This window comes from Apodemus sylvaticus, chromosome 18, assembly GCF_947179515.1.
Source record: "Apodemus sylvaticus chromosome 18, mApoSyl1.1, whole genome shotgun sequence".
In the NCBI taxonomy this organism is placed as follows: Eukaryota; Metazoa; Chordata; class Mammalia; order Rodentia; family Muridae; genus Apodemus; species Apodemus sylvaticus.
Window position 1 is genome coordinate 70436282 of NC_067489.1, and position 121896 is coordinate 70558177.

Here is a 121896-nt window from a genome sequence, read left to right on the forward strand (position 1 = left end):
ACACACAAAAACACACACATAGGCAAATGCATGCACATATATTCATGTTAGAACACATATGCAGATTCATGCATATAAACACACACATACAGGCATGTATATATTCAGGCAAACATGGGTACACACGGAGTCAGGGGACAGGCTCACGTCTAGGACCTGCCCAGTTCCTGAGTTCCCCTGGCCCACAGGGCCGCTGCCTTCCACCCTCACCTATTCTGATGCTGCTTCTGAGACACCAGAGGTCAAACTCTGACAGGGTGACTCTGACTCCCCGGGGACTCCTCAGTCTTCTGCAGGGTTGTGTCACTCTCCTCGGGCACTGTACTAGTCACAGCTCCAGTAGAGACAGCAACACAGCAGGAGGTGACCTGCTGTCCTACAGCCCTGGCTCCTGCTTAGGATGACAGGCCTCTGGGCCTTAACAGTTAGTGGCTTAATCTTGCAGTGTGTAAGCCCTGGAGACCTCCTCTGCTGGTCCTCCCTCCGAGTGGCCACAATGACACCAGAGGGCAAGATTCAGGAAGCAGAGGCCATCAGGTCCTCGCAAGCTGCTCCTCTGGCCTGTGTGTGGTCCTCTCCGTGACCTTTCGTGGTTTTCTTTTCTGGGATTTTGTGCTCAGACCTCCTCCTCTATGAGGACACAGATCATTGATTAGGGCTCCCCACTCCAGCATGTCATTGTCCCAACTGATGTAGCCAAATGACCGTCACAACAAGGTTGCGTTTTGAGGGGTTGAGGACAGGACTGTCTTTTGCCCACTGTGGGTCCTCAGGAGAGGAGCGGTGAGCTGGGGCGCTCTGCATAGGACCTGGCCGTGGTGTGCATTCCTTAGGGCTGCTGGTGCGACATGGCCAGAAAGGAGGTGGTTCATCTGTTGTGGTTAGCCCGGGCTGGGATGTTGATGCTAATCCCACTCCTCAGAGGGGCTGCAGATGAACCTTCTCCCAACCTTAACTTTTCAAATAAAGGCTTGAGCCAATGATTGGGCAGGAGGAAGGGGGAGGAGCTGAGAGTCTAGGGGAGGAGCGATGGGGGAGAAACAGGAAGGGGAGGAGCTACGGGAGAGAACTGGAGTGGTGGCAGAGAGAGAGAGAGAGAGAGAGAGAGAGAGAGAGAGAGAGAGAGAGAGAGAGAGAGAGAGAGAGAGAGAGAAAGAGAGAAAGAGAAAGAAAGAAAGAAAGAAAGGAAGGGAGGCTCGTGGCCTGGAGAAACCACAAGTTATATGAGATAATATCGATGGAAATAGGGTAGTGTAGTGGAAGAACTGATTGAGCTGAGCTTTCTTTTATGGGGAATTGGGTTGGAAACAAAGTAGCAACATTAATCCCTTTCTTACCAACACGTACTTGCCTGTTCTCTCAGAGCTCTGTTTCTTGCCCTGAGGGGACTTGGAGGAACCCTTCACACATATGACGCCGAAGAGAAGCTGGCCAGCCTACAGGGACCTGCACGCGGGTGTGACCAGTGCCTGGAAGGCCACAGCCATTCCAAGCCTTTGACTCCCTGCCACTGGAGCTGGCTTCTTGATTCCATTTTCGTTTCCTCTCAGGTGATGCGCTGTATCCACCCATAAACCCAGTGTGCACTCAGCTCAGGTCAGTTCCTGTTCCCTCAGCTGAAGGCCTTGGGCAGGTTGGAGACACCTGTGCCCAGGGACTGCTCCATACCTTCCAGCGTCATGATCAGGAGTTTACACGTCCCTTCCTCTGGGTCCAGTGATGTCTACAGACCAGAAATGGAGGCAGCATGGATATAAAGATTTTAAGAACACCCATGTTAAAGTCTCAGTGTTCAGCCTCTAGCACTATCAGGGAGACAGGAAACACTGGGACTCACATCTCTGCCTCTTTCTCCCTCCCCCCCTCCTCCGTTCCTCTCCCTTTTACTTTCGGCCTGCTTTGAGTGAGCAGTCTCCACTGCCCCATTCTTCCCTGTGATATGCCAATCCTCCACTGGTCCAAAGCAACTGGGAAAATCAACCCTGAATGATATCTCAGTGGCTCACTGGTCATGGGCCAGCCTTTCTTCCGTGTAAGTTATTTGCCTCTGGCATTGTGTCACAAAGGCTGAAAGCTGATATTAACACATGTGTTCTCTTGTCTGGGTACAGTGACCCCAGCCAGCGTACAGGAGGGTGCAGCCTCTCAACTAAGGCTAGACGCTCCCAGAGGGTCAGCAGGACTCACGCACAGGGCACAGGAGAGCCACTCCCTGCAGGCCTCCGATGTCTGCGTGGCTTCTTTAGCCAGGGAGCTCCAGGGTGGGCGGACAACTCGAGCTGCCGCTTCTCCTTTCCACTAGAGAACCGTGGTTCTCCCGTGGGCTCTGCAGTGTTGGGAGGTGACCACCAGCAAACTGTCTCCCTGCCTGTGGGGCACCATCTCCCCTGGCATCCCATGCTCCTAGGCCCCTGAGAAAGTGTTGGAAGTGATGGATTTCACAAGGCAGATGGCACAGCCTCATGAACAATTCCCTTTAATAAAGTTATTTAGAAAAATATGTGTAGTGCTGAAATTACATAACTTATGAGTTTTTAAAAATGATTTGGATTTAATTGATCAATTAGATTAAATTATATAGTAGTGAAAGTTGGCAAAAGCCCAGGCTAGAACTGGCGGAATTTGACCAGCACACAGTCCTGGCTTTGAAGCCTCAGATCAAGCACAAATTCTTTTAATGATTAAAACAAGTTTCTAAGCTGTGGTGGTGGTGACACTTGTCTTTTGTTGTTGTTGCTTATTAATCACTCTATCCACTTACATTTCGAATGATATCTCCTTCCCAGTTACACCTTCACAACCCCCCCCATCTCATCCCCCTCCTCCCTGCCTCTAAGAGGGTGCTCCTCCACCCACTCCTGCCTCACGGCTCTAGCATCCCACTACACTGGGGCAACAAGCACCTCCCCTCCCACCGATGCCAGCCAATCATCTGCACAGGAGCCAGGGACCCAACCACTATACTCTTCATTAGGTGATTTAGTCCCTGAGAGCTGTGTGTGGGTGGTCCCGTTAGTTGAGATTGCTGTTCTTCCTATGAGGTTGCAAACCCCTTCAGCTTCTTCAGGCCTTCCCCTCACACTTCCACTAGGGTCCCCGGGCTCAGTCCTATGGTTAGCTAAGAAATCTGCATCTGTAATGGTCAGGTGCTGGCAGACGCTCTCAGGGTCAGCCAGACCAGGCTCCTGTCAGCGCTTGTCTTCAAGCCCCAGCACCTGACAGGCAGCAGCTGGCGGATGGATCTCTGTGAGTCAGAGGCCAGCCTAGTGTACAGAGCAAGTTCCAGGGCAGCCTGCAATACAGAGAAATCCTGTCTCGGGTAAAAAGACAAACAACAACAAAAACCTGTGTGTGTGTGTGTGTGTCCACTATCTTCCTCTCCTGCCCAGCTCAGGTCCCCCAATTCTACAGACTACTTAACAGTCACACCACAGCCGGTGCGGCCCTCCATGGTGGTTGCTTTGAAAAGGAACACTGTGGGCTGGAGAGATGGCCCTGTGGTTAAGAGCACTGCCTGCTCTACAGAGGTCCTAAGCAACCACATGGTGGCTCACAACCATCTGTAATGGGATCTGGTGCCCTCCTCTGATGTGTCTGATATGAAGAAATCTAAGAGAGAGAAAGAGAGAGACAGAAAGGGAGGGAGGGAGGGAGAGGGAGAGGGAGAAGGAACACTGACCCAGTCTGTCTCAGTAGCTAGGACGGAGCAGAGTGGCCCCTGTGGTCTGCAGAGTCCCAGGAACAGCAATGCTCGCTGGGGTGTTCACCGCATTCAGTCTTTGGGAGCTCGCGGTGTATAGTTTCTGGGAGGATATGGACCCAAAGGCAGCAAACCAAATCACTGGAACCCAAAACTTCATAAAAGAGTCCGTAGGCTTGAGAAGCTGTGAGCTGCAGAAGCACGGCGGACCCGTGGCCTCATCCGGACCTGCGCAAGGGACTGACTGCTCCACCTGTCTGCAGGCCCAGCTTTCCAGGAGACACTGCTCATCTCTACTTCCAAAACGTGGAATAAGTCAGGCGTAAAAGGACAAACACGGGACATCCATCTGACCTGTCCAGACTAAATGTGGAGAGGTGCAGTGTGCCCAACATGGGGGGGGGGGATTCATGCTTAGAAGTACAGGGTTCTGTGAGAGACACTGGAGGCTTTCTGAACTAGACATGTAGGGTGGGTCCCCCAGACACACTCCCCCAAACGCTCAGGGGCCTGCACACAGCAGTGACCTCAGGTGGGTCCGTGGCCCACAGTCCTCTGCAGCCAGGACTATGACTGTCACTCAGAGGGTGTTTGCTTGTTCAGGTCCATAAAGCCTGGATCAGCCTCAGACTTGTGACCACTGACTGCCACCTGCCCTTGCTGTCTACTTCACAGAGTGCTGGTATTTCACACACACACACACACACACATACACACACACACACACACACACACACACACACACTGATAATAATTCAAAGGGAACCCATCACAGGTTTTTTGTTTTTTAAGATTTAATTTTATGCATATGCATACACAGTCGCTGTCTTCAGACACACCAGAAGAGGGCATCGGATCCCATTACAAGTGGTTGTGAGCCGCCATGTGGTTACTGGGAATTGAACTCAAAACCTCTGGAAAAGCAGTCAGTGCTCTTAACCATTTCTCCAGCCCCCCATCACAGATTTCTACAACTTCTGAGGGTTTTGTCATTTGTTAATGGTCTCAGATATTTTTGTTTTAATCTTTTAAAAATATTCATTATGTGTATGTGTCTGCCTCCTAATACCAGCCCTATTTTGACTTGGATAGTTGCAATGGGCTAGGTTGATAAACAGGGGGGGAGACAGTGACAGCTTGTGGGTAGAGGTGAGTCACTCTAGGTGTGTTGTCCCCGGTCCCCGAGCTCTAGGGGTCCCCTGGCAATCATGGCGGTCATCTCCGGTGATTACCTAAGTTATGGTCCCAGCACACCCTCCATGCAGACACCCTGGGGAAGCTGGGTCGTCAGACTGTGAGACCGAGTGACTCCTACAAGGCCCCTGCTACTGTGAAGCAACACAGTTATCCTGTGTCCACAGCAGACTTTACCCTCCACCCAATCCAGCTCAGCTCGATTGTGTCACAAGGTAAAATATAAGGGGCCAGAGGCCAGAGGCCAGAGGCAGGAAGCTGCAGTGCCAGGTGTGAGGGTCTCAGAAACCCAGCTGTAAAGTCCTGGCCCTGGAACGATGCCTTCACCTCACCGCACCTCACTGAGGCAGGCATCAGCGGCATCCTTGCTTTGTCTGCAGACAAGGCTACAGGGCCCAGAGAGGTCGCTCATGAGGTTTACATGGTGTGAAGATCTGAATATTCTTGGCCCAAGGGAAGTACTACCACCTGGAGGCATGGCCTTGTTAGTGAGCTTTGAGGTGCCCAGTGCCCAAGCCCTGTCCACCGCAGAGTCAGCCTCCTCCTGGCTGGCTGTGGTCCAGATGGAGAAGTCTCGGTCCTCCAGCACCGCGTCTGCCTGCACGCTGGCCCGCTTCCTGCCATGATGGGAGTCTTTTCTACTGTCCCATGTCCTGCCTTGCCTCCCACACAGGCTCAGGGTGCATGGTCAGTACAGACCATGGACACACGACCACAGTTCCTTCCTCCTAGAGCGTTCCCACTTGAGAAGCGGGGGTTGGGGTGGGGGCCTGCGTGGCTTCGCAGTTAGCAGCACACATGGCTCTTGGACCAGAGTTTTCTTCCCAGGTCTATGTCAGAAAGCTCACAGCTGCCTGCAACTTCAACTTCAGGGGAACTAACACCCTCTTCAGGACTCCAAGGGCACATGTACTAATGTGCATGTATTCATAAACATGCACACACATTTACATAGAACAGACAATCGTTTGCTGTTTACAGAGACAATGTTTCTCTGTGTAGTCCTGGCTGGCCTCAAACTCAAAGAGATCTGCCTGCCTCACTTAGTCCTGAATGGACTAAAGGCGTGCCACACCATGCTGGGCAAAGACAGAGATGGCTCAGCAGTCAGGAGCACCAACTGCTCTTCCAGAGGTCCTGAGTTCTAGTCCCAGCAACCACGTGGTGGCTCACAGCCATCTGTAATGGGGTCTGATGCCCTCTTCCGGTGTGTCTGAAGACAGCGACAGTGTACTCACATACATGAAATAAGTCTTAAATAAGTGGAGTCACAGACAGTCGTGAATACCCTGGGCCTCGAGAAAGATGGTTCCCCCAGTCCTCTCTTTACTTCCATTCTCTCTGATTTTGTAATGCGCCTCAGATGGGACTGACCTGCTCCCAAATAGTCATAAAGGGCGTTGGGTCATTGTGGCTCAGTGGTCCTATGGGGGAAAGGGTTCAAACTGCAGGGCCTCCAGAGATGGCCACACCGCCTCCCAGCCTAGCCCTTCATTCAGAGCCTGCTGGCCTTGACTAGAGCAGACCACATCCAGGCAGCCTGGCCAGGCACTGCAGCTGTGACCACTGCAGGGGTTAGGGGGAGCTGAGCACAGCCTGAGAGGAAAGGCCTGCGAGGCTGAGGCAGAAGGATGGCTGGTTTGAGGACAATGTAGACAGCACAGCAGGTGAGTCCATGTCAGCACACAAGTCAGGAGAGCCCTCGCCCAGCCTAAAGGCCTACACACCACAGCAGCACACTAAAGTGACAAAGTTTTTGAGGCTGGTGGCCTTGGATGCTGAGTTCAGAACCTACTCTGGGACGTATCTTCAAGGTGTGGCCAGGTGCGGTCTCAGTTACGAGGGTCACCCGCTCACACCCAGTGGCGGCCGATTCACATTTGGTCTTCAGCTGGTGACATCACTTTGGGAGGCTATGAGGATGCTAAAGCAGGATTGCTACAAACACTCCACCAGCCTGGGCCATCACTACTGCCCAGGCAGATCTGCGGAGAAGGCTCAAGTGTAAGGGCGTTTGCAACCGAACCACACCATCTGCATTCAACCCCGAGCCCACACGGCGAGGAGGAAGGTGGCCCTCCAAGCTGTTCTCTGAGGGCAACACGTGCCAAAAAAACCAAGTGAGCCAGGCCAGAGAGCTGTGACGCGGCTGAGCCAGAGGAGGGCGCTCCTGCCCTCCACCAGGCTATGGGACCATGGTAGGGTGTGGCCACCTTGGAAGGGTTAGACTGCAGGGGACTAGTGTCAGGAGAGCGGCTGGCCGTAAGGGTGCTCACTCCTGTGGTCTCACTACATGGACTCAGCCTACAGAACACACTTGCTCTCGGGACTCCAGATGATCTGTGCCACCAGCTCTGTCTGTCCCCTGCCTGGCCACCACCCAGAGGCTGCAGTACAGGCTGCCTAGCTGGTGATGGCGCACAGCCCACAGCTGCTTCACACTGGCCTGCTCTGGAGCTGTGAGGCCGGAATCAAGGCTCGCTCTACAGAGTGGGTGTCCAGCTCACCACCTGTGACAGCACTGGTCAGAGCCGTGACACTGGCTGTCCACATGAGCTCCAAGGCTGGCCACACCCTTGGGGCACCATTGCTAAAGTCAAACAGCAGGACCAAAATCCAACTGGGGGAAAAGGATTTCCTTGGCCTCTACTTCCACAGCACAGCTCAACACTGAGGGACGTCAGGGCAGGACCTGAGGCAGAGCTGATGCGGAGGCCATGGAGGGGTGGGTGCTGCTTACTGGCTTGCTCCCCATGGCTGGCTCAGCCGCTTTCTTTAAGAACCCAGGCCACCAGCCCTGGGATGGCCCCACCCACAATGGCTGGGCCCTCCCCCAAAGATCACTAAGACAATGTCAAGGGCGGGAGAGATGGCTCAGTGGCTAATAGCACTGGCTGCTCTATCAGAGGACCTGGGTTTGGTGTATCTGAAGACAGCTACAGTGTACTCATATACGTGAAATAAATAATACCTTTTAAAAAATTAAGAAAGGAAAAGAAAATATCCTACAGGCTCGTTCCAGCCTTACCTTACGGAGGCATTTTCTCAACTGAGGCTCCCTCCTGTCAGAGGACATGTGTCAAGGGGACTGAAGGGACTCAGCACACCCTAGCCTCCATTCCCTATTAAATTCTCCCAGCGTGGTGGCTGCACTCACTCGGGACGAGGAGCTGTCAATAAGGAACGCCTCCACCTGACTGGCCTGGGAGGAGAGCGAGCTGAGGGCGAGGTGCAGGCCGGCAGCAGGCGGCACCCACCACGGCCTCCGCCTGCGCTCCTGCCCACACAAACCCTTTGCTTAAGTTCTTTATGGCCATGGTGTTTATACAGCCATAGAAACGTCTGCTTTATTTTTTGTGGTTTCGAAACAAGGCTTGACTATTGGGCTCCGCACAGATCCCCCGCCTCTACACACTGAGTTCTAGCAGAGAAGGCACGGAGAGCTGTGCTGGACACAGGATGGACTCAGGCAAGCGAGGAAGGAGCGTGGTCCCCGGCCTCATCCTCGGCGCTGGAGACTGGCGGAAGCTGGGCGGTCACACGGTGCCTCATTCAACTCGGTGTCTGGCGTTCCACAGCTCAACCTGGGCTACGGCAAGGAACTGGGTCCCCGTCGCCCTGCAGCGTGGGGCTAGAACTCCACCTTGCAGGCGGGGAAGGCCTCGTCCTGCATGGACACCAGGCTGCCACTGCCCAGCACCCTGATGCCCAGCGCCTGGTGCTGCTCGTACGTCTCCTCGTACCACCTGTGCATCACCGCAGAGTCAAAGGTGGGGATCAGCGTGACCTGGGGGACAGCAGGCAGGAGGTGACCCTCCGTCCCCTCTCCGATGACCCGTCTCCACTGTCTCAGTCAGGTGCTACCACACAGCCCAGGCTGGCCCACCACTCCCAACACACCCATGAGTCTCCCACACACACACCCCTGTGGTTGAGCCATACTGTCCCTGGACTAACAGCTCCACATGCCCCTGCTGCAGCGCCCACCGAGCGGGTGCAGCTCTGGCGTGGGCTGTTCCTACTGTTCCGGAAGCAGGCTGTGCACACAGCGCTGGTCATCTGCTCTGCCTGCAATGTGCCTCTCAACCAGAGGCCCTCAGCCTCTGTGCCCTGGCCCCACACAACTTTGGGGAGCACCACCCCTTGGATGACACTTCTCAGCGGCATGAATACCAACTGCTCCCCAGAGCTGCCCTGCAGGGGACAGGGCGCCTAGACCCCATGCCCCGCGGTCTACCCACCTGCAGGTCAAGGTCCCACTGCCGCTTGCCGGCCAGCAGTGCGTCCAGCACGGCGCGCAGGCCCTCTTCCTGGCGCTGGCCTTGCCCACTGATGACATAGCAGAGTGCGCGCACGCGCAGGAAGAAGTTCTGATCCAGGTGGCCGGCACCGCCCCCGGGCAGGTAAGCCAGGTCCAGGTACACAGGGGAGCCAGCAGCAAGCGGGGCGGGGCGGCTACTGGGTCCTGTGGGGATGTACAGGTTGGTGTGGTGTCGTGTAGCACACGGCATCTACACGGCATCTACACGGTGGTAGGAGGCGTTACCTCCCTCGGTAAGGACACCCGGGATCCCGGTACCCACACTAACTGGGGCTCTGCGCTGGGTGCAGGGCAGGCCACAGCTCCTGGGCATGGAGCCGGGCCTCAGAGTGTAAGCTCAGCCTGCCGCCTGATGTGTACAACTGAGGCTGCTCACAAACCAGTCATGTGGTGGGTGCTAAGACACAAAAGCCTGTCCCCACTCCCAGGTGACAGACAGGGAGCCAGGACAGCAGACCCCTGCAGCAGCCTCCCTGCCATGAGGAACAAGATGACTGAAGAGAACTGACACAGGCAGGCCAATGGCGGCTCTGCTCAGGACAGACAGCCCTGTTGGGGATTCTGGGGATCCTGTATGGTACTGAGGTCTGCAGAGGGACAGGGCAGAGCAAAGTCACAGTCACTGCAAGGCCCTAAGTCTGTCTCTCTGGGCACATGTGAGGCCTGAGGAGCTGCATCATCCCTGCCTGGATCCGACATTAACAGAGCTGGCGCCATGGCTAGCGTGAGGGGCACTGTCCTCAGAGGTACGGGCTGAGAGGTCACCAGAGCTATCAGGTCTCTCCCAGTCACTTAATCTCCCTAGGTGCGGTGCCGTCCGCAGCTAGGCCCCTGCTTATGACCAGCGCCCTGCGGGGGACAGCCGAGACAGGACTCGGGACAGTGGGCAGGGAGCCCTCCCTACTTCCAGGGCAGGCCTGGGGTCCAGAAGGCTTTGCCCTTGGAACTCACATGCGAAGTCACGCCCAGGCACTCCCCGGCTCAATCAGCATTCACAGAGAGGCAAGGGGGGCGCTTCCGCTCGAGGCCACCTGCGCTGCAGTGTCTGAGACGGGATCTCTGTCTGTCTCTGTGTCTGCCTCTGTCTCTCTCTCTTTCGGCTAGCCTCAAACTCCTTAGATCTACCTGCCTCTGCCTCCCAAGTGCCAAGATGAAAGGCTGCACCATTACACCCACAAAACCTGCTCAGAACACCAAAGAGCTAAGCCTGACAGCAGCTTGGTCTCGGCCGCGGCAGGCAAAGGCTCAGCGCGTAGCCATGTCAGAGCACAGGCCAGCTTCAGCAGGAGACAGCTAGAGAGGGCAATGGTAGACAGGGCGGACCACACATCCTGTCAGCAACACCCAGCACCCGACAGAGGTCACCAAGGTCACAGAGGGCGGGGACCAAGACAAGAGGTGTCTGAAATACCACGGCTTCAACGACATGAGGAAAGCAGAGCAGCCCAGGGTCTAGGAGAACTTCTTAGAACGCAGCCCCAGCCAGAGCCAGCCTGAGGCCTCTCTGAAGGCTGAAGCTGGAGCAAGAGGACTGAAGTGACTCACCGGAAGACATCCTTGTGGCAGGGGCCATCTTGGGGGTGGCCTTGGGGACCGAGGGCTTCCTGGTGAGGGGCGCGCGGCCTGGCCTGTCTGCAGGCTCGCTGCGGGCGCTGAGTGGCCGGTTCCGGTCCCCCATGGGGCCCTTTGCCTTGGCAGCTGCAGCTGCAGCTCTGGGAGTGGCAGAGGCAGAGCTCGGCCTTGCCGGGGCCTTGCGGCCACGGTTGGCATTGGTGGTGTTGAGGGGCGGCCGCGCACGAGGCGGTAGCGCCTCCGGGTCCACCATGCAGATTCCTGGTGCGTCCGGCAGTGGTGGTGGCACACGAGGTGTAGGCAGCGGGTCCCTGGCCGCGCTCTCACTGCCCGCGTCGTCATCAGAATCCGCCGTGGGCACGGGGTCAGAGTCAGATAGCGTGGGCAGTGACTCACTCACAGACGTGGGCGGAGTCTCGGGTGGCCGCTCCTGTGACCGAGCACTGCTGTCCGAGCTGCCTGGGGATGCCGGAGGGGGTGGCTTGCGGTGCGAGAACTCACAGGGCGACACGAGGCACAGGTCCACGTCATGAGGAGACGCAGAGCGGCGCGCCAGGCGCAGGGGCAGGCTGAGCCCCGAGTCGCCTGCGGGTAGCACTTGCTCGAAGGACACAGAGAGCGACTCGTCCACCTCGGTTGAGTGGGGTGACCCCAACTCCGCGGGCAGAGAGGGCGTGGTCAGCGTGGGCGTCGTGGCGGAGGGGGATGCGTCAGGGGCGGGCTCTGGGCGCAGGGGGCTGAGTGACAGGCGCTCAGGGCTATGGCCAGGTGCTGTAGGCGGTGGGGACTGAGCAGGGGACAGCGTCGGGGGTGGGGCAGGTGGCTGCGCAGACTCCACGCCGTTCTCCGCTTCTCCTGGGCGCTCAGGCACAGGGGCTGCGGGTGGCACTGCTGGAGCTGGGGCACGAGGCCCATTCTGTGACACTCGAGGCTTTGTGTTAACCACACCAGGCCCAGAGCGGCGCGTGTCTCGGGCTATGGGCCGGGTGGAAGTGGGCCCAGATCTCGTGTCCTTCTTCGGGTCCCGAGTGGCCAGGGCGGGCTCCCTTCGTATTGCACTCTTGCTGGTCATGCAGCCGACCGTGCCACGGCCTGGCTCCTTGCGCGCACTGTCCCGAGAGGCCAGACTGTCTTGGCTGTTGGCCCTGGAGGGCGCTTCCAGGTCCTGCGTGGTGACGACCGGCCTGCGCAGGCACGGCAGGTGCTGCAGACGCTGTAGCCCATCCAGCAGGCGTGCGGGGGGCGTGCGGCCAGGAAACAGTACTCGCACCACCTTGTCGCCGGGTGCCGCCGGCTGCCACACGAGCAGGGCACAGGCAGGTGCTGAGGGGTCCCCAGGAGGAGGGTGCAACACAAAGAGCTCGAGGCGGCCTACACCCAGCTTCTCGAAAAGGACAGTGGGGCACGAGGGCTGGGGGCCACGCTGCAGCGGCAGGGGCGCGATGCCCAGGCTCCGCAGCAGGCTCCTCGCGCACACTGCCTCATCCTCTCCCCCACGCAGCCGCGATGCAGCCTCACGGGCGTTCAGGAACACCACGCCCAGCGCAGGTGACAGCAGGCACCGGAGCCGCTCCTCATGTTGTCCCTGTGGTCCAGCGGCTGCCTCGCGCTCTGCCAGCTTGCGGCGCAGCAGGCTGTTGAGGCCGGGCAGGCTGTCAGCACCCGCGTGGGTCACAAGCACGGCGTCCACGCGGTCCAGGTGACGCACCAGCTTCCAGAAGCTCGACTTGGGGTTGGAGCCGCCGTTCACCAGCACTGTAAAGCCATTGACAGCGAAGAAGGCAGCGTCTCCCAAGCCACCCGGGAACACATAGCAACAGGGCCGTGCCAGGCGCAGAAAGCCACCCGCGGCCGGTGGCTCCAACAACTCGAAGGGCGATGGCGGCTCCAGCGACTCAGCCACATACTCCAGGAAAGAACGAAGGCCTTCTGAGGCTGGCAGCCGCGCGGGCGGGTTTAGTCGCAGTCGCAGCCCGGGCGCAGGACCCAGCAGCGACCAGTCCCCAAAGGTTGGACAGGATACGGTGAGAACTGGGGCAGCTGGGGCGGAGGCCAGTGCATCCTGGACCTGTGGGGCAAACACGGGACCGCCTGGACCTGAGGACTGGACACCACCTCCTCTGCTGCCCCCAGCGGCCACTGGTCTCCCTGGGCCCACCAGGTCTCTGGTGGAGTTGCCTTCCCGGCCCACCCACGGCCTGTTCTGTGAACCACCCCCATCCCTGCACTGCACCGTGGATGAGAGGCATGGGAAAGGGCGGAGGGCGGAGCTCACCTCTTTGTCCCCCAGCACCTGCAGGAAGTGGTGGGCCGAGAACCCCCCGGTCTGCAGCAGCAGCTCCCCTGTCTCCTCCAGGCAGGGCCCTGCCAGGACCAGCAGTTTGTGAGGGGCGGGGTCCATCAGGAGGTTCCGGAGCTGTGGGTGAGGTGGGCGGCCGTGAGCAGCACTGGGCCAGGCCCCAGCTCTGAACTCATTGTCAGAGGCAACTGAGAAGCTGAAGGAAGCAGAACCAGCCCGGTGTGCCCACCACAGCCCTCCCCTTCCCCCAGGCTCCTCCACCATGAGAGGTAAGGCCTGCCGAGCCCGCCCACCCTTTCCTCAGGCACGGCGCTAGCCTTCGCCTCCTATTCCTGCTTCTGCCTCCTCCTGCAGGGACCACAGGCCTGGGACAACATCCCCACATCGACTTGAGCTGTCTCGTGTCAGGCTGGCCAAAACCAAGACGCCTCCTAGCCACCCAGGGCAGCTCGGCCTGGGTGAGGCTGAGGCTGAGGCAGGACACAGACACTGTTCCTCCCGCCTCCAGCTACACAATCATCCCAGCCCTAGGCTCCAGCTTCCTGCCCCACCTCGACCAGTGAGCTGGAAGGAGTCGCACGTGCCAAGCACGTGTCTGGTCAGGGGTGGGGACAGCGCAGGCCTGCTCCTACCTCGTCACACAGAGACTTGTCTGAGGGATTCAGCAGGACCAGCGTCTCCAGGGTCTCACCACGGTGGTGCAGGCTCCGCTGCCCTGCGGGATGACAGGCCCAGGCCTGACTCAGGCTGCCTAATGCCAAATCCTACCAACAGGGGCCCTGGGTCCTCAAGCTGCAGGGTCCACACAGGGAGCCAGGGCACCCTGGGAGCAAACACGAGAAACAATGGAAGGAGCCCACGTGTGCCCTGGGCCTCCAGCAGGAACAACAGACGGCCAGCCAGGCCGCTCCCCAGCACCAGCACAGCCCTGCACCTAGGCCAGGAGGCCACAGACTCCAGCAGAGCAGGCCAGAGACCATGTGACTGCGCAGGAGGGGCTTCCAGGGGCTGTGCTACACAGCAGGTCACTTCCAACCCTTTCTCCACTGGATCAGGGATCAGGAAACCACCATGACCCAAAGGGACATTTCCTTCCCCTCCTGCAGCTGTATATGGTGACTCAACCCACTGGGCGTGGCTGAGCTCTAAGCCATCCCATGGAGGGACTGCTCTGGCCACCCCAGGATGCCGAGGAGCTTGCCCTGCTTCCAGAGCTTCCCTATTGGTTCTCAGCCCCAAGGGCCCCTAAAGTCACTATAGCCTCTGTAAGTGAGGGACAGAGCATATGACTTGCTCCTACTGTCCAAAGCCAAGGCAGCACCCGCAGACCAGAAGTGCCCCACCCCATGCCCACACACAGCTACCACTCAGCAGCTGGGCATCAGTGACGAAGGAAGGCCAAGGGAGGCGGAGTGGGGCAGGTCACCTTTCACAATGCTGGAGAAGGTGGCTGAGTGCCGGGACACAAAGGCCTTGAGCTGCTCATCCAGGCTGCAGACGGCGGGGTCCACGTCCTCCCATGAGCGGACACCTGCAGGCCGCAGAGATGGGAGCTGAGCGCCGTGCCCTCCCTTCTGCACGCTTGGCTCCCCACTTAGAGCTGGGGGAGCAGAGTTGAGGGTTCAGGGAGGCCGCGGCATTTCCGACCACTAACATGACCAGTGCCCGGCTGCTCTACTGGGATGCTGAACTCCTGGGAGACTTTTCTGTGCGCACATGTATGCATCTGCACACCTGTGTCCTTATGTGTGTGCATGCACATGTGTAACTGTGTGTGCACATGTGGAGGGCAAAGGTCAACACTCGGTTGTCTCCCTCAACTGCTCAGGATCCTGCGTTCAGGGGCAGAGTCCCTCAATAAATCCTCCGCTCATCAACTGGGTGGGCTGGCTCCCAGGGCGTGCCCAGGACGATCCTGTCCCCGCCTCTCACGTGGGACTACAGGCACACACTGCCAAACTGAGCTTTGATGAGTGTCACAGGTTCTCAGCACGTTACCTACGCAGCCGTCAGCCACTTTGGGGAAGTGGCCTCACACTAGCGAACTGTCTTGCACAACAGTCCTCATGCCCCAGGCCCCACAAAGTGCTGAGGCCACACACCTGGCCCTTAGTCTGCTCCCACTTGAGACACCCCTACACCTTTCCCCAAGGTGCAGGGTTTCCGTGTCCCCTTCCTTCAGACTCCAAGCAGCATCTTTCTAAGCCAGTGCTGGTCAGCCTTCCCAATGCTGTGAGCATCTAATACAGGTCCTCACGTTGTGGTGACTCCAAGACATAAAGTTATTTTTAAAGACTTTTAATTATGTGTGTATATTCATTCTCATTCTCTCTCTCTCTCTCTCTCTCTCACACACACACACACACACACACACACACAGGAATGTGGGTTCCCATGGAAGCCAGGGGTATTGGATACCTTGGCGCTGAATTGACAGGTGGTTGTAGCCAACTGGTGTGGGTGGTGGGTATTGAACTCAGTAGTAACTTTTAATATTTTAAAATCCTACTTTTAATGAAGGATTTTAAATGTTTTAATCTCTTTTGTAGTCTATCACTCACTAGAGGTTGTGGAAAAGAAAAGATATGAGGGAAGTGGACCTGCTGAGATAGGTTTTTTTGGAGTGACTCTCCTCTGTGTTGTCTAGAAATCTGCAGTTTAATTTACAGGTTGGCAGTGGCAGCTTGATCTACTTGTAAGTCCTTTCTGGATATGTCAGCAGTCTAGTCTGGTAGTCAGGTTAGCAACAGTGATGATACGACCTAGCAGAGATAGCCAGGCTTCAGCCTTAGCTTCAGTCAGCAGGAGGGACCAGCAGGAACATCAGGAGTTCTCAACTGCTCCTTTCTCAAGGAAGACAAGATCAGAGAACATGCGAGACCCCCAAGTTTTGTACATTAGCTATCCCAGCAAGTCAAGCTCTGGCCACCATTCTCTGGCGTCCTGTCTACACCCTCCAAACGCATGTCCACTGTGTGGCTTGTCTCAGCATGGATCTTACCAGAGACTGCAGAAATGACAACAAACTGCAGTATACCATCAGGTGTACTATGTGTCTGTGTTTGTGTGTAGTCTCAACAACACAATGTAAGGTGGACTGACAGATGTGTATTGTTAGTAAAGAGTCTTTTATCACAACATGCTCCTGAAGCGAGTCTGTCCTCAGTCTTTTGGATGGATAAAGGAGTTTATTTTATATGTCTATTTTAATGTGTTTGCCCCAGCAAAACCCATCCAACTCATTTTCCAAAGAACCTTAAGTTTCCACCTCTGGAAAAACAGTTTGCTCTTAATCACTGAGCCACCTCTCTAGCCCCATAAAGTTATTTTCATTGCTACTTAATAGCTATAATTTTATTAGTTACAAACTCTAAGTATCTGACATGAACCCCTCTCCAGAGGGTGGTGACTCAGGTTACAAACTCCTGCTCAGGCCTTCAGCATCCCGGGCCACCCTGACACCGTGAGGCCTTGCGTGCTTTGGGTCCTCCTCCCCAGCACATCACTTCTCAGAAGATACAGTGGTTGTATCTGAGCTCAGGGACCATGAGCCTGGATGGGCATTCTACATTGTTCTGGGATTTTATTTTTTGAGACACGGTCTCATGTAGTCCAAGCTGGATACAACTGCTCTATGAAGTTAAGGGCAACCCCTTTATCCATCCGGCGTCCATCTCAAAGGTGCTGAGACCTGGCCCTGACAAATGAAGAACGCTGGGGTGGAGCCCAGGATCGAGCATTCCAGGCAGCTTCAGTTCTATCGACTGGTTCACCCCAGCACTTGTATTGAAAAGGCTGTCTTGTAGCCCAGGCTGGCCTGGGACTTGCAATGTTCCTCTGGCCTCAGCTCACGACTGCAAGGTAACAGGCGCACGCATCGCACTCGCTGCCCCGTTGCAGGCGATGCTGCCGCGCCTGATGCCCCAGAGTGGCAGGTGCGCCTGAGTCAGATCCCCTCGTGCCAAGCATCCCCGGGGCGGTCGCGCCACCCACGCACCAATTAGCAGCCGGGGAAAGCAGGCCCCCGGGCGCCGCGGGAACACGCGAGCCAGGCGAAGGGAGGGGCCGTGGGAGGAAGGCCGCGCCCGGCCGGAACCCCGAAGTCGGGGACGCAGCGCCCACCCGGCCCCAGGTCGCTCCCTGAATCCTGTACCCCCGGAATCTGACGCCCCATCTGCAGTGCCCCACGCGGATCCCTGCCCGCCGCGCCCCACCCAGACCCAGTAACCCATGCGGCACAATTTTTTCCAGGCGGCCACCAGGCACGTGCGCACCCCTACGCCCGCCTGGATTGTAGGCCACGCCCGGAACGTTGCGTTCGGGGACCCCGCACCCCACCCGGACCCCGGCCCGCCGCGCGCCGGAACCCCCAGCCCCGGACGCCCCGCCCCGCTGCCATCGCCCCAGGTCCCCACAAACCCGACCTCGCTCCAACTCCTCCAGGACGTAGGCCAGCAGCCCGGGGCAGCCGCACTCGCCGCCCACCACCAGCAACAGCAGGGAGCTGGGCGCCTCCACAGCCTCCGGCGCCGCCATCACCGCCGCCATCTTCGCACCGCCCCGACGCTCTGAGCGCCCCGCCCCGCTGGTCACGCCCCTTCAAGGAACTTACCGGAAGCACGGGAGACCCCGACCGGAAGCGCCCCCTTCTCTCCACCCCTCTGTCAATGCCCTCTAGGCTCTGGGAGAGCATAGAGGACTGAGCCTGGCCCTGTAATAAGATGCCGTTATCCCTCCCATATTTTCATCCACTCATTTTTCATTCATTCACTCATTCATTCTCCCACTCAGCTACGCTTAGAATTTCCGCCCACCCCACCCCCGAACGCCCACAGACCCAGAGTCTGATAGGTACTGCGGGTACTGCGGGTTTCCTAAGTTAGGATTTTGATAGAACTTTGGGATGTGTAGCAGGTTGCTAGGTGTGTGTGGTGGGCCAGGTCCAAGGGAGACAGACATTACAGTCTGAGCACTGTTCCTGTCATTTTGGAGGGGTAAAGTCACCAAGCCTACTACATGATAGAGCCCATCCGACACCAAGTCAGTTCGTCTCTAGATGACCTGGAACTAGTGCTCTTCCTGCCTCCACGGCTTCCCACACGCTGCGACAGTAGACAGCTTTCCTGGGCTCTGTGTGAGGGGACTGCTTATGTGGCTCCTGCCCAGACCTGGAACATTTTCACCCAGGCTGGCCTCGAACTCACAGAGATCCGCCTGCCTCTGCCTCCCGAGTGCTGGGATTAAAGGTGTGCGCCACCACCACCCAGTCCAATCTTACTGCTTTTCTGGCCATTCCATGTTAAGTATTTGAAATGCTGTTCATCCCAAGAAGGACCAGCTGGCTCTCCTCAGGAGTGAGCTTCCTGTCTCTGGAGTAATTAACTGAACCCAGCCAGGTGCTTCATCACTCTCAAGGAGGCTGAGGCCGGAGAATCACAAGTTCACAGTCAGCCTCCGCTACCTAGCAAATATGAGTCCAGCCTGAGCTACATCAGGTCATAGGTCAAAAAGAAACAACAATCTAAAAAGACAAAGATGCCTTTAACCTCATCTCTCTAGAGACAGAGGCGAGAAGATCTCTCTGAGTTCCAGGCCAACACTGGGGTACACAGTGCTGACAAGACAGCCAGGGTTACACAGACTGTTTTAAAACGAATGAAAAATAAGCAAAAGGCAAATCAAGACTGATGTGAAGCGTCAGGAACCAAAGCAAGCCTGCTGCTGAGTGATGTTCTTTCTCTGCGGGGCTTGTCCGAGCCAACTTCCTCCTGCATCAGTCTACGGCAGCGGCCATGGCCTCAAGCCACCGTCGGAGGTTCCTGGATACTAATTTCCCTGTCTGTTTGGCGCCAGTATCCTTCCTGAATGCTGACTCCTCCCCCTGGGCTGGTCGGCTGCAAAAGTTGATGGCTTGTGATTTCCTCTGTTATAACGGAAACAGAACTGGGATTGATCCACTCTCAGCCCTCTGGCTAAGATCAAGTGCAGACCGGGCTTGGCAGTGCATCCTGACATGGCTGACTCATCACAGAAGGCTGAGGGAGGATGACCTTGGAGAGTCTGTGGTCACCCTGGGCTAAAGCAAGCCGCAGAACAACCTGGGCTACACAGGGAGTTGGAAGCTAACGTGGAATATAGAGAGGCCCAGGGAAGGCTGGGGTGGTCCTTTAAAATCAGCCCAAGCAACTGCAGGGATACCTCCACCCTGAAGAGCTCTTACCTGCTGTTGCAGGGGACCCACAATCTGTTCCCAATACTTACAGCACAGGTCCCAAGTGCATGGACCTCTGCTCCGAGGGCTGCACCACCCCCTCTGACCTCCACGCATGCACGCATGTGCCCATGCACTCAGACACTAAGACAGCTCTTAAAAAGAAGAGACTACCGTGTTGACATGCATTTAATTCCAGCACACTGGGGAGGGGCAGACGCAGGAAGATCCCCGTCTGTGGTCAGTTTTGTGTACACAAAGTGTTTGCGATCTTACCACAAAGTCAGAGCTGGCGCTCTGGTGGGGGGCAGTAGGCTCCTGCTCTCTGGCTGTGCTGTGCAGGGACACAGCGGAGGTTGGGAGCGCTGCACAACGGAGCCAACAAGCTATCCCCACCCTGCACTTCTCACCGCTCTGTTTGCAGCTCTCGGGCGGGCAGGCGGTCGGGCGGGCGGGGGGGGGGGGGGCGGCCTAAGGCTCTACTCTTTTTTTTCCCACCTCTATACATTCTATGGTGGCCTCAAACGGACAGTCTCCTGCCTCAGTCTCTCAGCTTTGGGCATGACAGACTGCAGTGAGTGTTGATGTCATTATATGGTCTCTGGGCCTGGAGCTCCACACTACATCTCTGCCAGGAGTCAGCTGGGGAGACGGTTTCCACACACACACCAGAAATGTCCTTGAATTTTTCCTGTCCCCCAAGGTTGGGATTCAAGGCTTCAAGGCATGGGGAGTGCAAGCCTCTGGCCACATTCCTCACCTATCCACACCTAGATCTAGGCAGCTAATGGAGCAGCTGTCTGGTCCCCATGGAGACCGGGGATAAGGGGAGGGGCAGAGGACGTGATGGAGGAAACTGTGAGCCCTTGGGGCAGTCAGACTTTCTATTCTCCAACACTCCCAAGCTGTCTAGCCAGACCTACCTACCTCTCTGCCTCTGCAGCCAGGCCTGCGGCCCCACATTACCAGCCACCCTAGCCGCACCCCAGCAGTTTCCCTGGGGGAGTGTAGATTGTCATCCTACGGGAGCCACACTCCCAGCCCCTCCGGGTGGGGTCCTAAACTGTCACTCTATCCCTGAGCCACGCCCCCAGCCACTCACTGGGCGACTGTCACTCTTCCTCTGAGCCACGCCCCCAGCCACTCACTGGGTTGTCACTCTTCCTCTGAGCCACGCCCCCAGCCACTCACTGGGTTGTCACTCTTCCTCTGAGCCACGCCCCCAGCCAGTCGCTAGCCGGTTTTAGGCATAAACTAGGCTCCCCTAGAACTTCGACTCTTCCCACCCCGTCTCACAGCCGCGGGCCGGCAGATGCGGGACGCCCAGCTTAGGCCGGGTGGGCTTTGTGAGCCTTTGTCACAGCGCTGACAGGACCAGACGTCTCCATTCCTCCCAACAACTCCCCTGCATTGCCCACGCCAACCCCCACATCTCAGGCTGAGCTTGTCACCGCCAGCCCCGGCAGCCCCTCCCACCGCCTGCGGGAGCCCGGGCCACGCCCCCTCGCTTGCCCCTCTTTCCCCTGAACAAGCCCCCCAGAGCCTTTTCTCCTATTCCAGCCCACCTTCCTCACTGGCTTCCCGCAGCCCGGTCAGGTCCTCTTCCCTCTTCCTCCGCACTCCCCTTTATTTCTCCTCCTCCACGTCTGTAACGGTTCGTTGCTGAGGCCCCCACTCCTGCAGATCCGATCCCGCTAGAGTTAAGTGAGCCAGTTCGGTGCAAACGGCCCCCAGGGACAGTCAACAGCACTGTCGGTTTGCTTGTTTTCAGGTTTGCTTTTGGTATCTGGGGGGCGGGTGTCAGGGAATTCACCTAGCTGTCCTGTCACTCACTATGTGGAGGTCTGCTTGCCTTCGCCTGTGAGTGGGGAGACTAAAGGCGGGCTTTGGTGGGCTTCACCACCCACCAGCTTCTTAGTGTTGTTGTTTTAAATAAAATCTTCATGTTTGATAACCACTCTTGTGCGTGCGACAGAGCACAACTTTTAGACGTAAGCTCTCTTCTGCCACACGAATGGGACCCAGTGCTCTCTCGGATCCAGGTCCTCAGGCGGTGCCAGCTGCCATCTTGCTAGCTGCTGTTTCTTTCTGTTTTGTTTTGAGGTTACGGTTCATGTAGCTCAGGCTTAAACTCCTGATCTCTCTGGCCTCAGTCTTCCTAATGTTGGGGTGACAGGCAGGTCCCAACACACCCCTCTCCCCTTGTCACTTCCTTCTGTGGCCCTCACAGGGTAATGGCAAAACCTGGAGATGTTAAAAGCCAGGAGAAAGCCACCGACAGAAGGGACTGGAGACAGCCCAGAAGCCGGAGCCAACAGCAGCACCTCGGCTCCATGTCAGAGTCACACCTCGATGGACTGAGCCCGGAGAGTCCAAATTAACAGGAATCTAATTGACCGGGCTGGAGAGATAGATGGCTCCGCAGGTAAGAGCACTGACTGTTCTTCCAGAGGTCCTGAGTTCAATTCCCAGCAACCACATGGTGACTCACAACCATCTGTAATGGGATCCGATGCCCTCTTCTTGAGTGTCTGAAGACGGCAACAGTGTACTCACATAAATAAACTTTAAAAAAAAAAAAAAAAGGGAATCTAACTGATCAACGGAAATATGAAGAAATCAAGAATGGTGTTACCCCATGACCTTAGGAGTACTGTGAGCACAGCCCATGACCCCAGGAGCACTGCGAGCACAGCCCGAGACCCCAGGAGCACTGCGAGCACAGCCCGCGACCCCAGGAGCACTGCGAGCACAGCCCGTGACCCCAGGAGCACTGCGAGCACAGCCAGGTTTCAGCAAAAGGAAATGAATGGCCCATTCCTGAGAACACAGTTCATCACCATCGGGGATCAATAGCGAGACGTGGCAAACGGGCTCTCCCAACTCCTTGGCTCCAGGCCCACGAGTGGTGCACATACGTACATGCAGGGAACACCCCCACACAGAATAATTTAAAGTCTCTGAATAAGACGCAAGTGGTGGGGCACACCTTGAGAACACCGGGGAGGACGAGGCACGCAGATCTCAGATCTCAGAGCTTGAGGCCAGCCTGGCCTACAGAGTGAGACCCTGTCTCCAAATAATCAATTAGGTAACCAATTAAAAGTGTCACTTATGAGCCAGGTGTGGTGGCGCACGCCTGTGATCCCAGCACTTGGGAGACAGAGGCAGGTGGATTTCTGAGTTCGAGGCCAGCCTGGTCTACAGAGTGAGTTCCAGGACAGCCAGGGCTACACAGAGAAACCCTGTCTCAAACAAACAAAAAAAAAAGCAAAAAGCAAAACCAAAGCACAAAGAGGGAAGAGCCCTGCCTGCAGACCCGTCGACTGGGCAGAGGGAAAAGACAGATGCCCTGGTGCGCAGAAGGACCCGAGCGTGTCAAACTCGGTCCCCGCAGGTCTTGCTCTCTCCCTTGCAGAACCAGTAGATGACATTCCTCAAGCTGGCCGCCAAGGGCTGCTTCCTCATGGCTGAACAAAACGCCAAGGTCCAGCTATCAAAGTCCATCATTTGTCTACACTGGCTGACTCGTTCAATCAGGACTTACCAAGTCACCCACGCAGCCTTCCCCTTTCTCCCTAAGGTCCACTGCTGCAGAAGCGCCTGCTATGCCAATCTAGAGGCAGCTCCCCCTCCAATTCCCACCTGCCTGTCCCTGGGGTAAATAAATGTCCTTTGTGCTGAGGGTCTGAGGTCCCGGTGTGTTCCTCCTCAGACTGTAAGGCCTATTGCAGACAAGGGAAACCTGGGGTACTAGGCAGTAAGCTTGAAGGCATTCTAGGGTCTGCGGGCAGGGTGCACTATCCTGCCTAGTTCTGAAAGGCACAGGACTGCAGTGACTGAGGTGGGGTCAACTCTGCCTAGAGACAGGAATGAAAGCGGGTGTCCTCAGACCCAGACTAGCAGGCATACTGCTGAAGGACAAAGGCAGTCAGAGGACCTCAAAGTCCAGAATACTCACAGCCCGTGGTGAGTGGTGACAGAAGCCTGAGGTGGCTCTGCTGGGACCCTTCACAGCCCCTAGGAGGGGACCCAGTTAAAGGGGAGGTCTGTTAAGACCTGTAACCAGTCAGGAGAGGCCAGAGCAGGAGGCGAAAGGCCAGGGCCTGTTCCGTTCTGCTCTGTTTAGCTGTGGGTCTTGGGCACGTGGTCTTGGGCACGTGGTCTTGGACACTGTAAATTTACATCAAGGCCCAGCCCAAGGTTAAGGATGGGGCTGTGGATACAAACCTCTTCCTCACACTCGTCTCTGCATTCCTTTCCCGTGCCCTCTTAGAGCAGAGCCTGCACCCCAGGATCTGCCCTGCATCCTACAGCATGTATCTGCCCCACCCCGGCAGCCTGCAGAAGACAAGCATGGAGCAATGTGCTCCAGCAGAGGTAGGCTGTCCTAGCCTGCCCACTGCACACACATGCTCGTAGCTTTATTTCAGGGTGCGAGGGCTGTAAGATGAAATCTCTCTGTGTAGCCAAGGCCATCTTTCACGAGCCCCCTGGCTCACTTTCCCATTTCTAAGACCTCAGGCATGTGCATCGCCACGCCCAGTTTCTAAATCTTACAACTATCCTGTGGGCCGGGCAGTGTTAATGCGGCTGGGGAAACTGAGGGCCCACACTTGCATGCACACGGGCACAATGGAAATGGGGGTCCTAGAGGCACACAGTACAGGTTGGCCAGTACGGCCGCTGAGCCAAAGGGACGCGCTCGCCACCTAGTGGCCATGAGCGGAAACACACGGCGGATACTGTCGCCTACAGCTACCGAACCTGGCCGGGAAAAGAACAGAGACACAATTCTGATACAGTTCTATAAAGAAAAGTTACGTGGGCCGGCAGGTGGCGCACTCCAGCATCCCAAAAGTCAGGAAGAGGCAGGAGAATTACAATGAGTTACAGGCCGGTTTGGGCTACACTGTCACAATAAACAGTAAAAAACAAAAAACCTAAGAGCGTACAGGGCAGTGATGGCCACGCCTTTAATCCCAGCACTTGCGAGGCAGCGGCAGACGGATTTCTGAGTTCGAGGCCAGCCTGGTCTACGGAGTGAGTTCCAGGACAGCCAGGGCTACACAGAGAAACCCTGTCTCAAACAAACAAACAAAAAAACCCTAAGAGCTCACAAGATCGATTCTCAACAAGAGGGACTGACGCCATCTGCAGGCCTCCAAGGCACCGGAACGCAGGAGGCGCCTACGCCCACACTCCCAGGATGCCCCGCGCATGACGCTAGGTCGTGCCCCGGGAGAAACTTGTACAAGCCCGTCGCGCTGCACTCTGGGAACTGTAGTCTCCGTGGAGAGAGGCGGGACTCAGACGTGGCTGACCAGTAGCCAATGAAGAAGCTAAGAACTTAGAACGCCAGTAGCTGTATCCAATGGACGCACGGCATCGGGAGGGCGGGACTTCCGGCAGAGGCCATGGTGAGAGCCTGCGCGAAAAGTGACACTTCCTTTTGTGACTGGCGGTGAACGAGCGCGCAGTGCAATGAAGGCGTCGGGCACGGTAAGGAGGCCGCGGCGGGGCGAGAGGTGCGGCGTTGGCGGCAGGGCCGCTCAGGTTGGCTGTGTCCTCCAGGATGGTGGCGCCTTCCGTCGCCAGGGTCCCTCCCTGCTCCCGGGCAGCTCTCCTCGCCCACAGCCTCCTTACGGCCATCATGGCGGCCGCCGCGTGCTGGGCGGCCTGGGAGGGAGCGGGTTAGATCGAGGCTGCACCGGAAGGCTCTCTCCGTGCTTTCGGAGTGTAGCAGGGCTACACTCTTCTCTATTGCCAAATCTGACTCCATGGTGGTTTGGGAGTCGGAAGCTGGCCTGGTCTACCTAGACTCGAGTGGACGGACGCACGGCTCCGCCTCGTTAGAGAGCGTTTGATAAACCAGCGTCGCGGCCGGTTCCCAGCGCTGGATACACAGCCTGGTGCCACCCGCGTATCTCAGTACTTGAGATCGAATCAGGTCGCCACTTGAGCCGTCCTTAGCTAGTTCTTTTTTTTGGGTGGGGGGTTGAGACAGGGTTCGTCTGTGTAGACCTGACTGCCCGGGAACCCGCTCTTTGTAAACAAGGCTGGTCGCGGACACGAAATCTGCCTGCAGCCTGGTCTACAGAGTGAGTTCCAGGACAGCCAAGGCTACACAGAGAAACCCTGTCTCGGAAAAAAAAAATTTTAAAAAAGTCGGCCTGCCTCTGCCTCCCAAGTGCTGGGATTAAGGCGTGCGCCACCACCGCCCGGCTCTTTGCTAGGACAAACAGCAAACAGTAGCCCAGGGTGCCGCATCTCATACTGACCCTGTGAGCAGGATTACTGTGAGAGGCACAGAGCTGGTGTGTTGGACAGATGCAGTCCTTCTGGCTCTCGATGTAGCCTGGAATCATCCATTGATCCCCATCCAGAGACAGTGTCTCGTGGAGAACAGGCTGGACTTTTAAAGTCAGACTTTCCTGCTCTGGGATTAAAGACAGCCATTGTTGCCACCTTAGCCTGGAGTTTTCTGGAAAGAGCGGGGGCAGCCTGGCACGTGTATATGACCTAGGCTTTGCAGCTGGAGAAACTGAGGCAGCTTTATAGCGGGACACGAGCATTCTGTTATTCTGTGGGCTCCTGTAAGGTGAAATGTGTGAGACCAGCTTTGGTCGTCTGTGGCGGGGGCAGCTTGGGCACCCTGCCTGTGGGATGACTGGGTCTCAAGACAGGCTCCACCCCCATATATGCAACTTCCTCTGACATGTCTTTCAGCTTCGGGAGTACAAGGTGGTGGGGCGCTGCTTGCCAACCCCAAAATGCCACACACCGCCACTGTACCGTATGCGGATCTTTGCACCCAACCATGTGGTGGCCAAGTCCCGCTTCTGGTACTTTGTGTCACAGCTGAAGAAGATGAAGAAGTCATCTGGGGAGATTGTGTACTGCGGGCAGGTGAGGCCTGGGCCCCATAGGGTGACTGGTCACTGGGTACCATCAGAGCCAGGGCAGCACATCTCACGGTCCTCCCTGACCCCCACAGGTGTTTGAGAAGTCACCCCTGCGTGTGAAGAACTTCGGCATCTGGCTGCGCTACGACTCTCGCAGTGGCACTCACAACATGTACCGAGAATACCGTGACCTGACCACCGCTGGCGCGGTCACACAGTGCTGTGAGTCTCCAGCCCCCTGCCAACCCCTGGCACCCAACCCAAGAACTGCCGCTGCCTGTAGCGGCTGTTTAAATAGTGGTGCGCATAGCAAAGGGGCTTCGTCGCCTTTGGGGGGCTGTGCAGTGCCCCCCAGAGTGAATCAGCAGGCTCTACAGTCCTGAGGGCACTCTGGGTGGCTGGGGCTGATTTTCTTCTCTTTCCACAGATCGAGACATGGGTGCCCGGCACCGTGCCCGCGCACACTCCATCCAGATCATGAAGGTGGAGGAGATTGCAGCTGGCAAGTGCCGCCGGCCAGCTGTCAAGCAGTTCCACGTGAGTGGCCCTGAGTGTGGGCTGACGCAGGGCTGCGGGGGGTGGTTGCGCCTGGACAGCCCCGGACATTCCTCATCTCCCTCCCCACAGGACTCCAAGATCAAGTTCCCGTTGCCCCACCGGGTGTTGCGGCGCCAGCACAAGCCACGCTTCACCACCAAGAGGCCCAACACGTTCTTCTAGACACAGAGACCCACTGAATAAAACCTCCAGACTGTCCTTGCTCGTGTCTTCTGTGTCCCTGGAGAGGTCCCGGGTGATCCCTAGCAACATGCCAGCCTGCCCGCCAGGCTCAGCGGCATCGTTCTATAGTCGTGTATCTCACTAAATTAACTTCCACCCCACTGCAACTTGTCTAGGACATAGCCTGAGCCCTGCCTGTGACAGGGGTGGCAGTCTGTTTCTGGACTCTCCAGGGTGCTGGCTCAGGCCTGAGAATTCCAGGCACGAGCATAATCCAAGCCTGTGGGCCTGGTTGAGCTCTTTATCCTGCAGGCTGTAAGCCTCTGCTAGGTGGAAATGAGGCCAGCCAAGCCACGGGCCTTGAGTTTCCAAGCTTTAGAAGGACCAGAGGCTTACACTTCCTGCATCACAGAGGAAAACAAGGGAGGGTCCTTTTGTTGGGTGTGGCCTGCAAGGCACCATCACTGTGCCTAGCTTCAAATTAGGGACTACCACAGCTCCCAAGAGGCTTCCTACTGGTCCCAGGCAGGAACATACTGCAGCTGAGGCTGCCCCGCCCCCTGCAGACACTCCATCCGGTGCACGTGCGCACATAGCCCAGAGTAATGCTTCCTGGGATAGCTAGGTGTGAAGGGTGCATTGGAGGAACACATGAGTCCCAGACCGTCCAGCGCCAGCTTCTGAGTACAAGCCTGGCAAAGGAGGCTGTGTGGATGGGAAGTCCGTACCGTAGACTGCAGTGAGGGCATCTGCTCTGGAGGCTTTTCCCACGGAGTCCAGGAATGGGCAGTGCTTCCCTGTGCAGGGTGGGGCCAGGGGCTGCTGCTTTGGACCCACGAAGAATCCATGGAGAGTCCCTTGTCTTGATCTGGTTTTGTGTAGCCCCTGTATTAGGCCCGCATCTGTGACTCCTGCTCCAGGGCATTAGGTGCCTCTGGCCTCTGCAGGCACCCGTATTCCTATGCAGCTGCCCTTCAGCCACATGCAGAATTTTAAAGTTTTGTTTTTGGCATGGTGACTGGTGCGAGACAGCCCAGCCCTCAGAAGGCAAGGACAGATGTGAGTTTGAGGCCATCCTGGTCTACAAGGTGAGTTCCAGAACAGCCAGGGCTACACAGAGACCCTATCAAAAAAATTAGAGCCCCTCAAAAACATTGGGTATGTACCCAACCAGCCCCAGCTCACTGATGCCAGGCTCTGGGCACAACTGCAAGTGTAGTCCCAACATGGCCGCCTAGCAGGCCTGCCTCAGGCGTCTGTACCGTCGCGTCCTCCCTTCTGGCTGCAGAAGGCCTTGTGCACAGGCCAGCTCAGTTCTCATCTGAAGCTTTTCAAAAGCAGGACTGTAATCCCAGCACTCTGGGAGGCAGGCGGATTTCTGAGTTCGAGGCCAGCCTGGTCTACACAGTGAGTTCCAGGACAGCCGGGGCTACACAGAGAAACCCTGTCTCGGAAAAAAAAAAAACCAAAATCCCCCCCCCCCCCCAAAAAAGGACTGGTGAGAGAGCTCAGTTAAGAGCACTGACTGCTCTTCCAGAGGTCCCGAGTTCAATTCCCAGCAACCACATGGTGGCTCACAACCATCTGTACTGGGGTCTGATGACAGTACTCAGGTGTAAATATAAAAGTCGTAAATAAATAAACCGTAAAGCCCTTTCAACCTCCTCAGTACCGCTCTCAAGCTTCTCACCTGCGCTTGGGAAACTGTCCTAGCCGCGGCCCTCCTAACAGCGCCTCCAGGCAGGTCGTCGAGCAAATACACAGCATGCGCGGCCACCAGGGGGCGCGAGACCACCCGAGACATTCGAGGGCTCTACAGGGAATCAACCCTGAATACCCAGAAACGGTTCACCAGGAAAGGGTCCCATGGTGACAGTTCTGCATCACCCCAGGCCCTGGGTCCCTTGGAAGCCACTACACGCAAACTTCTGGACCCAGTTATGCCAAAGTACCTGCAACAGAAGGGAGAAATGGGTACCCAGTGGACCCTCACTTGGCATCCCAGCACTAGGGAAGCCGAGGCAGAAGGATTGCCACACCTTTGAGGCCAGCCCTTGGGAAAGAAAGGAAGAGAAGACAGGAAGGGGGAGGACGGCCAGGTCAGGTGTGGTGCACACTCTTGTGTCCAGTAGGGTAGGCCCATGTCAGGACTCCACGCCAGCCTGGGCTGCACGCGACACACACACACTCACACAATAGGTCCAGACTACCCTTGTGCAGGTGAGGAAACTGAGTCCTAAACAGAAGGAAGAAATTCTCCAAGAGAACATGAGTGCCTCTCACCGGTTTAGCAAGGTTGGACAGTCCCTTCTCCACGCCGCGGAGGGCAGATGCTCTCTGGGGGGAGGGCTCAAGTGGCGCGGTTTTCCTTATGGAGCCCGGAAGTCCCCGAAAGTGAGCCCAGTCCCGGGTTCCTCGTAGCTCCGGTTCCTGACTCCCGCAGGCTGTGTGAGCGGAGGGGAGCCGAGGTCTGAGCCGATGGCCCTGCCCGTCTGTCCACAACCGTGCACGGAACAAGCCCTAGGCGAGGGAGAAAGGGCAGGCAGACGAGTGTCCCCCCACCCCGTCCCTGCTGCCCGTCCCCCCGCAGGCCCGCTCGCCCCAGGACGGAAAGGGTGCGGGTCGCGCCCGCCTCCCAGGCTGGGGGCGGAGCCGCGCTGACCCCGGAGCTCAATAAATCCGCAGCGCGAAAAGCGAGTGGGTCGACGGCGCAGCGGGGATCGCGCTGCCACGCTCGCTCTGACCCGGAGTCCCCGACGTCGTCCGCATCCTCTCCGCGCCGAGTCACCTGTCTCCATGGAGGGCGGGGAGGCCGGGGCCCCGGCCACCTTCGGCGCCTGGGACTACGGCGTGTTCGCGACCATGCTGCTGGTGTCCACGGGCATCGGGCTGTGGGTCGGCCTGGCCCGCGGCGGCCAGCGCAGCGCCGACGACTTCTTCACCGGGGGCCGGCAGCTGGCGGCCGTGCCCGTGGGGCTGTCGCTGGCCGCCAGCTTCATGTCGGCCGTGCAGGTGCTCGGGGTCCCCGCCGAGGCGGCGCGCTACGGCCTCAAGTTCCTGTGGATGTGCGCGGGCCAGGTGCTCAACTCGCTGCTCACAGCCTTGCTCTTCCTGCCGATTTTCTACCGCCTGGGCCTTACCAGCACCTACCAGGTAGGGGACTTGGTCCCACGGGAAGGTTCCGGGAAGATGCCGCGGGCACCGGGCAGGGCCAGGAAGGAGGAAGAGCGAGTCCGGGTCCCACAGCTCGCGGCAGCCTCGGGGCAGTGGCCTCCCGCTGACACCTGTCCCCGCGTGTGCCCCGGACCAGCCACCCACCCGCGCCCAGAGTCCAAACGCCTGCAGCGAGGCGCAGGATTTCCCAGCCGCTCACCAACCCTAGTGAAAACGGGACAGCATCGACCTGTAGTCTGCACTAGGGAGACTGAGTCAGGAGGATTGCCATGAGTACCCGGCCAGCTTGAACTCACTAGGGAGACGCCAGTTTCAAATCTGAGGGCGCACCTGGGCACCCTGCAACCGTCCAACAAGTGTAGTGACAATTTGAAGTCCCCCGTCTGATATCTTAGTACTAGAGAAGCTCTGGCAGGAGGATTGCTGCGAGTTCCAAGCCGGCTTGGCCTACGCAGACTCTGATTCTGTATAAACTCAGCTGGGCACTCCGGGACAGAGTGGGGACAGTGAGGGTGGCCGAGGGGTCACTTGCCCGGTAACCTCCAGCCCTTGGCTCCTTCTGCAGTACCTAGAACTGCGCTTCAGCCGAACGGTCCGGCTCTGCGGGACGCTGCAGTACTTGGTGGCCACGGTGAGCCAGCCGCCCGCCCTGCCACGCCCACACGTGCAATTATCACAGCCCGCCCCAACCTGACCTCATGCCTCACACCCCCATCCTACCTTGCCCTGCCCCTTCCCAGCCTGAGCTCAACTTCTGTGGAACAGACTAGGACCACGCCCACAGCCCCGCCCTGATCCTGCCTAGGAGCACCTTCTTGCCTAACTCCACCCCATCCCACCTAAAATCACTTTCTTGCAACCTGGCTCCGCCCCTCCTGCCTGATCCCGGCTCTCTTCTTTCTTGCTCCGCTCCCACCCCTCCCCCGTTCTCCTGCCCCTTGCATCACTGCCCTCCCCACCCACAGATGCTGTACACAGGCATCGTGATCTACGCGCCTGCACTCATCCTGAACCAAGGTCTGACTGTCGTGAGGGGGAGGGGCCGGGAGTCCAGGCTGGATGAGGGAGACCTAACAGGAGGTGTGTTTTGCAGTGACCGGGCTGGACATCTGGGCATCGCTCCTGTCCACAGGAATCATTTGCACCTTGTACACGACCGTGGTAAGTGGGTTGTGGTGGCCGACACGCGGGAAACCCCAGGCACGCAGCACCACTCCGGTTCCCTGACTCCCCAGGTAGCCTCTGCCTACCTGGGCCGCTGGCCTCTCCTACAGAAGGACTGGTGGAAACGGGAGCTTCAGGTGCAGATGGATCCAGCAGCCCTGACAGAGCTCCGCCTTCCCATTCACTCTGCGGCCTAAGGGGCCTCTGCCTTTCCTGGCTCCGGCCCAGCAGCGAACTGGTTTCCGCTGGCTCTGCCTGAGACTCTGGCCTGCTCTTCTCCCGATCGGCTGTGCCACCTAAGGGCTGGCGTGTTCTGTTGCTGTGTATGGAGATAGAGGCTCAGCTGTCTCTGAATGGCAGGGAGAAATTAGTCTGTGCGTCGGAAGTAGCTGCCTGGCTCCTGTCACAGCTGCATGGGGAGACCGAGGCTGGAAGCTAGGACGTTCTAGGCCAGCCTGGGCTACACAGGCCAGAAACAAACAAAAGGGGTAGTTGTAGGTACTGGACTGTTTGCTGGCACGCCGGGGCCATCGCAACTGTTCTCCCGTACCTGGGCTAACCCCGACCGACCGTGGGAACATGACCGATCATGTCACAGACGGGAAGCTCAAGAAGGGGGCCTTGGCTCCCTGCCCAGGAAACCAGGCAGGGGCAGGGCGAGCGAGCTGGGGGCGCTCCGTCAGCCTTCTCCCCACTCAGCCCTGCCCCGGCAGCCCTGGGCTGCCGGTGACCTGTGACCCCTCTCCCGCACAGGGCGGTATGAAGGCCGTGGTCTGGACAGACGTGTTCCAGGTGGCGGTGATGCTGCTCGGTTTCTGGGTGATCCTGGCCCGAGGTGTCATGCTCGTGGGGGGCCCCAGGAACGTGCTCAGTCTCGCTCAAAACCATTCCCGGATCAACCTGATGGAGTGAGAGATGGGGCCTCACTGTGCATGCAGCCCAGGCTAGCCCCACTTCTGTCCCTCAGCCTTCCCAGCACTGTGTCTCAGAGGGGAAAAAACTCAACATAAAAACTCCTACACATACTTCAAAACTCACTGCGGAATGTCCCCTTATGGATCTAGAGAAGCCGTGGGTGATCTGGGGAGGGTAAGAGCCTCACATAGTTGTTAACCTGCCTCATTCCTGCTCAGCTTTGACCCTGATCCTCGGAGCCGCTACACCTTCTGGACGTTTGTAGTGGGCGGCACCCTGGTGTGGCTCTCCATGTATGGTGTGAACCAAGCCCAGGTTCAGCGCTACGTGGCCTGCCGCACAGAGAGAAAGGCCAAGCTGTGAGTATGCAGGTGAGGGACCCACGCAGAGGCTTCTGGGACAGGCCGCCCCACCCACACACTCCTAAGGCCCCTCCATCCCCAGGGCCCTGCTTATCAACCAGCTGGGACTCTTCCTGATTGTGGCCAGCGCAGCTTGCTGTGGTGTCGTCATGTTCGTCTACTACAAGGACTGTGACCCCCTCCTCACAGGCCGCATCTCGGCCCCTGACCAGGTGAGCTGACGCGCACCAGACTCTGCCCAGCTTTCCCGTCGTGGGGCGGGGCTGGAAAAGCATCCTTCTAGAGGGCACAGGCTGCCAACTTCATGAGACAGAGAGCTCAGAGGATGGTCTGAGGAAAGCCGGGAGAGAGCCAAAGCCGTCCGTGTGAGAGCAGGCCACACAACTGAGGACATCAGGAAGAGTTAAAACCTCAGCCTTCGAGACAGGACACTCATGATAATAATAGCTGGGCCTTCCTTTGGGAGGGTCATGGGTTGTTGAGATTGGGGTTCATGAAGCTCAGGCTGACCTACAACTCACAATGTAGCCGAGGCTGCCCCGTCTCCTTGGCCTCTCATCACAGAGGCCTCTGTCTTCCGCAGTACATGCCGCTGCTGGTGTTGGACATTTTTGAGGATCTGCCCGGAGTCCCCGGGCTCTTTCTGGCTTGCGCCTACAGTGGCACGCTCAGGTGAGCTTCCGGCTTGCCCCTCTGGGCCTAAGTGACTGACCACCATCCCCTGGAGTATGCCAAGTCTGGCCTTGTCCATCAGGTAGGGAGGGTGGCCCGAGGCAGGGGGACCGCAGCAGCTCTGTCCGATGTGTCCTAAGACTTTCTTCTCCTCCAAACACAGCACCGCGTCCACCAGCATCAACGCCATGGCGGCTGTAACTGTGGAAGACCTCATCAAGCCGAGAATGCCCAGCCTCGCACCCCGGAAGCTGGTTTTCATCTCTAAAGGGCTCTGTGAGTTTGGGGGACTGGGGTTTGGGACCAGGGGTGGTACCCAGCCCTGACCGAGCTACCCCTCCCTCACAGCCTTCATCTATGGTTCAGCCTGCCTCACTGTGGCTGCTCTGTCCTCGCTGCTGGGAGGAGGTGTCCTCCAGGTGAGCCCCCAACCCACCTGCCTTGCACCTACATGAGTCTCAGCTGACGCTCAGGAGATGTCCGGGCTCCTGAGAGCACTAGCGGGGGTGGGTGTGGGGGTGGGGGTGAACGCCTGTCTTCCGAGAGGCTGAGGCGGGAAGGAGTTCAAGGCCACTCCTAGCTACAGAGAGAGTTCGAGGGCACACAGGAAATCCATCACTGACGCTGTCTATGAGCCTTAGGGGAAAAATAGGATTAAGGAAATTGGGGCACAGAGCAATCTCAAGACATGCAGTGGTATTCCATGGGGTAAACTGAGTCCTGAGAAGTGGTGCGTAAGCCCAGTCCTCCACCTGCTGCAGGGCTCCTTCACCGTGATGGGTGTCATCAGTGGGCCGCTGCTGGGCGCCTTCACGCTCGGGATGCTGCTCCCAGCCTGCAACACACCAGTGAGTGGGGAGGACTGTGGGCGTGGTCTGAGGGAGGCGTGATCATCGATGTACCCGCCCCTCATTGTGGCCCCGCCCCCAGGGCGTCCTCTCTGGGCTGGCAGCGGGCTTAGCTGTATCCCTGTGGGTGGCCGTGGGGGCCACCCTGTACCCGCCTGGAGAGCAGACCATGGGGGTGCTGCCCACCTCGGCTGCGGGATGCACCAATGCCTCCGTCCTCCTGGGCCCACTCGGAGCCGCCAACACTTCCAGAGGGATCCCCAGGTGAACAGCCCGGGGTCGGGCGGGGTCCGTGGTGTGATGTGAGGGTGTTAACGGAATGGACTGGGAGCCGGGGAAACAGCACCTAGGGGACAAAGTCGGTTGGTGCAAAGGCCCTCGGGCCACGCCACGTTCAAGTCCTAAGGCGACAGGGAGGTGACCTGGACTTAATAGAAGTGCAGAGGAGCCAAAGGCAGAATTGGTTTGCTTTTACTCTTATTCTTTGTATTTTACTACTTTGAGGGAGAGTCTCATGTAACCCAGGCTGGCCCTAGAACTCTCTATATAGCCAAAGATGGCCCTGAAGAAACCCCCACCCTCCTTCCTCCACCTGCTGCACGCTGAGGTGACAGGTATGCGCCTGCGTATCTGGCCACTCTGTTTTTACTTTTCTTTCTCCTCCCCTCCCCCTCCTTTCCTTCCCTCCCCTCCCTTCCCCTCCCTTTTAGGTTTCTCTGGACAGGGTTTCTCTGTGTAGTCCTAGCTGTACAGAAACTCACTCTTGTAGACCAGGCTGGACTCAAACTCATATAAAACTGTCTTCTGTCTTTATTAATTATCTGCTTTTGATTGGGATGTAATTCATGTGCTACACAGCTAGCCAGAAAGTTCAAGGTTAGCTGGGTATACTGACCAAGGTCCTCCCCAGCGCTTTAGAGGCAACAGGCTAGATCATAGGCTATCCTTGACTACAGAGTAAGTTTGAGGACAATTTGGTCCACATTAATAAGTTAAAGTTTTTTAATTCTCCCAGCTTCTGGGAGGTCCCATGTTCTAAGTCTGTGGGTTCACTTGTCCTAGGCATTCCTAAAAACAAAATCTTAGACTCTGTAAACTTTTGCATCTGACCTTGGAAGTTCACCCTTGATTGTCTATGGCTGATGTGTCCACCATCAGTTCCTTCCCTTTCCGGGCTGAGTGAAATTCCATTGAATGGATATGCCACATGTTTGGAGCTGCTCATCAGCCGATGACCCTGTGGGCGAGGCCCGGGCTGGTGCTGCTGTGAACAGAGTTCTGTAAACCTTTGGGGACAAAGCCAAGTGTGCAGGGCTCCTCTGCCCAGCCCGCTGGTTGACTCCTGCCCTAGCATTGGAGAGGCCCTGGGTTCCTTCTAGAAAAATAACAAGGAATAACAGAAATGCTAGGTGAAGCTCCGCGCCCGTCTAACCCCTCCCGAAGCCTGGTCGGCTCTGCGGGCATTGTCCTGTGTGCGCCCCTTCAGAGAGCACATCTGGGAGCTTTCTCCTGTGCTCGGCCGCGGAGGTTCTGACCAGAAGCTTTCTTTCTAAGCACTCAGCTTCGTTTAGTTGCAAGATCAACGGGCAACCTTGGTGGGTCATAGGCTGTAGCAGAAAGAGGGGAGACCTGGCCACTGCACGCGTCCCCGAATTTCAGGGATGGCTGAAGCTGGGCGCAGCTGACACTGGCAGACAGACAGGAAAAAGGCACCTCACGCCTGTCTTCTCCCTCTCCAGTTCTGGCCTGGATGCGGGCCGCCCTGCCCTTGCGGACACCTTTTACGCCATCTCCTATCTCTACTACGGGGCTCTGGGCACGCTGACCACTATGCTTTGCGGCGCTGTCATCAGCTACCTAACTGGTAAGTGCAGCGGCCTCCTTCAGGGCCACCGTTCATCCTCCTGCCTCCACCCTTGACTCCCCAAAGGGAGAGATGAAGAGCTGCCAATCGGCTGAGAGCTGGCACAGTTTTTGCATCTTCCTCGAGGCGCCCCGCCCCCACAAGGCCGGTTCCATTTTGCAGATGCTGGAACTGAAGGAGGCAGGTTCCTCCCGGAAAGTCCCTGTTCTGGCCGGGGGATGCGGGTCGCTGTCCGCGGTCCTGAAGCAAATTTCAGCATGGGAGGCTCCTGGGCTCTAAGAGCATCCTGTTTGCTTAGATTTGAGATGGGGGAGGGGAGGTCGTGTCACTCTGCAGCTCAGGCTGACCCTCGTGACAATCCTCCTGCCTCACCTTTGTGAGTGCTTGGATGATGTGTGTACATCCACCACACTCGACACAGACTGTATTTTCTTTTAGTCATGTATTTCCTTTTGAGACCGGATCTCACTTAGCCCAGGCTGGCCTCGAATTCCTTATGTAGCTGAGGCAGGACCTTGAATTTAGGATCCCCCTCTTCCACCGACTCCTGAGTGCAGGAACCACCAGACCTGGTTTATGTGGTTCTGGGGTGGAAACCAGGGCTGCCCTCACAGCCAGCCAGCACTCTACCCTCTGAGGTGGAAGCCTTTGACGCCGGCCCTCGGGCCCAGCCTGGCTCGCTCCTGAGATTCAGCGACTCCGTGCCTCTGGCTGCTGCTGAACTTCTAGACATTAGGGTTGAAACAGTGAGGGCCAAACGCTGGGCACTCGCACACAGCTGAGGTGATGGCGCTCATCTGTGATGTCAAAACACAAAGGCAGAGGCAGGAGGCCTGCCGTGAGTTCGAGGACAGACTGAGCTGTAGCTGGAGACCCAAAGGAGAAAAATAACCTAAGACTGAACCAGCTCGACTCCTCGTGGTTCGGATGAAGCAACTGAGATGAGCTGGGTGGGCCGCCATGGCTGGCGGCAGCAGGACCCGGCAAGCAGGCAACCCTGAGTCTCCGTCCGTCCTCTCTGTCTCTCAGGCCCCACCAAGCGCAGCGCCCTGGGCCCTGGATTACTGTGGTGGGACCTCGCTCGGCAAACAGCATCTGTGGCCCCAAAGGAGGATACTGCCACCCTGGAGGACAGCCTGGTGAAGGTCAGATCCAGCCCCGGTCACTGGGCACCCCGGCCATGGGGACCTGGCGGGTGTGACCAAAGGCGCCCGGCAGATTCCTCTCTGTGGTTAAAGTCGTCTCTTTCCCAGGGGCCGACACATGAGCGCTGTCTATTTTTATCATATCTGTTTTTTTAAACAATTATTTCCTGCCTGTGGCAGGGGAAACTGGTTTCCCCTAGAGAGAGAGAGACAGAGAGAGACACTCATGAAGACTATTCTTAAGATAACGTCACTTAATCCAGAATTACATAAGAAACGGGGGGGGGGGGCGTGCAGGGGGAGCTAGGCTAGAGCTGAGGCTGGGGACTGCAAAGCCAGTTGATGACCTGAAAGTACGAGACACTGTCACATCGGGTCAAGTGACCAGAGTGACACAAAGAAGGGAGATTTTCTAATACATGGCACCAAAGATAGAAATGTGGAGTGCCAGGCCGGGAGTTCAAAGCCAAGCAGAGCCACGTAGCAGGCCTGAGGCTGCCTGGGCCCAGGAGAGCCTGTCTCAGTAACAGAAGGAGACTGGAGGTGCCGGGAGGTGGGGGCCGCAGAGGACCCAGTCCCATCAGGACCACATGGTGAGCAGCACCAGCCTTCACTCCAGCTAGGTTCTGAACCTGATGTAGGCACCCTAGTGATCCCAGCACTGAGGCAGGAGGATCGCTGCAAGTCTGAGGTTACAGCAGGACTGGGTCTGGGTCTTGGTGAAGTGCTTGTGCAACACTGGGGAGGTGGAGGCAGGAGGCTGAGCCTTAGCTACAAGGCCAGTCTGGGCAGCAGCTGACTGTCGTGAAGGGGTGCTGGGCCATCCTGCACGTAGCTGACCTAGCCGTCGGGGACCCCAACTGGGGCGGGTGTATGATGTCCTCCGCTTTCTCCCAGGGACAGGAAGACATCCCTGCTGAGCCTAGGAAGCCACCTGGCTTCAGGCCAGGCGCCGAGACCCACCCGCTGTACCCGAGGCCCGACGCCGAGACCGACCTCTGAGGGTGGGAGCAGGAGGCCAATCACAGCCTCGGGCCTGCAACCTCCTCTCTGGATGCTTGCACCTGAGATTGTACAAAAGCTTGGCTGATACCGGCCCTGCCCGGAAGTCCCTGTGCCCCACCTGCAGCCCCCAAAAAAGGGTTGGTTCTCTATCCACAAAGGACAACGTCTGGAACCTTCGTGACCTTGCAGATTGTAGTAGGCAGCTGAGAACACTCAACTTCTCCAGACTCTGAGGTTTTCCCATTTCACAGGCAGAGAAACTGAGGGCTGTCACCCCAACACCGGGGAGGTGGAGGCAAGAGATTCAGGAGTTCAAGGTCATCCTCAGCTACAGGCCGAGGCCAGCCTGGGCTACAGAAGACCCTCTCCACCGCCATGTAATCTGTGTGAGCAGGGCGCTCCCCAATGAAGGGCTTGCCCAGCACACAAGGCCCACAGTTCCATCCTCACCAACATGATGTTTTTTAAAAACAGTGGAAGGGGTCATAGATACAGGGAAAACCAAGGCAGAGAGAGAAACGGGGTGTCTACAGAACGCAGAGCCCCAAGATTGTGACGCTACCGTGGAGTGCAAGGGGCAGATTCTCCGAGCCCTTGCCAAACACACGGACGGGCGAGTTGGACTGATGGTTTGCAGACTATCAGAGAACGTGTCTCTTCTGTGATCAGTCACCTAACCTCTGCTAACGTGACAGATTCCAGAAGACCCCGCAGACCCCACCCTGTGCTCTGAGCCCTTCCTCCTTGTGCTCTGTACATGCTAGGCAACTGCTCTACCACTGAACCTCACACCTAGACCTCCATTTTTATTTTATTTTTGACACAGGGTCTTAAGGTAATCTGGCGGCTGGGTGGCTATCACTCAGCACTCTTGTGTGTATCAATATTTCATTCTTTTTCATTGCCAAATGGTCTTGTAAGGACATATGCCCAATGTGTCATCCATTCCCAGGGGGTGGAGAGCCACATTGTTTCCAACTTTTGTTCAGTACAAATAAAAATTGATGTAGGTGTTCAGGTGCTGTGGCCTGTGATGTAATCAGCTGGCTGTCAGTCTCCGGCCCACACCTGTGTGCTCCATGAACCCACAGATGGAAAACATTTGAAAAAGTTCTTTACTGAACACACAGCCTTCTGAGGTCATGGCTCCCTCCACAGATGGTGTAAGAACTATCTAGAGAGTGGACCCCGCTCCATACATTAGCTTATCCCCTGGTGATGTCAGGTGTGGTGGCACACCCGTGACCCAGTCCCCGGAAGTCGAAGCAGGACTGTGCTATTGCTCCTAGACTCATTGGGCTATGGAATGTTTTCCTGTCTCAAAACTACAGGACGAGCCGGCTGTGGTGGCACACGCCTTTAATCCCAGCACTTGGGAGGCAGAGGCAGGCGGATTTCTGAATTCGAGGCCAGCCTGGTCTACAGAGTGAGTTCCAGGACAGCCAGGGCTACACAGAGAAACCCTGTCTCAAAAACAAAACAAACAAAACAACAAAAAACCTACAGGACAACAAATCAGCAGACAGCTGGTGTTGTGACCTGGAGAGTTTGTCACACATGCCAGAGGCTCTGTCCCCAAACACGAGCAAGACCAGTCTAGAAGGCTGTGCAGATTGGCTCTGTGCAAACACAAGATGTGTGGGGCCCAGAGCGTTCGCGCAAGGCGGCCTGCAAGCCACACTCATGTTTCTCCGGGGAACTCATTTCTTCGGTGGCTCTGACCTGACTGGTTTAATTTGGGGGGCAGGACTGAGACAAAGTAACTTGCAGCCCAAGGAGACCTCTCTACCTCAGGGGCACCTCCCACTGCTCTGTACCTCAGGGGGACCTCCCACTGCTCTGTACCTCAGGGGGACCCCCCACCGCTCTGTACCTCAGGGGGACCTCCCACTGCTCTGTACCTCAGGGGGACCTCCCACTGCTCTGTACCTCAGGGGGACCTCCCACCGCTCTGTACCTCAGGGGGACCTCCCACTGCTCTGTACCTCAGGGGGACCTCCCACTGCTCTGTACCTCAGGGGGACCTCCCACCGCTCTGTACCTCAGGGGGACCTCCCACTGCTCTGTACCTCAGGGGGACCTCCCACCGCTCTGTACCTCAGGGGGACCTCCCACTGCTCTGTACCTCAGGGGACCTCCCACTGCTCTCTACCTCAGGGGGACCTCCCACTGCTCTGTACCTCAGGGGGACCCCCCACCGCTCTGTACCTCAGGGGGACCTCCCACTGCTCTGTACCTCAGGGGGACCTCCCACTGCTCTGTACCTCAGGGGGACCTCCCACCGCTCTGTACCTCAGGGGGACCTCCCACTGCTCTGTACCTCAGGGGACCTCCCACTGCTCTCTACCTCAGGGGGACCTCCCACTGCTCTGTACCTCAGGGGGACCCCCCACCGCTCTGTACCTCAGGGGGACCTCCCACCGCTCTCTACCTCAGGGGGACCTCCCTCTGCTCTGTACCTCAGGGGGACCTCCCACTGCTCTCTACCTCAGGGGGACCTCCCACTGCTCTGTACCTCAGGGGGACCCCCCACCGCTCTGTACCTCAGGGGGACCTCCCACTGCTCTCTACCTCAGGGGGACCTCCCACTGCTCTGTACCTCAGGGGGACCTCCCACCGCTCTGTACCTCAGGGGGACCTCCCACTGCTCTCTACCTCAGGGGGACCTCCCACTGCTCTCTACCTCAGGGGGACCTGCCACTGCTCTCTACCTCAGGGGACCTCCCACTGCTCTCTACCTCAGGGGGACCTGCCACTGCTCTCTACCTCAGGGGGACCTCCCACTGCTCTCTACCTCAGGGGACCTCCCACTGCTCTCTACCTCAGGGGACCTCCCACTGCTCTCTACCTCAGGGGGACCTCCCACTGCTCTCTACCTCAGGGGCACCTCCCACTGCTCTGTACCTCAGGGGCACCTCCCACTGCTCTCTACCTCAGGGGGACCTCCCACTGCTCTCTACCTCAGGGGGACCTCCCACTGCTCTGTACCTTAGGGGGACCCCCCCACCGCTCTCTTCCTCAGGGGCACCTCCCACTGCTCTCTTCCTCAGGGGCACCTCCCACCGCTCTGTACCTCAGGGGGACCCCCCACCGCTCTGTACCTCAGGGGCACCTCCCACTGCTCTCTTCCTCAGGGGCACCTCCCACCGCTCTGTACCTCAGGGGGACCTCCCACTGCTCTCTACCTCAGGGGACCTCCCACTGCTCTCTACCTCAGGGGACCTCCCACTGCTCTGTACCTCAGGGGGACCTCCCACTGCTCTCTACCTCAGGGGACCTCCCACTGCTCTCTACCTCAGGGGGACCTCCCTCTGCTCTCTACCTCAGGGGGACCTCCCACCGCTCTGTACCTCAGAGGGACCTCCCACCGCTCTGTACCTCAGGGGGACCTCCCACTGCTCTCTTCCTCAGGGGCACCTCCCACTGCTCTGTAACTCAGGGGGACCCCCCACTGCTCTCTACCTCAGGATAACACCTTTAGCACCTGGTCCTCCTGCCTCTGCCTCCTCTTGTCTAGCAAGAAGCTCAGGAGTCCTCCCACAATCTCTCTCCTCCCAGACCCCACTACCTCCATTATTTTGTTTTATTTAATGGTTTGCTTTTCTGAGACAGGGCTTCTCTGGATACTCCTGGCTGTCCTGGAACTCGATATGTACACTAAGCTCACCTGGAACCCAGAGATCCACCTGCCTCTGCCTCCCCAGTGCTGTGACTAAAACGGCACCGCTACTGTACGGCCATTACTTCCCTTATTTTTTCCCCCAAAGGTTGCTCCCTTTTATTTGTTGACAGAGGAGTTGGTATTCTCTTTCTACTGTATAAGACTGGAGGATCGAACTCACATTCTCAGGCTTGGCAGCAAGCTCCTTTACCTATTGAGCCCTCTCTCTGACCCCTCTTTGATCTTTCTTTCTGGCCTCGATTCTTTTTCTTATCTGGATGGCAAACATCTCCACAGCAGCATTAGCTGCCAGCCAGGATGGCGGCAGGCCTGTTTCACCCGGAATGTGTCTGTCTGTCCTTCAGTCACCTGACACGGGGCAGGCAGCCCTATTGACCCCTGGCTTGGAGAAGCCTAATTTCCAGTTCCTCGTTTAGCACAAAGGCTGGCCGATGCTATCAGACCCCTCAGCACGGTGAGCTGCTCTTGGGGAATGTTTCTGCCTCTCATGTTGGGATGATCCAGGCCCTCTGGAGCTCCAGGGTTCTTCCGGTCCCTGGGATGGAAGCCTGCACACCCCTGGCATGGAGGCCCGGCAGCACAGCTGACTTCAATCTCCTGATATTGTTTTTAGCATTTTTGCACGCGCTGCGCTGTCTCCCGCACGCACGCCCCCTCCCTCCGCTGTTCTCAGCAGCTCTCCTGCCGCGCCTTGAGCTCACAAGCCCTCTCCCTGCTGACTCACCCCAGACCCTCACTCCAGACCCTCTCCAAGAACTGCCTGTGCCCGGACCAAGCAAGCACAGAGCCCTGGCCTCCCTGTCTTCCCTGCACACCCCACCCTTGCCCACAGTCCGCAAGGGTCAGCTGGGACCTCCCACAGGGCTGGTGGCTGTGTTTGTCACCCCTGCTGGTCTAGGCATCCGTGGCTCGGGCCAAGAGCCTGCTGACATTCCTGCAGGCTCTGGGGCAGCAGGGCCGCTGTCAGAAAGCCAGGAGGAGCAGAGCCCGCGCCAGGCAGGAAGCAGTTAAGTTCCTTTGGCTGAGTCAGCTTGAGGCTTGGCTGGCTGCAGGGACACCTGCGATGCTGAAACCCAAGGATCGCTCTGCTGGGTGGGACGTGCCCATCATGTTAGCACACGGGAGGTGGAGGCGGGTGGATCTGAAGCTCAGGGTGTCATCCTTTGCTTCAGAGCCAGCCTGGACTGCCCGAGACTGTCTCGAGTCCCAAACAGCAACGACAAACAGATTCAAGACCTGTCCACAGACACTGGAGGCAGAATTGGGGTCCTCCCTCAGGATGAGGGCTCCTCACGCTTAGCTCCCAGATTACCCATGATTCCAACAGAATCCCATGAGGTTGCTGTGCCCCCCCCCCCCCCTTTGGCTACACCGCTCTGGTTCTCCACACTGGCTACCAGGTCTGGCCAGGCAACGGGTTACACAGCAGGAGCTGAGATGTCACTGCCCTAGCAACACAGAGCCAACAAAATTCCAAGAGGTGCTCTTCTAAAATCCCCGCATCTTGGATCAGGAACATGTCTCAGCGGGAGGGCACCTGCCCATCACGTGAGCGGCCGAAACTGCAGGCAGAAGAGTTCCCGGCTCCTGGCTGACGTCCTATTCCCTCCTAAGGAGCAGGGTCTGAGTCTTGCCTCCCGTGCAGCGGCATGCCAGCCCCGCCCCCACAGAGTCTGCCTTAAACACAACAAACAGTAGCAGGAGTGGAAGGAGGGAAGGGGTTTATGAGTTCAGCAGGACTCTTCAGGATGGAGGCGGGATCCAGGGGAGGTTAGCCAGGTGGGCACAAAGCACTGTTGTAGAGTCAGGACAAACAAGTCCTAGAACAAACAAGTGGTGGCAGGACTTAGGAGGCAGAGGCCGGTGGATTTCTGAGTTCGAGGCCAGCCTGGTCTACAGAGTGAGTTCCAGGACAGCCAGGGCTGCACAGAGAAACCCTGTGTTGAAAAAGGAAGGAAGGAAGGAAGGAAGGAAGGAAGGAAGGAAGGAAGGAAGGAAGGAAGGAAGGAAGGAAAGGAGAAAGGCTTGGAACAGACTGAAGTCTGGCAGGTTCTGTAGGGAGAATGACAGTGTCAGCCAGTGGCGGATGTTGAGTGCGGTCTGCTCCTTGATTGGGTTGATGGTTTTCTTGATTTCACCCAACCTGTGCCTTCGAGACTTTTAACAAACCTCAAGAACAATCCCACCATTTCCTCTGTAACAAAAATAAAAAGGCAAATTTTAAGAGCTGGAGAGAGGGCTCAGGAACTCTGGTGCAGAGGATCCAGGTTCGGTGCCCAGCAAACACACACAGTGCGTGTCGTGTGTCAGCTCCAGGGGATCCAGTGCCCATCTCTGACCTCTGACAGGCACCAGGCACACACATCCACATCATTAAAAATTATCAAAATTAATATCTTTAAAAAGAAAAATCAAAGATGAACAAGATTTATTCAGCTGGACAGGGTGGTACACACTTTTAATCCCAGCACTCAGGAGGCAGAGGCAGGAGGATTTCTATGAGTTCGAGGCCAGCCTGGTCTACACAGAGTGTGCGTTCCAAGATAATGAGAGTCACATAGTGAGATGCTGTCTTACACACGCGCACACACACACACACACACGCACACACACACACACACACACATACACACACGCACACACACACACACACACACACAGAGAGGAGGAGTGTGGGGTTGGCTTTCGCCTCCTGGAGCTGTGCGTGTCACAAGAGCAACCCCACAGGGCCGCCCTTTGATGCCGGCCTCTGCTGCTTGTCCCCTATCAGCACAGCCCACATTATCCAGTGCAACAGATTGCCGCAGGGGAGGAGGAGAGGGGTCAACCCCAGAAAGCAAACAGGCCGTGGGCCTCCGCGTTGTGTCCCCAGGGGCCTTGTCACACTGGGCTTCAGGCCTGCCCAGCCCACCTCCCAGCAGGGCTCCTGCGGTTGCTGGATTCGGTCCTTTCTCAAACATTTGTTTTGAGACAAGATGCCTGCAGGTGAGTCACCGCCAGGTCAGCTGAAGGGGGAGGGCGGGGCAGGGCTACAGCTGCATAGGCCCTGGGGGCAGATGAGGATCTGGGGCCACGGTGGCCTCAAGTCCTGAGGGGAGACCAGCACAAGATACAGTGTTAGGACAGAGGCCAGGAGTCTGCAGGGAGGAAACTGACGGACCAGCAGGCACAGACGTCCCCAGAGCCAGTGACTTCATGGAATGAAGGGACCAGGACAGGACAGCTGAGGGTGGCTCGGGTGGCGCGAGGGCTTGAAGGTGCCTGACAACAGTTTGGTGTTGGACTATTCTGTGACTTGACAGAGGAGAGGTCCCTTAGAGAAGAGGAAACCAAGGGCCTGTAGACTGCAGTCCCATTCACATAACTGATGGAATAAACCAGACCCAGGAGCTGAGCCCTGTCCTGAGCACTGGTTGCTCTTGCAGAGGCCCGCCACCTCTGTGAGCACTGAATGCATATGGTGCAGACAAGCAGGTGACAGTAAGACACATGGAAAGTTAAAAGGCAGAGTACGCCGGGTACGCCGCTGTCCTTCCAGCACTGGGGGTGTAGTGACAGGGGCACCCTACGACTCACTGGCTGGCCACATCGGTAACTTCCAGGTTCAGTGAGAAAGCCTGTCTCAGAAAAAGGCGGAGAGCAGCAAGGCCCAAGGACATCCTAGGGGCTTCACACACACACACACACACACACACACACACACACACACACACACACACGGAACGACGAAACAAGTAACTTAGAGACATAATAGAAAACAACAAAAAATAAAACGGAGGCCAGGCTTCGTGCAGCCAATCACAGTGCACAAGTGGAGGCCACAATTCCAGCCTGGCCTGGGTTGCAGGCCAAAGGAAGAAACCGGAAGCAGCCCTTCTTCTGCACCCTGACCCAATGGGGTCCGAACCCACTCATGGGCTCTGTGAGTTTGCCCTGGGTCTCAAGGCGGCAGGCAGCCCTGGAAGGCCAACTCTGCTCCCAGGAGAGTCCTCTGGTGTGGTGGTGCTGGCTTGGTGACAACACATGGAGTCTCCTGCCCTTAGCTGAGTGACCTGAGACTTGTTTAGATATTTGGATTCGCCGGGCGGTAGTGGCACGCGCCTGTAATCCCAGCACTCTGGGAGGCAGAGGCAGGCGCATTTCTGAGTTCGAGGCCAGCCTGGTCTACAGAGTGAGTTCCAGGACAGCCAGGGCTACACAGAGAAACCCTGTCTCGAGAAAATAAAAAATAAAAAGATATTTGGATTCTTTTTAACTAAACTGACACCGTTCTCTCCTCACATACAAGCTTTGTCTTATATCCACTGCTTGGGAGAGAACTAAGAACAGGATCCAGCCCCCCAGTGAGGGGGATCCTAGGCAGGGCTCCACCCCTGAGCCACGCCCCAGCCCCTCACTGGGGGATTCTTTTTTTGTTTGTTTTTGGTTTTGTTTTTGTTTTTTTTTTTTTCCGTGACAGGGTTTATCTGTGTAGCCCTGGCTGTCCTGGAACTCACTCTGTAGACCAGGCTGGCCACGAACTCAGAAATCCACCTGCCTCTGCCTCCCAAGTGCTGGGATTACAGGTGTACGCCACCACCGCCGCCCAGCTCACTGGGGGATTCTAAGCAGGGGCTCTACCCCTGAGCCATGTCCCAGCCCCTCACTGGGGGATTCTAAGCAGGGGCTCCACCCCAGAGCCACGCCCCTGCGCCTCCCTGGGGATTTCTAGGTAGGGCTCCACCCCTGGGCACCTCTGGGCCTCGCTGGCTGTGGGTGAAGATAACGCAGTTTGCTCTGGCTGTGGATGGCTGGGCTTGCGGGCTGAAGTGGGTGACCTCAGAAGTATATCATGTGCAAAAGATTAAGGCTTGATTCCGAGTAGACGAATTTCGCAAGCAAGTGTGTGAAAAATGTACCTTTTGGGAGGAGCATATAAAAAGTTCTTCAAGGTGTTTTCCAAGGTGCTGTATGAGAGAGGGTAGCTTAAAACTGGGGTATTGGGTCCCAGTATTAGGTCTTCCAACCCCTAGTTTTTGAGGTGATGTGGTCACTGACTGATTCTGAGTGAGTATAATCCTATTTCTGTCATCCTCTACATGAGTGGCTGAAACATCAGAGTTTGAGGACAGACTAATATTCACAGGGAAACCTACTTCATAGAAAGTAGTAGCTGGGCAGCAGCTCAGGGGGTGGCTTAGTTGATACAGTGCTCATAGCTCGGTTGATAGAGTGCTTGTGGCTCAGTGATACAGAACTTGCCCAGCGTGCATGAAGCCCTGGGTTCCATCCCCAACACATCAGGTTATGACCCCCAAACCTCTACTCTTGCCACTCAGGAGGCTGAGGAGGGTGAACCCCTTAGGCCAGTCTGTTGGACACAGAGAGATCCTGTCTCAACACCACCAACAAAAAGAGGTCCACCTGGCCACTCCAAGAATCTCTGTGTCCGCACAACCTGCGAGCGTATTGTGCCAAAGCAGTGCCATCTGTGACCTTTGCCATTCAGATAAATACGTTTAACAACAAGCACACACTAGGGGATGGATTATCAGGATCAAATGTTTGCATTTCTCTAAAGCGACCTACGGCTGTCGCCTCTCACAGAGACTGGTCTTCCTTCTGCCACTCGGGGAGGCAGACAGAGCTTTTTTTTTTTTAATTTTTAATTTTTTTGGCTTTTTGAGACAGGGTTTCTCTGTGTAGCCCTGGCTGTCCTGGAACTCACTCTGTAGACCAGGCTGGCCTCGAACTCAGAAATCCGCCTGCCTCTGCCTCCCAGGTGCTGGGGTTGGTTGGTTTTTTGATTCAGGGTCTCCTTTTGACCGTTTCCCATCCCCAGTCTCCCGTGTCCTGGTGACGGGTGGATGCACCACGTTCAGCTTAGGGGCCTTGTCCACACGAGCACTGTGCCCACGGAGCCGCAAGCACTCTAATAACTTAACCCCAGCACCTGCTTTTAAAAGATACACCTACTCTGTAGCCCAGGCTGGACTCCTGCCTCAGCCTCCCCAGTGCTGCCACTGTGAACCTTCAGCAACTGGACCGTATCCATAGCAACAGAAGTGCTGTGTGCTGGGCACAGCAGGAGGCCATCCTCCTCTGGGGTCCGCGGCCGCCATCACTGCAGTGGCTGATTCCCTCCAAAAGGCCTGAGAAAGCCAACATTAGCAGTCCACGAACTGAAATACCATGTTGACAGTTGTATGCCTTTCCTTCTGTCCTTCTGTCTTTCCTCCAGGGGCATGCCTGCCTGGCCAGCTCTTGGGACCATGAGACAGGGATGAGTTCAGGGCCACCCACGGCTACACTGCACTCTCTCTCAACCAGCAAACAAAGCCAGGTGTGGTAGCATCCACCTGCCTGTCCTGGCAGAGGCAGGTGGGTCTCTGTGAGTTCCAAAGCTAGCAAAGGCTAGACGGGCTCTCAAAATAAATAAATAAATAAATAAATAAATAAATAAATAAATAAATAAATAGATAGATAGATAGATAAATAGAAATCCGAGGGAGGTCAGAGTCTTCATGGAAGGCACCGTCCTGGTCTGTGCACCCCCATATCTGAGTCAGACTGGGGTGGGGATGGTGGGAACCTGAGATGAGAGAGGAACACTTCTCCCAGGGACCTCGCTAACGCAAGGATCCAGCCTGATGAGTTTCCAGTGCTCAAGGCCCCTTCCTTCCTCCCTGGCTGGAAACCTGCCGTTCCCTGGCATCTCCAAGGACCCATTTCCAGCGAGGGCAGGTCCACGCGCGCCTGAGCAGCGTGTGCCTCTGCCTTGTCACATCCCTCGCTGGACGTGCAGGAGACAACCAGGGAGTCCTAGGACCTCAACGCCTGCACCACTCAGGCGTACACACACACACACACACACACACGCACACACACATAGGTACGTACACCCCCCCCCCCGCACACACCAACACACTCACACATGCACACCTTAAGTAAAATGGAATTTTGAAAAAAAATGTAAATGTCCTTTATCAAAGCGAGGCTCCTCCCTGTAAGCCCTCGCCTGCGCCCCAGGTGGGCCTCCCACCCGTGTTTTCCAGCCTTCATCCTTAGTCACATCCGAACTGAGCATCCAGTTAACTGAGTCAATTTCCCTGGAAGAGTGGGTAGCTCCTCCGGCTGCGGGGGTCGGCGGGGAGCTGTGCTCCAGTCCCCAGCCTCGAAGTCAGTGAAGAGAAGATCCCGCCTTCTGGTGTGAGGAGGATGGGCTCCGCCCCACCCCGTCCTTGTGACCCCCTCTCTTTCCGGATGCCAGACAACACCCCAATGCCCGCAGGTTCCCCGTTCCCAACATCAAGTCATAGGGAAAGCGGAATCAGGCAGGACCAGGCCTGGCAAGTGCGAGGAGGAGGCTGGAGGGACTGGGGCTGACAAGGCAGGTGCTGGGGGCGTGGAGGGAAACCTGCAGGCAACGGAAGCCATGGCAGATGGCAGCGCGGGAGAGATCCCTGGGGTGACTCAGGTCCCAGCAGAGATGCTGAAGGCGGCAGTGGAAGGAATGACTCAACTTGTCCGTCCTCGGGCCTGACACCCAGGAACTCCAAGGATGGCGGTAACTGTGACAGAGATGCACAACATCTTAAGGATACAGACTACGATGAAATTAATCGCCAGTGCAGCAACAGAAGCATCAAAACAGAACCAGGGGAGGGGCGAGGAAAGAAAAGCGGAAGAATGAAACAGTGGCAGGCACCGGGCGTGGCGGCGCACGCTGTTAATCCCAGCACTTGGGATTTCTGAGTTCGAGGCCAGCCTGGTCTACAGAGTGAGTTCCAGGACAGCCAGGGCTACACTGAGAAACCCTGTCTTGAAAAACCAAAAACTAAAACTAAAAAAATGAACAGTGGCAGTCGGCCTGAGTACAGGGAGGGGCTGATGCGGACACGACACTGAGGAGCTGCCATTTAGCAATTCAATTATGCTCAATTATTTTTGATGCAGTGTCACTTTTAGCCCAGGCCTGCGGTCAGTCCTTCTTTGGGCCCCACCCTGCCGGGATGAGTGATATCATGCCGGCTATGTCGGCTGCATTTCGTCTAACCCAATTTCTATCCCCTCTGATCCTCAGTTTCCCCGACTCAGACCGGGCAAACAATGTCTTCTGACTTTTGCCCTGAGCTGGAGGAGCCATTGTCCTGACAAGGAGCCCAGAGCGGCCAGGCCCGCACCCTGCGTGGGCCACGGACGCCCCCTGGCGGCCGGTCAACGGTGTCCCGGCCATCGCGCACAGGGCTAGGGCCGGCCTCGCCATCTTTTCTCCGGGCAGCGGCCATCTTGGTGAGGTCGTTGTTTAGAGTGTAGCTTTTATCCTCCGCTTTTGCTCACCAACGTCTGAAATGAGCCAATAGCATGAGATTCTAAGAAACATTTTGCTTGGAAAGGAGAAGAGCTGGCAACACTGACTTAGTATTTTGGCTTAGAGAAAAACTAGTACAGCCTCTACCAAGATGGCGGCATCCGAAAACGTCATGAGTAGAGCGCCACAGAGAGCTGAGTTCGCAGGCGCGGCGACGTCATCGACACGCGACCCAGCCGGTGCCGGGGGAAGAGGTAGGAAGCGCTGTGGCGCGGGCGGAGCCGGGCTGCGGGGCACGCTGGGCTGGCGCGGCTCAGCCTGCGGGTCCTGCGGGCCGGAAGGGGGAACCGGAGGTGGGGTGCCCGGTGGTGGGTGCTCCCAGCGCGCAGGCGCAGAAGCTCGCGGGGAATTCGGCCAGTTTCCGGCCAGGTCGAGCCGGGAGGGCTTCCTGGAGGAGGAGGAGGAATTTTCTGTCACTTTCTTTCTGCCGCGCGGCCTGGCAGTCATGGGGAGCCACGTAGGCACTTTTCGAAGGGCATTATTTAGACTCCTGGGCTCATTTTGTAGCCCTGGCTGCTTCGAACTCAGGGTAGTCCTCCTGCTTCAGCATTGCCAAGTGCTGGGATCACGGGCGTGGGCCCACGATGCCCGGCCTCGGACCGTCTTTCCCGGTGGTTGTCGCCGTTCCTAGGTCGGGAAACTGAGGTGGTGCGGATGGGATCAGATCCCTGGCGAGGACGGCTCTTTGCCGTTCGTGCTCGGCAGCAGGATCCTGAGTTCCAGGACAGCCTGGGCAAGATAGCGGGGCTGTGTCTGGATAAACATGACTCCGGATACCCCCGACACACACACACACACACACACACACACACACACGCCCCAGAGAGCTCCCGGGTGGCATTCTCGCTGGGGCCACACCTGAACTGGTTTGTTTCTTGACGGATTCCTTCACCGTGTAGCCTAAGCTGCCCTGGAACTCAGAGGCATCCACCTGCCTCTGCTGGGACTAGAGGCGTGGCCGCCACACTCAGCCTGGCCCCGGAGTTTCAACAGACGTTTACTGGGTTGGAAGAGAAACCTGAGCCCGACCTGGTGCGGCACACCTGACATCCTGCTGAGGCAGGAGGATGGAGAGTTAGTTCCAGGCCATGTGTAAAGGTCCCGAGGACAGGGCTGATCACACGGTGCGTTCGAAGGCTCGAACGAAGCAGGAGTGGCGGTCACGGGGAAGAGATTCGGGCACTTGCGCCTTGGACAGCTCAGAGTGGAGTCGGCTGCCTCAGTTTCCCTGGGTGTCCAGGAGGGTGGCCTCACTTCTGCACACGCTCCTGGAGCCCTGGAGAGCTTTGCTGCCGGCCCAGAGAGGACCTTGGGAGTCAGACTGCTTGGGGTCCAGCTGGGGTGTCTTGTGCAGGGTTCTGGTTCTACCCCATTATGCGGGGTCAGAGTTCACAGCATCCCCATGAGAACACTGAGGCAGACAGGAAGGAGTGACTCAGGCCCCAGGGATTCAAGCTGTGGCGGTCCAGCCTGCCCGGTGTCTGTGTGATGGCCCATTTGAGGCAGACAGTGTTTGGGGAGCCAGGTCGGGGCGCACCCTTCCTGAACTGGCCTCCTAGGCAGTTCTCTGGACCCCTGCCCCATGGCGCTCACACCCAGCTGTGTCCTTGGTGAGCCAGATAGGAGTGTGTCCCCTGCCCCGCCTCCCTCCTCTTCCCACCCGCCTCCCTCCTCTTCCCACCCGCCTCCCTCCTCTTCCCACCTGTCACTCACCCACGGAGCCTCTGTGGACCCTATAAACACACAGCCTCATGACTCTGCATGCACGGGGTTTCCAGGAGGGCGAAGCAGAGAGAGGACTTGAGGGTGGGGAGATCTTGGTAGTCCTGGGCCACTCGCAACTGTCTCCCCCACCCTGAGGCAGAGAATGTTTCAGATGAGGGCCCTGGGTGCTGCAGGCCTTGGGTGTGGTGGTTTCTTTGTGTAGTAAGATGGCCTGGAACTGGTGATCTCATGCCTCCGTTTGGGTCTCAGGTCCCCCAGCACACCTGACCAGAACAGGGGTGCGCCTGGTATCCCAGCAGCATGGCCTCCCTCACCTGAAGGCCAGAGCCTGGGCCCGTGCGCTCCCCACCGCTGAGGTGGAGTACGACTGGGTGGTGTCTCTTCCAGACACAGCATTGTCCGCCCTGTCATCTGCTGGGGTCCAGTGTGCGCGCACAGGCCAGCTTCTGAGCCAGGGACACTGAAAGAACTCTGCACAGTCTAAACTAGGACGCCCACCCACGGCAGGGGTCGCCCACCCACGGCAGGGGTCGCCCACCCACGGCAGGGGTCGCCCACCCTCGGCAGGGGTCGCCCACCCACGGCAGGGGTCGCCCACCCTCGGCAGGGGTCCGCTACGCTGGGACTTCCTCGGTGGGTGGTTAGATGCTCCGCTGAAGAATCTGTTAGCAGGAAATAGCTCCAGGGACAGGCCGAGGGAAGCAGCCCAGGGGCGGGGAAGGAACCAGCAAGGCCGATGGGGTTGGAGTCCTCTGGAGTAGGCAGTGGTGGTCTCCGCACAACATTGTAATAGTTTTAAAAAACTTTCAGTGGACTGGAGAGATGGCTCAGTGGTTAAGAGCACAAGGTTGTGAGTTCAGTTCCCAGCAATCACATGGCGGCTCACAACCACCTGTAATGTGTATGTTTCAAGCCCAGAGGTGGTGGCGCACGCCTGTAATCCCAGCACTTGGGAGGCAGAGGCAGGTGGATTTCTGTGTTCGAGGACAGCCTGGTCTACAGAGTGAGTTCCAGGACAGCCAGGGCTACACAGAGAAACCCTGTCTCGAAAAAACAAAAAACAAACAAGCAAACAAACAAAAAGATGTTTCAAAATCCCCAAAAGAGAGGCCACAGTAGAGCCCCTTCCTAGAATCCCCAGGGAGCGGCTGGGGGCGTGGCTCGGGGCTAGAGCCCCTGTCTACAATTCTCCCGTGTGGGGCTTCCGGTGTAGCCCCCTCCTCCCTGTGGACGCCCTGATACATTTTGTGGGTACAGGGTTATATTTTCTTGTTTTTTCGAGACAGGGTTTCTCTGTAGCTCCGGCTGTCCTGGAACTCACTTTGTAGACCAGGCTGGCCTCGAACTCAGAAATCCACCTGCCTCTGCCTCCCAAGTGCTGGGATTACAGGCGTGGCCTCCACTGCCCGGCTAGATGCGTTAATAAAATGAGAGGAAATGCTGAGGCGGGGGACGAGCTGCTCGTTGCTATCCCAGTAGCTTCGGGAGTCAGACAGAATCATATCCGGCCTGCCTGGTCTCCACAGCGAGACCCTGTCCTAAGCAGATCGCTGTCGCGTGCGGTCTGTGGAGTCGCGGGGACCGCGGGCGGCCGCGGTCCAGCCCCCCATGCTGTCGCCCGCAGCCTGCTGAGGGATGCCCAAGAAGTTCCAGGGCGAGAACAGCAAGTCGGCAGCTGCCCGGGCGCGGAGGGCCGAGGCCAAGGCGGCGGCCGATGCCAAGAGGCAGAAGGAGCTGGAAGATGCCTACTGGAAGGATGAGGACAAACACGTGATGCGGAAGGAGCAGCGCAAGGTGGGCCGGCGGGCTCGGGTGGCCGTGGGGGCCGCATGCGCACAAGCTGAGGTGGAGCTGCGTTGTGTCCAACCTGGCCCTCGCGCCTTGCTCGGCGGGCCCAGGGGCCGGCCTGCTTGGTACTCCGAGAGGCTCCAGCCTGGTGCTGACGGGTGTGCTCACTACGAGGCAACAGAGACCGGGTGGCCTCGGCGGGCCTCGGCTCCCCTGCAGCTCGGAGCCACCTGGATCAGAAGTTTGTGTGTCTCTGTACTGATGGCCACTTGGTCCTGGGCTCTTGGAACTGTCGGCAACTCTTCCCTGCCCTGTGCACCGGCCTGCCCAGACCCTGTCGCTGGAAGCCTGATGTTCAGAGCCGGGAGACTCCCAGAGGGCGGGCGGGCTGCCATGCAGAGGCCCTGCAGTGAGCCGGGCCCTGAAATACCTTTGACGTGGACCGCAGACAGGCATCCCTCCCCTTGGGAAACACTCGGGGATCGGGAAGGAGGGCCGGGCAGCTCTGCCTCCACGCCTTCCTTAACCCTGTTGCTCCTGCAGGAGGAGAAGGAGAAGCGACGCCTGGAGCAGCTGGAGCGCAAGAAGGAGACGCAGCGCCTGCTGGAGGAGGAGGACTCGCGCCTCAAAGGCGGCAAGGCCCCACGCGTGGCGCCCGCCAAGGTCACTCGCGCGCAGATCGAGGACTCGCTGCGCAGAGAGCAGCGCGCAGAGCCAGGTGTGCAGGTGGCCCGGGGCACCGCCCCCGACTTCACCCACCGCCTCGGTCTCACATCCTGTCCCTGTCACCCGCAGTGGAAAAGGCTAAGAGCCACCTGGAAATGCCACTGGAGGAGAACCTGAACCGGCGCCTGCAGGAAGAGGGCAGCATGGAGGCGCGCACTGTGGAAGACGCCATAGCAGTGCTCAGGTGGGCGGGGCCGGGGTGGGTGGGCGGGGCCCTGAGGGGCGGGGTGGGGCCTGAGGAGGCGGGGCGGGACCGAGGCCTAAGTCCTGACTCCATGCTCTGCAGTGTCGCCGAGGAAGCTGACCGGCACCCTGAGCGCCGAATGCGCGCGGCCTTCACCGCATTTGAGGAGGTGCAGCTGCCACGGTTGAAGCAGGAGAACCCCAACATGCGGCTGTCGCAACTGAAGCAGCTGCTGAAGAAGGAGTGGCTGCGCTCCCCTGACAACCCGATGAACCAGCGCGCGCTGCCCTTTAATGCACCCAAGTGACAGAACCAGGCTGAGGCCGGCCAGTTTGTCCGAGTCAGCTCTTTCCCCTCCAGCCAGGCCCGTCCAGGAATTCACAGAGTTCCGGGCCTGGGCCTCTCCCAGCTGCGCCATAGGTCACACTCAACAACCCAGAGGGTCCCCGCTCTGACATCCTAGCCCCCCGTGCGCCCTGCAGAGCCCGGTGGAGTACCGGCCCAATAAAGGCTGTGGCGAGGCTGTCTGGGGCCCATGTGTGTATGTGTGGTGGGGCCCACAGGTGACAGCAGGGCTGTGGTGACCACGTCTGAGCCACTGCTCCAGACTTGCCCTGCGTAGGGCAAGGTGATCGGAGAGCCGGCTGAGGGGAGCTGCAGGCTGTGCCCACCTGAGCCTGAGGTGTAAGGCAGTTTTCTCCGGGCTGATACACAGGGAACACGGGTGTGCAGGGCCGGCTGAGGCTGCGTGGTGGAGGTCCTTGGCCATGATGGAGAAGAGTAGGATTTGAACCCAGAGCTGCCTTTTCTAGCAGCATTAATCCTGAAGAGCAGACGGATGCTGGAGAGAGACCCAACAAGCCCACGGGCAGTGCTAACTGCATGCCACTGTGAGGAAGGCTGGCTTGCACCCTGGCCATAACCCCATCTGAAAATGGCTGGTGGCAGCGCCTTCGAGAGGCAGTGGTCAGACAATCAGCAGCGCGTACTGAATGTAGAACTTACTGTCCAACCGACATGGCCACTGAACTTATGCTCTACCCCTGACCTGGTGATCACTGGACACCCAGATGGATGTCACGGAGAATCCAGGCACAAGGGCGGGCTCGGGGTGGGGGGTGGGGGGCGAGTGGTGAGCCTGGTCAAGAGGGAAGGGCCATTGATGCCAAGAACTGATACTGGATATGTCTGGGAACTCCTCCACACTGAGAGTTCTAACAAGACGTGTCAGCTAAGTCCAGTGGCTGCGCTTGGCCAGCACGTGCACAGCCCCACAACTGCAAAGTCAAAACGTCCCAAACTGGGCATGGGGCACACACCTGCCATCCCCGCCCTCCAGGGCGTGGTCATCCTTTGCTCTCCGAGGTCAGTCTGGGTTACGTGGCTCCCCGGAAGTCTACCAAACAAACTGAACAAAGCCTGTAGTGCACCACGAGGCAGCCTGGGAACAGGACAGAGGCAGCCTGGCATCTCTGGAAAAGACCTGGGCCTTGGTGAGGCAAGGGGGCAGGGAGGCGCCATGCATGGGGTGTGGCAGCGTGGAGTCCACGGACTTGAATGTCGTCTCCTGTACCCTGTGTGGAATGGTATCCTCACAGTGACAAAGCAGCTGGGACACGGGAGGAGAAGCAGCCCACCATGCAGCTCTAGGTGCCTCTAGGAAACGTCCTGGTAGTGTTCGCATCCACCTGGGTGCTAAGATTTTTAATTTTTTTATTATTATTATACATGCCAAACCCCTGTCAACCCTTCGACTGTTCCATAGATTTTTTTTTTTTTTAGAGATTTATTTATTAGTATATTCAAGTACACTGTCTCTGTCTTCAGACACCAGAAGAAGACATCAGGTCTCATTACAGATGGTTGTGGGCCACATGTGGTTGCTGGGATTTGAACTTAGGACCTTTGGAAGAGCAGGCAGTGCTCTTAATCACTGAGCCATCTCTCCAGCTCAGCTGCTAAGATTCTTTTTTTTTTTTTTTTTTTTTAGCGTTTCCCCCCCCCCCCAACCCCCCAGGTTTCTCTGTGTAGCCCTGGCTGTCCTGGAACTCACTCTGTAGACCAGGCTGGTCTCGAACTCAGAAATTCCCCTGCCTCTACCTCCTGAGTGCTAGGATTAAAGGCGTGAGCTACCACCGCCCGGCTACCAGCTGCTAAGATCTTAAGCAAAGTTATCTTGTGTTCCTGTGAAGCTGCTGCAGGAGCCAACCTGGGCTACAAAGACCTTCCCACTACCCCATCCACCCCCCCAAAAAAGAGAACCGAGGGAGGCAGAGAGTTGGATCGGGTACAAGCACTGGACTTCAGTGCCGGGTCTCCGGAGACCTCGTGATCTCCCAGGGCATCAGATAAGCACGTGGCACATACACACATCTACTTATGTGTATCTACTTATGTGTCCTGACAAAACACTACACACACAAATGTTGAAAACTACAAACCGTAGCTTGAGACCGAGTAGCCAAGGTTGGCCTTGAACGTCCTTTCCGTGACCTCCCTCAGCAGGTACCGGGATCCACCGCCACACCCAGCTTCCAGGATCACTAATGACGCAAACTGGCCACACCTTGTAGGGCGTCGCTGGAAAGGCACAGGCGTGGTTCTCCTGCGCACGGGAGGGAGCCAGCGGGACGGGCGGGGCCTGGGAGCGCCCTGCACAACAGCGCGGGGCCACGCGGCTGACTGTTCCTACAGAGCGAGGACGCAAGGACAGGAGCCACAAGTGGTGGCCCTTGCTAGTCATCACACAATGCGGAGTTTGAGGCAGGGGTATTGCTGTAAGTTCCATGCCAGGCTGAGTCACATACAAAGGCACTGTGTCAAAATAAAAAAGACTTGGACCGGAGCGGAGGCAGCAACCTTTGTTCTGTAGAAAAGCCGGGTCTCCGGGATCACAGCCCGCGCCTGCGCGCTGGCAGCGGGGAAATCCCTGACTCTGAGACCAGGTGCTGGAAGGGAGTTCCGCGCCGTTGCCAAGGAGACCAGACGGTCCTAAGAGTCACACGCTGCGCATGTGCGGGGTACTTTGTTTCCTTCACTTGGGCTTCCCCTGTGTGTGTGGGGGGGGGAGCGGGAGGGGGAGGAGTGTTGCCCTGCGCGCATGCGCCAGTCTCTGCGCGTCCCGGGGGACTAGGGGAATCCTCCACCGCCCCAGCGCCCACGCGGTCCGGGGCGGTCCGGGGTAATCGGCTCGATCAGGGGAGGAGCTCCCGGCGAGGGCGGCGGGGGAGGGGTGCCGGCGGGGTCTTCCCCAGGTTTCCGCCCTCGCGGTTGCCATGGCGACCGTACGGGGGGGGGGCTGCAGAATGAGGACTACAGGGAAACCGGGCAGATGTGCGCATGCGCCGCTAGGGCCGGGGGTTCCCCCTGAGCGCGGCGAGGGCGACGAGGACAAAGGAACCCGCCCGCTGCTGTAGAGGAGAACCGGGTCGCCCCGCACGTTTTGCCACACCTGTTATCCCAACACTTAGTGGAGGTAGAATTAGGAGTTCAAGGCCAGCGTGGGCTCGGCGAGCCCTTGTGGAAAAAAAATCAAAAATAGATGACCCGGTGGAGCCCGCAGCCGTTACTTGGCTCCTCTCCTCCGGTCTCCACTGCTCATTTCCCCCTCCCCTCTGCGCTTCTCCATCCTCAGCCATCTCCCCAGCCTCTCCCTTTCCCTCCTCTTCCCCACGACTCGAGCCTCTCCCCATCCTGGTGCCATGAACTCCAGCCCAGACTGTGTAGGCAAAGACGTGGCGCCCTCGCGCAGCTCCGAGCCGTTTAACCCGGGGCTGCGCCTTTGGTGGCCTCCAGGACCCAGGGCCCAGCCTGTGCCTCTGGGTTCGCATCACTAAGAGGTGCGTGGAGTGTCCAGAGGGACAGTCTCCTGTCGTAGGCCGCAGCGCCACTCTCTTTAGGGTGCCGACGCCTTCCTTGCGCCTTTGTCCTTAGCACAAAGCTTTCCTTCCATCCTTTTCAAAGAGAGCGTGTGACACACGAGGCTATGGGAACAAGGAGGCGCAAGAAGCGTCAGGTCTCAGCGGACACCTTGAACACACACTGTATTCGGTCCCCAGGGCGGGGCAGCGCCACTGCCTTACTGAAGTTTCGGGGATACGCCGCAGAAGGCATGAAGGACTTCTGTGCTGGGTCCAAAGGTCCTTCCCAGGTGCGTGCGCACAGCCTCCCTTCCCTGGCACCTTTATTTGAGGTGGGCTCGCCCCAATTGCAGCTTCCTCCCGGCTCCCTAATGTCTTTAGGCTCGTCTTTCTCCTTGGCGAGGAGGATGAATGTATCAGGAATGGAGGGAGCCGGGGACCTGAGCCCGGAGCGAGGGGGCCTCTAGGGATGCGGGTCGCGGACTCTGAATGAGAGGTGAGCGTGCTTGGTGCAGAGCAGAGCTGGCCAAGGAGTCCAGATGCTCAGCTCCCGAGGCTGGACCGGTTCCGAGATCGCTGGGTTTGGTCAGGGGTCACCCAGGGGGTCTGGGAAAGACTGGGGCTGGGGAAAGTCAGGGTGCTCTCCTCGCTGGCAAGGAGAGACCGGGGATATGTGCGGGACAGCAAGGCCACCTGTCACCAGGCTGTCAAGGTTTTTCACGAGGCAGGGATTGTAGGGAGTCTTAAGAATCGCGTCTCGAGGACTCAACTCAGGGCGAGATAAGGTTCAGGGTTCCCCACAGCGACAGGCGTCCTTTGTCGTCCCTCTCTCGAGCTCTGTTCTGCAGACCCAGAAGTCCCCCTTTCTGTCTTGTTTCTCGCCGCCCGCCCGCGGTGGGAGGGGCGCTCGCTCGCAGCCCGCGCCTGTCACCACCCCAGCCCCGCCCGTCCGAGGAATCCCCGGCCACCGCCGGGAGGGCGGCCCAGCTCACGACGTGCTGCGGGCTGGGGGACTGGCAAGAGGGGAACTATTTTTAGAACATATAGAAGAAAAAAAATACAAAAACAAAAATAACAACAACGAAAAATGATGGAGACTCTTAAAGGCCTCTAGATTCCCAGGAGGAAATCCCCCTGTCTCAGATTGTGGCAGAAGGTGGGTGGGTGCTCAGGGGTGGGGCTAGGAGGGAGGGGCTGCGAGGGGGTTGGGGGGGGGTCGACACTTAGAGGACAAAGCAGGACAGAGCCAGCAGCCCACATTTTAGTTTTAGAGAGCCACCCCAGAGTGGGCTGGGGAAACTGAGTCTCGGGTCTAGCCCAAGATCACCAAAAGGGTCTCGGCCTCTCCCCAGCCCCAGGCTCTGCTTTTGAGCTCCTTGTGCAGCCCAGACCCCAGGAGGCTCATTGTTCTGGCTGGGTAGTTTGACCTTCACGGTCCCGCCACCCCGGCATCCGCCGTTAGGGGCGCAGGGGGCGGGGGACTCAAGCCGCGTGAGCCCCCCCTTCCAGCCAGACACACAGAGAAGTTTTCTCTTCCTGCTTCTCTGGTCACTCCACCCCTCGCCCCGCAACCAGGACCTTCCAGCCTGGGCCTCGTCATCTGCTGCTGGAGTTTCCCGGCGCCTCTCCCTCTCGACCCTCCCCTGCCCCAGGCTCAGCTTCTCCCGAGTGCAGTTCCCTGTGGGAGGACACAGCCTGCGCCTGGCTGAGTTGAAGGGCAAGGATTCCCGGTCTTTGTTGCAGCCTCAGTTTCTCCGTCTGTAAACTGCGCGCGTAACGCCAGCGGACACCAAGGATCGCCCCAGCCTTTGGCCTGTCCTCGGTCACTGTCCTCGGCCTCGGCGGGGAGCGCGCTGGAAGCCGCCACGGAGGGGACACCTGACCGTCCCCAGCGGGCTGCGCGGGTGGGGGTCCGCGCTGCAGCGGCGCGCGCACCTCTGTTCCCACGCCCTTGCCCGGCTGCTTGTTCACTTGGTTTTGCTCTCGGGCCGGGACGCAGGGACTCCAGCAGCTGCGACTGGAGACTGCTGGTGAGTGAACAGGCACAAAGGCGGGAGGGGGGCGATGAGGTGGGGGTGTCTCTTTGCCGGGCTTCATTAAGTCTACCGATCCTCGGGAAACCTGCGGGAACTTCAGCTTCCCCAGACAACCGGGAGCAGAGACTCTGCCCCAGAACGAACGCCGAGTCCCTGGGGAAGAGGGGCTCAGCTTCAGGTGAGGTTGGGGACCTGGGAACTGCCAGTCACTCAGGGTGGCAGTCCTGCTCGCAACTCCCCATGGCTCCTTCCTTAAGGCATTGGTCCTCTTGTTTGGTGGGGATTCCCTCCAGAGGTGGCGTCAGGAGCCTCGGAGCTGACCCGCTAGACCCTCAGGCTTTTCCTCTGGCGTTTTCGGTCAGCCAACACCTGCGGTGGGTAGCTGGGGGCGGGGGGGGGGGTGCAGAGAAAGCTAGTACTCAGCCAAGGTCACCCAGCAAGGCGGGGGGTGGGGGGGCAGAGCAGTCCCGAACCCAGCAACCCTTGGGTGCAGTACTGTAAAAGCTTTTTGCTTCATCCCTGAGCCTGGGGTGTGAAGCCCCTCAATCTGGTGACCAGGAACTAGGAGGGAGGTTAAGTTAGGATCCCCAGGACCCGTTCAGGGCCACGGTCTAACTGGGCTGGCCAGGCCCAGACCCGGATCGTGTGGATCACCTAGGAGGCCAGCAGTGACCTTGGCAACCCATGCCCTCCCCAGCCAGCCACTGTCAGCTCTCCTGGGCCACCACCCCGCCACTACCCGTGGCCACTGCCCCTTGCCCAGGTCCTGCGAAAAGAGAAAAGAGAAGAGTTCTCAACAGCGACCAAGGAAGGACCAGGGTTGGAGGGGAAGGGGCGTGTGGAACAGCCTGGCTCAAGGAGGGCGTGGCCTCTGAAAACGCCCATAGCCTCGGGAGCACCACGCTCTCCCAAGGCCTCATCTACAAAGAAGCAGTTCTTATATATTTGGGAGAAAGCCCCGGCTGGCTTTGAACCCGCGGCCAGCCTTCCTCTGGCCCTGAGTAGTACACAGTAGTACCCTGAGCCTGGGCCACCTGCTCCACCTGCTTTATTTCTTTGATTTGGTTTGATTGTTTGTTTGTTTGTTTGTTTGGCTTTTAAAAGACAAAATCTTACTGTGAAGCCCGGGCTTGTTTTGAAACTTGAGATCCTCCAGCCTCAAATGCTGGGCTCACAGCTGTGGGTCACTAATCTTAAAGAACCCTGAGGTCCACAGACCCTCAGCCTGGCGAGGGCACATGTCTTCTAATCCCAGCACTTACAGGACAAGACAGGCACACTGAATCTCTGAGTTCCAGGCCAGCCTGGTTTACAGCGAGAGTTCCAGGACAGCCAGGGCCACACAGAGACCCTGTCTCAGAAGCCAAGAGCAAAGTACAAGAAGAGGAACCCTGTGGCCTGTCCCATCGGGTTCCCATGTCTGGTCCTTACAGGTGTGGAGAAGAAAGAGTCCCGGGCAGAGCCATCCCACTTCTGAGGGCAACTTCAAGACACCGGAGAACACAGACGTCAGCTTGGTGGTTTCCAGAGCCCCTTGCACCCCAGGGTGAGTTACCTAGCCTTGGTCCCCTGGGTCTGGGGTAGGAAAGTTGATGACTGCTAGGCCTGAGTTGGAGTTGGGGGACAGCCTGGGCTACAGAACGGATACTTTGTCTCAAAAAACAGCAGCAAAAAGCAAAGCCAGGACTGGAAGGACTGCTGTGAAAGCAAGGGGAGGACCTCTGTGTAAGCAAGGGGAGGACCACTGTGTAAGCAAGGGGAGGACCACTGTGTAAGCAAGGGGAGGACAGCTGTGTAAGCAAGGGGAGGATCGCTGTGTAAGCAAGGGGAGGACTGCTGTGTGAGCAAGGGGAGGACTGCTGTGTACTTCCCAGTGTGGATCTGCATGTAGCCTGCACACAGGAAAGCAGGGTGTGGCCATGCCTGTGCCTGGAACTCAGCACTGTACAGGTGGAGACAGGAACATGCAGGGCTTGCTCTCTGACCCCCACCTCCAAGTGAGTGAGAAACCCCTGTGTCAAGGGTAGAAATCCAAGAGTGAGCCACAGACACCTGATACCCTCTGGCCTGCTCAGGGACACTACACATCACACACACACACACACACAGAGATAGAGAGAGAGACACGTACACACACAAAGAGAGGAGCAACATATGCACACAGAGAGAGACAAAGAAAGAGACACACACAGGATAACAAATAAGTAAACAATAAATAAACCAGTGGTCCACGTCGGTCTGCCGATCCTATAACCTAGCACTAGGAAGCGGTACACGGAAGGCTCAGCTGGCACCGTGACTCGGTAGTGAGCCTGAGACCAGGGTAACTGAAAATCCTGTCCCTTTAAACAAAGCACACACAGACTTGAAGTCAATTAAGATTATTTTTTAATTAATTTTAACTCTTTAGGGGGCGCAGTTCTCAAGACAGGGTTTCTCTGTATAGCCCAGGCTGTCCTGGAACTTGCTCTGAAGACCAGGCTGGCCCCAAACTCACAAAGATCCACTTGCCTCCGCCTCCCGAGTGCTCAGACTAAAGGCAACGCTACCTCGTCCTAATTGTGATTTTTTTTAAGTATATGTCTGTGAAGGCATCGCATGTGAACGCAGGCAGGCGGAGACGTAGGAGGCAGTGAGCTTCTGGTGTGGGTCGGGCCTGGGCCTCCTCCAGAGCAGCGGCTGCTCCTGCCGAGCCATCTTGCTAGCCCCAAATTTAAAAAAACTTAAGGATTTAGTATGTGTGTGTGTGTGTGTGTGTGATTTATACATGGTTGTCTGTGTATCAGGTGCAATGCTGCTGACCTTGGGAGCCAGAGGAGGTGCTGGATCCTCTGGAGTCCTAGTTACAGAAGTGGGCATCTGCCCTCTCAATTAAATATTTTTATTTACTTATTTATTTATTTTGGTTTTTTCCGAGACAGGGTTTCTCTGTGTAGCCCTGGCTGTCCTGGAACTCACTCTGTAGACCAGGCTGGCCTCGAACTCAGAAATCTGCCTGTCTCTGCCTCCTAAGTGCTGGGATTAAAGGCGGGCACCACCACCGCCCGGCTTAATTAAATATTTTAAAAGGGCTGGGGCTGCTCACACTAGCCTGGCCCACACCAAACCCTGGCTCCCATTCCCAGCACTGGGGAAACTAGGCATGTGGCAGAAGGAACTAGGAATATCTGAAGTTCAGGGTTATCCTTGGCTATGTAGTGATTTTGAGGAGAGCCTGGGCTACATGAGACCCCTACCTTGAAGCAAGAAAACAAGGGAGAATAAAAATAAATAAATAAATAAATAAATACTATAACAACAATGGCAAAACCTCCTGAAGCTCAAGGGGAAAGGCCTGGAAAAGATACCAGATGTTAAGAACAACAACAGTGGCTGGAGACATTACCCAGTTCTGTCCTCTTGAAGAGGTTGGTGACCTGCTCAGTGTCACACAGCCTGGTTGATGGAGTTAAAGGTAGGTCCCAAAGATCCTGACCCACCCCTCAGTTTCCCGTTCTAACTGATATCTAATGTCATCTGTGCGCTGCCCATGGAGTCAGTATTAGTCAATCAACAAACACTGCATAGCTAGCTACTGAGCAGGAGGTCTGGCCTGGGCCCTCTGCACACAGCAGGAACTAAGACTGTGTCTTAAAACAAAGAAAGCTGGGCGGTGGTGGCACATACCAGCACTCTAGGAGGCAGAGACAGGCAGATTTCTGAGTTCAAGGCCAGCCTGGTCTACAAAGTGAGTTCCAGGACAGCCAGGGCTACACAGAGAAACCCTGTCTCGAAAAAGCCAAATCCAAAAAAAAAAAAAAAAAAAACCAACCAACAAAAAAAACAAAGAAAAACATCAAATAGTACTTCTGAATAAGGTCAGTTTGTGAAGTTTTGGGACAAATGGAGGTCCTGATGGTCACAGAGGTGAGTGAGCTGGGTCTTCAAAAGCCTCCTTAGGAGGCTGATGGAGACACCTTGTGTATTACTGGGGGGCCATTTTCCTGGAGAAGACTGGGGCCAGTGCTCTCCCACTTGAGATCTGGCTTGTTGGGGCTCCTGTTCTCCCTGAGAGTGCGAGCTTTGTATACAGGATGTGCTCAGGGCACACTGATGGGTACAGCCAAGATCGCTGAGCCCCAGATAGCCCAGAATCAGCTCCCTAGGTTGTGTGCCCCTACTTCTCCTGTGATTTCCTTCTCTGCCCCTGCCTCAGGGCCTTTGCACACTCAGCTATGACAAACTCCTTCCTAATTTTCTGTTCATTTTGGGACAGGGCTGCAGCCCATTGGCTTCCTAGCTTTATCTTATGATCTTCAAGGCTCCGCCTCCCAAGCACTGGTGTGGCGCGTGCTGCTGCCTGTGCTGCTGCGCGTGCTGCTGCCTGTGCTGCTGCGTGTGCTGCTGCGTGTGCTGCTGCCTGTGCTGCTGCCTGTGCTGCTGCCTGTGCTGCTGCCTGTGCTGCTGCCTGTGCTGCTGCCTGTGCTGCTGCCTGTGCTGCTGCGCGTGCTGCTGCCTGTGCTGCTGCCTGTGCTGCTGCCTGTGCTGCTGCCTGTGCTGCTGCCTGTGCTGCTGCCTGTGCTGCTGCCTGTGCTGCTGCGCGTGCTGCTGCCTGTGCTGCTGCCTGTGCTGCTGCGCGTGCTGCTGCGCGTGCTGCTGCGTGTGCTGCTGCGTGTGCTGCAGCGTGTGCTGCTGCGTGTGCTGCTGGCCTGGCTGATTTCCGAGCTCGGTGGCTATGGTGGAAGTTTGAGGTTAAGTGTGACCAGCCCACGTCTGCTTCAGCCCTGTCTCCGGGTACCCTCAGGCCTGAGAGGGTTCCCTGGTGTCCTTCAGCCACGGCCCAGAGCTGGTGGCTCAGCCCTCAGGCCATAAGGAAGGGCCTCGCGTTCAGCAGCTTCTGAAGGACAGTTTTTGCAAGGCCGTTTCCTGTCACAGGAGTCTAACAGGATCTCAAGTGTGTCTGTGGCTCCTCTGCTCCCTTCCTGCCCACTGTGGCCTCCTGGAGCCCATGCCTAGGATGAAGGTTTGCACTCAAGCCCAGAAACAGTCCCTGCCCATTAAGACTGCCAGCCTCATTTGTTCCAGTGCTGAGGTTCCCAGAGGCCTCCAGGCCATTCCAACTAGTTGCTAGGATACTTCCCCGTCCTCCTCCTCCTCCTCCTCCTCCTCCTCCTCCTCCTCCTCCTCCTCCTCCTCCTCGAGTTGGCTCCTTGAAGGCAAGGTAGGCCCCAAGAGGGAAGGGGTGTATTTTAGAGGCAGTGCCTGCTGAGCCTGTGAATTCCTTTGCTGGACTTGATTGTGGTCATAGGCACCAGGGGGTGCATATTGAGTCGGGGGCCCCAGGAGAGCTAGATGGGCATCCCAGTTCTCATGACAAACAGGGGCGCGCCCCCAGTCCCTGGGAGCTGAGAGGCTGAGGCGTCAGGAGCTTGAGTGCTTATAGCTTCACTGGTGGAGTGCTTTGCCAGGTTTTAGGAAGCCGTACGTTCTGTTGTCAGCACTGAACAAGTGTGGCTTGATGGCCCAGGCGTGTCCTCTGAGACAGGGCCCGAGAGTGGAGACAGGAGGGCCAGCTCCTGGCCGTCCTCAGCTCTACAGTGAGTTTGAGTCTCACAAACAAGAAACCCTTTCTAAAACAAAAAACCAAAAACATTCCTGGGTGGTCCGACAGGTAGGGGCAGGGAGGGGAGGCCCAGGGCTGCAGTGAGGTGCCCCACGCAGAAGGTTTGGGGGCTGGAGACAGAACGGAACCCGGCGCTCTTGGCCTGTCCCTCTAGTTCCATCTGGCTCCCAGACACCTGGACTGTCACTGCTCCCGGGCGGGCGGGGCACATGCTGGTCCCACGCCTGCCCCTCGGTCCTCCCGAGGGTCCCTGAGCTGCATGGACATTGGGTCAGGAAGCAGCTCGTCAGCAATCATGTGACTGAAGGCGTCTGGGGGTGGGGTCTTAGGAGACAGACACCTGAAACTCCAGCACCTTAGGAAGAAGGCTGAGGCAGGAGAATTTCAGTGAGTAAGTTCAAGATCAGCTTTGGCTACAGAGCTATCAAAAAAGAAAAAAAAAGAAAAGAAAAGAAAAACAGAAAAAGAAAGACTGAAAAAGAAAGAAAGAACACAAACACACAAAAAACCCAAGACCACAAAAACTTTGCATGATCTGGGGAGGGTGGCCCAGGCCTATCCCAGCGCTCAGGAGATAGAGGGAGAAGGAACAGGACTTCAAGGTCACTCTTGGCTACAAAGCCAGTTCTAGGCTAACCTGGCCTCCCGGGTGAGTTCTTGGGCAGCCTGCACTTCACAGTGAGTTTGAGGCCCGCCTAGGTTATGTGAGACCTTGATTCAAAACAAAAACTTGTGTGAGTGAGCTCTGCAGGTTTGGCTGTGGTGATGGGAGGAGCAGGTCCTGTTGATCCCAGCTCCCTGGAGGTTTTTCTGCCCGCAAGGCTGATAGGGTTCAGGATCGGGGTCCTTAGGTGAGGGGGCTTGTCTGTCCGCAGAGATGAGGGCCGGGTGTGCAGGATCCCCTGCGATGGCCGGCTGCCCCTGCGTAGAAGTCCATCACCCGGGCTGCAATTCTTGCAGAGTGCCCAGGAGGGAGCTTTAAGCATGGGCGGGGCCTGTGGGGTCACGGGGGCGGGGGCTGGCGCACTCAGCCAATCCAAGGCGCCGCTCATCCGGGGCGGTGCTGCTCCCCCTCCCTGGCCGGCCGTGGCGGGGACGCGCTGGCACGCGGGTCCAAGTCCCCGCCGTCGCCCGCAGGTACTGGCGAGAGGAAGCAGGTTGTCTGTGTCGGCGGGGGCGGGGAGTAATGGCGAGTCCCTGGGCTCTGCAGCTAGGGACGACGCCGGGGATGGTGTCGCCACGGGGTCAGGGTCAGGGACAGAGAAGAGTGGGTGCGCGTGTCCCCCAGTGAGGGAAGACTGCGAGTGGGAGACGCTGAGTGCACGAAGTCCGTGCACAGGGGTGGCTGTGATACAGCCAGTGACAGGAGCACGCGCTCGCCGGCCACCCCGAACCGAGGTCAAGGTGCTCAGTGACAGCACCTGGGCTGCCAGCCTGGCCTTGTAAGCACCCTGGTAGCCGCTGGGCAAAAGGCAAGCAGAGCCGGTCACCCTGGGAGTCAGTGAGCCCGGTGAGGACAGCTCTGGTTCCCTTCCTCTACCCTGCTCCCCTCCGGCTGCTGGGGAGGCCGCCTGACCCAGGTCTAGTGTCCTGGGAGATTCTGTCAGGGGCCATTCTCACCGTGGTTCCTGCAAAGGGGTGTGGGAGGTGGGTGCCTCCTTGAGACTCACAGCAAGGAACACCTACTGATCCGGTTATTTTATTTTATTTTGAGGCAGGTTCTCAGGTAGCCCAGGTTGGTCTCAAACTTACCTAGACCAGGCTAGCCCTGCCATGTAGCATCTCTTGCCTCAGCCTCCCCAGCTGCTTACATGACAGGTTTTTGTCACCACTCCTCAGTGTGGCTACTCACACCTGCCGTCCCAGCTCCTGGTGTTTGTCACAGGCTCTAGGCCAACCTGGACCGTAGATTGACAGCCTGGCTCTAAAGTAAGCAAATAAAATCACGGAAGACAAGAGAAAATGGACTGAGCTGGTACCCCAGGCCATGAGGGAAAGCAGCTCTGTCCCCAGCTCAGCCCTCGGGCAGAGCCAGGCTGGTTCCCTGTCAGGGTCCTGCCCTCAGCTTAGCCACCACCAGGCCGTGTTCCTCAGCCTCTGCTCTGACCTGGTGCAGGCCGAGGACCCAGCTGCTGCCCCCCCCTCCCTCAGCTCCTCTCTATAAAAGCAGAACAGGAGCTCCCCTTGGCCTGGGCGCCAGACAGGCCTTTCAACTCGAGGCTCAAAATGCAGCCAGGCCAGGCCTGGTGGCTGAGGTGGATTCCCCGGCCTGCTCTGCACCCATCCGTCCTCCTGTGCTAGCCCAGCCTGCCCAGGAGGATGCTGTCTCGGGGAACACCATGACAGCTCCGAGGCTGTGCTTGGCACGTGTGTCAGGCTGAGTCACAGCCCCACCCTGCCTCTTCATATGTGTGTGTGTGTGTGTGTGTGTGTGTGGAGAGATCTGCCGGAGGCCTCACAGGCACCCCGGCTGCCTTGTCACCTGCCATCTGTAGCTTGAGGGGAAGGAGGTGCTCGTGGGCCAGGGTGGTGACCAGGCACGCGGCTGCCGAGGCGGGCTCTGAGCAGGGCAGGTAAACACTGACTTTCCAGATGACCAGTGCATCCTGGAATGTTCTGGAATGGCCACAGTGACTCTCAGTCTTTGCTGTCTCCACAGGTCCATTCAGAAGCCCTGCAGCTGAGCCATGCTGGGCCCGACAGGGCCTGCTGCGTGCCCGGCCCACACCCACGGCGGCGAGTGGCCATGAGTAGCCGCAGCCACAATGGCAGCGCGGGGCGGCCTCTGGGCTGCGGGCCTGGATTCCTGGGCTGGGAGCCTGGGGAACCCCAGGCGGGCCGCCCCCCGCAGCCCACCCGAGGCCCAGGCCTGCAGATGGTGGCCAAGGGCCCGCCTGCTGTGCTGTCACACGGTGGCCCCAGGGGCCATCCCCAGGAGCAGGAGGAGGAAGAGGAAGAGGAAGAGGAGGACACGACAGGCTCAGGGAAGCCCCCAACGGTCAGCCACCGTCTGGGCCACCGCAGGGCCCTCTTCGAGAAACGTAAACGGCTCAGTGACTATGCGCTCATCTTTGGCATGTTTGGGATTGTGGTCATGGTGACAGAAACGGAGCTGTCCTGGGGTGTGTATACCAAGGTAGGCCCCGCCCCTCGGTGTCTCAGGCGGCCCCATGAGCGCGGGTGGGGGATACGGGTGGGCACTGCTTGCAGGAGTCGTCAGGGTGCGTAAGGCTGGGCGACACTGACATGCTTCTGGGAGCTGAGGAGCTGAGACTTGGAGTGGGGGAAGCCACAGGGACAGACCCCACTTGGGTGGCCATGTCAGTCGTCAGCTGCACCTGGGCCACTGTGCCGGGAACCCACAGCGCCCTCCCTCTGTGCACAGGGGTCCCTGTGCTCCTTCGCCCTGAAGTGCCTCATCAGCCTGTCCACGGCCATCTTGCTTGGCCTCGTCGTCCTGTACCACGCCCGTGAGATCCAGGTTGGTACTCACGTGTCAGAGGCACGCCCCAATGCCTGGCCAGGGCCTAATGTCCCACTCTTGACCCTTCCAGTGTCCCCGCTTTGTCTGCCTTCAAGAGGATGTTTTCTGTTTTTGAGACAGGGTCTCAGGTAGCCCAGGCTGGAAATTACTGAAATTCCTGTCAGCATCTCCCAGTGCTGGGATGACCTGTTTTTCTTCCCAGCCGCTCCTTTGATTCCCACCCAGACATTCTGACCCAAGGCAGAGGGATGGAGGCCGAGGGAGGCCACAAAGCCACAGGTGTAGTCTGCGTTGCTGAGACGGTTCCAGAATGGGGGATGTTGCTAAGATGAACAGATTCTGGCCTGCAGGGCTGAGGGAGTCAGACCGGGAGCTGGCAGTGATGAGATCACGACTGGGCACTTGGGCCACGGAGGAGGTGTCACCCGCAGTGTGGGGCAGGTCCCCTCTTGATGACAGGGAGGCTGCTGAGGCTCGCCGCATCACACTGTGATTCCAAGACAGCGTCTGACTGTATGTGTGCAGCAGGGCTGGGAGGACATTGAACTGAAGGACTTCTCTGCAGTTCAGATGATCAGACCCAGGGCAGCGAGGCAAGCACTCTCCCCAGAGTCCAGCCTAGCGCCTACTTTTTTTCTTTGTGTGTGTGTGTGTGTGTGTGTGTGTGTACATGTGCAGGTCATTTCTTTGGAATCTGGGACTTGAACTGAGGTCCCCAGCTTGCCAGCAGAGCGAGCACCTTTAGTTTTAAACACTTTGAGTTTTAGCTACAGCTGAAAAAGCAAGTGTCCTACATGGTGCATACCCCGTCATCCCAGGACTTTGGAGGCTGAGGCAGGAGGATTCCTGATAGTTCAATGCCAATCTGAGCTTTATAATAAGAGCCTGTCTCAAAAAGACAAAGCAAACTAGGCAAATGGGCTGTTTTACACCTGTCGACAAATATTTGGTGCAAAGAATCAGGACTTCAGGATCCTCCTCCTTTTCCTTCTCCTTCTCCTTCTCCTTCTCCTTCTTCTTCTTCCTCCTCCTCCTCCTCCCCCTCCTCCTCCTCCTCTTCCTCCTCCTTCTTCCTCTTCTTCTTTTTTGGTTTTTTCAAGACAGGGCTTCTCTGTTTAGCCCTGGCTGTCCTGGAACTCACTCTGTAGACCAGGCTGGCCTCGAACTCAGAAATCCACCTGCCTCTGTCTCCCAAGTGCTGGGATTAAAGGTGTGCGCCACCACCGCCCAGCTGATCATTCTTGATTATCCAAAAGCTCAGGGCCAGCCTGGGCTAAATGTGACCTTCTCTCAAAATTACACAAACAGAAGTAATCTTTGTCCAAAATCCTGAGCTGGGTGGTAGCCCCGCCCTCAGGCCCACTCAGGGCCCCTCCCTCAGGCCCACTCAGGGCCCCGCCCTCGGGCCCACTCAGCCGCCTCCTCCCTGCAGCTGTTCTTGGTGGACAATGGCGCCGATGACTGGCGTATCGCCATGACGTGGGAGCGCGTGTCCCTGATCTCGCTGGAGCTGGCCGTGTGCGCCATCCACCCGGTGCCCGGTCACTACCGCTTCACGTGGACAGCGCGGCTGGCCTTCTCGCTGGTGCCGTCGGCCGCTGACGCCGATCTGGACGTGCTCCTGTCCATCCCCATGTTCCTGCGCCTCTACCTGCTGGCTCGGGTCATGCTCCTGCACAGCCGCATCTTCACCGATGCGTCCAGCCGCAGCATCGGGGCCCTTAACCGTGTCACCTTCAACACACGCTTCGTCACCAAGACACTCATGACCATCTGCCCCGGCACTGTGCTGTTGGTCTTCAGCATCTCCTCCTGGATCGTTGCTGCGTGGACAGTGCGCGTGTGTGAGAGGTGACTGCCCGGGACTGCCACCGTCCTGTCCTTGACCCCAAGCCCCAGGTCCCCACCTCACTCCATTCACCTCTAGACACTTTCTGTCCTCCTGTGACCTCGCAGGAGCCTGCACAGGGGACCCCAGTATCTCTGTGTCCGTCTGTCCCTACCCAGCGTTCAGTCCCTACCTCCAGGCATCCCATGCTGGCCTCTGACTTCAGCTCAGCAGAAGGGGCCACAGGCTCAGAGCTGCCCCCGCCCAGTCCCTCCACTGACACCCCTGCTTTCTTATTTCTGGGGAGCTGGGGTGGAACTCGGGGCTCAGGGCCACCAAGTACGAGGTGGAAGTTTAATGTTAACTTTCCCTCCCTGTCTCTGGCCATCTGGACCCTAGGGGGCGACACATGAGTCCCACAGTCAGCTGAGCTGCCTCTAACCTCTAACCTCCATCCCACCCCTGCACCCTGCACCCCCCACCCCATGACTCAGCCACCCAGCTCCTCCTCTGGAGAATTTAAGATTTGCTGCCACAGAGGGGAGCTGGTGGCCAGGATGGGCGTGGCTGGGAGGAAGGACCACCCAGAGTGCAGGGTCTTTGTCATCTCCGGGGGACCAGAGATCTAACTGGCGGTGTGGAGGGAGGGAGGAAATGTTGTCGCGCCCCCTGACATCCCTGAGAAGGAGACAGAGTCCTCGGGGACTGGGGATTGAAGGACTTGCCAGGGGTTCCAGACCTGACTGAGCAGACAGGTGTGTCACACGGGGATGCCTAGGTGGGTCCGAGGTCGTCTGCCACAGCTGTGCAGGGATGGCCTTGGAGGGAGACCCAGGACTCCCCACTTCTGTCCTTCTAGGGCTCAGGCCGCCTCTCAGGGATCTGAAATGCCTGCAGTTCCTTAGCCCCACCCTTCCTGCACCCCTGCTCTGCCCCTGTCTCAATTCCACGCTCTGTTGTCTGCCTCCCTGCCATGCTGTACCCCCATAGGCTGTCCCCACACGGTGTCCCCATCCCTGCACCTGGGTCACCCTGTAGGTGCAGTCTGGCATGGGGACAGTGCCTGTCAGCTCAGCACTAGGGAGGTGGAGGCAGGAGGATGTCCTTAAGTACATTGCCCGAGGGCAGCATGGGTCACATGATGCCCAATGTCACCAACACTAACTATAGTGTCATGGCTGGGAAGCTGGGACTGTGAGCAAGTTCCCTGCCCCCTCCACCCTCCCACCCCTGAGCCTGAGTGGCCCCTGCCCTGGTCAGTCGGGTGCTCAGTCTCCACAGCTCCAGTAGGTGAGGTCTCAGGCTGCCCTTCCCACAGAGGCCAAAAGCCAGCTCTGTTATCTGGTGCCCTCTGTCCCCTGTCCCCACCCGCTGCGCTCCCCTCCCCCTCCTTAATCTATAACCACCTCTGGCCATCTCTCTCCCCCAGTCCTCTTTCCTCAGGCCTCACTGACTGTGCTGTGGAAAGTTCTTCCCAGTGTCTACCCTACGTGCCTGTCTTCCATGTGGCTGTGCCTTTGGGCCACCCTTGGTCGTGCCGAGGGCGTTAGGGAGGGTAGACATGGTGGGTTGAAGCATGGGTGTGAGGGAGGACCGTCGGGGAGGACGGCATGGGTGTGAGGGAGCACCGTCGGGGAGGACGGCATGGTACCCCTCCCAGCCTTCACCACTCAGCCCACACCCCAGACCCTGATATTCCAGGGAGCACGCCCCAAAGTGCTATCCCCATCCCTAGGGATGTGGTGAGTGGAGATTGTGGGGACAGCAGGAGTGATGAGCCTTGTCTGTCCCCACAACACCAGGTACCATGATAAACAGGAAGTGACCAGCAACTTCCTGGGAGCCATGTGGCTCATCTCCATCACCTTCCTGTCCATCGGCTACGGAGACATGGTGCCGCATACGTACTGCGGGAAGGGCGTGTGTCTGCTCACCGGCATCATGGTGAGCGCAGAGCCCTGTCCCGCACCCCACGTCTGGGAGTCCTGGGGATACCACATTGTACCTAGAGGTCTCAGTCGGCCCCACATCTGATTTGGGGAGCCTAAGTGGCTCATCAGCACCTCTAAACGATTGTCTGCGGTCACTCTAGAGGAGGATCCCTGGCTCTCCTCGTGGCGGGCGTGGTCCACTTGGGACATCAGATTCCTTTCCTCCCAATTTAAGCAACAGTTTTCTTGTCTTGGTTTGAGACGGGAATCTCACTTTGTAGCCCTGGCTGCGCTTGAAATCTCAGAGGTCCGCACGCCTCAGCCTCCTGAGTGCTGGGATTAAAGGCAAGCACCATCACCAGCACAGGTTAGACAGCAGCAGCACAGGCTAGACAGCAGCGGCACAGGCTAGACAGCAGCAGCACAGGTTAGACAGCAGCGGCACAGGCTAGACAGCAGCAGCACAGGTTAGACAGCAGCGGCTAGACAGCAGCGGCACAGGCTAGACAGCAGCGGCACAGGCTAGACAGCAGCAGCACAGGCTAGACAGCAGCAGCACAGGCTAGACAGCAGCGGCTAGACAGCAGCAGCACAGGCTAGACAGCAGCAGCACAGGTTAGACAGCAGCGGCTAGACAGCAGCAGCACAGGCTAGACAGCAGCAGCACAGGTTAGACAGCAGCGGCTAGACGGCAGCAGCACAGGCTAGACAGCAGCAGCACAGGTTAGACAGCAGCGGCTAGACAGCAGCAGCACAGGCTAGACAGCAGCAGCACAGGTTAGACAGCAGCAGCACAGGTTAGACAGCAGCAGCACAGGCTAGACAGCAGCAGCACAGGTTAGACAGCAGCGGCTAGACAGCAGCAGCACAGGCTAGACAGCAGCGGCTAGACAGCAGCAGCACAGGTTAGACAGCAGCGGCACAGGTTAGACAGCAGCAGCACAGGTTAGACAGCAGCAGCACAGGTTAGACAGCAGCAGCACAGGTTAGACAGCAGCGGCACAGGTTAGACAGCAGCAGCACAGGCTAGACAGCAGCAGCACAGGCTAGACAGCAGCAGCACAGGTTAGACAGCAGCGGCTAGACAGCAGCAGCACAGGCTAGACAGCAGCAGCACAGGTTAGACAGCAGCAGCACAGGTTAGACAGCAGCAGCACAGGTTAGACAGCAGCAGCACAGGCTAGACAGCAGCAGCACAGGTTAGACAGCAGCGGCTAGACAGCAGCAGCACAGGCTAGACAGCAGCGGCACAGGCTAGACAGCAGCGGCACAGGCTAGACAGCAGCGGCACAGGTTAGACAGCAGCAGCACAGGCTAGACAGCAGCAGCACAGGTTAGACAGCAGCAGCACAGGTTAGACAGCAGCAGCACAGGTTAGACAGCAGCAGCACAGGCTAGACAGCAGCGGCACAGGTTAGACAGCAGCGGCACAGGTTAGACAGCAGCGGCACAGGTTAGACAGCAGCGGCACAGGTTAGACAGCAGCGGCACAGGTTAGACAGCAGCGGCACAGGTTAGACAGCAGCAGCACAGGTTAGACAGCAGCGGCACAGGCTAGACAGCAGCGGCACAGGCTAGACAGCAGCGGCACAGGTTAGACAGCAGCGGCACAGGTTAGACAACAGCAGCACAGGCTAGACAGCAGCGGCACAGGCTAGACAGCAGCGGCACAGGCTAGACAGCAGCGGCACAGGCTAGACAGCAGCGGCACAGGCTAGACAGCAGCGGCACAGGTTAGACAGCAGCGGCACAGGCTAGACAGCAGCGGCACAGGCTAGACAGCAGCGGCACAGGCTAGACAGCAGCGGCACAGGCTAGACAGCAGCGGCACAGGTTAGACAGCAGCGGCACAGGTTAGACAGCAGCGGCACAGGTTAGACAGCAGCGGCACAGGTTAGACAGCAGCGGCACAGGCTAGACAGCAGCGGCACAGGCTAGACAGCAGCGGCACAGGCTAGACAGCAGCGGCACAGGCTAGACAGCAGCGGCACAGGCTAGACAGCAGCGGCACAGGTTAGACAGCAGCGGCACAGGCTAGACAGCAGCGGCACAGGTTAGACAGCAGCAGCACAGGTTAGACAGCAGCAGCACAGGTTAGACAGCAGCAGCACAGGCTAGACAGCAGCAGCACAGGCTAGACAGCAGCAGCACAGGTTAGACAGCAGCAGCACAGGTTAGACAGCAGCGGCTAGACAGCAGCAGCACAGGCTAGACAGCAGCAGCACAGGTTAGACAGCAGCGGCTAGACAGCAGCAGCACAGGCTAGACAGCAGCAGCACAGGTTAGACAGCAGCGGCTAGACAGCAGCAGCACAGGCTAGACAGCAGCAGCACAGGTTAGACAGCAGCGGCACAGGTTAGACAGCAGCAGCACAGGTTAGACAGCAGCAGCACAGGTTAGACAGCAGCGGCTAGACAGCAGCAGCACAGGTTAGACAGCAGCGGCTAGACAGCAGCAGCACAGGCTAGACAGCAGCAGCACAGGCTAGACAGCAGCAGCACAGGTTAGACAGCAGCAGCACAGGTTAGACAGCAGCGGCTAGACAGCAGCAGCACAGGCTAGACAGCAGCAGCACAGGTTAGACAGCAGCGGCTAGACAGCAGCGGCACAGGCTAGACAGCAGCAGCACAGGTTAGACAGCAGCGGCTAGACAGCAGCAGCACAGGCTAGACAGCAGCAGCACAGGTTAGACAGCAGCAGCACAGGTTAGACAGCAGCAGCACAGGCTAGACAGCAGCAGCACAGGTTAGACAGCAGCGGCTAGACAGCAGCAGCACAGGCTAGACAGCAGCGGCTAGACAGCAGCAGCACAGGCTAGACAGCAGCAGCACAGGTTAGACAGCAGCAGCACAGGTTAGACAGCAGCAGCACAGGTTAGACAGCAGCAGCACAGGTTAGACAGCAGCAGCACAGGCTAGACAGCAGCAGCACAGGCTAGACAGCAGCAGCACAGGTTAGACAGCAGCGGCTAGACAGCAGCAGCACAGGCTAGACAGCAGCAGCACAGGTTAGACAGCAGCAGCACAGGTTAGACAGCAGCAGCACAGGTTAGACAGCAGCAGCACAGGCTAGACAGCAGCAGCACAGGTTAGACAGCAGCGGCTAGACAGCAGCAGCACAGGCTAGACAGCAGCAGCACAGGCTAGACAGCAGCGGCACAGGCTAGACAGCAGCGGCACAGGTTAGACAGCAGCAGCACAGGCTAGACAGCAGCAGCACAGGTTAGACAGCAGCAGCACAGGCTAGACAGCAGCAGCACAGGTTAGACAGCAGCAGCACAGGTTAGACAGCAGCAGCACAGGCTAGACAGCAGCAGCACAGGCTAGACAGCAGCAGCACAGGTTAGACAGCAGCGGCTAGACAGCAGCAGCACAGGCTAGACAGCAGCAGCACAGGTTAGACAGCAGCGGCTAGACAGCAGCAGCACAGGCTAGACAGCAGCAGCACAGGTTAGACAGCAGCGGCTAGACAGCAGCAGCACAGGCTAGACAGCAGCAGCACAGGTTAGACAGCAGCAGCACAGGTTAGACAGCAGCAGCACAGGTTAGACAGCAGCGGCTAGACAGCAGCAGCACAGGTTAGACAGCAGGGGCTAGACAGCAGCAGCACAGGCTAGACAGCAGCAGCACAGGCTAGACAGCAGCAGCACAGGTTAGACAGCAGCAGCACAGGTTAGACAGCAGCGGCTAGACAGCAGCAGCACAGGCTAGACAGCAGCAGCACAGGTTAGACAGCAGCGGCTAGACAGCAGCGGCACAGGCTAGACAGCAGCAGCACAGGTTAGACAGCAGCGGCTAGACAGCAGCAGCACAGGCTAGACAGCAGCAGCACAGGTTAGACAGCAGCAGCACAGGTTAGACAGCAGCAGCACAGGCTAGACAGCAGCAGCACAGGTTAGACAGCAGCGGCTAGACAGCAGCAGCACAGGCTAGACAGCAGCGGCTAGACAGCAGCAGCACAGGCTAGACAGCAGCAGCACAGGTTAGACAGCAGCAGCACAGGTTAGACAGCAGCAGCACAGGTTAGACAGCAGCAGCACAGGTTAGACAGCAGCAGCAAAGGCTAGACAGCAGCAGCACAGGCTAGACAGCAGCAGCACAGGTTAGACAGCAGCGGCTAGACAGCAGCAGCACAGGCTAGACAGCAGCAGCACAGGTTAGACAGCAGCAGCACAGGTTAGACAGCAGCAGCACAGGTTAGACAGCAGCAGCACAGGCTAGACAGCAGCAGCACAGGTTAGACAGCAGCGGCTAGACAGCAGCAGCACAGGCTAGACAGCAGCAGCACAGGCTAGACAGCAGCGGCACAGGCTAGACAGCAGCGGCACAGGTTAGACAGCAGCAGCACAGGCTAGACAGCAGCAGCACAGGTTAGACAGCAGCAGCACAGGCTAGACAGCAGCAGCACAGGTTAGACAGCAGCAGCACAGGCTAGACAGCAGCAGCACAGGTTAGACAGCAGCGGCACAGGTTAGACAGCAGCAGCACAGGTTAGACAGCAGCAGCACAGGTTAGACAGCAGCGGCACAGGTTAGACAGCAGCAGCACAGGTTAGACAGCAGCGGCACAGGCTAGACAGCAGCGGCACAGGTTAGACAGCAGCGGCACAGGTTAGACAGCAGCAGCACAGGCTAGACAGCAGCAGCACAGGTTAGACAGCAGCAGCACAGGTTAGACAGCAGCAGCACAGGTTAGACAGCAGCAGCACAGGCTAGACAGCAGCAGCACAGGCTAGACAGCAGCAGCACAGGTTAGACAGCAGCAGCACAGGTTAGACAGCAGCAGCACAGGTTAGACAGCAGCAGCACAGGTTAGACAGCAGCGGCACAGGTTAGACAGCAGCGGCACAGGCTAGACAGCAGCGGCACAGGCTAGACAGCAGCGGCACAGGCTAGACAGCAGCGGCACAGGCTAGACAGCAGCAGCACAGGCTAGACAGCAGCGGCACAGGTTAGACAGCAGCAGCACAGGCTAGACAGCAGCGGCTAGACAGCAGCAGCACAGGCTAGACAGCAGCGGCACAGGCTAGACAGCAGTGGCACAGGTTAGACAACAGCGGCACAGGCTAGACAGCAGCGGCACAGGTTAGACAGCAGCGGCACAGGCTAGACAGCAGCGGCACAGGTTAGACAGCAGCGGCACAGGTTAGACAGCAGCGGCACAGGCTAGACAGCAGCGGCACAGGCTAGACAGCAGCGGCACAGGTTAGACAGCAGCGGCACAGGTTAGACAGCAGCGGCACAGGTTAGACAGCAGCGGCACAGGCTAGACAGCAGCGGCACAGGCTAGACAGCAGCAGCACAGGTTAGACAGCAGCAGCACAGGTTAGACAGCAGCAGCACAGGTTAGACAGCAGCGGCACAGGTTAGACAGCAGCGGCACAGGCTAGACAGCAGCGGCACAGGCTAGACAGCAGCGGCACAGGCTAGACAGCAGCGGCACAGGCTAGACAGCAGCAGCACAGGCTAGACAGCAGCGGCACAGGTTAGACAGCAGCGGCACAGGCTAGACAGCAGCGGCTAGACAGCAGCAGCACAGGCTAGACAGCAGCGGCACAGGCTAGACAGCAGCGGCACAGGTTAGACAGCAGCAGCACAGGTTAGACAGCAGCGGCACAGGCTAGACAGCAGCAGCACAGGTTAGACAGCAGCGGCACAGGTTAGACAGCAGCGGCACAGGCTAGACAGCAGCGGCACAGGCTAGACAGCAGCGGCACAGGTTAGACAGCAGCGGCACAGGCTAGACAGCAGCGGCACAGGTTAGACAGCAGCGGCACAGGTTAGACAGCAGCGGCACAGGCTAGACAGCAGCAGCACAGGTTAGACAGCAGCGGCACAGGTTAGACAGCAGCGGCACAGGTTAGACAACAGCGGCACAGGCTAGACAGCAGCGGCACAGGCTAGACAGCAGCGGCACAGGCTAGACAGCAGCGGCACAGGCTAGACAGCAGCAGCACAGGCTAGGCAGCAGTTTTCTAAGCCACTAGTACACTATTCTTGCTGAAGCACAATATTCTTGCCAAAACAGAATCATCGGACATCATGGTAGCACATGTCTGTCATCCAAACACTTGGGAAGCTGAGGCAGGTGGATGAGCGCTTCCAGGCCAGTCTGGGTCACTGTAAGAGATGCTGTCTCAAAACAAAATTAAACTAAAAGTAAGACGTTCTCAGCCACACGAACCTTAGCTGGCTCTTGCCAGGTCGCGCTCATGTGACCGGCTCCCTAAAAGGCTTCATGGAACTTTGGCTAATTCACCTGGCCGTGTTCCACCCAAGAAAAGAGGAGGAACGCACTTTCCCAGAGCACAGAGCTGAAGCCTCCCAGCCCAGAGCGGCCTGGAGGGAATACAAAACTATATTCCCTAATGGGCCAGATCTCTTCCAGACCGTTCTGTGGTTAACCATAGTCCCTTAATGGATATAGTTTTAAAAGTATGACTCCTTCAGAAAATTCTAACTAGCAGCTGGAGGGACACTCTCAACGAGGGATCCTAGACAGGGGCTCCACCCCTGAGCCTCGCCCCCAACCACTGTTTTTTTTTTTTGTTTTTTTTTTTTGAGTCTTACTGTGCTCCTGGCTGTCCTGAAACTCCTGGCCTCTGGGGCCCCACCCACTCTGCCTCCTGAGCATCTGGGATGCTGGCTCTCCTCTGCCCACTTCCCTTTCTGGGCACCGTCAGTCACACTTTCTGATTTCTCATTTCCAGCACACATCATTTTTCTTCATTCTGAGGCTTTGCGGCCCGGTCTTTCGGGAAGCAGACATGGGTGACTCTTTGTGTGACCGTGGTTTGCTCTTTTGTGCTTTTGTGTGGATCTCTATAGTATTCCCTCCAGAACTTTCCAGCAAGCTGCTTTGGCCTTTTTAATGTGGTTTTTCCCCAAAAGAGGCTTCTTGGTCCTTAAAGACCCTAATCCCAACTAGGGTTGAGACAGGCTCATCACGGTGGTCCCTGGACTCTGTGGTCACTACGCCTGAGCTCAGCCCCTGCACCTTCCCTCCGTGGCCTGATGGCCTCTTGGGCGTGGGAGGCTCCCTGAGTCACTATGACGGAGTACCCTCCCGCTTTCCTGTGTAACTGCTCATGTCCCCCTCCTACTGTCGCAGAGGGACCAGGGCACTGGGGGCTTCCTGAAGGAGGGCGTGCCTGGCGTTGGGATTCTGACTCGCCCTCCCACCACTCACAGGGAGCAGGCTGCACTGCGCTCGTGGTGGCCGTCGTGGCCCGGAAGTTGGAACTCACCAAGGCTGAGAAACACGTGCACAACTTCATGATGGATACACAGCTCACCAAGCGGGTGAGGCCCTGCAGGCCGCACCTGTCTCTGTGGGTCCCCACCGTAGCTGTTCCAACGCGGCATCAGGCTCAGCCCAGTGTCCACGGTCCGCAGCACACGGGAGACATGGCCACGCTGCGCTCCCAGCTCTGGATCAAGCCGCTAAGTGCACACCCCAAACTCTTCAGCATTTGCACACAGCCCTTTCTGTGCTTTGGTTCCCCGTGTATAAAACGAGGGGCTAGATCTCCGTGGGCGGCGTTTGCCTGCCGTGCACGGAGCCCTGGACTCCCTCCCGCCCAGGACCACATAAACCAGGCTTGGTGGTGGGTGCCATCATCCCAGCACTCAAGCTGGAGGCAAGCGAACAGGCCAGCCTCAGCTACATAATGGGATTGGGGCTAGCCTGGGCAACATAGACCGTGCAAATCAGGGGCTCTCAAGCTCCCTGATGCTACAACCCTTTAATATTCTTTGTTGATCCCCAGGTCAAAAACGCCGCCGCAAACGTTCTCAGGGAGACGTGGCTCATCTACAAACACACCAGGCTCGTGAAGACGCCAGACCGAGGCCGGGTTCGGAAACACCAGCGTAAGTTCCTTCAGGCCATCCATCAGTAAGTCCCGCTCCTTCGCAGCTCCTTTCTCCGCTCCCCGGGCTCCCGGAGCCACGCACAGCTTCCCCTAGTGCTGACCTCAGGGAATGTTCAAGAATGTTCCAGAAGATTCCAGAAGAGGAAAGCGGGAGGTTGGGGGACTGAAGAATAGGATCTAGGAAGACAGTAGCCCCCTGTGAGTCACGTGTGTCTGGGAGGTGGTGGTCAGATGTAGCCCCGCCCCTCCGCCGCCACGCCCCTCCGCCACCACGCCCCTCCGTCACTTTCCCTGTATCCTACAGTAGTTATTGAGATCAAACGCATTTGGTTTAGGGCCTAGAGGGAGGCAGAGGCACAGCAGGAGTCCCCGAGGCAGCCATGCTGAGGATGGTGTGAAGCGCAGGCTGAGACAGGGAGGTGCGGGGCGGGCATCACAGCTAGGGGGGCTGAGGAGAGCCCTGACAACGCAACTAGTGTTTTAGCTCCTGGGAAACCAAGGAAGTAAAACCAAAAAGGGACAGTCCTGGGAAACACACCCAGAGGCACGTACGAGTGGGGTCTGAATTTCCGCAGCGGCGGTGTTCCTTGGCGGGTGGAGGCTGCAGCCCCTCTGCCCTCACGAGCTCCCAGTACTGCGCATCTATCTGCCCCGCCCTTGCCTGTGATGCTGTGACACTCGGGTGCCAGAACTCTGGGTCTTAGGAGGCAGCCCACACTCCCTCCCGGGGAGGCGTACGCAGGGTGTGGCATAGAGAGAGTGGAACCCACCTTTGGCAGGGGTCAAGGGCACCACTCCTGATCAGCAGCTGTGGGTTCACATCTGTGTGCTGATCCCTGATCCTGTCCATGTGCTGATCCCTGATCCTGTCTGTGTGTGCTGATCCCTGATCCTGTCTGTGTGTGCTGATCCCTGATCCTGTCCATGTGCTGATCCCTGATCCTGTCCATGTGCTGATCCCCGATCCTGTCCATGTGTTGATCCCTGATCCTGTCCATGTGCTGATCCCTGATCCTGTCCGTGTGTGCTGATCCCTGATCCTGTCTGTGTGTGCTGATCCCTGATCCTGTCCATGTGCTGATCCCTGATCCTGTCCGTGTGTGCTGATCCCCGATCCTGTCCATGTGTTGATCCCTGATCCTGTCCAAGTGCTGATCCCTGATCCTGTCTGTGTGTGCTGATCCCTGATCCTATCTGTGTGTGCTGATCCCTGATCCTGTCCATGTGCTGATCCCCACGACACTGCCATTGCTAGCCTCTGTCTCCATCCAGGATGTTTTCTGAGCAAGTCACCCATGGAAGCAAGGTGTCTAACACCTGCCATTCACAGGGCTGTGGGAGAAAGGGCAGTGACTGCAGCTACCCAGAGCTGCCCGGAAGTCCCAGGGTGACAGGACACAGGTGTCTTAAGGGGTTGGCCTCTTGCCTTCTGAGATCAGATCCCTGCCCCGTCCGTGGAGGCAGCAGCTCCTTGGCAGCCCAGGACCTGGGAGGCACCTGGTGATGGGGCGGGGGCCACTCAGGACGTTGCTGCATGAGATTAAAATTGCGCTATGCTTTTCTCTTTGTCTTTCTACGCTCTCCTGGCTCCTCCCAGGGCCCAGAAGTAAGTCTGAGATCGTAGAGGGACTGGAAGCCTGGTGGCGCGTGCTGCCCATGGGCAGGGTCGTGCCGCAGGCAGGTCCCGAGTGGGCAGAGGGTGTGTGTGTCTTTGTCTCGTGCATGGGCCTGCATCCCACCCTCAGCCCCGAGGCTCTGCTGGAGCCTGACCCGCCCCTGTTCCTGCCCTGTCCCCAGGCTCCGGAGTGTGAAGATTGAACAAGGGAAGGTGAATGACCAGGCCAACACGCTGGCCGAGCTGGCCAAGGTGAGCACAGCAGGGCGAGAGGGGAGGACAGGGCCTTCCTTCCGGGGACACAGGGTTAGTCCAGTCAGAGGGGCTGGAAGCCCACAGTGCAGCAGCAGCCTTTGTGCTGAGTGTGGCTCTTCAGTTTAAATTCCTGAGTGACGTTCCAGGCATGGGACCACACGCAGGGTCCCAGCTCCCCCAGAGGCTGAGGCAGAGGCTCCTTTGAGGCTAGGAGGTCAAAAGTAGCCTGGGCTATAGAGACCCAGCATTGACTACGTATACAGCTTAGGATTCTAGGCAGGGCTCCACCCTGAGCCACGCCCCAGCCCCTCAGCTGGGATTCCAGGCAGGGGCTCCACCTCCCAGTCTCATTCTACCCAGTAATGTCTTCGGAAGATGTTAAATTCTTTTTGTTGCCTTTGAGACAGTGTGTCATGTAGCCCAGTCTGTTCTGGAATTCACAGTGTGGTTAGGGATAACTTAGAACTTCTGATCCTCCTGCCTCAGCTTCTAGAGTTCAGAAGTCATAGTGCTTCATTTCACATAGCTCACTCCAGTGTTCATACGGCTGTAGGAGGAGGATTGCTTCAGATCCAAGGACGGCCTGGAGACTGTGTCAAAACACACATACATATAAACAAATAAACAGCCGGGTGGCGCACGCCTGTAATCCCAGCACTCGGGAGGCAGCGGCAGGCAGATTTCTGAGTTCGAGGCCAGCCTAGTCTACTGAGTGAGCTCCAGGACAGTCAGGGCTACACAGAGAAACCTTGTCTGGGGGGGGGGGGACCCAAAATCAAAACAAACAAACAAACAAGCAAAGCCAAGCCGGGTGTGGTGGTGGCACACACCTTTAATCCCAGAACTCTGGCTTGTGAGTTCGAGGTCAGTCTGGTCTATATAGCGAGTTCCAGGTTGGCCAAGACCATAAGGTTATTTATGCCCTGTCTCAAGTAAATAAGTAAATAAAATACCAGAGAGGGCTGTGAGCGACTGAAGGCTGGCTACAGTTATGGGTGTCTCCAAATGTCACATCCGGGTTTCTGGACAACTGGGGACGGGTGAGGTACAGTCTGGGCAAAGGCATGGTGGCCCAAAGGAGAGGAAGCCCCCTGGCGCAGAGCGAGGCGCCTGTGTTGGGACTCCGCACCTCTGGCGCCCTCTGCTGGTCACAGCCGGCAGAGGCTGGAACAGAAGCTGCTCAGTGCCCTGCTCTTTAATCTCATGGCGGCCCCACTGTCCTTAGCCGTCCATCTCCTTGGTCCCTCCCTTTGTCACTCGGTCTGTCTCCGTCCCTGCAGGCGCAGAGCATCGCATATGAGGTGGTGTCGGAGCTGCAGGCCCAGCAGGAGGAGTTGGAGGCGCGCCTGGCCGCCCTGGAGAGCCGCCTGGACGTCCTGGGCGCCTCCCTGCAGGCCCTACCAGGCCTCATAGCCCAAGCCATATGCCCTCTGCCACCGCCCTGGGCCGGGCCTGGCCCCCTGGCCACAGCCACCCAGAGCCCACGAAGCCACTGGCTGCCCACCGCGGGATCAGACTGTGGGTGATGGCCTGCTGGTCACTAGACTGCTCGGCCTCCGCCATCGTGTGGCCACAGCTGGACCTCCGGACTTCCGCATTGACAAGCCTGGGTGGAGCCGAGCCCACTGGACTGGCGTTCGTTCTCCGAGGCTGCCCCGGGATCCATGCCCCCTTAAGCTGTCCCCAGCCCCAGGAGGGCAAGGAGGGGGTCGCGGGGCAGGGGGTGGTGAGCACCTCCCAGAGGCGGCGGGTGACCTGGCCTTTGGATTCCAGAATGGGCGGGGGCAGGGGGGAAGTCGCTGCGCACGCGTTGAGTGCCTGCTGTCTACAGGGACTGAAACTTTTCTTCAGGACCTTTCTAGCTGGAGTAAGATCGAGAGTGGAGGCCGCTTCCCGGCGGCCGCACAGCAGGGGTCTGAGTGAGGCAAGCACGCCTGGCAAACAGAACGGGTGGGGCGGGTTCTGCTTCATCAGGTGGGGAATCCTGATGTCAAAGCAAGGGCGGGCGCCGGGAGGTGCAGGCCCGAGAGGGTGAGGCCAGGGTCGCCACAGTCCCTTCAGACCTCAGGTTCCCGACTTTGACGCCTCACAGGGATAGGCGGCCGTCAGAGCAGCCATGGAGTCCAAGTCATCGCAGCTCCTGATAAGGCCATCAGGAGGATGGTGGCCTGTGCTGGGGTCCCTGGGGAGGAGCTGTGGGGTGGGACTGGGTTTACTCCGCTGCTGTGGGGCAAGTCCGTCAGGGAAACAGGCCTAACCCAACCCCACACCGGTCAGACAGTAGGTGCTTAATAAATGCTCCCTCCTTCCTGAGACGGCCCCTGGGGGCTTGGGGAAGGTCCTGTCCCTTCTGAGCTCAGTGTTAGCTCCTGTCCATCAGAAAGGGGACTGGGATCAAAGCCGGACCAGAAGAAATAAAACAAGGCAGGTCAATGCGACACACGCCTTTATCCCTAACACTTGGGAGGCAAAGGCAGGTGGATGGCAATGTCTACACAGTAAGACCTGGGGGGTGGCGCCGAAATAAACAAGGCTGTAGGTGACTTGGGACTCCGGTGGTGACATTTGGGGGACGACAGGGCTGCACCGCGTGATGCACGTTTTAAGGTCTGTGCGTCACAGGGAGGCGGGCTGGGGCGGTGCGTGTCCGAGGCAGCCTCGCCGCTGCGTGTGTGCGAGCTGCGTGTGTGCGAGCTGCGTGTGTGCGAGCTGCGTGTGTGCGAGCACTCGGGAAGTGGCGCGTGCTGGGCGGCCACGCACTGGCTGGAGGGCGCAGCGTGGGCGTCCACCGCAGCTGCGATGCCACTGTTAGCCCCAGGTGAGCTGGCAGGAGCAGGGGCGCCCTACGCAGTACACATTCAGGAAGCTGAGGCAGGAGGATTTCCAGACGCTCAAGGTCAGCCAGAGCTGCATAGGGAGACTCTCCAGACTTGAGAAACAAAAGTTAGATGTGGCTGCGCACGTCCGTGGTTCCAGCTCTGGGGAGCGGAGGAAGGACGATCAGGCGTTCATAATCTGAGGGTACCACATACTGTCACAGAGCCCGCAAGGGCTCCCAGAGGCGCGACTTCCCATAGGGACGCCTGTGCATCCTCGGTGATGTCCCCCTGCCTGGGCTATGTCCCTATTCCGGGCCTCTGACAACCTAGAAATAGAGGTTCACAGCGAACATCCCAATTAAAGCGCGGGGTTCGGGGTCTGCGGACGCCCGCGAGGGCCAGCGTCTCCTGTTAGCACCTCGGGGTGAGGGTCCCATCTCAGCTGTGCACCCAAAGTCTGCCTCAGTTGGCCTGGCCGCGTCTGCTACTCCGGGTCTGACGGTGTTTGTGGGTAGGAAGGAAATGTGGGGAGGAGCGCGTGGGGGGCTGCATTGGGGGGCATTCCACGGTGACTCGGGGTCATGACCCCCCCCCCCACTTGACCTCTGAGAGCGCGAGGGCATTGCCACCCCTGCGCCAGCACGCTGCTGTGTGCCTGCCCTCCGTCCCTCTGCTAAGCCAGGCCTCACCGGACCGGACCGTGAGATGTGGCAGAAGCGGGGCCACATCTGTTTGCAGCTGCTCTAACCAGATAAACCCCCGGCTGGATGAAAGAACCCAGCACCCGCCCGGGGCGAGGCTGGCAGGGGACTCAAGGAAATCCTGAAGCCACCCAGACTTTCACCGAGGGCTGCCTCTAATACACGCGGCGTGGGGTGGGGTGGGGTGCGGTGTGACTCCAGGCGAAGGCCGGGCCCTCTCTGGTCCCTCCGGGCCGCCCCGTCCTCCCCAGGCTGCCGGAGAAGGCGGCTGTGCAGCCTGGGGATCGAGCGTGTGCTCACACAGCGGGCTCAGGAATAAAGTCGAGCCGCGGCGCGTCCCGCGTCCACCAGGGGGCGCCCATGCCCTACGAGCGCCGGGCAGCTGTTCGCGCCACAGCGATTCTTCCCGTGCCCTTCGGGGTCCCCGCAGAGGGGTCCCGCCGTCCACACTGCAGCCCGTGACTAAAACGTCCGCGAGTCTCCCGATGTGCTGCCTGTGCACGGCGATCGCCTTCTGGGTCTGCACGGCTGCGTCCCCCAGGCCCTGGACGGGGAAAGCGAGGCGCGGCTTCCTTGTCCCTGGCCAGCGTCCGTAGGAACGGGGTGCCCAGTGCGTCCCCACCCGGTGCCCCAGATTGGTCTGCAGGCGCAGCGAGGATGATTGAACCGGCAGCTTCTGGCCCAGCGGCCACGCCTGGCCGACCCGGCGCCTAAGAGGCTGAGCCCAGAGCTCCGTTGCTGTGAGTTCCGGGACAGCCTGGGTTACAACATAAGAAACAGCCAGCCCCGGCGGGAGAGATGGCTCAGCGGGTAGGAGCACCGACTGCTCTTCCGGAGGTCCTGAGTTCAAATCCCAGCACCCACACGGTGGCTCACAGCCGTCTGTGATGGGATCCGATGCCCTCTTCTGGTGTCTAAATAAATACATCTTTAAAAAAAGGCTTAAGGAACAGTCTATTAAGCCAGCTCTGGAAGACGGGTGGAGGACGGCAAGTTCAACACCAGGCGTGGTTCGACTACGTGGTGAGCTGGAGGCCGCCCTGGGCTGTGTGAGCCCCGGCCTTAAAAGAAAATAGAGCTTTTGGGTTCAGAAGTCCGATTGGAGCTTTAATTCCAACACTCGCCTCTATGATCATGCTCAAGGCCAGCCTGGGCTACATAGTGGGTTCCAGACTAGCGGAGGGAACAGTGTCTCAAAACTACCTGCCAAGCATCCAAGCACTCAGGAGGCTGAGGCAGGGGACTGACTCAAATCCCGGGCAAGGTTGGGTTACATGAGAACCAGTCTCCAAAAGACACAGAAAAAGAAGCCAGTGACAGTTGTCACGCCGGTGACCAGGACCGGCTCCCCCGTTCCTGCGTTTCCTTGTTTGTGTGTTTGCGAGACCCAAAGCGGCAGAAGCGCGCTGCAGCACCGCCCACTTAGGCTCGCGTTCAGAAGCTAGCCCGGCTTAAGGCTTATCTGGGCTGGAGCCTCGGGAGGCCACGCCCCTCCGTGCTATTGGTGAAGTTCCGTCGGATGGGCGAGGCTTTCTCTAAGGCCCCGCCCCTCCCCGCCTGCCCGCTCCGAGCTACTGACTTTCTGGCAGGAGCGGATTTCCCTCAGACCACGCCCCTCACACTCTATTGGCCTGATTCCTTTAAGGGGCGGGTCGTTCTCTCGAGCCACCGCCCTCGAGGAGCCTTTGGCCTAGTTCTCTCCACAGAGCGGGGCTTTTTCAGGCCCCGCCTCCTCACCGCGCTATCGTTGAGGTCTTTCCTGAAGGCGTGGCTTTCTCCTCAGGCCATTCCTTCGCCGCGCTATTGGCTTGGTCTTTCTGGAAGGCGCAGCTTTCTCCCTCAGGCCCCGCCCCTGCTGCCGTGTTTGCAGAGTCTCTTCCGGTAGGCGCGGTCTTCTCCTCAGGCCCCGCCCTCGTCCCGTCGTATAAGAGCGACGCGGCCTCGGGTCCCCAGCGGTCTTCAGTCCTGTGTCCCACACTTGCTTGTGCATAGTTCGAGCCTGCTGCGTTTGCTCGCGGTCTCTAGCTCTTTCTTATCGCGGGTTCGAGCACCGGGCCGGTGTGGCTTTGGGTCCGCGACCGTCTCCACAATGCTGTTCGATAAGGTGAAGGCGTTCGTGGTAGAGCTGGACGGGGCACGCGCGGGCACCGAGCCCGTGTTCCACGGAGGCCAGGCCGTGGCAGGCCGGGTACTGTTGGAGCTTGCCGGCGCGGCGCGCGTGGGCGCCGTCAGGCTGCGCGCTCGGGGCCGCGCGCGCGCGCACTGGACGGAGTCGCGCAGCGCGGGCTCCAGCACCGCTTATACTCAGAGTTACAGCGAGCGCGTGGAGGTCGTGAACCACCGCGCCACGCTGCTCGCGCCAGGTACGGGCTGGGGACCGGGGGGCGCGCCGAGCGCGTGCGGTCCCCAGGCCCACGTCCGCTGAGCCCCGGGTCTTGTTCTAGACTCGGGGGACGCCGCCACGCTTCCCGCTGGACGCCACGCGTTTCCCTTCAGCTTCCAGCTGCCCATGTAAGCCCCGCTGTCGCCCTGAGCCCTGGCTCCTCGGGACGCCCCTCGCTGTGTCCTGATTGTGACCCCTGATCCCCACTCTTGCCACCCAGCTCCCTGGTGACATCCTTCGAGGGCAAACATGGCAGCGTCCGCTATTCCATCAAAGCCACCCTGCACCGGCCGTGGGTCCCTGCGCGCCGCGCCCGGAAGGTGTTCACTGTCATTGAGCCCGTGGACATAAACACACCTGCGCTGCTGGCAAGTGGCCGTCCCGGGAGGGTGGGGTGGCTCCGCCCGGCCGCGCCGACGCCCTTTCCATCCGAGGGGCCCAGGGGGCCTCGGAAACAGGGAGTCGGTGGTGAGTAGGGAGCCCACGCCAGCTAGGAGCGCGTTCTGAGGGTGCGCCCGCGGCAGGGCTCGCCCTTGTTAGCCTCAGATACCCCGTTCCGAAACAGGTTATGAGAGGGCTCGTTTTGTTTTTGTTGTTTTTTGTTTTCTGTTTTTTACTGACTTTGGGTTTTGTTTTATTTACTTTTCTTTTCTTTCTTTCTTTCTTTCTTTTTTTTTCTTTTTTCTTTTTTTTCTTTTTCTTTTCTTTTTCTTTTCTTTTTTTTTTCTTTTTTCTTTTTTTGGTTTTTTGGATTTGTTTTTTTCAAGACAGGGTTTCTCTGTGTAGCCCTGGCTGTCCTGGAACTCACTCTGTAGACCAGGCTGGCCTCGAACTCAGAAATCCACCTGCCTCTGCCTCCCAAGTGCTGGGATTACAGGCGTGCGCCACCACTACCCGCCTCTTTTTCTTTTCTCTTTCTCTTTTTCCTTCCTTCCTTTCTTTTTTTTTTTAATTTTAGAAGGTCACTCTGTGTGCAGTCCTGGCTGGTCTGAGACTTACTGAGTAGACCAGGCTGGCCTCCAGCCCACAGCGATAAACCTGCTGGGACTAAAGGCGTGTGCCGCCACACCTAGTCTTGTTTTTAGCTTTTATTCTCCTTTTGGCTTCTTAAGACAGGGTTACATTCTTTGGGGGTATCTGGTCAGAACTTACAACAACCCCCTGCCTCAGCCTTTCTATAAGACTAGGGTCTGCAAGTGCCCAGTGCCCAAAGTGACCCTCGGCGTCTCCACAGGAGCCCCAGGCTGGAGCCCGGGAGAAGGTGGCGCGATCCTGGTACTGCACCCATGGCCTCGTGTCGCTCTCAGCCAAGATTGACCGCAAAGGTTACACTCCAGGTAACGGGCAGTGTGTGCAGCTGGTGCGGGGTGACCCAGGAGTGGGGAAACTGAGGCAAGCTGCTGTCTGCCGCAGGCGAAGTCATCCCTATCTTTGCGGAGATTGACAACGGTTCCACACGACCCGTGCAGCCCCGCGCCTCCCTAGTACAGACGCAGACCTTCATGGCCCGGGGCGCCCGCAAGCAGAAGCGCGCCGTCGTGGCCAGCGTGGACGGGGAGCCTGTGGGCCCCGGTCGCCGTGGGCTGTGGCCCGGTCGTGCACTGCGTATTCCGCCAGTGGGCCCATCCATCCTGCACTGCCGCGTGCTCAGTGTGGACTACTCCCTCAAGGTACCCCAGGTTCCCCGACATCCTGCAGCGCGGACCGAGGGGAGGGCCCGGGCGGGCGGCAGCCCACTCCGCCGCTGCTCCCTTCAGGTCTTCGTGGACATCCCAGGCTCTTCCAAGCTGCTGCTGGAGCTGCCGCTGGTCATTGGCACCGTCCCCCTGCACGCTCTGGGCAGCCGCTCTGCCAGCGTGGGCAGCCGCACCAGCTTCCTACAAGCCTGGGGCCTGTGCACCCTGACGGATCGGCCAGAGGGTGAGCCTAACCAACCCTCAAGGGGTGTGGGCGGGCAGCGCCCAGGCAGGGAGTCATGCCAGCACCCACCAAACCTGCACACTAAGGGCTAAGGAGTCAGTTCAAGGCCAGCGTCCAGTGCTTAATAATTTAGAAGCCAGCCTGGGCTTCAGGAGACCTGGACTTAAAAGCCAAGGCGAACCAGGGTGTGGGAAGGCAGGCCTATGACGCCAGCAAGCATCTGGAGGGCAGCCTGCTCTACACCAAGGTCCTGGCTCAAATAAGCAAAAAGAAACTAAAAAGTCCAGGATGCCAGCTGAGGCAGGAGGATTGCTACAAGCTGGATATCAGCTGTCCCCAGGGGAAAAGGGCCCAGGTGTCAGCCCTGGTCTCCCAGAGCCTCACTCCCTGTCTGTCCTTTCCAGCCCCGCCTGAGTACTCGGAGGTGGTGAGGGAGAGCCCACTGGTAGCTGCGTCGTCGTCACAGGGGCCCTCCTCCCCCCTGCACGACCCAGGGCTGACCACGGAAGGGCCCTACTTTGCCTGTCTCCAGGAGTTCCGCTACCGCCCACCTCCTCTGTACTCCGAGGTAAGCTTCCTGCACGTCTCTTGGTGATTTGCTAATGGAGGCAGGGTGTGGCAGCACGGCCGGTTGTCCCAGTCCTTGGGGGGCTGAGGCAGGAGGATCGTAAGATCCAGGTGACACCCTCCTCGGGACCCCTGGCTGTGCCCGTTCTCAGAGTTGATCTGAAGGGGTTGGGCTGGCGGGGCACAGTGTGCTCACTTGGGCTCTGTCTGTCAGGAGGACCCTAACCCACCCTCGGGGGCTGTGAGGCCACGCTGCATGACCTGCTGATCCGTGGGCTGACGCCTCGGTGCTAGGTTCACAGTCTTTGGCCACCGAAGACCTGCCCTCTGCTTTGGGAACAGCGTTAGGTGAGGTCGCGTGTTCTCCAACGTCGCCCAGGAGCAGCATGGCTTCCGTGGACGGTTCCTCTTCTCAGAGCTTCCGGATCTCTGCATTTGGCCCACCAACGAGGGAGGCCGTGCTAGGCTCGTCTAGGGGATTAGAGTTGGGAGAGATGAATCTAGGCGCGGACACTTCCGGTCTCACAGTCAGAACAGCAGAAGTCCAGAGGGGAGGCCGAGGCTTCCAAGGGGCATTGATGCGTGAACAGCTCAGCAGACAGCGCAGAGGAAACGGTCAGAGCCCGGGCGCCCAGTCCTTCCTCCTAGTGTCCGGAGCGCAGGCAGCCGGTTAGGTGCCTTAGATATGGCCCCACGTGAGGTCACAAGGCAGGGGCCCAGGGACAGGCGCGAAGGGGACTCATTGGGACCTGAGGGTCCAGGGGTTCCAGCTTTTGAGGACTGGTGGCCCAGGTGAACCCGGAGCTGGGCTCGTGATCCTGCCATGTTCAGAACCTCAGGCCTCCCTCAGGGGTGAGGATCCAGACAAGGACATCACAGGGAGAACGGGCGACTGGGGGCGGCTGGGCAAACCCCACATCCCAGGCCTGCCAGGACCTGCCATTTCCACGGTCTGAAGGGTCGATCACTTTTGTATATTAAATAAATAAATAACACACAGGGCCATGTTGTCATTTGTTCACAACACTCAAGGCCAGCGCCGCCCTGACCCCTCCCTGGGACCCAGCCCTGCCCTGCCTGTGCGGCCTGCTCAGCAGCTCTGCTGCTGCTTGTTATAAGATTTGCTTCTTTTGGAGGCCAGAGGGGACATCGAGTCCCTGTAGCAGGAGTTGACAGTCAGCTGTGAGCCCTCATGGGTGCTAGGGACAGAGCCCAGGTCTTAACCTCTGACCCCCCACCCTCTTTGGCAGGTGTGCTTTCTTTATATTTTTAAAGTTTTAGAGTAACTTCCCAGCCCTGGGTGTGGTATCTGCATTTGATCCCCAGGTCCCTCCCTGAGGCACAGCACACGTGGTTGTCGCCAGCACATAAATACACACAGTTAAAAACTGGCTGAGTGGGTTGGAGAGATAGCTCAGTGGCTGCTCTTCCGGAAGTCCCGAGTTCAAATCCCAGCAACCACACGGTGGCTCACAACCATCTGTAATGGGATCCGATGCCCTCTTCTGGGTGTCTGAAGACAGATTTAATTCTTTAAAAAACTGGCTGAGCACTCAGGAGGTTGAGGCAGGAGGATTTCCATGAGTTCAAGGCCAATCTGAGCAACTTAGTGAGACGGTAGCAACCACAACTGATAATAATTAGATTCCATTAATCAATTATTTAATTCCATCCTTGGGAAGCAGAGGCAGGAGGATCTCTGGGAGTTCCAAGCCAGCCAGGGCCACGAGAGGAGAACAAAACTTAACTACAGTCTAAGTGGCGTTGGTGAGGCGGGACCGAGGTAGCGCAGACGCCCCTCCGGAGCCCCGCACGGGCATGGGGTGCTCTGGTTGTCCAGGTTAGGGAGCCATCCTCACTACTGTCCCCCAAAACCCAAACCTGCAGCGTTGCGTCCCCACCACGTGGGTGTGAGACCCCACTCCCAGGTGTGTGCCTCAGCCGCACAGGTCTCAAGAGGGGATATCCCACAATTCCAGGGCGGCTTCCTCAGGCCAGGACACCGGGCTGGCAGCTGTGGGGACCTGATGCTTACAGAGGGTTTTGGGGGTCAGGTGAGCGACTAGCAGGAAGGGGCTGGTTTAGTGGTCCCGGGAGGGGGAGGGGGAGGGGAGGGCCCGAGCTAGCGAGGTGGGCGGGGCCGCGCTGCTTCAGATCCCGCCTCCCTCTGCTGGGACCAAGGCTGCTTTCCCACCTGTGGCCACAGGACTGAAGGTGAGGCTCACCTCCTTGCACCACATCCCAGAACCCCCTTAATCTGACCAATGAGGGCTCAGTGCCCCTCTCTGTCTCTCTGGACCCTGGCGGTGTCTCTGATGCCTCTGAGCCCGGGGGTGACAGGCACGCCGGGCACAGACACTTGGCAGCTGGCCTGGCTGGGCGGCCGTTCAGGAATCTACCCACAGTTGCGGCCGCCCTCACCATCTCACGGCCGCTCCAGGGCACATTCTGTCCAGAGCAGGGCGCCCTGGGGTGCCGGGGAGGGGGCCACTGTCCTGTTGGGCTCCGGTTACAGGACACCCTGTCCCTACCTCCCGTCAGCACAACCTCCAGAGCCCCCTCCCGCTCCTGCTCCGATCTTCCTGGGGAGGCAGAGCAGCTGCAACCCCAGGACCTTTACACCTGCTCCACCAGCCACTCCCGCTCCTCAGCCTCCGAACCCTGTTTGTTTTTATTTTTGTTTGTTTTTGAGACAGTCTCCTGTAGCCCAGGCTGGCCTTGAACTCCGCCCTGACACCCCTGCCTCCCCCTGTCACGATAGTCATACATGATTTCTGTGTTGCTAGGACAGGCGGGGCTTTGCCCACGCTAGGCCGCGCTCTGCCTCCCAGCGAGCCCCAGCCCTGATCCTAGACTTTGTTTATGATGTTCAGGAAAGTCCCAGAAAAGCTGAGGAGGAAGCGGTGACTTGTCCGGTCGGTTGGGTGGTGCCAGCTGTGGCCGGTGGGGGAGGGGAATACAGCCTGGGAACAGGGACATCAACAGAGCAATCCCCCTGCAGGGGAATTGTCCAGGGCTCCTCATATCCGTAATGGGCAGGAGGACATCCAGCCTTGTGCACACAGCCCTATCAGGGTATGGAGTCCTCCCCTCGCAGCCGGGCCCGCCCTATTTCCGGGCTCCATGTGACCACGGGTCATCTGATCTGGCAGAGCCATCGGGTTAGGCGACAGGCTCCGGACAGAGCCCCCGAGACTGGGGGCTCAGCAGAGGTAATCCAATCCCACAGACTCCTGGGACTAAGGCAGCAGGGCAGAGTCTCAGGGACACCTCGATGGGGACAGGGAGGGACAGAGTCCAGGCCTCACAGAGTCAGGGTGGAGCCATGCAAAGAAAAGAGAGAGGACATTGGAGTTGGGGTTTGGGTGGGTGAAGAGGAGTTGCCTGGGAAGGGCGTCCCAGCCACAGGGAAGAGTGCAGTGACGCAGCAGGCAGCAGCCACAGCTGCTGGGGCAGCCCAGCCGTGCTGGCTTTGAACAGAACAGGGCTGAGGGGAAGTGGCCCTGGGGGCCCCCAGGATGGAGCCACAGGTCGGGGAGATCTGGTATAGCCTCAGGTCAGGAGTCAGCGCTAGACTCTGGGCTTCCCTGAAGAGGCAGCGGGCACCTGCAGTCCGTGAGGAGGCGTGAGGAGGTGGCTGTGGGGTCCCGGAGTCCTTCTCCAAGCACAAGCTGTTCCTTATGTGGGCAAAACAAGAAGGGGCCTCGGGGCGGGGGGGGGGGACCTGGGCATTCGCCAGGTTGGCCCGCCTGGGCGTGGCATCGCCCGTGATCCCTGTGCAGGGACGGCACCGAGGCTGGCTTGTCCACCGTCCTGAGGGGAGCGCAGACCTGTGGTTCCTTGTGACCATGCTGGTGCTATGGCGGAGACAAGAGACAGGAGCCACCGCTGAGCCCTGAACAAGGACCCCGGTTGGCCACGTCCCTCTCCCGGGCTTTCATCTCCACCACATCAAACGGGGACAGTTCCAGTCTGAGGTCATTTTGCCCCTGAGACAGTTGGAGTCCCATTCTCTATCACATCCCCAGGATGCCGCATTCTTGTGGGAACCTTCTAGGCACCCTTCAACCCCCCTACACTGCGCCTGGCACCCTCCCTGCCTCTCCAGCCGGGTCCTGACCCCCGCAGGCTGAGGGTGTTTGTATCTTGTATGGGTCGCTGCTCCTGTCATCCTGGCCAAGGCTGAGGCGTCTCGGGGATCAACACCACAGAAAAAGAAAGGTAGCACCGGATTTCTCAAATATGACCTCATGGCTGCGTCCTACAGACTAGCCACACCAGCCTCCATATAATTAGCTGCTTTTATTCGTTGAGGCAGGGGGCTTGCCTGGAGTTGAGCACACGCTTCTCCTCCTCCCTCAGCCTGTGGATTGCTGAGCTCATGGCTGTGCCTGGGAGACGCCGCGCACGCGCGCCGTGTCTGAATTCAGTTCTTCCACCATGGCGGCTGCAGGGTGGCCCCACAGGAGCGCTGTCCCAGCTGGAACTGGCAGTTGCCCCTCTGGGGAATGTTTACTAAGTATCGAGTGACATCAGCGAGTGACCAGACCGGGTCACAGGGGCGATGCTGTGCTGGACTGCACGGCGGTGGCTGCAGTGGCCTGTACTGATGGTGAACCCAGCCTGCCGCTGGCACGGCCCGGCTGTCAGACACCGAGTCCAGGGGGTCGAGGACGAGCAGCAAGGAGCCTCCGGTGCCCCGCCTGCCAGCCGGCTGTGCCACCCCGCCGCACTTCCTCAGCCGTGAAGGACCTAGCTTTCTCACTGAATGTGAAAGTGAGTAGAGGCTGCCCCTGCAGTACAGGCTGTCCCAGGTGGCTCCACGTCAGACAGACGGGCAGACTCTCTCTCTCTCTCTCTCTCTCTCTCTCTCAGGGGGTGGTGGTGAAGGTGTGATCTTGCAGAAGATGTGCCTGGTGAAGACGGCCTAGCCGGGGCCCAACCTCTGCCATCCCAGGACCTTTTCACACTCCCATCAACAAGCAAGAAGGGGCCGGCCAGACGGCTCAGCAGGCCTGGTGACCTGAGTCTGATCCTTGGACCCCCAGAGCGGAAGGAGAAACGGACTCCTGCAAACTGTCCTCCGACCTTTACACGAGCACCACCACGCATGTGCCCTGACCCCACACCAATAAATGCATATAAATAACAAAATAAATCTTCAAACATCCAAGAAGCAGCAGAAACACAGGAACAACTTAGCCAAGCCCTGTAAAGACACATCCTGGGGCTGGATCTTCTGGAGGCAGAGGGTCCTAGGCAGGGGGCACATGCAAAGGTCCTGGGGCTGCAGACGCTGGGTGGCTCGGGGCACCGGGGTTGTGTTTCAGCCTCACTGGTTCTCTGGAGCTCAGGGATGGAAACCCAGGTTCCACCCGTGGTGTGGGAACTCATGGTCAGGAGCATGTCTTCTCCTTCACCTTCCTAGCAACCGTGTCTGCTGGAGCATGGGCTGTGTGCAGAGCCTTCCAGCACCCAGGCTCTTATAGGAACAGTGAGGGTGCCCAGCCGTGCCTCAGTTTTCCGTGAGCAAGAGGAGTTCTCTGGCCTGTGAGGGAGGCTGAGGAAGTCGAGGGGCGAGGAGCACAGGTTCTCTCTCGATTGTTTAAGGCTTTGTTACAATTTCATTTGTTTGACATAATAACAAAAGAGTAACTACACCGGCCTCAAACTCACAGAGATGCGCCTGCCTCTGTCTCCAGGGTGCTGGAATTAAGTAATGAGTTTGATTTTATTATTTTTAGTGCAACAGTCTCACCACGTAGCCAGGTTGGCCTCAAATTTATGGCAATCCTCCAGCCTCAGCTTTCCAAGTGTTTCAGGCCCAAGTGCTGCCCGCATGCTTAACGAGCCGGCTTGGAGCCTGATTGAGCCTATTTTCCTCGTTCTAAAACAGGGGTGGGGGCTGGGGGGAGGGGAGGAGGCATGTCACTGTGGAGAGACTGGGTGATAAGCCACCAGGGTTGGGAGCAGTCTTAACGTGGAGCAGACCCCAGGTCAGGCGGCGGTGCTGTCCCCAGACACCCTGCCCCCTTTCCCCTGGCACTGCGGTCAGTGCCCCACGCGCCATCGCTCACACTGTCATTTTTGAAGCAGGATCTTCCCCTGAACCCGGGCCTTAGCAGTTCAGCCAGAGTGCGGAGCCGGGGTCCCCCTGCATTCACCTCCCGGGAGCTCCTCTAGCAAGCCTTGGACCTGATACTTGGGGTGCAGATTGAGGGACATGGTGACCACGCAGCCAGGCTGCAGCTCGGATGTGTCACGTGACCCTGGTGATGCAGGCGGCGGGGTGGGGGTGCTGGGGTCAGTACCAGGGCGGCAGGCCGCGTCAGCTGGGCCACTGCGGAGGGATCAGAGCTACTTCCTGGCTTCTACACAGACCTGGAATTTTCCAGGACTCACAGAAATGCCTAGTTCTGTTCCTAAGGTTCAGGGGTTCAGCATGCGGCTTGTGGGAGCCTCAGAGAGCGGGGCAGTGTGTGTGGGGTGTCGGGGATGCTCCTGCCAGCATGGCCACCCCTTGGGGAGCGCACAGCTCTGCACAGCTCTGCTTTGGAGTGTCTGGGGCACGTGTTGCAGGACTTGGGAAACGGAAGACCCTGGAGCAATCTGTACGCTCAGGAATGAGAGACTTGACTTGATTAAAATATTAAAACGTGTTTAAATTACGTTTTTATTTTACTTCTTTACTTTGGGGGGTGAAGTGGTGAGATCCTCGTGCTGAGGTCAAGGCATAGCTTGCTGGAGCCGCTTCTCCCTCCAGTGTGGAGGTCCCAGGGAGCGAACCCCGGTCCTCAGGCTGGGCAGCAAACCCCCGCTCAGCCATAGTGCCAACCCTACCAAAAATACTCATCGTCAGACCAGGAAGGTGAAGGCATAGGCCTGTCATCTTGACACATGGGAGACTGAGGCAGGGGGGTGGCTTTGAGTTCCAGATCAGTCAGAGAGGTACATAATGAGACCCCCATCTCAAATGACAACAGCAAAGATTAGTGGAGTCTGCATCATAGCTGGGAGGTAGAGGTTTTAAACTCATCCTTGGCTATATAGTATGTTTTTTAGGCCAACCTGGGCTACATATGTAGACCTATCTCAGCAACAACAAAAAGCCCTGTTTGAACAGAGGGTGGTGCAGGGACCAACACTTCTGGAGAAAGGTGAGGCAGTGAGACTGGTCCTGCCAGGCCTTGGGAGCAATTTCACAGCCTGTGGTTACATCAGAAAGATTACCACAGGGAAGGGCTCATTAGCCAACACGCTGGAATTCGGGGCCACAGAAGCACCCACACAGCGTGGGAATCTGCCCTGAGTTTGAGGGGGTCTTTCCTCAGAGTCAGGGGCCATCGGTGCTAGCCCTCAGACAGCGGGCACTGAGCTCCAAGTGGTACTGTGTGCGGGTGCTGGGGCACAAGTTCACAGTCCCAGGACTCAGCAGAGGAAGGGAATGGCGAGTTTGAGGCAAGCCTGGGCTCTCAGAGGGAGAGTCTGCCTCAAAAAACTGAAGAAAACAGGGTAATGTGTACAAACTCGCCGACATTAAGGACAGGAAGGCCAAGGAGGCAGCGCAGGGAGTCAGATGCCTATTGTGCAGACTGAAGTCTGAGTCTCCAGCTGGGTGCAAGCCGGGCGGCGGTGGCGCACAGCTTACATCCCAGCACTCGGAGGCAGAGGCAGGTGGATCTAGGAGTTCAAGGCCAGCCTGCTCTACAGAGTGAGTTACAAGACAGACAGAGCTACACAGAGAAACCCTGTCTGGAAAAACCAATAACTAACCAACTAACTAAAACTAAATACATGCTGGGGTAGCTCTTGCCTCAGCGCTCAGGGAAGACATGGGAGGGGCACAGTCGTCAGCACTGGGTTAGTGAGAGACACTGTCCCACGGAACAAGATGGTCTGACGAGATGGCGCAGAGGGTCACGGTGCTTGCTGTCAGGCCTGACTGTCTGAGTTTGATCCCCAGGACTGAAAGAACTGAGCCCTCAAAGTTATCCCCTGACCTCTGCATATAACCCTCAAATAGATCAGTTAAAATGTAAGGAGAAGGAAGAGGGGGGAGCCCAGGAAGACCCCAGATGCTGAGGCCTGGTTTCTGTGCCCACGGGCAGGAATGCAAGTACACACACAACGAAATGCATAACTAATTCTAAAAAGCAATAGAATGCTTTGTTCTTCACCCGACGCCTCTAGAAAAGGGAAAAGATAAATAGCGAAGTAGCTTCGGATCTCGGGTTTCACAGTTCTGTGCGCACGTGAATGCAGAGCACAAAGCGGCCACAAGGGGGAGCCGGATCCCTGGGACTATGGAGGCTGCGAGCTGCACTGCGGGTGCTGGGAACTGATCCCAGCGTCGCTGCAGCGAGCGCGGTGCCATGGGCCACACCCCCCGCCGCTTGGCCGCGGGTCCTGAGACAAGGGAGGCTGTGCGTATTTTCCATTGATTCTTCCCATGTAGGACGGTGTGTCAGGACAAGGCCCCGCCCTAAGCCCAGGACATCTGTGCTGTGTTAGTTTTCTGTCACCTTGACACAAGCTGGTTCTTTGGGAAGAGGAACCTTGGTTGAGAAAATGCCTCCATCCAGTCGGGCTGTAAACCTGCCAGTGGGCGTTTTCTTCCTTAGTGACTGGTGGGGGAGGCACAGCCATTGTGGGTGGGGCCATCCCTGGCCTGGTGGCCCTGGGTTCTGTAAGAAAGCAGGCTGAGCAAGCCACGGGGAGCAAACCAGCAGGCAGCACCCGCCCCTCCACGCCTCCGCATCAGCTCTGCCTCAGGCCCTGCCCTGAGTGTTTCAGTGAAAGCCAAATAAACCCTTTCCTCCCCAGATCGCTTTGGGGGCGGTGTTAGCACAGCCAATGAAGGAACAGTGTAGCGGATACGGATATACGCGAAGGACTCCTGTGCTGCGCTACAGCCCAGGTGCCCACACCCCAGGGGATACGGTGGGGACGCAGCTCTTGTCCGAGGCCCTGGAAGACACAAACAGCTTCCTACCACATGACGGACAAAAGTTCCAAAACCAGAGCTCGGAGGCGTCTCCCCTTCACCCACTCAGGACACGCACACAGTGGGGCGAGCTTCAGAACCCGCAAGCCCTTGAGTGCCCAGAGAGAAAGGTGCCACGGCCGGGAGCGCACACCACCTCTGCGGGGCTGGAGGGCCTGCCAAGCCCAGCCACAGGCGGCTGGGACGCGGGCCGGTCCGGTCCCACAGGCCGCTGGGGGCGTCCGCCAAGGTTGAGGGAGGGAGGGCCTAGAATTTGAGTCTAGCTCGGGCTACACAGAGGCACCGGGTCAGCCTGGTGATGAGAGAGAGCAGTGTGCAGGGACCCAGCTGAGCACTCGAGGTCCCGGTCCTTCCTGCGCTGCCCAGCACCTGCCCCTGTCCCTGCGCCATGGCCTGGTGCCCTGTTTCCTCCAGTACACGGTGACAGAGCCAGCCTCCCCCAGCCGCCCCAGGCAGTGTGATCCGGTGCCATCTGCAAACCGATACCAGCCTCCAGCCACCTGTGAAACCGGCTGCCACTGTTTCCACCCATGAGAACGTCCTCAGGCAGGCTGTGTGGGGGAGTGGCCGATGTGGTGGATTAGCAGGAATAGCTCAGCTCTGTGCCTCAGTTTCTCCACCTGTGAACTCTCCGAAGTCCACACAAGTCCCCTCTGCTGCTCTCAGGGAGGGGCCGGCCTCACACACCTGACCTGTGGTCACAGTCGTGCCTATCGCTCTGACAGGGCCTGGTCTCCTGCCCCAGGGCCTCCCACTTACCCAGCCTTCACCCAGAGCTGCCTCCTCCAGGAAGCCCTCTTTGGCTGCTGACCTCAGAGCCCCCCACCGTCTGATTGTGATGACCTGTGGGTAGAGGACACCAAGCCTCAGCCTGTTTGTCAGGTGTGCATTACTTAAACCCCAACTGTATGTGGCAGCTAAGTACTGGGGACATGTGGCGGAGAAGGACATTGGAATTAAACCCAGGATGGGCAGGAGGCAGGGAGACACAAGGATATTACAAAACTTAAAGATCCCAGGCAAAAACAAGATCCATGAGAAAGTGCTGAGGCAGGAGCATGACTGAGTTGTTTGGGGAGTGTTAGGAGGTTGAGAAAGATGGGGGTGAAGAACACGACAGGTTCTGCATGGGATTGGTGCGACTCGGGGTTCAGTGTGACTCAGGTGACGGCAGTTGGCCGGTGTGAGCGGGGTCAGTCCCCCGGAGCAGTCATCAGCTCTGGAGAAGGGACCACAGTTTTGTGGGCCGATGGTGCAGGAAGCAAAGAGACCAAGGCTGAGAGAATCCATAAGCTTGGCCCGGGCCCTGTCTCTGAGATGCGTGTTGACTGACTGTACGACCTCTTCCTTGAAACCCCAACTGGAAAGCACCGACTCTGAGGAGGGGAGCCACTGTTTGTATTTCACCGGAAGGGTCCGGTGCTGGCCCAGCGCAGGGCAGGGACAACGGCCAGAGCAGATCCCAGCCGCCTCCTCCCTCGCTCCCTGTTTTATTCCGTGCCTGGGCCACCATCATGGTGCTGGGGACAGTGGCTCTGAGAGGCCGCGGGCCAGGGAGGTTGCCCGAAGCCCTGTCATGGCTGCTGGGATTCAACTTTGATGATTCTAGGAGGCTCCGGGGCAGAGAGGCAAGCGCAGGGGTGGGGCGTGGCCTGGGTAGAGCAACAGCCTAGAATCCCGCGCTGAGGGGCTGAGGGCCCGTACTCAGGGGAGTGTCTGCTTCCGGTGAATCAAGACCCTGGCTCCAGAGCAGAAAGGAGAGGAGAGGAGAGGAAAGCACACAGGGCCGGAGGGGGCACAGGGCCGGAGGGCGGAGCGATCCTGGAGGGCATGGGGAGGGGAGTCGGGAGGGTAGTAGAGGCAGAGAAAGGCAGAGAGGTAGGGGGAGGGGAGGGGAGGCCGCCATGAGCATGTGGAGAAAGTGGGGGAAGGGAATGGGGCGAGAGGGAGAGCGGAGCGGGAGCAGAGGGGGCAGCACCCCTTTTACAGAGTCCGGCATACCTGGCTGTTGCCAGGCAACAGTGCGGCGGAGCTTAGACAGACCGCTAACCGAGGCGCATGCGTCAACATGGCTCCCCCTGACCGGGGACGACTCTTGCTCTCTTAGCCCGCTCTGTTGTTGTCACCCAGCTGCAGCTGCTGTGTCTGGTTTGCACTGCCAAGGACATTTCGTGATTTTTCTCAGACCTCAAGGGAGGGGGCCGCGCCTCTCTAAGGGCAAGTTAACCGAGAATGGAGTCTCAAGAACAAAATGGAGTTTGTTTGGCTACCTCGGTTCCTTCACTTGGCTGTGCTCGCCGGCTCGGCACAGCATCGCCCCCTCCAGGATCGCTCCGCCCTCCGGCCCTGTGCCCCCTCCGGCCCTGTGCCCCCTCCGCCGCCATCACGGTCCCAGTTTGTGGCTGTGATGACGGCTGCGTCCGTGTCTGCCCCAGCACCGATGGCCTAACCTGGCCGTGCGGGCTGAGCACGGATCATGGTCAGAACTTTGTTTTGCACTGGTGATGCTCAAACCCGTTGTGATGATCATCCCGCCCTGGAGGCCCGCCCCCAGCCCCTCACGGGGCTCCCGAGCTGTCACTCTGCCCCGGGCCACGCCCCAGCCATGGGGGAGGGGGAATCCTAGGCCGTCACTTCGTCCCCCACCCACCCATCTTTCCCTTGGCCAGAAGCCAGATGGAGCCTCTTGGACACAAAATTTATTCCATGAAAACGGAGCTGGACGGCGGGTTTAGTCCGTCACGCGTGGATGCAGGTGACCGACTCTCCACCCCCGGGTCTGGTCCAGGCAGACTCTGGGTGCGCTGGAAAATTCTCCCAAGCGCAGCGGCGTTCTCTGCTTCACCGTCCTCGGGTCCCCCGAGGAACCCCAACATAGCCCAGCGCTTGGAGACCAGAGCTCGCGTAACCGATGTGCTGTGCGTGTAGCCACTGTGTGGCTGGGCCCGCAGAGCACGGCTCCTTCCCCAGCTCGAAGCTTCCACGATAAACAGGTTTTAGGTCTGGGACGCCTAGCCCTACTCGCTTAGCATACTCTTGTTATAGGGTTCTCAAACCCGGGGAGCTCAAACTGGAAAAGTCCAATGTGCGCCCCACGCGCAGGGCGGGAGGAGGCGACACGCGTCGCTGCTGCCACCTAGTGGCCAAGGTTGGACATTACGGACACGCGTTACCACGGCTGCAGCGCTGGGGTCCTCTGGACCGGCATGGAAGAGGGCCGGGGCCACCCAAGAACTGCGGCCCCTCGCCTTAACTCTCTCTACTACCCAGGTCTTATCTCGGAATTCTGAGTGACTGTCCACCCAGACAGGGTCTCATGTAGCCCAGGCTACCCTCGGACTCGCTAGGCAGTCCAGGCTCATCTTCCTGCAGCTGCCTCCTGGGTGCTTGGATGGCAGACGTGCACCACGACGCAGCTTCGGTTTGTCAGTCATTGGGAAGGCCCATTTATTGAGTGCGCAATGCTCCATTAGGGAAACTGAGCCCGGATGTGTAACCCTCCCGTGGATGTCTAGGCCCTGCTTTTTAGGCGGCCTAATTTATGACGCCCTAGATTCATCCTGTCTAGTGCTTCTGGGGATGGACTCCAGCCCAGGACGCTGGAGGCAAACTCAGCCTGTGACCCTATCCCCTCAGACTGGAAGGACTCCCCAAAATAAACAGACCCGTGGTAGGGCCCAGCCTTGCTCGGAGGACACCAAACGGGGCTGCATGAAGCAGTTCCCCTTCCTGGCGGTTTCCGTGTTCCCCTAACAGGCCGTGCGGCTCTAGGTGCTGGAGGGAGTGGGCGGTGGAAGACAGGGGCTACAGCACGGCAGGAAGGCCCGGGCCTGCGTCCTGCAAACGCTGTGTGACCTCGGGCGAGACATTCACCGTCTCGGGACCTCAAGAGTCACATCTGTAAATTAGCACAGCCACTGTGACCAGCTGTCGCAGCGTGGGGCTTGTGAGGGCGGAGCAGGCTGGAGATGCAACAGTCAGGCCTCCTGCCCCATCGTGGTCGGTCCTGGCTCCACCGTCTCGTCGGTCCAAAGATCGTCGGGTGCAGAGGCCCCCTGTGTCACATCTCCCAGGAGCAGCGGGAGTGTCACGTGGGCCAGGTCACTGCGGGGACTGTCCTCCCGGGCCAGGCCCAGGCGCCTGGCTTCTGAGAGTCGCTGCCCCCGCCCCTCAGTCTCCGAGGGCCGCCGTGTGTCCATGGCGCGTTCAGGGCCGGCCTGGGGCGACTCTGTCCCGTCGCCTCCGTCCCCGGGCACCTCCACCACCAGCTCGTCTCGCGGGTACAACACCTCCGGGAAGTCCTCAGGGTTGCGCCACTGCCAGGCCTAGAAAGAGTGGGGACAGAGCCGGTGTGCGAAGGGGGCCGGGGCTGAGCGAAGCGGCAGGAGGGGCTCGGGGTGGGGCTGGGGGAACTGGCAGGACGCGTGGGCGGGACCAGGACAGAGTGAAGGGAGGAGGGCAGGGCTAGGGCTGTGGGCGGAGCTATGTAATTGGATGCCTCCAGGACTTGGGAGGAGCCAGAACAATGGGAAGAGCTAGGTCATTGGGTGGGGCCAAGGCTTGGTGGGCGGGGCCAGGATACAGAGTAGCTGCAAACCCCGAAAATCTCCCCCAGTGCCTGGAGGAGCGCATTCATTCTGAGGACACCCTTTCCAAATCGCCCACCGAAACAGCCAGGGGTGAGGCCCCCAAGGAGAGCAAGAAGCGGACCCCGGCCCCTGCATTCAGCCATGCCTGAAGCCCGCAGCCTTGAGTTTTCCACACTCCCCTTCAGTTGAAACCACGTTAAATTCTGATTCTAAGATGGTTCCAGAATTCTCCTGCCTGTGGGATCTTCCGGTCGCCCTTCAGTTTGGGCAAGCTGTGCTGGAGCATGCACACTGCCCGCTCTACACACCCCACAACAGTGGGAAGCCGAGAGGGAACCTTTACCTGCTTGCCCTGGCTGCCAGGGAGCTCCACAGCAGTGCTGCCACAGGGCGTGGGCAGGGGTGGGCACAAGTGCCAGGCGGCCCTGAGGAACCAAAGGTGGCCGATCAGAGACGGTGCTCCCGAGGCTTCCCTGTCTCCGCTGTGTGTGACGTGGCCCAGAGGAGAGTCCGGCACACTCAAGATGAGCAACCTCTGTGCCCACAGCGCACAGCCTGTTCAGGGCCCTCTGTGCCTTAGTTTCCTTGGCGACACCAGGTCTGTACTTTGGGGTCCTGAGTGATCTTAATACTTCTCTAGCAGACAGAGCAGGAGGGGTAGGGCAAGCGTCACCTGTGTAAGCCGATGTATCCGAGGCTGCCCACGAGGAGGACGCTGGCAAAGCTTCCCAGAGACGCGAAAATGATGGATAAACGGGAAACCTGTACCTCTGGAGGTGGAACAATTCGGGTTGAAAGATGTGTGCCCGTTCCTACCCTGACTAGGGAGATGTAGCTCGACCCCCATACAGCGACCCAAGGAGCCAAAGAGACAGGTGGTGAGTTCTTCCTAGAGAAGGGAACTTTACAGCTGGGCTTTGAAGGATAAATAGGAGTTTGACAAATAGGGAAGAATCGAATATTGCAGGTAGTCGACGTAGGCCAGAGAAAATGAATTCTGACTAGTGCTTTTTCCAGAGGCCCGTGGAAAGCCACAAAGGAAAAGTCAGCCAATAGGGTGCTGTGGTGCCCGGTCCTGCGTGGTCATGAAAGGGAGGTGGGACACGGTTCTTGCTCCTGAAACAGAGCCAGGAGGGAGTTGGCCTACAGGAGTGTTGACAGTTGCTGAGTGTGAGGCAGGCGCGCACCTGTGTGTGTGCATGTGCGTGTAAAATATTCCTTCTTTGTGAAATGTTCTCCCTGCCAAGGTTAATGACTCAATGATAATTAGAAACACAATGAGTCCATGAGGTGCGGCTGTGTCTATGTCTCATCAAAACAGTAAATGCTGAGACCTTCAGGACAGCCCTTAAGGCTGTGGGAAAGAACTCTGAAAACATGAGTTGAAGAATATATAATTTCTCAATATGCAAAATATAAGGATGCAATATAAATTACATAAGGAGCTTCACAGATCTAAAAGAACAGGGGCAGCTACACTCTGACCAAACTTGTCAGAAAGAGACTGCGGAAAGAGATGAAGATGGTAATCTCCTGACAGGATCCCACCCAGCTTAACTTATTGTCTGTGCTTACAACGGTGGACAGATCTCTGAATTCATTCAAAATGTCAAGAAAAGGCGGGGGGGGGGGTCAACCAGAGAGCACTGAGTGCTCTTCCAGAGGTCCTGAGTTCAATTCCCAGTAACCACATGGTGGCTTGCAATCATTTATAATGGTATCTGGTGCCCTCTTTCTGGTGTGTCTGAAGACAATTATAGTGTACTCATTTGAATAAAATAAATGAATCTTTAAAAAAAAAGCAAAAACTTCAAGAAAAAGAAGGAAAAAGAAAGAAGCACGTATCGGGATGGTGATTCGCAGAATGATTGGGGGGAAGGTGGACGAATAAATTGATGAAATAAAAGACGGGGGGGGGGGAGAGATCGTGCAACCTGGAACCTGGAGAGCTAACACAGCTATTTAGAAATTTTCCTGGCTTTTATTTTGATCGGAAAACTCAAGATTTACTTTTAGAATTTTTCTAACAGGATTTCTGACTTGATTGGAAAAATCTAAGAATTTTTTCTGGCTTTGGTCAGAAAGCCCAAGAACTATCCAGAGAGCTTTTAGAATTTTTTTTTTTTTCGTAGCAGAGAGCCGTCTCAAGCAGAGATCTATCTGGACAGGCAACTGGAGCAAAACCCAGGGCTCTGGCTTTGTACCCCACACTTGACTTCAAGTTGTTCTTTCACTACTCCGGAACACCTTTCCTCAGGACCCTTTCCAAGCCGAGGCTGCTCCTCGGCACCGTAGTTATCAGGGGAAGCGCAGTCTTGCCCTTGAGGTCTCCACTCACCAAAGCTAAAGCGCTGGGCAGGGCTCCAGGCGCCCCGGAGCCTCTCAGTGTCCGCTCGCACCTGAACCTTGTATACCACGCGGCTGCGCAGCCCGTCGAGTGTCACTTGGGTTTTCGTGGGTGGCACGAGCCACTCTGCTGGGGAGGACAGCAGTGGGTCAGGGATCCCTCCACGGCCTGTGAGTCTGACACTCAGAGCAGCCCTGTGGGATTCACACTCGCTGCGGGGTCACTGTACCTTGTCTCAGGACACAGCAGTGGGGCTCACACCACACCCCATTCCTCACACACACACACCCGCACCTGACTCCCACGTGCCGTCTTCAGCCTCGCAGCGCACGACATATTGCGTCAGGACCCACGGGCAGGTGCTCAGCTGGGATGCCGTCCACTCCACGGACACCGAGTCCCCAGTGTGGTTCCTCACCGACACGTGGCGTGGAGTCCCGACCCTCGAGGCTGTGCAGCGCTCCAGTCAGCGAACCGAAAGGAAGGCCCCACCCACCACGATCTTGCCCACGCAGACCACACCCATCGCCACGCCCCTCCACTGTGGCCTTGCCTACCTTGGTGGCTGCCGGCCCCACCCACAGCCCTGGATCTGCCCAGCACCCTAACTCCACAAACTTAGGGCTCTATGCATGGCCTTGGCCACACCTACCGATGTGGCTCCATCAGCGTCTGGCCGGCTCACAACCTTGGTTTCTCCCACAGCCCAGGTGACCAAGGGACGCCAAGGGTCACCAAGGGATCGATCCACTCACCGTTACCCCCAAAGTAGTAACTGGACAGGACCGTGGCCCACAGCGTGGGATTCTTGGGGTTCTTGGAGGCAAAGACAGTGACGCGGTAACATCCCTCCTGGTCCAGGGCAGGCACGGAGCTCCAGCTGTGCGTCACTAGAAGGACCGTCCAGGAACTGCTTGTAGGCTGTGCTGCCTAGAAAACTCCTACATGTGCTTCAAAGCCTTTCCACCTCTTCCCCTGCATCCCTTATACAGCTACTCTACGCCATGCGGAGGAGTCTATGTTCAGCTCCACAGCCTCCGCTGGGGTTCTCTGAAAACCCCAGAAGTGTGTCCACCAGGCCTCCAGCCCAAACCCAGAGCAGGGTGTCTTAAAACAGGATACTTCAGGCACCGTCCTGCTGCCTGGCTTTCGCCAGTTCGCATTAATTTGCCAACAGCAACTGTGACTTGCCACCTTTCGTGGTGTGGGGAATGTTTAAATCACCGTGATCCGTGAGACTCATTATCTGCTGCAGTGTGACCTGCTCAGGGCAGGACACGGGAACCCTGCAAGGCTGCAGATGCAGGCCACAGCATGCAGCTTCTGCTTGGGCCCGCCCGATGCTGTGTGACTCTGAGTAAGTGAAGGTGACTCTCTGGGCTTCAAACACCTGTCTGCAGAGACCCCAAAGGTTAGAGGCCACCGTGTGTCACAGAAGACATTTATCTGACAGGATTACCCATCTTGGCAGGGTCCTCTTCTTCCGGTGCAATCAGGGTACAGTGCGTGTGGTTCCTGTGCTGCTCCCACGGCTGCCACTCAAGGCAGTAGGTGGTGCCCGGAGCCTGGGCTGCCCATTGCATGAATGTCACATTGCCTTCCAGGCTGACATTCAGGGTTCTTGTCCCTAGAAGGAGACCGAGTGTCACATGGGGACAAGGGGTCCCCAGCATGTCAGTGATAATCACAGACACAGACTCAGCTTCCCACTCTGAGATCACCTCAGCATTTATTGAGCACCAACTGTATGTCAGGTTCATTGATAGCAAACACTTTACAGGCTACAAAGTGGGGCTCTGGCCTTCTCATCTTTTCTTTTTAGAGGCAGGGCTTTTCCGTGTAGCCCTGGCTGTCCTGGAACTCACTCCGTAGACTCAGCTACCCTTGAACTCACAGAGTGAGTTAAGGCGTGTCTCGGGCTGGAGAGATGGCTCAGCAGTGAAGGGCACTGACTGCTCTTCCAGAGGTCCTGAGTTCAAATCCCTGCAACCACATGGTGGCTCACAACCAAGTGTAAGGGGATCTGATGCCATCTTCTGGTGTGTCTGAAGACGGCTACAGTGTACTCACATAATAAATAAATAAATAAATAAATAAATAAACAAACAAACCATTTTTTTAAAAAGGCATGCCTCACCAGACCTGGCTGGTTGCCTATTTTGCACGAACACAACCAGAGGCACAGAGAGGGAGAGCCACCAGCCTGAATCTGCCCAGCAAAGCCTTGAACCAACCAAGCCGGAGCCCACTGCTGTGCCAGCAGGTGAAGTGCCTGTGCCTGGACACTGTGGTGACAGGATCAGGTACCAGGTGCATGGGCATGAGATTTAATGAGAGGCCAAGATCTAGGAAGTGACAGGATCTTCTGTTGTAGTTTTCAGACAAGGTGTCTATGTGAGGCTTGGAATTTGAAATCCTGTCTCAGGCCCCTGCGTGCCCCCCACCATCCACCCACGCCAGGTTTTAAGGTCCTGCATCAAACATTGCACATCTTGGAAACTGCAGTTTTGATGCAACCTTAACTTAGTCTTCTGTGCGGAGTGACCCAGGCCTCGCGCATGCTCAGTGCAGAGCGGGACCAGCCTCCGTAGTGCTCCCGTCCCCCGCGACCCGGGCACCTGAGAGCTCTTGGGCAGGAAGGGGCCACCTCTGGATGGTGCTATGACCGAAGCGGGTCTTGGCGAGCACAGCCAGGTCGTAGGCGGCCCCGGAGAGGTTCAGCGTCTTGCCCAGGGGCACAGTCTTCGAGGTCTGGGCCTGGCACCTGCAGGACAGCATACGCACCAGCACCAAGTGCCTCTTCACCTGCGCACCAGGCCTGCCCCGGCAGCCTTCCGGGACCGCCAGCTGTGGCGACTGCAGAGAGGAGATGGACACTGCGGGACGGGACACGGCCCTCCCTGCTCACACACACGCCCGGTCTCCCCATTAGCAGCAGGGAAGAGTCTCTCGGCCCAGGCTGGCCAGAGAGGACCCTAAACTCCTGATCTCCCTTTGTCTGCCTGTGCTGGATGACAGGTGCGGTCCGCCATGCCTAGCTCTTTCTAAGTTAACCCCATAACCTCCCACCACTGCCACCACTGCCTCCCCTGCCACCCCCAGCCCAAGCTAGGACAGTCACCTGCCCCTGCATGGTCAGACGCCTCCTTCCTCCTTGGTTCAGGGGCTCCACCAAGAACTTGATCTGGGCCTGGGGAAGGACTTCTGTAAGGAGAACAGAGCTGGTCCCACACCTGAAGAACTGAGTGGCTGAGCCAAGTCCCTCCCGGCCCTGAAACCTGATGTCTAACCCCCAGCCTGATGTCTAACCCCCAGCCTAATGTCTAATCCCCCAGCCTGATGTCTAACCCACCATCCTGATGTCTAACCCACCAGCCTGATGTCTAACCCACCAGCCTGATGTCTAACCCCCAGCCTGATGTCTAATCCCCCAGCCTGATGTCTAACCCCACCAGCCTGATGTCTAACCCCCCAGCCTGATGTCTAACCCCCCAGCCTGATGTCTAATCCCCCAGCCTGATGTCTAACCCCCAGCCTGATATCTAACCCCCCAGCCTGATGTCTAACCCCCCAGCCTGATGTCTAACCCACCAGCCTGATGTCTAATCCCCCAGCCTGATGTCTAACCCACCAGCCTGATGTCTAACCCCCCAGCCTGATGTCTAACCCACCAGCCTGATGTCTAATCCCCCAGCCTGATGTCTAACCCCACCAGCCTGATATCTAACTCCCCAGCCTGATGTCTAACCCCCAGCCTGATGTCTAACCCCCCAGCCTGATGTCTGAAATTTGCTGCCATCTTTTAGTATTTTCTTTTGAGACAGGGTCTGGCTATGGAGCCCAGGCTGATCTCACAGACAGAATCCTCCTGCCCCAGCTTTCTCGGTGCGGGATGACTGGCATGCACCCCCACATGTGGCTTTGTTGACTCCTCCTAGTACTTGTAGCCCACGCCCTCTCACCAGGCGGGACACACACAGGCACACTCCAGTCACTCCAGGGCCCCCCGGGGGCCCCCGACGAGAGCCGCCTCCTCCTCCGTATCTGGATCTCCTGGGTCATGTTCTCAGAAGGGCAGAGGCAGGACTCTGGGTAGACAGAGAACGGGGATCACGGTGTCAGTGTGGGGCTGCCCAGATGTAGCTCAGCTCCCCCAGCCAGCACTGGGAACTCCGCCCGCCCCCCTCCCTGGGTCCCTCCTTGCGGCTTCCGTTACTTTGCTGGGCTGGAGCTCTGCCCCCACCCTTGACTGTGTCCTTGTCTTCGCACCTGCCACTCCGCCCCTTGCAGAATAGGAATAAACCCACATTGACCGACGGGGCAGGGCCGTAAGCCCTGATAGAACGGGGACTTCACTAACGCTCACCAGAACTGCTCCCACGAATGTCACTTAAGCCAGAGGTAACTTGAGGTCCGCAGTCACCCTAAAAGAGAAAGGCGTTGGGTGAGTGGCTCAGAACGGAGCAGGTGCTTTTCCCACCTGGGTCTCATTGTGCAACTGAGTCCCGGAGCCTGAGAGCCTCCCTCCTGCAACTCCCAAGGTGGGCGCTGCCGGCTCAGCCTCCTCTGACTCATTCCTGTTTATCTGAGAGGGAAACTGAGGCCCGGGTAGGGTCGTAGAACCAGGGGAACAAGGGGACTCCAGTGACCGGGGACTGATGGGAACAGATCTGAGAGTAAGAGGCGGTGCTCACACTGTGGGTGGAGTCGGGAATGATTGGGCTAGCCCTCACACTGTGGGTGGAGTCGGGAACGACTGGGCTAGCCCTCACACTGTGGGTGGAGTCGAGGAACGACTGGGCTAGCCCTCACACTGTGGGTGGAGTCGGGAACGACTGGGCTAGCCCTCACACTGTGGGTGGAGTCGGGAACGACTGGGCTAGCCCTCACACTGTGGGTGGAGTCGGGAACGACTGGGCTAGCCCTCACACTGTGGGTGGAGTCGGGAACGACTGGGCTAGCCCTCACACTGTGGGTGGAGTCGAGGAACGACTGGGCTAGCCCTCACACGCGGAGGATAGAAGCCCAGAGCCTGGGCCACAGGAGCCCACAGGGACCCGGCAGAGGGAGAAAGGCAGCCCAGAGCTTGTCAAAGAAGCAAGGGAGGGCAATGGGGAGCTTCTGCCTGCGCACGCACACACGGAAGCAAGGTCACCACCGACAGGACTGCAGAGCAAGCTCTGAGCATGAAGACAGACGCCAACTGAGGGTTAATGACGGGGGGGGGGGGGGAGGAGGGGCTGTGGTGAACTTTGACCTGTAGAACACACTCACCGAGGTCCAGTTCGTTGTGGGCATCCGGCGCCTGAACTGTACCTCAGCACCCACCTCATCAGACACATTCCAGTCCATTCGCAACTGTCCGTGTGACCGTGACACTCTGATGTGCCCCAGGGGAGGAGTGAGCTTGGCTGTTGGGGGGATGGACACACACCCCTGTGACCTGAGTATAAATGTCCAGGGGGTCTGCCCGGCTCCACCCATGGACTGCCCTGACTGAGGCAGGGTCCTGTGCCAAGGGTTGGGGACAGGCGTTTTTGTTTGTTTCTTCAGACAAGGTCTCTTAGTAAACTCTTGATCCTCCTACCCCCCGACAGGGGACTGACAGACATGCACCCCCACAGCTGATTCATGCTGCGCCAGGGATGAAACCCTAGGGCCCCTGGGGCGTGCTAAGCCCGCACTGTCTACCTACTACCTTGTATCCCCAAGACAATAACTAAAAAAAAAAAAAAAAGACTGTATCAAGGGGCTGGAGAGACGCTCAGGGGTCAGAAGACCCAGCGTCAGCTGTCACCAGACACTTGGCAGCCACTCCGGGGCATCCGGTGGCCTCTTTAGGCCGCCATGGGCACCAGACATACTTGTAATACATACAGGCAAAGATACATATCCGTAAAATAAAAATAAATAAACCTTGGGGGCTGGAGAGAGGGCTCAGTGGTTAAGAGCAGTGGCTGCTCTTCCAGAGATCCTGAGTTCAATTCCCAGCAACCACATGGTGGCTCACAACCATCTGTGATGGGATCTAGTGCCCTCTTCTGGTGTGTCTGAAGACAGTGACAGTGTGCTCACAAACATTAGATAAATAAATAAATAAATAAATAAATAAATAAAAAATAAACCTTAAAGAAGAAAATGCTGGGGGCATGACTGGGGTGCAGAGCCCCTGCCCAGAATCCCCCAGCAGGGGCTGGGGGGCGCGGCTCGGGGCAGAGTATGAAGAAAATCCTCAGTCTCCTCAGCAGCGTCCATCCTTCTAAAACAACCTTTTGCTCAAGTGTTTCCCACTGAGAAGAGAACTTTTCTCTGCCGTGGTTAATTTCCTGCCTCAGTGGAAGGGTGGGCAACCCCCTCACTAGCCTGCCCACATCCGTTCCTGAATCTTCCCACAATCTACATCCTCACGCACAGCAAGGACAGCGCTCTGGCAAGCCGCGCTGAGTCACGAAAACACAGCTCCCCAGAGGATCACGCTGCAGCCAGAGGAGACCTAAAAGAGCCCAGTGACAGGGGCCCTGTGTGACGGGGCCCTGTGTGATGGGGGCCCTGTGTGACGGGGCCCTGTGTGACGGGGCCCTGTGTGACGGGGCCCTGTGTGACGGGGGCCCTGTGTGACGGGGGCCCTGTGTGACGGGGGCCCTGTGTGACGGGGCCCTGTGTGACGGGGGCCCTGTGTGACGGGGGCCCTGTGTGACGGGCCCTGTGTGACGGGGGCCCTGTGTGACAGGTCTGCTCTGTCCAGCAGCAATGTCCCAGCGCCTCACCCAGGACCTGGCATGTTCTCAGGCCGGGGACTGGGGGTGTCTGCGGGGACAGAGGGGCAGGTAAAACGAACAACTCACTCCAGTTGTACAGGTACTGGGATATCTCCTGAGACTTCAAGGTCCGGTTCCCAAGCCGGGACTCCACCCAGAAGGTGACCTTGGACAGCATAGAGATGCCATCCTGTTCCCAGAACTGCACAGTGCGGGACCGGCCTGAGGAGAAGCAGCAGCAGCACTCTTGGCCAAAGCCCGCGTGGGTAGAGTTCTGACGGACAAAGCTGCAGAGCGGAGAGGGTCACAAGGAGTCCGTGGAGGGTGTGTGTGTGTGTGTGGTGCGGCGGGGGATGGGCAGGGGCGGGAGGAGAATTGAAAGGTCAGCTTGACAGTGAAGTACAGACTTGAAAGCGCTGTTTAATCCCAGGATTCCGGAGTCAGAGGCAGGAGAGGATCTGTGAGTGTGACTTTGAGAACAGCCTGGGCTACATAGTGAGACCTCATCTCAAAAGGCGAGAGAGAGAGAGAGAGAGAGAGAGAGAGAGAGAGAGAGAGAGAGAGAGAGAGAGAGAGAGAGAGAGAGAGGTTCCCTCTGCCCCTTGCAGTGACATGCTGTCCTGATCACCATCAGGGATAGGTGAGCTCACCCTCAGCTTGATCTCACACAGATATGGGCTGTGAGGGACGCGGGGACGACTGAGGTTGTGGGAATGGGTCCTCACCAGCACCACAGGAAGTGAGCAACATTGTCCTCAGGGCCATCATATTGCCAGGAGCACTCGTAGTCTGTCCCGGAAACCCTGTAGCAACTCAAGTTTCTGGGTCCTAAGGAGGAGCCTGGGGGAGATTGTGGTAGTGTGAGGCGTGAGGCCCCGTGCGCCTCCCATCCTGTGTCCCCAAGCCCTCCCCCCACTGCCAGCACCCTTTCTAGACCTCAGCACGGCTGCGCAGGCCCCGCTGAACGAGGCCAGAGCTCCCGAGCAGGAAGATTTTTGTTTGGAACTCGGCAGCCCTGAGCCGCCTACCTGGCAGGGAGCTGCACCCCAGTGCCCTGCAGGCTTTGCTTTGTTTTGAGTTTCATGTAGGTAAAGATGACTGAACCCCTGATGCCCCCCACCTCCTGCTCTTACTCCCCCCCCCCCAGAGTCTTCCAAGGCCTGGAATAACAGAGGACTAGAGCCCTGTTTCTTGGAGTTCTTTTGTGATATTTGTTCATAAATATAAATACTCCGCTTAGGGACTGAGTGCAGACATGTAGCTGGTGATTGTCCCAAACACTGGCCGCGGTCTACATAACAGGCACTTGACCCTGAGACCAGGCTGCTAAGGAGGAGGGTCGGGGCAGCCCGTGCTCACGTGCTCAAAAGGGACAGGTCTGAACGAGTGCCTGAAAGGGACAGGCAGGGCCCAGCGTGCAGGGGCTGGAACATGGGGGCAGCATGAGGCAGAGCCTGGTGTGGTTCTCAGCCTGGGAGGACCCGTGCCAAACCTGAGGCTTCATCTGGGTGTGATGTCTTCTCAACGCAGCAGCCGTCACCTCGGCTGGAGGCTGGAAGACAAGAGTGAGTCCTGTGAGCCTGGGCGGGCGCAGGAGTGGGCATCCACCCGCCTGCCCAGCCCCATGCCTGTCGGGTCTGCTTCCTATCAAACAGACCCGCCCCTCCCCATGCCCTCTACCAACCCACCCAACCCACCCCTCAAAATTCTACCCACCCTCTCAAAGGCCAACCCCACCCAACCCATCTACCCATCCACCGTCCATCTATCCATCCATCATCCATCTACCCATCCATCGTCCATCTATCCATCCACCGTCCATCTATCCATCCATCGTCCATCTACCCATCCACCGTCCATCTATCCATCCATCGTCCATCTATCCATCCACCGTCCATCTATCCATCCATCGTCCATCTATCCATCCATCGTCCATCTATCCATCCATCGTCCATCTACCCATCCACCGTCCATCTATCCATCCATCGTCCATCTATCCATCCATCGTCCATCTACCCATCCACCGTCCATCTATCCATCCATCATCCATCTACCCATCCATCATCCATCTATCCATCCATCGTCCATCTATCCATCCATCGTCCATCTACCCATCCACCGTCCATCTATCCATCCATCGTCCATCTATCCATCCATCATCCATCTATCCATCCATCATCCATCTACCCATCCATCGTCCATCTACCCATCCATCGTCCATCTACCCATCCACCGTCCATCTATCCATCCATCATCCATCTATCCATCCATCGTCCATCTATCCATCCATCGTCCATCTATCCATCCATCATCCATCTATCCATCCATCATCCATCTATCCATCTATCATCCATCTACCCATCCACCGTCCATCTATCCATCCATCATCCATCTATCCATCCATCGTCCATCTACTCATCCACCGTCCATCTACCCATCCATCGTCCATCTATCCATCCATCATCCATCTACCCATCCACCGTCCATCTACCCATCCATCGTCCATCTACCCATCCATCGTCCATCTATCCATCCATCGTCCATCTATCCATCCATCGTCCATCTACCCATCCACCGTCCATCTATCCATCCATCGTCCATCTATCCATCCATCATCCATCTATCCATCCATCGTCCATCTACCCATCCATCGTCCATCTACCCATCCATCGTCCATCTATCCATCCATCATCCATCTACCCATCCATCGTCCATCTACCCATCCATCGTCCATCTACCCATCCACCGTCCATCTACCCATCCATCGTCCATCTATCCATCCATCATCCATCTACCCATCCACCGTCCATCTACCCATCCATCGTCCATCTATCCATCCATCATCTATCTACCCATCCACCGTCCATCTACCCATCCACCGTCCATCTACCCATCCATCGTCCATCTATCCATCCATCGTCCATCTACCCATCCACCGTCCATCTACCCATCCACCGTCCATCTACCCATCCACCGTCCATCTACCCATCCATCGTCCATCTATCCATCCACCGTCCATCTACCCATCCACCGTCCATCTACCCATCCACTGTCCATCTACCCATCCATCATCCATCTATCCATCCATCATCCATCTACCCATCCATCATCCATCTACCCATCCACTGTCCATCTATCCATCCATCGTCCATCTACCCATCCATCATCCATCTATCCATCCACCGTCCATCTATCCATCCATCGTCCATCTACCCATCCACTGTCCATCTACCCATCCATCATCCATCTATCCATCCACCGTCCATCTACCCATCCATCATCCATCTACCCATCCACCATCCATCTATCCATCCATCGTCCATCTATCCATCCATCGTCCATCTACCCATCCACCGTCCATCTATCCATCCATCGTCCATCTATCCATCCATCGTCCATCTACCCATCCACCGTCCATCTATCCATCCATCGTCCATCTATTCATCCATCATCCATCTATCCATCCATCATCCATCTATCCATCCATCATCCATCTATCCATCCATCGTCCATCTACCCATCCACTGTCCATCTACCCATCCATCGCCCATCTATTCATCCATCGCCCATCTCTCAGCCACCATCCCTCTCCCCACCCCGACTGTAAGCTCTCCCACAGAGAGCTCTGTGGGTTCCTCTATGACTGAAGGACACAGGGACAGGCGGAGAAGCAGGGCCCAGCACACTGGCCCTAGAGCACCGTGCTGCTGGGGGAGGGTGTGTGTGGGGTAACAGCCGGTGAGTGCCTGCATGCTCTTGGCAGTCAGGGGTAGCAACAGGCCCTAGAGACGGTGCTGTCCTGTGCGCAGATTCCACTGTGGTGCTCCAGCACAGGGTCTCCCCAGAAGCCTGCGTGAGAGTGGATGACGCCCCAGTCTAGGAGTTCACCTGACTGGGAGCATGTCATGATGTTCGGTGAAATCACCCTTCTGGATTCTGAGGTGAGGGTCTTCCTTCTTCCTCGGGTTACCCCAGCCTTGCAGCCTGAAGCCATGCCTCCCTCTCTGCCACCCCCAGGTCCTCAGACGGTAGCCCTCTGTAGGAGAGGCCCTTGCCTCTTGCTGTGAGTCTCTGAGCACATGGTGTTCTCTAAAGGCCTGCAGCCCTTTTGCTGTGGCAGTCCTGACTGCTATCCCCAGAGCCAACAAGCTTCAGATCTCTGGCCTACGGAGGAATATAGAGGCACAGAGAGGCATAGAATTTGCCCAGAGTCACACAGCAGCCAGGACTGAGGTGGATCCACGGGGCCCTGGCCCTTCTCAGCCTGGTCCATGCAGTGCCCTGAGAACCTGCCTGTGCATGAGAGTCTGGGAATCTGCGTGCAGAGCATGCAGTCCTCCCAGATGTGCCTGCCAGCCCAAGAAGATGGGAGATGGGAATGGGTCAGACTCCTCCGAGAGGGCAAAATCAAACCTGGACTCAAATTAGATCTGTGGCCACAGGACAAAGAGCAAGACAGCCTCCGAGACTGCCATGACCTGGACCCGGCCACCTGCCACAGACCCCGCAACCTGCCACGGACCCCGCAACCTGCCACGGACCCCTTCCTACCCGAGAGACATGGGGCAAGGATCAGTGGGGACTCACCGCCTAGCTGGCAAAGCAGGAGGAAGGCGACGTGCCTGCTGGGCCCTGGCAGCCTCATCGTGCCCATGAGGAGCCGTGAGGCCCCAGGAACTTCTGCAGGGCTGAAGGGGCCCAGCCACCCCTTCTGCGCTTGCTCGGAAACACACTGACACTAAGAGAGAAAGAAAGTTGGGGGGGCGGGGGGCCAGAAAGAAAATCTCATTTGCCTCCTAGAGCCAGTCAAAGTGAAAGCGAAAGCTAGGAAGTCAGCCCAGAGGTGGGGGCCCCTCTGCACTACAAACCCACCTGGCGATAAGTAAGCCTGGAAATCTTTTGGGGGGATTCTTTGTGTGTGTGTGTGTGTGTGTGTGTGTGTAGAACAGGGTTTTATGCAACTCAGGATAGATTTAAATTTGCTCTGTGGCTGAGGCTGACCTTGAACTCCTGCAGCCCCCTCCCCAGTACTGAGATGACAGATGTCTACCACACCTCTCCTGATCCAGCAGGGACAGGGGATGAAGCCAGAGCTTCCTGTGTGCTGAGCAGGTGCTCTAGAAACTCAGCCCAGCTGGCGGGAGGTTGCTTTTCGAGTTCTTTTTCCAGTACAGGGAGGTTGAGATAGGGGATCCATGATTCTGTGGGCAGCCTGTACTATATAAGAGAGAGAGAGAGAGACAGAGACAGAGAGAGAGAGAGACAGAGAGAGACAGAGAGACAGAGACAGAGACAGGGAGAGACAGAGACAGAGAGAGAGGAACAGAGAGAGACAGGGAGAGAAAGACAGAGATGGAGAGAGACAGAGAGAGGGAGAGAGACAGAGAGAGGGAGAGAGACAGACAGACAGACAGACAGAGAGGAGAGAGAGAGAGAGAAAACGTTTAAGAGGTATGACTGTTCTTTAAAGATGTTAGGTAGAGCAGTGGTGGTGCACGCCTTTAATCCCAGCACTTGGGAAGCAGAGGCTGGCGGATTTCTGAGTTCAAGGCCAGGCTGGGCTATGGAGCGAGTTCCAGGATAGTCAGGGCTACACAGAGAAACCTTGTCTCAAATTAAAAGTTCCAGGGCTCACACAAGGCAAATAGATGACAGTCTTTTGTGGGCTGGTCATAGGGGAAACTGAGGTTGAGTTCATGGTGCCTTGGGGGCGGGACAGCTTGGAGCAGGAGCCATGTTCCCAGGACAGCTGGCTCGGCCTGGCCCAGGGTCAGGCGTCCTCAGGGCTATGAGGTCAGCAGCTCTGGGACAATGAGGCTGTGTCTCTGCCCTGGCACACTCGCCCCGTGACCCACACAGACTGACTCCCATGGTGCTCACAGGGAGGACTCAGAGCTGGGGGAGGGGCAGAGTCAGGGGGATGGAATGACACACAGGGAAGGCCAGGTTCAGTAACACAAACCTGCCATCCAAGCACTTACCTGGGAGGCTGAGGCATGGGGATTGCTGTGAGTTCTATGCCATCCAAAGAGAAGGGGGGAGGTCGTGGAAGACTATACCATGAGTTTGACCTGCCCCCTGCCATGGTCTTAAAATGGCCTTGCTCTCAGAAAGGCTGCCATGGTCTACCCCACATCACAGATGAAGAAACTGAGCACGGAGGCCCCAGCTGAGGCAAAGACATGGAGTCACACACTGCGCGGGCCACACTTGGCTGATGTCCTCACAGGACACATATGTCAGGCTCTGTCCCCAACCGGCCGGGCTGGGGAGTGCAGTCAGGCAAGGCCTTGGCCTCGAGCTTCCTCAGCTGCCAAGCTGAGGGCCGGCCTGCCTGGAAGGGAACCAGGCTGCACGGGCGGGCGTGTGAGGTGGGGAGACTCCAGGCACACTGCAGTGCTGGGTCCCTGCTGAGACCGCGGTGTGGGCACCCACGTTTGTCCTCCTCCCTCCCACGGCTCCTCGGAAGGCTCAGTGCCTCAGCTAAGTGCCTACGGTGCCCCACTTTCAGGGACTCACAGTGGGGGCGGGAGCAGGAAGGAGTAGGTCATAAGGGCCCCGGAAACCATAGCAGAAGAAACCACTGAATGTCCCAATGGCCGTGATGCTGCTGCCTGGGGCCCAGTCAAGAGAGTGACCGTCCCTTCCTGTGAGCGCATGAAGCCCTGAAAGAGCTTTCAGAGAGGGTATTGAGGAATGAATAGGAGTTTGCAAGGAACAAACTTTGTTTATTAACAAGCACAGGGCATCGATTATCAATAAGAACAATTTTAAAGATTTTTTTTCTTTTTTTTCTTTTCTTTCTTTTTTTTTGGATTTTGGTTGGTTTTATTTTTTTTTTTTAATTTATTTATTTATTTATTTATTTATTTATTTTTCTGAAACAGGGTTTCTCTGTGTAGCCCTGGCTGTCCTGGAACTCACTCTGTAGACCAGGCTGGCCTCGAACTCAGAAATCCGCGTGCTGGGATTACAGGCGTGCGCCACCACCGCCCGGCTAAGATTTTATTTTTATTTAGTGTGTGTGGTGTTTGCCTGCGTGTATGTCTGTGCCCCACATGTATGCATGGTGGCTGCCAGGAGAGGGCGCCAGGTGCTCTGGAACAGACAATAGTTACAGACACCCCGTGGGTGCTGGGACCTGGGTCTATGGAAGACAGCTGATGTTCTAACTACGGAGCCATCTCTCCAACCCCCATAAAAAGGTTTAGGAAATCACTCAGCCACACTGTTCAAAGGAATTCTATGTCTTTATTTTTAGGTTGTTAAGATGGGCTCTCGTGAGCCAGGCAGTGGTGGCTCGGGAGGCAGAGGCAGGTAGATTTCTGAGTTCAAGGCTAACCTGGTCTACAGAGTGAGTTCCAGGACAGCCAGGGCTACATGGAGAAAAAAGGAAAAAGATAAAAGATAGGGTGTCGTGTACCCCAGGCAGACCTTGAACTCATGACCCTGCTGCCTGACCAGGGCAGGAGAATTGCTCATAAGAGGACAGGAGCTGTCAGGTCCCAGCCCGCACTCTCTGTTCCCTGTTCCTGGTGAACGCTGCATGCAGTCTGGGTTTTTTGCACATGGGTTTTCAGCCTGTGTGTCCTGTAGAATTCGTCACTTTGTTGACATTTGCTTGGCGGACGGGCGGGCAGGCGCTTGGGCGCTTTGGGAAGCCAAGTGGCACTTCCTTGCCCTTGAAAACACATAGCTACCATCTGGCCCTGGGAAGTCCACTTGCAGGTATACATCCAAGAAGACGGAAAACATATGCCAAAAAAGACATTCCTTGGGCTGGAGAGATGGCTCAGTGG

The 121896-nt window shown here is 57.8% G+C and overlaps 7 protein-coding genes, 1 long non-coding RNA gene and 1 other non-coding gene across 14 annotated transcripts; 7 read left to right on the top strand and 2 right to left on the bottom strand.

The window, feature by feature from the left end:
* Positions 1 to 5644: 5644 nt before the first annotated feature.
* On the bottom strand, positions 5645 to 17673 carry Map1s (microtubule associated protein 1S). Its single transcript, XM_052162091.1, has 7 exons — positions 17511 to 17673; positions 14513 to 14617; positions 13719 to 13801; positions 13063 to 13203; positions 10761 to 12855; positions 9136 to 9359; positions 5645 to 8681 (listed from the first exon to the last, which is right to left on the bottom strand). The coding sequence occupies exons 1-7, from the start codon at positions 17632 to 17634 to the stop codon at positions 8526 to 8528; spliced, it is 2928 nt and encodes a 975-aa protein (XP_052018051.1). The 5' UTR covers positions 17635 to 17673; the 3' UTR covers positions 5645 to 8525.
* A 7011-nt stretch (positions 17674 to 24684) lies between these two features.
* Positions 24685 to 26958, top strand: Rpl18a (ribosomal protein L18a). Its single transcript, XM_052162562.1, has 5 exons — positions 24685 to 24799; positions 26027 to 26206; positions 26295 to 26424; positions 26630 to 26739; positions 26830 to 26958. The coding sequence occupies exons 1-5, from the start codon at positions 24782 to 24784 to the stop codon at positions 26920 to 26922; spliced, it is 531 nt and encodes a 176-aa protein (XP_052018522.1). The 5' UTR covers positions 24685 to 24781; the 3' UTR covers positions 26923 to 26958.
* On the top strand, positions 26451 to 26581 carry LOC127669071 (small nucleolar RNA SNORA68). Its single transcript, XR_007974278.1, has one exon. It is a non-coding gene; the product is annotated as a small nucleolar RNA SNORA68 (small nucleolar RNA).
* A 2760-nt stretch (positions 26959 to 29718) lies between the features above and the next one.
* Slc5a5 (solute carrier family 5 member 5) lies at positions 29719 to 38068 on the top strand. The gene is made up of 15 exons (XM_052162635.1): positions 29719 to 30075; positions 30662 to 30727; positions 31062 to 31113; positions 31190 to 31257; positions 32014 to 32168; positions 32394 to 32534; positions 32620 to 32749; positions 33121 to 33209; positions 33373 to 33485; positions 33558 to 33628; positions 33971 to 34057; positions 34140 to 34321; positions 35797 to 35921; positions 36951 to 37066; positions 37964 to 38068. Exons 1-15 carry the CDS (start codon positions 29719 to 29721, stop codon positions 38066 to 38068), a joined length of 1857 nt encoding a protein of 618 aa, XP_052018595.1.
* A 12121-nt stretch (positions 38069 to 50189) lies between these two features.
* Ccdc124 (coiled-coil domain containing 124) lies at positions 50190 to 55049 on the top strand. The gene is made up of 5 exons (XM_052162361.1): positions 50190 to 50297; positions 53453 to 53622; positions 54160 to 54334; positions 54412 to 54526; positions 54629 to 55049. Exons 2-5 carry the CDS (start codon positions 53464 to 53466, stop codon positions 54831 to 54833), a joined length of 654 nt encoding a protein of 217 aa, XP_052018321.1. The 5' UTR covers positions 50190 to 50297; positions 53453 to 53463; the 3' UTR covers positions 54834 to 55049.
* A 4410-nt stretch (positions 55050 to 59459) lies between these two features.
* Positions 59460 to 85550, top strand: Kcnn1 (potassium calcium-activated channel subfamily N member 1). Of its 2 annotated transcripts, XM_052162484.1 has the most exons (11): positions 59460 to 59542; positions 60130 to 60416; positions 61856 to 61968; positions 68684 to 69160; positions 69410 to 69505; positions 70941 to 71359; positions 73139 to 73280; positions 80457 to 80567; positions 81035 to 81162; positions 82937 to 83006; positions 84290 to 85550. In XM_052162484.1, the coding sequence occupies exons 4-11, from the start codon at positions 68771 to 68773 to the stop codon at positions 84533 to 84535; spliced, it is 1602 nt and encodes a 533-aa protein (XP_052018444.1). In that variant the 5' UTR covers positions 59460 to 59542; positions 60130 to 60416; positions 61856 to 61968; positions 68684 to 68770; the 3' UTR covers positions 84536 to 85550. The 2 variants fall into 2 exon arrangements, with proteins under 2 accessions (XP_052018444.1, XP_052018445.1); XM_052162485.1 differs by lacking the exons at positions 59460 to 59542; positions 60130 to 60416; positions 61856 to 61968 and adding an exon at positions 67115 to 67161.
* A 2696-nt stretch (positions 85551 to 88246) lies between these two features.
* Arrdc2 (arrestin domain containing 2) lies at positions 88247 to 92399 on the top strand. The gene is made up of 8 exons (XM_052162486.1): positions 88247 to 88892; positions 88974 to 89040; positions 89133 to 89280; positions 90147 to 90249; positions 90326 to 90582; positions 90670 to 90832; positions 91237 to 91400; positions 91614 to 92399. Exons 1-8 carry the CDS (start codon positions 88619 to 88621, stop codon positions 91665 to 91667), a joined length of 1230 nt encoding a protein of 409 aa, XP_052018446.1. The 5' UTR covers positions 88247 to 88618; the 3' UTR covers positions 91668 to 92399.
* A 1947-nt stretch (positions 92400 to 94346) lies between these two features.
* Positions 94347 to 98067, top strand: LOC127668757 (uncharacterized). 2 transcript variants are annotated; one of them, XR_007974197.1, is made up of 3 exons: positions 94347 to 94611; positions 95182 to 96175; positions 96275 to 98067. It is a non-coding gene; the product is annotated as an uncharacterized LOC127668757 (long non-coding RNA). The 2 variants fall into 2 exon arrangements; XR_007974196.1 differs by having other exon boundaries at positions 94351 to 94611; positions 95428 to 96175.
* A 5753-nt stretch (positions 98068 to 103820) lies between these two features.
* Il12rb1 (interleukin 12 receptor subunit beta 1) lies at positions 103821 to 120559 on the bottom strand. 4 transcript variants are annotated; one of them, XM_052162394.1, is made up of 17 exons: positions 120079 to 120558; positions 118685 to 118835; positions 115590 to 115649; positions 114823 to 114937; positions 114185 to 114384; positions 112614 to 112750; positions 111706 to 111763; positions 111302 to 111427; positions 110461 to 110543; positions 109958 to 110195; positions 108799 to 108966; positions 108095 to 108229; positions 107634 to 107789; positions 107331 to 107465; positions 105666 to 105762; positions 105336 to 105417; positions 103821 to 104728 (listed from the first exon to the last, which is right to left on the bottom strand). In XM_052162394.1, the coding sequence occupies exons 2-17, from the start codon at positions 118749 to 118751 to the stop codon at positions 104381 to 104383; spliced, it is 2205 nt and encodes a 734-aa protein (XP_052018354.1). In that variant the 5' UTR covers positions 118752 to 118835; positions 120079 to 120558; the 3' UTR covers positions 103821 to 104380. The 4 variants fall into 4 exon arrangements, with proteins under 4 accessions (XP_052018354.1, XP_052018353.1, XP_052018356.1 ...); XM_052162393.1 differs by having other exon boundaries at positions 107331 to 107468; XM_052162396.1 differs by lacking the exon at positions 105666 to 105762 and having other exon boundaries at positions 104408 to 104728; positions 120079 to 120559.
* Between the last annotated feature and the right edge of the window lie 1337 nt (positions 120560 to 121896).

Excerpts from the sequence above, each read along its gene's own strand:
- Map1s (XM_052162091.1), bottom strand. The coding sequence starts at position 17,634 with ATGGCGGCGGTGATGGCGGCGCCGGAGGCTGTGGAGGCGCCCAGCTCC. Across the intron at positions 14,618-17,510 it reads CCTGGAGGAGTTGGAGCGAG|GTGTCCGCTCATGGGAGGAC; the intron begins GTCGGGTTTGTG and ends TGCGGCCTGCAG. Across the intron at positions 13,802-14,512 it reads CTTCTCCAGCATTGTGAAAG|GGCAGCGGAGCCTGCACCAC; the intron begins GTGACCTGCCCC and ends GTCATCCCGCAG.
- Rpl18a (XM_052162562.1), top strand. Across the intron at positions 26,207-26,294 it reads AGATTGTGTACTGCGGGCAG|GTGTTTGAGAAGTCACCCCT; the intron begins GTGAGGCCTGGG and ends TGACCCCCACAG. Across the intron at positions 26,425-26,629 it reads TGGCGCGGTCACACAGTGCT|ATCGAGACATGGGTGCCCGG; the intron begins GTGAGTCTCCAG and ends CTCTTTCCACAG.
- Slc5a5 (XM_052162635.1), top strand. The coding sequence starts at position 29,719 with ATGGAGGGCGGGGAGGCCGGGGCCCCGGCCACCTTCGGCGCCTGGGAC. Across the intron at positions 31,258-32,013 it reads GCACCTTGTACACGACCGTG|GGCGGTATGAAGGCCGTGGT; the intron begins GTAAGTGGGTTG and ends TCTCCCGCACAG. Across the intron at positions 32,535-32,619 it reads ACAGAGAGAAAGGCCAAGCT|GGCCCTGCTTATCAACCAGC; the intron begins GTGAGTATGCAG and ends CTCCATCCCCAG.
- Ccdc124 (XM_052162361.1), top strand. The coding sequence starts at position 53,464 with ATGCCCAAGAAGTTCCAGGGCGAGAACAGCAAGTCGGCAGCTGCCCGG. Across the intron at positions 53,623-54,159 it reads TGCGGAAGGAGCAGCGCAAG|GAGGAGAAGGAGAAGCGACG; the intron begins GTGGGCCGGCGG and ends TTGCTCCTGCAG. Across the intron at positions 54,335-54,411 it reads AGAGCAGCGCGCAGAGCCAG|TGGAAAAGGCTAAGAGCCAC; the intron begins GTGTGCAGGTGG and ends TGTCACCCGCAG.
- Kcnn1 (XM_052162484.1), top strand. The coding sequence starts at position 68,771 with ATGAGTAGCCGCAGCCACAATGGCAGCGCGGGGCGGCCTCTGGGCTGC. Across the intron at positions 69,161-69,409 it reads CCTGGGGTGTGTATACCAAG|GGGTCCCTGTGCTCCTTCGC; the intron begins GTAGGCCCCGCC and ends CTCTGTGCACAG. Across the intron at positions 71,360-73,138 it reads ACAGTGCGCGTGTGTGAGAG|GTACCATGATAAACAGGAAG; the intron begins GTGACTGCCCGG and ends CCACAACACCAG.
- Arrdc2 (XM_052162486.1), top strand. The coding sequence starts at position 88,619 with ATGCTGTTCGATAAGGTGAAGGCGTTCGTGGTAGAGCTGGACGGGGCA. Across the intron at positions 89,041-89,132 it reads TTCAGCTTCCAGCTGCCCAT|CTCCCTGGTGACATCCTTCG; the intron begins GTAAGCCCCGCT and ends CTTGCCACCCAG. Across the intron at positions 89,281-90,146 it reads TAAACACACCTGCGCTGCTG|GAGCCCCAGGCTGGAGCCCG; the intron begins GCAAGTGGCCGT and ends GCGTCTCCACAG.
- Il12rb1 (XM_052162393.1), bottom strand. The coding sequence starts at position 118,751 with ATGGGCACGATGAGGCTGCCAGGGCCCAGCAGGCACGTCGCCTTCCTC. Across the intron at positions 108,967-109,957 it reads TCCTGCCCAAGAGCTCTCAG|GGACAAGAACCCTGAATGTC; the intron begins GTGCCCGGGTCG and ends GTCTCCTTCTAG. Across the intron at positions 107,790-108,094 it reads TTACTACTTTGGGGGTAACG|CCTCGAGGGTCGGGACTCCA; the intron begins GTGAGTGGATCG and ends AGCGCTGCACAG.